The 115,422-nt window shown below is 41.4% G+C and overlaps 2 protein-coding genes across 5 annotated transcripts; both read left to right on the forward strand.

Moving 5' to 3' along the window:
• The first annotated feature begins 468 nt into the window (after positions 1 to 468).
• On the forward strand, positions 469 to 71,284 carry NIBAN1 (niban apoptosis regulator 1). The gene is made up of 14 exons (XM_076339573.1): positions 469 to 527; positions 30,847 to 30,977; positions 32,416 to 32,547; positions 33,241 to 33,355; positions 34,879 to 35,046; positions 51,018 to 51,133; positions 57,146 to 57,250; positions 57,345 to 57,507; positions 58,483 to 58,670; positions 58,905 to 59,066; positions 63,096 to 63,206; positions 63,817 to 63,924; positions 65,775 to 65,886; positions 66,829 to 71,284. Exons 1-14 carry the CDS (start codon positions 473 to 475, stop codon positions 68,547 to 68,549), a joined length of 3,387 nt encoding a protein of 1,128 aa, XP_076195688.1. The 5' UTR covers positions 469 to 472; the 3' UTR covers positions 68,550 to 71,284.
• A 594-nt stretch (positions 71,285 to 71,878) lies between these two features.
• On the forward strand, positions 71,879 to 103,875 carry EDEM3 (ER degradation enhancing alpha-mannosidase like protein 3). 4 transcript variants are annotated; one of them, XM_076339574.1, is made up of 21 exons: positions 71,879 to 72,072; positions 74,352 to 74,397; positions 78,797 to 78,897; positions 81,624 to 81,663; positions 83,113 to 83,225; positions 83,942 to 84,095; positions 85,269 to 85,403; positions 86,574 to 86,679; positions 87,297 to 87,394; positions 88,733 to 88,858; positions 89,447 to 89,530; positions 91,077 to 91,160; positions 91,725 to 91,849; positions 92,347 to 92,512; positions 95,069 to 95,223; positions 96,003 to 96,156; positions 96,648 to 96,842; positions 97,627 to 97,792; positions 98,289 to 98,474; positions 99,348 to 99,395; positions 100,038 to 103,875. In XM_076339574.1, the coding sequence occupies exons 1-21, from the start codon at positions 71,912 to 71,914 to the stop codon at positions 100,442 to 100,444; spliced, it is 2,850 nt and encodes a 949-aa protein (XP_076195689.1). In that variant the 5' UTR covers positions 71,879 to 71,911; the 3' UTR covers positions 100,445 to 103,875. The 4 variants fall into 4 exon arrangements, with proteins under 4 accessions (XP_076195689.1, XP_076195690.1, XP_076195692.1 ...); XM_076339575.1 differs by having other exon boundaries at positions 99,348 to 99,362; XM_076339577.1 differs by lacking the exon at positions 89,447 to 89,530.
• The last annotated feature ends 11,547 nt before the right edge of the window (positions 103,876 to 115,422 follow it).

Raw genomic sequence — 115,422 nt, forward strand, 5'->3', positions numbered from 1 at the left:
ACAAGTGACACGTGGGCAAGAGGAGACAGCAGTGCTGTGCATTTTGATGGGCCAAAGAAAATAGATGGGGACATGCATGCCTAGAGGCACACCCCGCTTGCCTGCAGATGGACGTGTTCTCCATCTCCTCTGCAACTCCTGCTCAACAACAGGAGCCTCCTGCCACCTTCTGCTCCCAAGTTTCAGAGACTGGCGAGGGGCAACCCCGGGCTCCCCTCCTGGGCAGGGAACGAAGGGGGCGGCTGGAGGGTGGGGGAGAGGGAGAGAGAAGGGGCGGGGAGCAGGGCCCGGCGGAGCCCTCCTGCCGCCAGAGCCCGACCTCCTTTTGGCGGCGGCGGGCGAGAGGCGGCGCCTGCGGGAGGAAGCGGGCGCGGAGCGCGGGGCCGGGCCGGGCCGGGCCGGGCTGGGCGGCGGCAGCGGCAGCAGCGCTCCCCGGCAGCGCTCCGCGGCAGCGCCCCGCGCCGCCGGCAGCATGGGCGGCTCTGCCTCCAGCCTGCTGGACGAGAGCAGGTGCACCTACATCCGAGGTAGGGCTCTGCAGGGGGGAGGCGAAGCGGCCGGCTGCCTCCCGAGACTTTTTCTGAGAGCGCCGGCCGGGGAAAAACGCGTTTGCATCTGCGGTTGCGCTTTCTGGTTGGGAAAGCTCGCCGAAAAGCACCCGGGGCGCGAGGGGAGGAAATCCCGAGCCCCCGCGGCCCGGCGGGGTCCCGAGCGGGGCCGGGGCCGGGCGCGGTGCAGCGGCCAGCCGGGAGCCCCAGGCACCGGGCAGGGCTGGGGAGCCGGTGGGATCAGCGGGGTTTGGGCACATGGCTGGGCTGGCTTGGAGAGGGACAGTGTCCGATGGAGTATCGAGCAGGCGGGTTTTTGAACGGCGATGCTTTCAACATTCCCGATGAGTGAGTTATAACATGCCTAGGAGGAGGCGGTAAAAACTTTTAAAGAGTGTGGAGAGATGCGACGTGAAACTGTCCGTGTGACAGTAGGGTCCCAATTCCCCAGCACCGGCAGCTGCAACTTTTAAGGCACTGGATTTAACCAAGGTAGATCGGATCAAGACCGTATGGCCTGATTTTTCTGCAAAGCCCGTTGAACGCAGTGGAAAAACTGCTAGGTGGGTATTTAGGTAAACTATTCAAACTTATGTAAGAACAATTTTGTATCCCATTAAAATGTTAGGAGAAAGAAAACAAAAAAAATTGCTTTAAATTTATGCATATTACTATTAAACTATGAAGGAAAAGAGCGTAATTCTGTATTTTGGGGAGTATTTTTGTTGTTTGAGTAGTTAAAAGATGAAATACATCTTGCTCTTGCCTGTCCACCTATGCTCCTTATCAGAAAGGTAGCAGGTAAAGTATTTACAAAGCAAATTTTGAGGCTCAAGATTTACAAGCGAAATAAAAGTTTGCATGTGAAAAGGAAGCCCTATTCCAGTATATTATGTATTATGCATCTGAAGCCTGCAAGAGTTCTCGCTGCTGTGGACTGGGAGATCAAACTCAGCGCTGATGATTCAGACCATAGGGTGACTCCTGGGTGGTGCCCGCAGCTCGAGCCTTTTATTCTGTTGCTTTGGGATTTTTTTGTGGTGTAGAGGGAGTGCAAATGTTGAACTGCTCCTCTGTTAGGGCTCTTTTGAAGTCACAGTGAATCTTTCAAGAGATTCCCACAGTGGGAAGGATGTCCAAATATTAAATGGCTTTCACCCAAAAAGCGATCGGCAAAACTGCAGGCCTCATGTGGAGATTTTTCTATGTCCCCTCAGTATTGTCATTTTCTCCTGCCCCACTGAGGGTGGTTTCAGGTCCCATCAGACCCACGAGGGTGCAATCCCCATGGATTTCTTTTTTTATTTACACTCATCCCCATGCTGCAGCCAAAATTGCACTTCCACAGTTCAACGTTTCAAGTTTTCTCGTCGCTGACTGAGTGGGGCAGTTGTGAGTGCCTGAAAAGGCTGATGGACAATTACTGCGGAAAAAAAAAAAAAAGTAGATTCAGGGAGCTTACTAGCTTCTTCACAGCTGTGCAAGAGGAAATTGTGCAGGTCTTTGCCCTGGACATCATCTAGAATTAGAACGGGGAACTCATGTCAGAGGGTTGGGAAATCCATCTGTTCAGACACGTGTGAAACTGGACTGGATATATGTATCTGAGACTTCCCTGCCACTCAAAGGGAGGGTGCTTTTGCCTTGGTGAGAGCTGAGCGGCTCTTCAAACGCATCTCTAGTTTGCCACATCTTTGCAGGGGCAAGTGATAAAGCAAAATAATTGTGAAAAAAGACATTAAAACGTTGTGCTTATCCCCCGGCTTAAGTCTGCTGTTCTTGCTGTAAGTGAGGATCCCCCACTCTAAACTCTTGCTTTGAAAAGTAATTAATGAGGCACTTTGTATGGAGGCTGCCCATAAATTAGTACTTCCAAGAAGGAAAAGGAATTGGGAAGAGCATCTTGAATCGAAATAGAGTGCAGTCCAGCCAGCTCACCAAACCTACTGCTTGTGTTGAGGCCAGAGTCTGCAAGATTCAGACCTTGCTTATCTGTCTTATATGTCTTGGTCTGACATATTTCCAGAGCAAGTGCTCTGGTGAGCTCTCCTCGTTTGAAGAGGAAGCGGGCTGAATCGCTGGTTCTGTAGATTGAAAAAGCAGCACATTTTTTAGCTGGCTTTGTAAAGGTTAGGTGGGTTTTACTGGGGGGCTGGGAGTTTTGGAGTTTTTTTCCTCCAGAGATGATGCAGGGGGGTCTTTAGTAAAAAGGGAAGGGAGTTACCTGCTTTTTGTCAGTAGAACTGTCAATCCATAGTGCTTGAATGGGACAGCACTGGTGAGGGAGGTCGTGAGACAGCAGGCTTGAGGATGCTGCCTCGCACATCTTATACAGAGACTGCAGCCAGCAACATTCTCCAAACTTTGCGCGTTTTGGGATGATCCATCATACTGGCCCAAATATCAATAGACTCAAGACAGGAAATCCTGAGTATTGCTTCAAGTGAGAGTTTGGTCTAGATCATCTCTAGTGCTCCCTCCCAACCAGTGTTTCGGTAAACAAATTTGTACTTGCAGTTTATGCATCCTGGTTTTGGCACTAGATTTTTGCATCTCCCTTAGCATAGTTTGGCAATGACTCATGCCCCCCCTCTCCTTGCCTTTGCAGCAGAACCTTGCTGTCATTAAACACTGGCATCCTTTGAGTTAGTTCCTGCCATGCTAACCTCAACCTGCAGCAGAGAAAATTATTTGGGTGGCATGTCAGCTCTGCAGCCTTCTGAGCTGCTCCCTGCAAGGGGGAGGTTAGCCAGAATTGCTTGGGGCAGAGTTAAACATGACTGCTTGAATGTGTAGCAGCATTGCTGCGTGATTGTTGTCATGATGGTGTAATTTAATTTCTTGTTGCCATAATGATAATTTAATTTGTCTGAAGCTGTGTCCCTGTGTTGCAAAGCCTTGTAGTTTATTTAGACAACATTTAAGCTAAAACACAATATAACGAATGGAAATGAGGGATTGAGGGCTAAAGGGGTGGATGGAGTTTTCAGCAATAAACTGGTACGTTTTCTTCATCAACATATGTACAAATCTACAGGTTTTCCAATTTCCAAAAGTCTGTTTGCTCACATTGTTTGAGGGATGAGAGGAGAACAAAACAAGGACAAAAATTATGTGATATGCAAAATTACGTAAAAAATATGTAAACACATACCTGTAGGTGTCTATATAAACCAGCGCGAACATGGCCCTCAGCACGGGCACCCCCAGGTGGAGCCTGGGAGACGCTTTGCTCTGTGCGGTTCCCCGCGGGTAAATAAGCGCGAGCCTTATCAGACCAGTCAGAGAAATGAATCCTGGAGAAAATCATGAACGCATCCTATGCGGAGTCTCAGTTACTGAGTGCAAAGGCTGTGATTTCCACCTAAACCTACTTCAACTTCTGTGCTCTTAAGGAAGAAGTGATAGTATTGAACCAGCCAAATTGCAAATCGTTGAGAGCTATGTATACTTGTACGTGGGGCAATATCTTGAGCCATACCTGAAAGTCAGCTAGTATGGTTATTGACATGGTAATGTGCATTTCCTGCAGCAAATAATGCCTAAGAAGAGAATATATGATGCCAATGTGTAATTTTTCAAGTGGTCTTTGCAGTACAATACACGTGAGGCTGTGTTTGAAATTGCAAGGGCAGGGATCATCCTTGTAAAGTTTGAATCAGGGACAGGTACTTCACAAGCTGCCTAAAGACTTATTTGGGGATGGCAGTGTTTTGCAAAACAATTTTTATACTCAGAAAACCTCTGCATTAAGAATCTGTGTATATATATAGCATGAAATTACATTTTGTAAGCCATCACAAAATCTTTCGTCTTTTTCAAGTAGAAATTAATGAAAATTGATAATCATCATGGGATGAAATTGTGAATAAAAAGTCAAGACTCGATTTTCCTTACTCCTACCTGAAGGAAATTAATGTCATAGGAAAGTAATAGAAAAATGAGAGTCAGCAGGGACTCCGAGCGCTGGGAACAGCTTTTGTCCGCTGGGAGAAGAATGGACGAGGGGTGGAGGTTATTTAGGGGAGAGTAGGAGGCCATGCAGTGCCAGCAAGGAGGAGTAGGGCAGAAAGCCAGACCACATGCACTGCAGTGTTACTAGTCTTGAAACCTTAGCAGTTTCAAAGGTGTCTTCTGTACTGTGTAGCACAAGCTTGTTTTTCTAACCATACCTATGGAAAAATATTTTTTTCCATTTATTTAAGATCCTTAAGATATTTTTAATATGCACACATTATAAGCAGTAAAATTATTTAAAGCCCCCTGAAATGAAAAGAAATTTTTATAGTAATTCCTCTAGGTTTTGGACTGAGCCCTTAAAAAAGGAAGAAAGACTTGTGGAGGAGATAATCCTTCTTCGCAGGGTTTTGGTGGGACTACATGGGGATTATTCAGGATGCGAGTGAAATAGATGGAGTTTAAAAAATGACAGTAATAATTAGGAGACTGGGAGTTGGTCGTGTGAAAAGAGTTTATTAAAAAAATTCATGCTTTCAGTTTGATGAGGCATGGGCTAAACTTGTGATGGGAGGTGTTCGTTGCGTGATTTGTCTAATGATATTTAATGAGTGTTACACCCAACAGGGAACAGTATAGGCCGGTAGTGGGGAGTTATGGACTCGGGGTGCGATCATGAAATTGGGGAAAAAGGTGAAAGTGCCTGTTAAAACAACTTAGTAGTATGCCCTGAGAGACTGTGCCAGAGGTTTCAAGATTGCTGATAGAAAGTTTTTGCTTTGGGTCCCTAGTATTAGACAAGAAACAATCAAGGAAGCAGATCTCACAGCGGGGAGAAGGGAGAAATGGCCCTGGGGGTCTTAATGATTTTCCATTTCTGTAATCTCAGCAGCAGCAGTAGTAGGGGACCAAGCTCTGTTCTGTCACGTATGGTCTGTTGGGACCAATTTTTTTTAAATTGGGAGAGGTGGAGAGATTTCAAGCACCCAACGCTGGTAATTTCACCAGCCATGAGCAGGGATGCTGGAGGATGGAAGAATAACTTGGAATTAATTGTGGAAAAGTTGGCCTTTTTTGGACAGGCACTCAGACTGGTTATTGGATTTTCTGCTTTAAACTGTCGCGTAATCCTTCTGGTTTTAATTTGGTGTACGACTGCAAGTATAACAGAGTTTTGTAAAAAATCTGGCTGCGTTTACTGCCTTTTCTCTCGGCCTGTTATAAGCTACGTCTTGCCGTGTTTTGGAAATCCTCTCTCTTTCGTTTTCCGCAGGTGAGCGTCACTGTAGCATCATACAGAGCAGGAGTGTGGTGTCTCTCTGGACTTACCAGCATCTACTTCGTAGCTCTTAGAGGGTGCTTTTCATTTTCACGTTCTGAGGTTTATGGTAAAAGCTGATATGATTTTTCTGCAATTCCCAAAATCTAGGGAAGAGGCAGAGTAATATTTTCTTTTACAAACACATATTGAATCCAGAATTCATGATTGCGGGTTAGCACTTAACAAGTAGTATCTAGTCCAATCCAAATAGGCATAAATACCCATGGAATGAAAAAATGAAGTGAAATGGGTAGGAAATTCAAATTTCAATATGGATATGAGTTTCTGTTCTTCATTATATCCACCTTGCTAAGTGTCCAAGTTCTTGAAGACCTGAAGAAATGTGATTTTGAAGAAAAATCCTTTTGGCTTTACTTGCTTTCTAGGAAGCATTAGTCCTCAGAGAGGTTGTTGCCGTTGGAGTCAGTGGCAGATTTTCATCCCGTAGTTTTAATAAATAGTGCCTGTCTGTGTTGGAACGGAGAAGCAGCTTCTCTGTGGTTCTTACATTCTTTAATTCAGGGGGCCAGGCGCTTTATTTTAGCTTTAGACTGAAGGCAAGCAAAAGGTGTCCAGGGACATGATTGATGGGAAAGGTATTTGCCGCCCAACTTGAAGAGAGTTTACTGTACTTGGTAACTTCCAGATTTCAGCTTTGGGAGAATAAGGCAGGAGATACCTTCTCTAGTCAGTTTCCATTGCTCATGTAGTCCCATTTATTAACTTCTTTCAAAAGTACTGCTAGCAATTTTGGAAGTTTACAGTCATGTCTTGCAACAGGCATGGTCAACAATTTCCCTAATCAAAGCGGGAGGTAAGATTTTATTCTTCAGTTTGTCAGTACAAGGATTGTCCCTGATCGCATCCTATTTACCTTCTGTAAATAACTTGAGGTTTTCATAAACCCAGAAGTCTCAGTTATCCCTTTTGTGGCATGGCTCCTTTTTCTGCCAAGGCAGCTGGGAAGCCAGGTTAGGCTCCTTGCCCGTTCAGCAGGATCATCTCAAGCTCCCTTACACCAAAGCAAACTGTATTGCTTGCACAGGAACTAACCTTAAAGATGATAATGCTTGCTACAGAGCCTGGTTTTCAAAACTGAAAGGTGGTTTCTTTCTGGGAAAGAAGGTCTTTTTCGGGTAGTATGAGTGAAGGGAAACCGTCGGGTGGTGGGGGAAGGCATGTGGCATTTTTCATGCTTTTCTGCTGTCTGTGTAGAAGAAACTACGTACAATGTTGAATGAAGCACGGGTGTCAACAGAAAGAGCTTCTTCTCAATAGAAAAAGTGAGAAATATGCTCACATTTGCCAAAAAACCTGTAATTGAGAGGCACGCTGTAAGTGTGGAGTCTGCTGCTCTTTTGTACTTGATATTTTCCGAAATCTTGAAGATTGGAGGTTCTTTAATTAGTGCAGCTTGGCCACAAATTATAAGACAGTCTTTGCATCTGATAGAAATTTTATTGATATTAAGGGGAGAAAAAGCAAGCTCTGAGATGATTAAAGGAGCTTTGTTGTTGATGCCTTTGGGCAGTAGCAGCTGAAAAGCCAGTGTCTAGATCAGGAAGGATGATATTCATAAGCAATGTGGTCATGGCTGCTTTTAAAGTACAGCAGCATTTCTTTCTACAGCTTTTTCCTTTGCATATAATAAACATGCTGTTCTCTTCACACTTAAAGAACAATTTAAAATGTATTCAAGTTTTTGAACATGCATGCAAGCATTTTAGTTGCTTTTGCAGTTAAAGGACAGTGATGAAATGAGGCCAACTCTTACATAAAAACAAGATTAAAGCTTGTGGAAATGGCTCAAACTTGTGTGAAGAAAGGGTTTGCCTGTTTGGGTTTTCTAAAAACTTTATCCTGCATTTTTTTATTAGTCTTACATATAAAAAAAAATTTTGGTGCTGATACTAAAGCTTAACTTGATAGGCATAACCTAAGATTTTGATGAATTAGTTTCTCCAGGTGTTTAATTAAGTGTTAATTTTTGAAATCATAAGCTTTTAATCTTCATGCTTCTATGATAAGATATTAGTTAATACCTCAGACACGAACAGTTGCTCTTACACTTTGGATAGTACTAAAGCTTTAAGCCTATATATTAGGCCATTGTAGTGCTACCAAAGCTATTATTTAGTTACTGCATATTTTTTTAAAAAACTAGGTAGTTGTCTTAGCTAGCAATATCAGGAAGTAGAAAACAAAAGTGAGGCTGACTCTTGGGTTCTTCTGGTTAGATGATTAAAAAGTTAAAAGCAGTATAGTTTTCAAAAATATGTAGATTATTTTTGTATGGTTGAAATTCTTCTAGGAAATAAGTGAAATAAAGAATAGAGTAGTTAATTTATTTTCTAAATAAATTTTCTAATCCAAAAATAGTTATTAATAGTAACTTTTTGATGTTGTTTGTGATGATCTGGATTCTAAGCCTGTTCTTCGGCCTTGCCCTGAGCAGCGTGGTTCCTAAGGAGTACGCAGATGCTACGGAGGCTTTTGTTGTGGACGACATGTTCAGTGTTTTCGTGCAATCCCTGTTCAGTGCCAGACCAGCCAAGCGTCTCTCAGGTATTTTTCTGCTGAAGGTGTAGCAGGTCCGATATGAATAGGGGGAGGCGCCACGTCAGCCATCAGAGCGTGACCGTGGTGGTTGGTAGATGTTTGCTGTTGGCTGTTGCAGGTGCGTGGTCACGCTCCAGGATCTCAGAGGGGAGGGTGCTGTGCCAACCCATTAGTTAGGAGCAGCATGCCCTCCTTCGGGACTGCCTCAAACCATGCCTGGCACCACGCTGCTCAACGGGCTGGGGTAGCTGCAGTGATGGGCTTCAGCAATGCAATAACTCCAGGATGGAAAATAGCAGCAGAGGTTTCTGGCTTGCTACCTGCTTTGCTTTACATATCTTCCCAGGAGCGAGCCATGATCCATCCTTCAGAATAAATTCTGCTTTTGAGATTCATGCAAAGTGAGCATGTCAGCTGATCTTCAGGTTGTTTTTTCTACGTGTCATTGCTTAAACAGTGAACGTGGTGCATCCTCTCCATTATGGTTTCTGGCTAGGCGGCATGCCAAGAAAAGCCAGCCACATCAGTGCCTGGCCCGTTTTTGGACTCTCCACTGACAACACCAGCAGCGGTGATGCCTTTTCAAATGATAGTGGACTTGTAAGGAGATCATTGGTAACAGTGTAAGACAATCAGTTCATAGCTCCCCAAAAATGCTGCTGTTTTTTCCAGGTTCATTCTGTATTGTGCTTCTAAGGTCAGTGCACGTTTTGACCGCGGCTGTCATACATTGCAACAGGCAACTTGCAGAAAAGGTCATCTGTGCCTAAATTGCACGTTAGTTGTTGTGTGGGGGACGTGTTGGTCCTCACAAAGAGTGTTCGTGGTACAAACAGCATAAGGCAATCCTTGTTCCTGGTTGTTTACTGTTTAAGCAGGGAAAACACACAAAGCTAAAGCAGAGGTCCAGAGAAACGAGGGCGTGGGACTGGGGATTGCCAAGACTAGGAGAAGCACCCTGTGCCAATCCTCAGTGCAGGGTCAGGCCTCTGCAACAGTTCCAGCTGCACCGTGCTGATGTGTCCCAGCCAGGCAGATTTAACGGCTATGATACGTGCTAGGGACCAGCTGGACCTTTAAGCACTCGTGATCGCTAAATACTTTCACAGCCAACCTTAGGAGAAAAATGTCTACAGCTTCTTTATATTATAAAAACATCTGGGATTTCCCACAAAGGTTTATGTTCCCCAGGTCAAGGTAGCCACAGGTTTTGCGGAGCTCGAAAGCCAGCTCTGTCCATGCATACCGTTTCTAAAGATCCCCTGCTTGCTGCCTGGGATGGCTCATTCGCTGGAGTAATGCCTTCCTTGATTTACTACTGGTTTTTAGTTCTGTGTGCTTGGGATCCCAGCTAAAAAAATTGTCCTCGTGTGCCATATCTGGAAACTTGCTGCCTGCCAAGGAGCTTTTCCTTACTCTTTTCAGAGATATACAGGCACCATTGCTTCAAATTTACAAAAGATGCCACCACTGTCCCACCACTCAGTGTCCAGCTCACTCATCCCTGTCCTATTAGCTAGCACTCTTCCACAGCCCCTCTCATCTGTTATCTTAGGAAGCAATTTTTAAAGCTTTATGTGATATTTTCCTTCCTCTGCATGAAACCACAAGTTGCTATTTGTGCTGATTCTCTGCAGAGCTTTGTCGTGATGTTGATAACTGAAGACCTGATTCTTGAAGCAGCACTGGGGATGTTAAATATCTTCAGTGAACGTTGTCTGAAGACTGACTTGCTTTTATTGAATGTGATACGGAGGATCCTTGCATATTTTCACTTGATATTCCACATACTGTAGCGGTCACACTGGAGGAAAGGCAAGCTTTCATCATCCGCAAGCAAAGATTTAATGGCAGGGTCTATGCAAAGGAGAAAAAAAAAAAAAAAAAGGCTTTTTTGCTCTTAGGGGTATTCTGTAAAATAATATAATTGCCTGTAATTTAGTCTGCCAGACCCTTTCCACTGTTTTCAGTTGCAAATGAGGCTTTGCCAGTCTTCAGCTGTTCAGATTGAAGTTTCCAGGCTGAGTGTCTGCCTCAAATTGCATTTTTGAGAAAACTGCAGCTAAAATGGATGAGCGCTTTTTTTTTCTTTTTTGAGAATTAAGCAAAAGAAAACATGTTTTTCCTCTTTTTGGATGTTCTGTTGAGCAGCTCAGGTGTACTCTGCAAGAGGAGGGAAGGGGTTGGGGGCCATAGAGCTGGAATAAGGGAAACGAGGTGAGTGGGAAGGGTTTCTAACCGCTGCCAGTGTTTACCTGCTGAACTAAACCCCGTTGTTTCCACGTTTGCCCTCTGTGCAGTCTAGCAAATAACTGTGAAACCCACAGCTACCAGCAGCTGTTCACCCCTGTAGACGAAGGCAATGCCACAAAACAAACACAACTTTCTACCATATAAGCTTACTGTGTTAGCTGAAAAGGTCCGCAGATCTGAAGCCCTGAACTCATTGCTGATGCTTGAGGGAGACCAGGGTGCAAAGGCAGCTTTTTGGTATATTTTTCTATTGGCTTCATTCATTAGGAAGCCCCAGATTTGTTGTTTGGGGTTTTTTTTCCCTTCTGAGATTTCCTGTACACCTGCCAAGATACAAAGTGCCGTGCAGACATCAATCACTGATCTTCCCACTGAGATACTGTGATGGGTGGCAGTATTTTATTTCACATATGAGGAGTTATGGCTATTCATTTGGGGTTTGACAAACCTAGTGCTTAATTTTTCAGGGAATTGGCCATTTTAATGTTCTCCCCAGATTTCCAGCCAGGCTCCAGCTGTGCTCAGTTGTGACTGCAGGCACTCAGCACTTCTGTAAATCAGAAAAAGAAGGCGATAGGAGCCATCTGGGAGCTTCTCCCATAAGAGGCATAAGTTTTGTCCAGCTTTACATTTTGTAGCAGACACAGATACAGGATCTAGTTCTTCAGGGTGGCATTTACCTGCCTTAAATATAAATCAAGTCCCTGCTGTTTCCAGCTCACCACACCACAGACTTTCAGAGCTTCACAATAAATGGGGTAGGTACCATACTGGGTTGATTAGAAGACCGTATTTTTAGATGTGATTGTAAAGAAAGGTAGCTTTAACTCCTGCTGCTTGTGCTCCATTGGTCTTTGCTCTCAGCCTGGGAAGCAGCAGCAACACTGTTAACACAAGGAGTGTTTGAGGCTGGTGACGGTTTGTGGGCATGGCTGGAGGGAGGTATCCAGATGTCAGGATTGCATTTGTGTCTGCAAGGAGCAGCCCCAAAATCATCCAGATTGTCAGCTGATCTAAGTTGATGGTGGTTTTTATGGTGCTTTTGGAGGAGAAAAGATCATAGAGTCATAGAATGGTTTGGGTTGGAAGGGACCTTCAAAGATCATCTAGTTCCAAACCCCCTGCCGTAGGCAGGGACATCTTTCACTAGATCAGGTTGCTCAAAGCCCCATCCAACCTGAGCTTGAACACTTCTGATGATGGGGCATCCACGACTTCTCTGGCCAACCTGTTCCAGTGTCCCACCATCCTTTAAAAGTGTTTCAAATGCACATAGAAAAGGGTACTGTCTGAATTAAAGATACAGAGGAGACGTGAGTTCTTGATTTTCATGTGCTTTTAAAATGTAATCATGGCTGTTTAGTTATTTGTTAGTGTTTTTATCAAGCTTGATAATTTGCAATGGGCTTTCCAGCTATGGCCAAGAAACAGGGAATCAGCTGGAGTTTCCTTTACCCCTCTTGTGGCCCACAGTGAAGACCCTCATTTGCAGAAGGCAAAATGATCATATAATGAAATTGTGCTAAGAGCGCAGCTCTGATACGCTGCCATATTTTTAACAGAGAAGGAAGGGCTTAGACTGAGACTATGCCATTTCCTACAAAGTGATGTTGAAAAAATTATTCCAAACCCAAACATTGACCAAAAACCAAAAGGAAAGTAGTAAACGTCAGCAAGCATGTTGAAGGCATGTCCACCTCCCGTGCAGGTTGGAATTAGCAGATCAGGTGTGTGTGGAGGAAGGGGTGACGCACTGAAATGAAGCTGTAAACCCTTGGAAAAACCTATATGCAAAAGTAACACAGCTGCTGGATTGTTCGTGGGGAGTTGTGTTTTACACAACCCACAAAAGAAACCAGTCTCTGGCATTTCATGGATCAGACCTTCAATGCATTGCTCGGTGTTAAAATGTACCAAAGCGAGTGGTAGGTGGGTGCACACCTACCTAGTGTAGTTTCCTATACCTTGTACAGGAGGCTTGCCAGACGGGAGCCAAAGGTTGTTCCAGCATCTTTTGGTTTAAAAAAAGATAAACAGTCAGAAATCCTGTGAAACAAACCTATATGTGCTGCACAGGAGGGTTTAATCCAGGGAAATCAACCCCATTAATCCAAGTGTGCACTCTGTGAAGGAGGGACGTATATCTATTTAAATATGAAGCATAATAAATCATCTGTTTACCTCAAAAATCTGACATTTTCTATCCAAAGCAGGATGGCAAGCTATGTTAGCCTCCTTGTCCATTTATTCCGCTTGCGGTATAAATCAAACATTACAATTTGGAGAGAGGTCTTGAGCAGACTGGTGAAAGGCCACAGGACAGGCATCGCTCCCAGTTTCATGAGCGTTATTTAAGTCTGACCTGTATGTGAAAGGTATTTGAAGCCCATGCCAAAGTCTGATTCAGCCATCACAATGCATTTAATAGAAGAAATTGATCTCTAGGGAGTTCAAAAACTTTTTGAACTATAGAAGCAAATCATGTGCTAAGTAGAAAATGATGTTAATAGCTGCTTCCATCAGCCTGTTGATCAAAACCAACAGACTGAAGGAATGGGGAAGGATGTCGGTGTCCATGTGAACTGATGCAGGATTTGAGCACCTCTCTCTTCAGATGTTAAAATCAAGGCAACTTGAAAACTTGAATCCTAATTTAACCTTACTTCTAGATGCATGATACTTCACCAGTCTGCTACATTAGCCACACTGCATTTTTTGGGCCAGTATTCGGGTTTGCCTCCTGCTTCTCTCATTCCTTTTGAGATAAGTATTTTAATTATGCGGCGGATGCTTTCCTTAGGGAATGGCTGCAGCGTGCTTGCTTGGTTTCATGGTATGTAATTGCTGTGCTACTGGAGGGACCGTGGGTATTGCATTAGCACAGCAGTTCCTTTGCCAGTTCAATTGTCCTCATTATGGGGTTTCCTCAGAAGCTGCAGAAGAAATGCCTCCATGTTGTTGTATGTAGTTCACCGTTCTCTGCCAGAGCTTCAATCCCTTCCTCCCACTCTTGAGTTCAATGGCTTTTTAGCTGAGAGCAGGTGGGCCCAGCAGCAAGCTGCTTTCAAACGACGTCCCACCAAACCCAAGGGAAGCAGTGGGGAGGAAGAGTGCCTGGAATAAAATTGAGGCTGTATTTGCTGTGAAACACACCTGAGATCTGTGACAAAAGAAGCTTCTGTAGAAGACTTCGGAGATTGAGCATTTGGGGCTTGATGTGTTCGTGATAATCCCATGGGAGCTGTGGCCAAGTAGTGGTGACAAATCATAAACTGAAGCAGCCCAGAGAGAAGCAGCACTGGGATTTATTGGAGGAAGAAATTGTGTTCAAAGTGAATGAAGAAGAAAGGCCCCCATCTGAATTTATCACCAACTTCCCTTATGCATGGAAAAAACATGAAGCTGCTCAGCACATCTCGTACCAGAACGGGGATGTCTAAAGCTGGTACCACACTGAGATACAAGGGAGTTACCAATGTAAACAAACATACAAAAACAATGTGTTGGTAAGAGTATAAAATACTGCGTGGTAATTTTGAGCAAGAGCTTGTGGTTTGTTAGTTATTAATCTTGCTACATGGTTTTTCTTTAGCGTGCCTTAAATATTTAGGCAGCAGGAAGCGTGGTCAACTGAAAAGTTGCTGTGCTCTTTCCGTTACACTTGGCATTGGCAGGTGTTATTTTGTGAGTATAAACTGAAATCAGACTTGCCTTGGAGGGTGCTGTGACAGCCAGGGCGTTGGGGCTGAACAGTGTAGGTGAACACTGGCTGGGTTTTTATTGTCTGCAAAAGAGCAATTTTTAAAAATAAAATCCAGCCCCTCTGATAGTGGCGGTGTCTGGAGTTCTGCTGTTGGAAAGGACACATGATTTTCTGAGAGACTGAACCAAAAATAAATTTAAAGCTGAATTTGAAGATGCTATACAAAACGTCAGGTTGAGTTTCTGTGACTGTTACACATACTTAGCGTAGGCTGAACCGATGCCAGAGATGTGAGTGTGCGCAGCCTTAGGAGGATGTGAAAGCCATATTTCAGATGGGGCCCATCTCTCTATTCATAGTTTTAACTTCTTTTGGATGATGGGAATGGAGACATCTGTAAAAAGTAATAAGTCTCCTTTCCTTCCAGAATAAGGCTATGAGTTTTCCAGCTGTTGGCTAAGACAGGTTTTCCTGTTGAAATAGCTTTTGTCTGATGTAAGTCTAAAACAATATGGTTATGGTAACTGAAAATATTTCTTTGTCGATTCTGTCCCCTGTTAGTTTTAGTTGTAAGTCTGAGTATTTCTATTCATTGTTGCTTCTCGTAGCAGCTGTTTGATTTTTAAAACCTTATGGAGTCTTCCAGTGAAGTGCACGCTGCTGATAAAATGCAGTATTGCTTATATTCTGTATTTTCTTTACCATATTGTGTGGCTAATTTTCTTTTATCTTCATAGTGGATTCTCATGATTACAGAACACGCTCTTGCTTTCCTTCAGAAGTCCTGTCATCTTGAATAATGCAAAAACAAGCCCATAACATTGATTCATGTGGTTCTTGGTTGCAACCACAATAACATGGACTGTGCCATATATTTGTCAGCTGACGCCATTCTATATTCATAAAACATGCCTTGGGATCTTTTTTTAGAACTGTAGAGTTTAAAGATTAGCTTATTAGGCATCTCTCTGATGTGTAATTATTCCAGACTGCATAATATGTTAACCAGAAGATAGGCAATTTATATACAGTAGACAAGCAAAGAAGAGTGTATGTTTAAAAAATGAGTTTTCCAGAGGAGTTTTGCAATAAAGGTAGTTCTAATGCATTTAAAAGACTTTTATTTTATTTTATTTTATTTTATTTTATTTTATTTTATTTTATTTTATGTAACTTAAAAAAAGTGTGCTGGCTAGTGAAGCAGTTTTATTTTTGTATTTTATGTGTTTCTTTACTATAATTCTATGTTTTCTTTCAATTTCAAGATACAGTATTTTACAAATTAGAGGAACCCTAGGAAATTAAGAGTTTAAAAAGCACGCTAGGGTATCTGCTCAATCTTGAAGCCAGGGCTGCATTATCTCTTCCGACTTTCTTTGTATTGCTCTGTACTAGTCATTCTTGAATGAGGTAAGATCTGATGCTTTCATTTTTTTCTTGCAGAAGGTTCTTCTGAAGCACACTAAGCAGATATTTTTAATACATCCAAGCAAAAATTGCAATTTTTAGAACTTCAGTTGGCATTTAGACTTTCAGCTTAGCTTCAGAGGTGCTGAGCACCCACCTCGAGCTGGTGGGTTGGTATCCAGCAGTTCTGGAAACATGAGAAGTTGTCTCATAGCAGTGGCAGCAAAAGTAATTTTCAAAAATGCCTTTGAATCTTCAACCATGTATACTGTCCTCTTAGTGACGGAGGTACTTCTAAAAGTGAAATAATTACAATGCAAGGACCTGACCTCATTACTGATTCATAAGAGGTTGTAAGAAGACTGTCATCTACTCGACTATGGTTTTTGTGGCTGTTAGCTAAGGCACATGTCCCTCAGAGGGACATGCCTGCAAGCAAAATTGGAAACCAGTATGTTAAATCTGAGGCCTGTGTTTTGTTGTCCTGACCTCTGAATTTCTGAAACATGCAAAAAAAAGTCGTGACTCAACTTAAACCCAAACTTTTGGAGTCAGAAGATTCAACCTGACTGGCTTGTTTTCGAAGGTTTGGTGCATCTTTGCTAGTCAAGCTCGGGTGTAAAGCAGAGACCATAAGATGCACTTTTTCAACACTGTCTCTCCTAGTCGCCGTGGTTTTGCATTGGAAATTATAAAGAATCCATGAATCATGTTGGCAGTTTTTGTGAATACAGTTTTCCAAAATTCCTGGCCTGTTCTTTTTCAATCATCCTTTTCACTGATCTGCTTTTTAGTTAACCAAAAGCCTGCCTGTTTGTATGAAGCTGCTGGTTTTATGCAAAACCTATGGTGAAACCGTTGGTGAAATAATTGCTCAGTGATGCTTGAAGGGGTAAATAGTGAAGAAGTAATGTCCAAGGGTACGAAGAAGTTTTGCTACTACATGAGTAGCATCTCATCAGAAGAGATGATTGCACTGTATAGTAAAGAAATTAAGAGGTCTTTAGGAGTAATGATAAGGGATAGAAAAGTCTCTGAAAGGGTATTGTGGATTCGAGAGCTCTTGGGGTTGTTTTGAAGCCACACTGGATGCTGTTAGGGAAAATACTTCGTAGAAATTCAGTGCTCATCCTGCACTTCATCAGGCTGGTGAATTCCATCAGCCTAAATGAAGATAGAAAATGGATTTATGTGGCATTCCCTGCATTTGTTTCTCACAAAGACACAGGCTAACTTTAAGCCACCATCAAAGAATGCAAACATGGCTTGAAATTTGGTTGTAGTCAGTAAAAGCAGGCAGCCTTTGGAGGAATTCAGATTTGGATGACATTCAAAATGAGCATTACTCTGTTAGAGGCAGTTTGTGGATATTGGATGCTTACATGGGCTCATGGCAAATTTTTGCAGAGCAGCCCTGCAGAGGCTGAAGCAAAAACTAGACCATCTCATAGGCTCTCCTTTATCTTCTGCAATCAGTTAACTGAGGAGTTTGGGGAAAGACACAAAGAAAAATACATTGTATAATATTGAAATTTCAAAGCAACACCACATAATCATAGTTGTTTATTATTATCCAAAATCTGCTCTTTCTTATGAAGACCTGCGCTAACACAAACATTTTGTGACCCCTTTTGCCACAGAGGGGTGCCTTTAGCATCCTTCTCCCCAGTTGTGAGTCTGTAAATGAGGCTGCTGCCTGGCTGCCTCCACGATGAAATGAACTGTGACAGTGTGCTTAAAGTGCAATTGAGTAGATAGGAGCTAAATATGTTTAAAGTAGCATTACTTTAAAATGATTACTTCTGCATTCAGAAAATTAAAATGTAATCTGATATACATAAATTTGCCAGATAAAAGGCTTATCACACAAAAGCTATTTTCTTTTATTCTTATCAGCTCTTGCATGTTGCATTCTTAGGGTTGGTTTTTTTCTTAGTCCCCTAAATAAAACATTTTACAAAATACAGAAAGATGAAGAATTTAAGTTTTGATACGGACAAACAAAACAGAGGACCATATTCTTCTCCAAAAAGAGAGGAATTATCAGCATCCACACTGATAGGAGCTCAGATTGGATTGATGGGGAGAACTTTATGGAGACCAATGATGGAAGAACTGAGACTTACAAAACTGGAGCTCCATAATTGATCATACAAAGGCAAGAACGATGAAAGCAAACTGTTAAGTGCACTAATTGAGGTATTGCCACCATAGATATAAAACCAGGCCTTGAACATGTTCCGGTTACACGTTGCCACAAGTTGTGGTGTACAAGCAAGTACTTTTGGTGCGTCTGTACATGGAGGTCCTGCTGAAGACCTCAAGGGGCGCAGGGTTACTGTGAACCGGCAGGAGAGCTCTCACCAAACTGTTTCCAAATAAATTCTTGGGAACAAATTTCCTTTTCTTAATAATAAGTTGTCCGGCTGTTTTTCCAAGCCCAGAAGCTCACATGGTCCTCCTGTACAAACACAGCGCTGGAAGAAGGTGGTTTTGATTTGTTTTTTTCCTTTCAAGTTGTGTTGTGTTGTCACAAGCCCTTCTGAATGTGAAAGATAAATGGAGAGGAAATGAGGCAACTTAATCTATTTTTTTCAAAAAGGAAGGAGCATTGAAACATTGAGGCGGAAGAGCTGAGCGGTCGAGGAGACTCAAACACACATTTAGTGAGAGACACAATAGCTGACTGGCGCTTCTTCCCGGGAAGTCTTCTTAGAAATGGAAAAAACAAACACCAGCACTAACCCTATTGTCTTCTTAGTGATGCTTTCATGAGCGCTTGAGGAACTGAAACTTGTCCAGGCGGAAGAAGAATAATGTACAACACTTGGCGGATTGTCAAGTGGCTGGACTGTAACCTCTCTGAGCTTGATTCCACCATATATAAGTGGGCTTTAGTGAAACCAGCTCCATGGAGGAAACACGACTTTGAGGCTCCACCTGTGGAGTTGTGTGCCACCACCTTCCCGTCACAGCAAGCAACACTGTAGCTGCGCCTGTCTGGGAGTCGCAGTCAAACACTCAGTGGGGCTTTGGCGTTTCTCTGAATTATGGCTAAAAATAGAAGTCTAAAAAAGAAAATAAATACTTTTCAACAGTTTGCTGGGACAAAGAGTAATTAGACTTTAAACCCCAGCGTTTGTGCAGGAGTGACTATAAGATAAAGGTCTTGCTTTGTATGTGTCCTCTGTTACATTTACATCAAATTCTTTCTGAACACAGTTCTTCTTTTTCCTTTTTTTTCCTTAAGTTCCCCTAACCTATGGCCTTGTGACCTGGGAGCATTTCTTCTACCTCTGGTGATCTAGATTGCTGGCACTGGCTGGTTGTAGGAAGAGCAGACCTGGTGAACGCGAAGGCAGTCCTTCATTTTTGATACTGCTGCAATTGCAGAAAGTTAGGGGTTGTTTTGCTTTTACTTGAACTCTTTTCAGGATAAAATTTACGGAATTAATTCTAATTTGCTAGCAGAAGGTATACTTTTATTATTCAGGTCCCAACTTTAATTCAGAAGAATCAAATTTGCATAAACTCTGCAAAGTAAGGAATGATTAATTAAGTTTAATGGGTCCTTTTAGCTTTGCAAAAAAAACCCAAAAATGTTCAGATCACTTTGTTTCCTTCTTTTACAGTGCTTTGGAAATACTGGGATCTTGAGTATGGCCTTGCTTAACTTTGGATGGGAGAAAAGAGGGAAAAGGAGGCCACTGGCAGGTCTCCCATGTTGAGAAGCCCCAGGCAGCCAGAGGGCCATCTTCCGTCTTCTGTTTGTTTGTTCCCCTTTGTTTTCTTTTCACACCCTTTTGCCTCATTTTCTCTGCTTCTGCTCATGGATTGACCCTGGACTAAATTTAGCAGGGGCTTTTGGAGCGGGCACATTGGTTTTGTGAGGGAAGGGAAGACCACCTTCGCTCCATTGCAGCCAATTCTGTTTCCTTTGCACCCATTTCACAGCTGGAGGAGAGCAAAAGGCTGCATTCTAACCCAAACTGGGACTTTTGGGTAGTAGCAGCTGCTATAGTAGAGTCTGAGTAAAGCATAAGTGAGAAAACCAGACATAGTCATTCAGACCAAGATTGTTTTGAAGGGTGAGAGGAGACTCAGTCGAGGTCTCAGTTTTCAGCTGAGCATCAGTGTGTCTTCCTCCCCTCGTGTCAAAGCAGACACTTCTGTAGCTTTGAAGAACCCCAGATCTGGGCAACTAATGCTCTGGTACCATGGTAATAAGCAGTGTGGTGTTTCTCAACTAACTTGAATTATAAAGCTTATCTGCTGCATCGCAGAGCTGTAGTTTCCCTTCCCCACCTGTAATATCCACAGAAAAAGAGACTGGTTTACACGGGGTTTGGTGCGCAGATTCATGTAATAATTATATGCTTTTTTCCTAGACTCTTAACCTTAATTGATGCTTTTTTGCAGCCATGGGAAGGAACCTCCTTCCCCACAGGATGAGGCGCCAACACTTCCTCCTGTCTCTTCTGCAGAATTAAAAATTCAGTGAACAGTGTGGTTTTGCTGGCTGGGAGATATTATCATCCACAGAGAAGTAGAAAAGGGTTTGTTTGTAAAAGGGGAGACTTTTAGTTGCATGAATATAGACTCTGTAATGCTTGGAAGTATTTCTTGCACAGTGTGAATGAAATAATTTTTTAATCCATTTATTTCTAAAGATTTAGAAAACGTGTTTAAGGATATTATCTTATTTTTCTGAATGTGAGAACAGACTATCAGCAAGGAGAATTTGTCTAGTTTGGCTTAGCTAAGGTATAGAAAGATTAACCATATATTAGGAAAAATCATTTAGAAATGCCAGAACTAAGAAACATTTGTCTACTGATTCATTTTCCTAGCTTAAAACCACTAGTCCACACTGGTTGCTGTTCTGCAGCTGCTGGGTGTACATATGGATGGATGATATGATGGAAATATATTTTCAGTATGTTTAATACATATGCAAAACAGGTTACTCAAAGCCACTGATTCTGGCTTTACCAGGGCAAGCACGCAGACTGTCTGCTGGGATCATGACATTGCACCCTACCGCATAGTGCTGTGAAACAACATTTTTGTCTTGTAGGTTGTGTCAGCCCTGAACAATTCCTACTGTAGCATCTTTATGGCCAACGCAGTCCATGTGGTGTCAGAAAGTGATCCCACTGTATCACCATGCTTTATAACAACAAAATATATGATATATTAAAGAGATTTTGAAACGATGCCTCACTCAAACTTCTAGGTTTTTTACAGTGGGTCCTCCCATCCTCTCCCCAATACTGTCTTGCTGTGACAACAGTTAAATTTCCTTGCATTCATCTTGCAGTACTATAGCATGAAATTAATAAGAACCTGAAGCAAATGACTAAAAATGCACTACAAATGAAATATTTTCCCATTTTTGTTGTCCAAGCTTAATGTAAAGTAGGAGGTGCAGTAAAAAAATTCCTTGGGATGTGAACTGCATTTTACATATTCTTCTTCCTGTAATACAAAGTTTTATTAGAAGCTTAATTATATATATTTTTTAATTTGTTTGTCCTTTTTAAAAAAGGGGGAAGAGCAGTAAAATTGGTTCTTGGTTTTCACAAGGAGTTGTCTCTTTATCCCTATGAAGACCTATGTTGTCAGCTACATCTAACAGGGATAAATACTTCTGTCTCCTTTGCTATGTGAAATACACATCTGTTATTTTTCCCTCTCTGCTTAATAAAGTTTGCAGCACAAGTGTCACTGTGGTTTTGACTTAAAAGAACTTCCTGGGATGCTGTAGCAGAGATCCAATTTTAATAATACATATTTACCAAGATAGCAACGTGTCAAAAGACCACAGGAGGAGGTTGCCTGAGGGATTGCAAGAGCAAAAGGCTTTTGCAAGCTCATAAGCTGGAAATGGGAAGGAGACCGTCTCCGAGACTGCTCCTCTAAAGCACCCTTCCCAGGGAGAAGATGCGTGCGTTCCTTGCAGTCCCCTTCCAAACGTCCTTCCACAGCTGCTGCCCTGCAGAGGACCAAGGCAAGGTGGTGTTGGCGCAAGCTGAAAAAAGAGATTAAATTGGAACATGGTCCCAACTGGCATACCGGTGACTTGTGTATGGCCTTGGGCTATAGATCAGTGCTTCAAAAATCTGACTGGTGCTAGTTGTTTGGGTTAAAATATGTGTATTTACCCAGTTGGTCTTTTGGGGTTTAAAATGGCAAGGAGGAGCTCTGAGGCTGAAATGATTTCCTGTGATAAAATTAAGAGACGTGGCGGTGGTGTTGGAAAGCCATTAAAATAAATGCCTGTACTTTGAGGCCTCTGTTTTATTTATTTCAGAGATCAATCTTGTTTTTAACCTTTTTGTGCACATAGGCTAGCTGAAATATTGTCCTTTGCAATTCATGACTTTTACTCATTTTCCATGTATATGGGAGCCAAAAAAGAACCAAATGCCTTACGATTCGGTGAGAAAAATTGCAAGGAAAGGGGACCTGACGGTACCCTTATTCTCATTTTCTTACCCACACATAGCCCTTTTCCATTTTGTGGGGTTTGTGTGTTTGTTGAAGAGAAATGGAATAAAATATTACCATGGGATAACGACCTTCTGCTACAGTGCTTAAAAAGTGAGGCCTTCAGGGGAAACCTGGTACTCTTGAGAAGTCTGTTTGGGTTGACTTACACTAAACTGGTGGTGAAACGAGTTACAATGTAAAGGGAATAAAGGGAACTTTAAGACTAACGTAAGGTAACCTCAGCATAAATAAGGCTTTGCATGGAAAGACGTGTGTGTGTACTCATACTGATGTCCAGTGTCATATACGCCTTTGAGTAATTCTGTAATAGACCTGTCTAGTATGGCATAATTTTGGCAAAATAATTCAGAAAAAAGAAATGAGTAAAAATATCTCCTGGATCTATATGAACACACTCCAGGCATTGCACAGAATTAATCTTGTGCAGGGGTGTGTGTCTGTATAAATATCCATATATTCGGAAAATCTGTCGGTGAGTATTTTGTGAAGATGGTTATTTCTGTTATCTGTATCTCTGACATGAGAATGGTTTTCGTTATTTCGACTTGCGGCTGGTCGGGCAGTGAAGTAACTGGCTGCAACGCCTGTCACCTGAAAGGGAGGGAAGAGAGAATACATCATCCTGATTTAAAGAGTGATGTGGCATTGGCTTACATTTTTGGAAAGCTGTTTAAGTGTTCCTAAGAAACATTCTTGTATGACCTACCATGATGTGTAACGTGATGCTGAGATCCAGACTGGAGAAAGCTGCTCAAGACATGCTTGGTGTCCATTCCCCCATTAGTGGTTCAGCCTGTGGCTTGTGGAGTTGAAAAAAACCCCAAAACTTGAAAACCATTGACCTTCACCAAATCAACTTAATACAGAGCATAGTTTAGCTTCTTGTGGCCCCCAGGAACTAGATTGGGTTCATTTGTTTTATTAAATCCCTAGTTCTTCTGGTGCTGTGAAATAAGCTTATAAATAAAGGATTGTCAGACCTTATTCTTGTTGAATTTGACTGTGAGTAATTGTTTCTAGACAGAGCCTTGCTGCTTCTAACCCCATTACCTATAAAGGATAAATTTCAGCAGCCTTAAGGATAAGCCTATCTGACACAATGTTAATCAAACCCTTGGCTTGCGTTGGGCTTGTTTCTGCTTGATTAACCACAAGCCTTTATGTAATTCATGAGTATTTTTTTTTTAATCTGACAGAAGTGCAAAGGCAACTCGTGAAATCTTGTTTCTCCTCTAAATAATGACTCGGCAGTGGGAGCGTTGCAGAGCTGCCGGCTGGTGAGCCCCGCTGTTCAATACCGGAGTGCCTGATCTCACCAGTTGTCATTCAGCTGTTTTAAGGTTAAAATTCAAATCCTTCCCATTGTTTTCCCCATCCCCTGCCCCAGCCCTACTGCTAATGGTTTCCTGATGTTTACTGCTTCTCCCCTCTGCAATGCTGGTGGAGCTGCTTGTGCAGGACCCGTCTCTGGTCGGAGAGGCTGTCCATCCATTTCCCCCAGCACGAGAGGTGACACATGTATGGGAGAAGGTATGAAGAAGCTGGAGGGAGTGGTGTCCCAGGGCTGGCATGTGTCTGTGAAGTGCACATGCTGAAGGAGTAGATGTATGCGATAGAGGCTACTTCTCCATTTCAAGTGGGCACGAGATGTGTGCCACTCCAGCTTGTTGCTTTGCAATCGTGGATTGATGCTAAAATACGTTTCCCTGGGCATTTTCATCGTAACAGCAGCTGGTCTCAAATAAAATATCCTGGCAACATGTCGTGCAGTCGGAGGGAATTGCATGCTTCTTGTGAAGGGCGTAGCATGGAAATAACGTGATTGCAATTGAGATACCCTCCAGAGAGTTTCAAGTTAGAGCAGATGCTTGTGCAGGCATGGAAGGTGCGCTGTTAGGATAATGATGGTTAACCGTAGATGAAAGGTGTGATAGTCCTGTCTCTGCATTTCCTGAGAAGAATTTTCTTGATCCTGGTCTGGGAGGGAAGGGGAAAGGGGAAAGGAAACCTGCATGAGTCTCTGAGTTTGACCCAAGAGACGGGCTGTGTTTAAGCAGGATTAGTGCTCTGTATTTTGCTCTGTGTTTTTTAATAATGAGGCAGTATTCAGAATTAATTTAAAATAGCAGCATCCATAGTTAAATCACAAGCTACTCTTAAGAAAACAAGCCTTCTTTTTAGAGTGTATGAGGTCTGTGTCACTCAGGTCTGTCTACTCCCTCTGAAATACGAGATGCTCATAAAGTTGGCTGAGAAGAACATTATAGATATATAAACCTATTGAAATATATGGGATAATTGTGCAGCTCAGTATAAAATTTAGCCTCATTTAGCGGAGCACTTGAGGAAGAGCTAAGTACTTGAGTAAAACTGTAGAAAGGGAGGTATGCAAGGCTGGAACAGAGCCTGTTATTTTTGGCTCCTTCTTTGCCGTGGATCAAGTTTACATGAACTTACAAACGTGTTTGTTTAGCTTGCCCTGAGAGAGAAGCTTTGCTTCTGGTGGAGCACAAATTTCACACCCACAGTCTCAGCTAGCAAACTTGCTAAGAAATCTGATTTTTTCACAAGACAGCATCGACTTTCCCACTCATCCTATAGAGAAGATGGGCTAAGCACCCAAGAAGTACTTACATGCTGAGATTTAAGAAGAGGAGGATCTGAGGTGTGGTGGATATTATTGTCTCCCATGGATGGAGTTTTGGGTGACTAACTGGAATTTTACCAGTGCGATTCCGTCTCTGCATTGCAGATGGATAATTTGGGCGTGTGTGCACCCCAGTGTAATTACAGCATTATAAGTTTTTAATGAGAGTAGTCTCCATTAATACAAAACAAGGCTGAGAGTAAATAATCGGTTTCAATATTTTATCAGGTGCAAACCATGCTTTTCAGTGTGTCTGCATGGGGAAAAGGGGCGGCTCCACTGGAGAGCTTCTTGGTTTGGCTGAGCGAGTGCAAACAAACCTGTGGAGACATGATTCAGCCAAATCAGAACATGGGATTTGTGTCTGTCATCCCTTTTTTTCATAACAGATACTAAGTCATACATAAGTCACACGAATAACTGAAATACTGTTTCTATAAATAAAGATCAAACTGAGCTATGCTTTCAACAACAAAGAGAGTATTTTATATTGCCTCCCCGTACCTGTAGGATAAAGCCTGGGAGCACTTGGATTTAAACAGTTTCTGGGCAGTACCATAAGTACCGCACAAGAAAGAAAACTGTAGGAAAGAGAGAATTACTGGTAATTTCCGCTGCACCATTACGTGTCCCATAGCACTGGGAGGTGGTGGGCACTGTTAGAGAGGATACGCCAAAGAGAATTGCTTTTACAGGTTTTCTGGTTACCAGATGCATTTAATAAAAGATAATGAAGTTTGAAATGAACGGGTGAATTCAGGAAGAACAGCTTTTATGCACTATATTGCAGCAGAAGCAGCAGAGGCCGCTTCTTTCTCTTCATGGCGAGCATCCAGCCCATTTCAGAGCTGCCAATACTGAAATCCAGCTTTGCCGATTCACAGGGCTCAAGTAGAGCATCTACAATTTTAGATGTTTATCTCAATCACAGGTTGTGTTTATCTTGGACTTGGGATGAAAGTCAACCCATGAGCTGAACACTGAAATTATTTTGTTCACTCATCTTGCTGCTACTCTGATGGGCTATGAGAATAAGATTATATATCTAGATAGACGGATGGACAGATGGATAGTAGTAATTTTAAAGCTCGGTACTGAACTTGCTGAGTAACGTTAAGGCACGCAGTAGGTATAGTTTAAAAGCATGTCCCTGGTTGTGGGTTGCACTCCTGGCTGGTGAAGCACCATGTGGGTATGATCAGCTGGTCTTTTTCTATTGACTTCTGACGGCTTTGCTTGTGGCCTTGTGGAAGAAATACAAAGTCATTCGTTCCTGTTCTGTCTCAATACTTCACACTTGTTTGAAGTGCTGGGTGTACTGGCATTCAGCATGCACAATGCTTATTGTTTCTTTTAGGTTTTATTTTGTCTAGGGTTTGCTTTGATACAGGAAATCATCTACTTTTTTTGCAGTTCATGTCCCTCAGAGCACAAAGTATATTTTCCAAAGGGCTTAAATGGTTTAAGAAGATAAATCCCCCAGACCTTCAAAGAGATTCGTATCATGATCATGGTGTTTTTTGAAAACCCCATTCAAAAGCTGCTGAGTGCAAGCTATTGTGCTATGAAGAGGAAGGGTCATGGTCATCTTGCTACCCTTGGAGGGGTCATCTTGCTACCAAACACTAATATTTAAGTGGAATAACTGCTTTTATGGCAAGTCCTTACCTCTTTCTCTTTCTAACTTCCAAATGGCTGAAGTGTGGTGAGTGTGAGTGACGCCTCTCTTGTATGCCAGCCGAGAAGTTATTGTTTTTTGACCTTTCTGACCTTTTCTTCTGAATTTTCCTGGCCTGCATCCATACTTGGTAACACATTGTTGAGAGCGGAGGAGCATGGCAGGGTGAGCTAGCCAGGCTGCGCATGGCCGTCCAACCAGGCTGAAAGCCAGCTAGACCAGCAGAAATTTGTGGGAGAACTTGCCAAAGACTGCCTTTATTTTTTAACGTTGGATGTCAGTTTATTTCAATAAAAGCAGTGAATCCCAAAATAAAAAGTCGGGTATTTGAGAACATGCTGTGGGTCTGATGACTTGGAGTTACTTACAAGTGTCCAGCATGGGTGGTGCACAGTTAAAAAGGTCAGAGGCAGTGGACAAGCAGGAAGAAACAAGTTGGGGGGGGATTCCAGATTTCCAGTGGGGCAACTGGCAGATGTTTCTTGTTTCTCAGTGCAATGACATTTGGTTTTAGTCATAAAAGACGTATCATAACTTGATGCTAAACTTTTGTGATCAAGCGCAAGGGTGGTTTTGCATAAGAGGAGATGCATCGTGAAGCATTTGGAAAGTTTATTCTTTAGCAGGATCTAAACCCTCAACAAAGGGGGAACATCTGTGTGTGCAGACCCTTGCCACCTTAATTTGACAGAAATCCTTCCACCTCCATCACTGTCATCTTTTGCTGTTGGTAATTTCGATTGCATGCAGGCTGCTACTGGAGATGATCACATTTTGTCTTCTCCTAGGGTAAACATCAATCTAGCTGCTGGGCTTCAGATCACATTTATCTGGGCTGGAGCTGTGCCTTTGCCAGACCAGACGAGTGGGAAAGTGGGCCTTGCTCCATATAAACAGCTCTGACTAAGCAAGCCACACTAAATTTGGAAAAGAATTAGGGGAACTCATTTTTCAACTGCCCTGGAGTATTTTATCTCCGGTTGCCCCATGTTATCATTTCGTGGGAAGAGTTTCTATTACTCATGACTGTTTCCATCATGTTTGTTTTCAGATAGCATATTTTTATCTTCTGTAAACCGAAAGAGTTTAAAGATCCATTGGCGAACAATGGATCAAGGGTCTGTCCACTTCTCTTCCCACCCGCAGGTAGCATTGCAATTCCTGTTGAGCTGAGCGGTGCAAGGCCAGGTTCTCATGTAGTGCCACTCACAACTTCTTAAAAAACCTTTTTCTTCTAATTTTAAGAGGGGGTAGTATTTTTAGTACAGAGATCTTTTGCAGCAAGTAGTATAAAGACTGGAATAAACAGTCTGAAACATTTGCTCCTCAATTCATGTTTTGGTTGATTGTAAATATATTCTGCATATAGAAATCACATTGATGTTATATTTCTCACTTATATATATTATGAATTGCATAGTTCCTTTCTTTTTGGTCATCATACTTTAAGCTGATCTAAGAAAAGTTGACACTGAAGAATCACACTCCCGAGCCGATTTAGCCATAATTGAAAGACTTTGCCAAAATTGCAGGTATTTCCTGCGATTGTTGGGGGTTTTTTCCCAACACCAGAATTTTGTTCTTTGTCCCACTTCCTCTACAAATTTTTACTGCAGGATGCAGGCAGTAGTCAAGTGAGGTCCAGTGTCCCGGAGCCCTCTGTAACAGATTAAGAGGCCGCTGCAAGCTGGAAAAGAAAAAAACGCAGTGGAAAATAGGGGCAAACCCTGGCAGTGGCCTGAGCAGGAAACTCCACCGGGGCTGGGGCCAACAACATCCTACTGCTGGCTGGGACCAGAAGAAAAAAAAAAATGCTATAAAGAAGGCTTTGGGAAGCTTTGTCCTTATTTGGAGAATAAGTTTATGCCTCTGCCCAAAGCAGGCTAGTTTTTAAAAGGCTGTCAGATGGACAGGGATCTTCTGCTTCGGCAGCACCGGTATCCTGCTATTATATGCAAGGACATCCTATAATCGGTAGGTCTCAGTAAAAATCTGGTCTCTTCAAACTGGAGGATTGGAGTCCAGATTGTCACTGGTGCAGTCCCACAAGTAAATTGGTGAAAAACGTTATGTACCTGAAAACTTAACCCGACCTCCTGACATCCCTCCAGCTTTGTGTAATGACTCTGCAAACGCGTCAGTCGGCCAAGCCGTCTCCTCCATGCACCCGGGCAGGGCTCGAAGGGGCGGCAGGTTTGTAACTCATCGGTGGTGTGGGATTGGAAAGGGGCAGAAGTGGGGCAGGTGGGGCTTTCAGTTTAATTGAAGGCAGCGATCCCGTTGATGCTTAAGAAGGAGAGCTGGTTACACGGGAGTAGCTGGAATGAAAGGTCATGCCAATATTGTCGCTAGACTTGAGAGATGCGTCAAATTCTGTGCATCAAACTGAAAATAAAATTGCAGAAGCAGAGGAGCTGATGTATAGCTTTTTCTTTTGTGTGCACGCCCACGTAACTACAGCGATGTAATTATCAGGAGGTTGTAGAGTAATTAAATACTGCAGCTATCTGAATTGATGAAATTACCTCTAACAGCCTGGTAATGTCCCATCTTAGGAGCAAATCAGAGCTGGACCTGAAATAAGCACCTTACAAAATCTTTTGCCATTGCCCATCTCTGCGAACTCCTTTGTAAACTAGTATTTTTCCATGGCAGCCTCAGCCACACATATTTGGGTTTTTTAAATGGAAATAAGGTAGCCAGTAGTAGTAAATCTTGGACCATAACATCTTCTACACCAGAGTATCCCATGTGTTTTCTCCTGTGAAATCCCATGTACTTACTCTCATAATGATCCACGGCTTTTCTCTTTCTTTAACCATATTTAAAAGTATTTAAGATGAAAAAAGGCACTAATATTCTGGGAACTGTGCTGACATTTAAACCCCCATTTTTTGGTGAGCAATGGCAATAAAATCAGTAGTAATCCAGGAAGTTTTTCATGGTTACTTTAGAAGGACTATGCTTATATGCTTGAAACAGCAAATCTGTTGAGACCTGTCTCTGATTTCATCATAGCTGCTGCAGACTTGCAGCCCGTTATATAAAATAAAGAAACATCATGAAAACTCGCAGTGAATCCCTTTTGGTGGTAGTGCTGGTGGGTGGCTGGGAGGAGTTTGTCAATCGGGGAGCATCATCATAGGATTCAGGTGGTTCAGCTTTTCCTGGACTTACACAGTGTTTCTTGCTGGTTCCCCTGTTTGGCCCTTCAGGACCAGGTTTAGGAGACCATGTGTATAAAGGCTTCAAGAAATCTCAGTTTGGGATCTACCATTTTTTTGTCTTCCACAGAAAATTTGATTTTTTTTTCCCCCAAGCAGAACAAAATAAAATTTTGAAAGCATCAGAATTGCTTTAGATGTGAAATTATGTTTCTCTGTTGTATGCTCAGAAAAAACCCTTTGTCTGGGGGTTTAATGGGGCTCCTTAATACAAGGAAAAAAGGGATCTCTCCAGTATCCAGGATGGTCTGGATGCTGTCTAGATCATAGTCCAGGTTTTGGTTTTTGCATTGCCGTAGACTCTTTGAGTCACATACATGCACATGGCTTTAACTTTTAGCGGCACTTCTCTGTCTGTAAAGCATTATTATTTCTTTGATAGGGTTAATGAGTTAATTACTTGTAAATTGCTTTAAGATTCCCAGAAATGAGACTGTCACTGTGTTTATTGCTGTTATTGCTACTGATGAGGTCTTGATCATAGCAAGACAATACAAGATGAGTGTTTATTGCAGCATGACTATCTGTTTACATTAAAACAAAGAGACTGCAGTGCCCAAGCTTAGAAAACATCTTTTGTACGAGCTTTGAGTCAGCTTTAAAATCTGATTATGTGATAAAATTGGCTAATATGGCTAAACACTAGCCAGTATCACTTGTGTATATGTTTCTTTGGAAACCTTATCAGCTCTCGAACACTCACGGCTCTGTGGCAGTATCACCTAGGGAGAACCACATAACGTCTTTTCTTAGAGAAATGGATTTGGGATATGTTTTGCCTGCTCTTAGAAGGAAAAACAATGTCCAAAACCCAGTGTTTTCTCTATATCGTTAATGCCCTGACAAATTCCCTCTGCGCTTGGTTATCACAGCAGCTGAATGCATCTCCAAGGGTTTCCTGATCTGCTGTACAGCAAGTGCCCTTTGGTACTCTTGGGCGGTATTTTGAGTCGCTGGTGATAACTGCTTCAGTTCTGCATTACAATTTCTGAGCTGATGTACATTAAATACAATTAAATCTCTGTTTCTGCTTCAGGAAAAACAGAGGCCGTCATCAAAAACTTCAGCCCGCACTACAGGCGCCAGTACGCGGTGGCTTTCTGCAAGCATGTGCAGGATGAGCTGGAGCAGCACCGAGATTCCCAGTCCCAGTTCCTGAAAACCAAGGTAGGAGGGCACGTAAGCCCTTCCCCATCCTGAAGCTGCCATACAGCTCTGCTCTCCTGTGTGAAATAATTAATGCATTAACTATTTAAATCACACATTTAGTAGTCATAATGTATGAAAAACATGAGCTGGAAGTGTATCAGCTGCTGACTGGGCTTGGTTTTCTTGTTTTTCCCAGTGTTGAATGCCCTCAAGTAAAGTTAATAGGCGGTACAGATACTCAAAGCTTCTAAAAATCAAGCCCAAAGTATTTTTAAAGTTATTTAAATGTTTCTATATATACAAGCACAGTACAGAAGTGTTCTTTCAGCTGCTTATAGTGGATAGATGAATACATAATAAATGTGTATCTAGGACATTTTACGTGTATACTTTCTTATATATAACCCAAGTGTACACAATAGATTTGCAAGTGCAGATGTCAGATTTGGTTCGGTTAGGTTTTAGGTGGAAAAGTTGCATTTGGGTGCAGGTTTAAAGTTTATTTTTGAAAATTCATCTTTGTTTTGGTCGTGTTTGGTTGTCTCATTGTAACATGAGAAGAACCATGACACAAGTTTCTGGTACAAAGCATGCATTTCATCAAGGTATAGTTGGATGCTTGGACAAAACTAGTTGCTTCCTGCTGATTGCAAGGTTTTGCAAGAATCTTGGGTCAGAGATCATACATTCAGGGCAGAAATTTATGTAGGAAACTTAATTAACCCTTTCAGCCATAGCTACAGGGTTCCATAAAGAAGATGGCAATAATCTCCCCTGTGAAGTGAGCTATGGAGAGCTGGTTTTTATTAGAGGAGGAGGGACATAAAGAGAGACAAAAGTCTCTTTATTAGAGGAAAATGCATTGAACCAGCCTTCAATATTAAGAAGATACAAATCTAAATCTTTTGGCCATATTGGAAATCATGGGTTTCCAATGCTCTTGAATAGGGTAAAGCAGTGAGGTGGGATGTAAAAGGTGGGATGATAGAAGAGCCGTGTCTTTCAGAAAGATGCGTATCAGTTACAAGAGCAAAAAAAAGTTACAGGTGCAAAAGCATTACAAAGAAATGGGAAATAATTTACTATTTTATAATAAAACTCTTTGCTGCATTAATGAAATGTTTTAATTGAAGTTATGTAGTGGAAAATGGGAGATAACGAACTACAAGTCATCTTGCATTCAGCATGCCAATCGAAAGGTAAATAAGAATGTCTCTGTCTCAGAAATCTGGAAGTATTTTTGGAAGGCAGAGCTCCTCGGCTGCCTCCTCACCTCAGGCTACAAGAATTTGATTGCACGTGTAGTATCTGCCCGAATCAGAGAGATGTTTATGACTCCAAATTGCGTTTGAAGACTCAAAAGCCCTCGTAGCAGTCTTACGGAAATGTAGAAATAAAAGCTTCAAAATGGTCAGTAATCCACAGTCATTTCAAATCTAGAAAATTGTCTTTGTAGCCGCCAGTGGAAGCTGGGACTGTCTTATACGAGGCAGAGCTGCTGCATTTTGCTGAGGATCTGAAGAAGTGGAAGGACAGATACGTCGTTATCAAAAACGACTACACTGTGGATTGCTTTGAGACTAAAGAGGTAAATGCTTCTTCCTTTTATGTTCTTCTACTCTCCCAAAGAAACTGGTATCAAGTGAATTGGCTGCTGCTGCCACCTTTCTTTTGGCAATACTAGATGAAACATTGTCCTCAGTGAGGTGGCTCCAGCCTTGCGGAGATGGCTGGAAGCTCCACGGGGATGGCTGAGGGTAAACCAAGCACCTTGCGTTGGCCACACACGTTTGCAAGAATTAGCAAATCATTTTAACAGCGCTTTGAACCTTCCTTTGCATATCACAGAACGCTTCTTATCCGTATGTCATTGTAATACGTCCCCGTGCTTCTGCAGTTGGGTTTTAAGTAGCAATTTTTGGGTGGCTTCAAGCTGATTACAGTGAAGCTTTTCATTTGGCAGCTGCTGTAGTCAAACTAGTCCTGGCTGACAAATCAAACAAATAGGGCTTAGAAGAAAATCCCATCCTTTTCCCCTCTCTTCTGTCCCTGGCTCTTCATCACGGCTCATAAGCACTGAGAGGATATTTTTTAATATGTTTTTTACATTTAACCATGTTTTAGATTGTCGTTTCCAGGGAATATATCCAAAATTCAGTCTGACAAAAAAAAATTCCCTTTGGGGAATATCCCCGGGCATTAGCTTTGTAAATGAGTTGTGTGCTTTATGTTTTCCCTCTCCTTAAATTGCTATTTGACTCCCTCTCTCTTGATTTTCCAGGCCTACCAGAAAGGAGCCAGCCCTAAATATCATGTTCTTCCTGCAGGAGGCAAAGTACTGACTTCAGAAGAAGATTACAATTTGCTGTCTGATAAACATTTTCCAGATCCTGTTGGTAAGCCCTGCTTGAAGCTGAACTGCCAAACCCCAGGCTCTGTTCCTTACGCAGACCTTTTCTGGGCAGGCTTTCAGGCTAGACTTTAAAACGGAGCAACAGGAGATGCATGCAGCCCTTTTTCTAAGTCAAAGCACAGCTCTAGAGTAGATGTACACAGAATATGCTATAAGCTAACGTTCAGAGAAATGCTGGCTCCCTTTTTTTTCCAGCGTGCTGGCACAAAGCCGCTGGAAGCATGCAGAAGCAGAGCAGGAACCACACCACCATTGTTCCTGGGCTTTGTTAATATTCCTGGTTTATTTGTTTCCATTTTTAGATGCCAGCTGCCTGTGTTGACTCACAGTTGATAATAAGTCCCACAGAGAGGGCAGGAAGGTTGCTGCTGCTGAATTTGTTGTTTCTGGGACAGGAACCGCTGTGGTCCTGCCTGCCCCCACCCCACTCCACAAAGATGGAGAAAATTTGGGCTTTAAGGGAGCAGATCTCACGTTGCAGAGTCAGATTTGGAAAATGGCATGCCACATAAGGAAAGGGATACGGGCAACATGTAGACAAGGATTTTTTTTTTAAGTCCTGTCTCATAATACTTAAAGTTATGACTGTTGGGACATGTCCCACTTACACCTCTTTCCCAAGGCATAGGGTGGTCAGAGGGTAGCATGGGGCAGTGGTGCCTGGAGGTGTCCTCCATGTGTCACCACAGCTCTGCAGGAGTTGGGGTTGAGCGATGTGGAGCAGCCCAAGGCCGCTTGCGGGCTTCCCATGGCTCTCCCTTCACAAAGAGTGGCTCAGTTAGTCTTTTATGGCCTTTCTCCCCTTCTGTGCGATGCTGAAGACCCTCCGAGATGAACCTCTTGTGGCTGGGCTCTCGGTGCGTGGCACTGAGACAACATTGGGTTTGGTCATCCGTAAATGGTGTTGTACAGCATCCCCTGTGCACAGTGACTTGGGGCAGGTGGAAACTGGAGATACTTAATGCTTTCTTTGCTTCACCTTCAAGGGCTTGAAGTGACAGTTCACAAAGCCATCTTGCAGTTGTGTTTGGAAACCCTGGAGACAGGGAAACCGCTGCTGTTCCTACATGGTTTAATGCAGTTCATTTCTATATGGAAGACCATATGCTCCTATATGATGTCTATGTGGAAGAGACCATAGCTGCCCATTAACTTACTTATTTGCTGTGAAAACCTTTTCCCTAGCAGTTATAATCCAATGAAATAGTTTATCTGAGATTTTACCAAAAATGTGTACTTTATGGCCATCTTGAATACAAAACAAGAGGACATCAAGTTGCTATGGTATAATGTAGAGAGGTGGTTGGTCCCTGCTGAGTTTGCCCATCCCAGCTGTGTCCCCCTGCTCTCTATGCCCAATTGCTTGAATCAAGAAGGAGACTTGATTTTTTCATGTCTCATGCTTCCCTGCTAGCAAAGGTCTGTTCTCTCTGTCACAGCACAGGAAAAGAGCCAAACTCCCCAAGAAATCTGCAGATTTCAAATGGAGATGTGTGTTTTGTGTAGGGTCAAGTGAGAAGGAGGTCGCTCAAGCCTTCGTTCAGCTGCCGAAGGAGTTCCCGGTTTACCTGTGGCAGCCCTTCGCCCGACACAGCTACTATTGCTTCCCAGAGCCAGAAGCTCAGAGGCAGTTCAGCGCCGTGCTGGGGGACTGTGTGAGACACTCAAACCACGGTGAGTGCAGAAAGGGCCTCTTCCTGTATGTCATTCACCCCGGTGAAGATTTAAATAGCTATTATAGTAAAAAAGCTGTAGAAAAATGCAAGTCACTTATGAAAGATGCTTTGCTTTCAGTGCCTTGAGGAATGCATTAACATACCCCTTCTTCTTGCTTTGCTGGGAGCAAAGTTAGGTGGGATTTGAGCTACAGTGTAGTAAGCTTGGCTAGAAAACATGGGAACGGCCTTGAAAGTGGCATTCCCCTCTCTGTCAGCTCATCTAAATCCAGTACCATGATACAAAATCATACGAGATGTTTACTAAATATGGCATGGCAAACTCTCACCTGTGTTTGCAAGCTTGACAAATGCGTCATAGATATGGTAGACCGGGTTTATACAACGTGGAGGGAACGCAGTCTCTCAGTACATTTCTGTAATGTTATACATATATCACCAATGGTCAGACATTTGGTGTTTTCTGTGGGTGTTTAGATGGCAGCTCAAGACCCCAGCCACGGTTAAGCCTCGTAGGTGGGACATGAATGCTGTGTAAGACACGGTATTAATTGTTTGCACAAGGGTAAATTTTAAGTCTCACTTTCTGAGCATGTTAGACTAGAAAACTTTTAAAAAAACAAACTTGGGACTTGCTAGGATTATAAAGCCAACCTTGCTCCATGAAATTGGAAGAGCATTTATGAGTTGTGTCCTTGAGAAAAATAAATGCTTTCCTATTTTTCAGATTACTTTTCTCTTTTTCCATCAAGCTGACCTGGTTCCCCCACTGGTGTCTAGGCTCTTCCATGCCTTTAGTGTCGCTTTCGAGTCCTATCTGTTCCTCCTGGCCTTGGTGGGAGATGGGAACACTCAGGAACTTCTCCAGCAGTCTCAGCTACTTGGGCCTGAAGCTCATGCTTGTAGATAAACGAATTGAGATTGCAGCGTGTGAACAGTCACTTTTACTTACAGAAGTGGCTCCCAATGGTTTTTTTTTAGCTGTCACTTTTGTCTCCTGGCCATCAGCTTCACCCCATTACCCTCAGACAGCTGTCTCACACTGTCCTCCCTGGATCCTTCTCAACTGCCTTCTCTTTTCCCTTGTCTCCACTGCCAAAGGCATTCCTGGTCTCCTTTAGGACTCCATTTCCATGACAAAAACACACATTACTGTATTTCTAGGCAGTTCCCTAAGATGCGCAGTTATTAGCATGGTGCTTGGTGGTGGTTAGTGTCAGGTGCTTTCTTCACAGCACACGCAGAATTCTTGGTCCCGATGCTAGCCAGGTGGTGTACACTCCTGTGACACTCGGTGGTCCCCCTTTCCAGCTTGTTTCCCAGCTCATGCTGAAGGTGGCGAGATGCAGCGTGCCCTTTTAGCTCTGACAGCCTTGTACAAACCGGAGGAAGCAGCTCTGATGCAAATCTGTGTAAGTGTGGAGAGGCTGAGAGCTAAATCACCCTGGTAAGCAAATACCCAGTCACAGGGACTACAAAGACTATTTCATGGCTAGATTAACATAGGTTGGAGGCATCAATCTAGAAGGAGCACGCCTTCACTTGGCATTTCCAAATAGCTTAAGTCTCAATAAATATTCCCTATATAGCTGCCAGAGGAACCCGAATTCCCATAGCATGCCCAAGGGCAAAGCCTGCCTCTGATTTGCAGTTCTGATTAGCATGGTTTTAGCTGCGGCAGTCATACAGTATGAAAGCGCTCCGGACTTCGGAAAGCTCCTCACCGAGGTTTGGTAAGGAGATGGGGATACAATCAAGTTTTCCTGGCACTGTCAGTCCTCCATGACTTGAAGCGTGTTCATTAGGTTCGGGGTTTTTCATTTCTCTCTTCTGGAGCAAGTGTAACAGGCTTGACAAAGCTTTTGGCAGCCTTTTTTTTCTTAAAGTTCAGCACATCACTCTAGGGGCCAATTCTGAATTGGCAGAAGCTGGGACTAGATGACCTAATAGGTCTTTTCCATCTCCAATGCCTGCGAGTCTGTGTTTTATTATATTTCATATGGCTCAGCTATTGCTCATTTATGCATCTGTTCCAGGATTTATCCCTCTCAGCTTTTTCTGTGGTCAAGTTTTTATCTGACAGAAGATGCTTAGTGACACCAGAGTGCCTTCATCAAGGCCTATCCTTTCTGTCACGTTATTTCTGCTCAACAGACTGATTGGTAGATAAAGACAGTCTGGATTAAGACCTGCTGTTACACCAGTAAAAATGAACAGGTTTTTACAGCTAGGGAAATGGGAGCCCATATTTTCTGGATTTCTTGGAGTTATACCATCTCCTAGAAACCTAGGTGCTGCAAGTGGAAAAATGATCACTGACGAGCACCCCAGTAACCTTAACTCTGCCCTTGGAGTGAACTTCTTCAGGGTTTTTTTTCAAAGACTTCACATTGATTTATATTCATTCTCACATGACTGAAAGATGTTACTTTATTAATACTTTTTAAAGCCTTATTTGCAAACAATTCTGCCTACAAAAAACAGGTATCTGAACAATCCAACAAAGTTATAGGCACGTGCAGCAATACTACAGGTAATAAGGCTCATGATATAAAAATTGGCTGTGTGTTCTTTTATGAAAAAAAATTGAAAAGGGAGAAGAAATGTGAAAAATCCTTCGTGTTTGATTGTGGAATATAATTTAGTGGGATAAGGAGCACCGGCCAAGGCAGCACTCACCCCACCCCTTCTAAAAAGTGCCAAGTTCACTTTTGCCAGGGCAGATTTGGCAAGGGCAGGAGAAACACAGATATAATGTCTGATCAGAAGTTGCCTTTCTGTCTTTTCTATAATCTACCACTTCTGGAAAGGAATATATTGCACTGGACTTTAGCCAAAAACTTGGAGGAGTTTTTGGTTAAAGTCTGTTTTCTCCCAGGAAGCAGAATTAAATACTGTCTCTTGCTGAACAGAAAACTGGAGTGAATCAGCGTGTGGTCTTGCGATAGGAGCCGCCCTGGCATTCCTCTCTTTAGAGTCCTTCTGTTATAAATAACCAGTCCAGCCTGTGTTTCTGGGTTTTCTGGTCAGAACTCATGGTCAGGAGAATAATTACAAAAGTGTTCAGATTTAGTGATCACTGCTTGCAAATATGATTCAGATGTATGGATTGTGGGTTCTCCTCCTCCCCCCCCCGATTTTCCTATTGTGTTTGTCCTTCCTTTAAACTAATTGATAAGGGTTTGCAGTTCGAGAGGACGATGATTTCCTTCATTATCAATAGAATATGTAGATGTTTTGCACCTTTCTTGAGTACAGTTCGGATAAAGCATATTTAAAACCTTTAAAATGAGCCTAAGCCAATCAGAACCTGACTGGTCATGGCTTTAAAAATATTCTAGCACAACCGGATGCATACACTGAGATTTTGTGAATTACCCTGACTCTGAAAGTTGATTGACTGATGAATCTGCGTACAGAAATCATCCCAGTTCAGTGATTGATCTGGGCAGCTCCTGCTTTGCACTTCGCAAGTTGGCTTTTGTGATGCCTCAGGGTTTGGGGAGGAGATCAAATGCTTTTTGGGTTTTAAGCTTTGAGGTCGTGTGATTAAGGGCTAATTAATGAAAACACAAGTGCCCAGGGAGCAGCAGAGGAACCCCAACAAGTGATGGGTGCAGAGGGGACCCCGACCTGGCTGCCCTGGTGCTCAGAGGAGGGGGCTCAACTCACGGTCCCACCATGAAACCCAGCCGGGTGGGTCACCGGTGGCTCTCCCCAACCGTCTCACAGTCTGCAGGGCTGTCGTTGCCTAAGCGGGTATGGGATTCATTATAGGATGGAGGGGAAGAGCATTTGGGGATTGTGTAAAGCATATTACGGGACGTTTTCCAGGAGACTCTGGGAATATGCAAGATTTATTATGGGATGTTTAGGGGAAGGACCAAAGGCAGGAAAAGGGAAGAATCAAAGTGGATTGGAGAGGAACAAGCATGGGATAACAGAGGGAAAAAGGGGATAAATGGGGTCAGCTGGGTGTAAACAGGAGGCTGGTCAGTATGCTTGTCCAGTCAAGCCCCACACTTGATCACTACGGTCTGTCCTGTCTTCTTACTAAAGTCCACTTCTAACTATTTTCCAGGGTGAGGGTGCTCTCCGGTGTGTGTGTTGGGGTCCAAAGTGCCAGCAAGTAGAGAAGGAGCCGCGGGGTCATGGGGACTCCACAGGTTTGAGGTGCCAGCACCTGGAGAGATGTGTGTGAGAGGTCCCAGTGCCAGCATTGGGAGAAGCGACCACAGAGCACAGGGGCCCATAGGCGCAGGGCCATCATCTGGTGAGACCAGAGTGCTTTCCTAACGAGCTTCTACCAGCTGTGCATGTACGTAGGCTTCACTCACTAGCAAACTTCAAGCTGGACCATCTGGCAAGTAGGAGAGGAGGTGTGGGAGCCAGTGACCAGAGATACCATAGGACTGGCACCAGTACTGGAGGGACCATAGGTCCGAACCAGCTACTGAAGAGACATGGGCGTCTGAGAGTTATTGCTGGGGGAAACATACATCTGGACCTGCTGTCAGTGGGGGCAGGTGGGGAAGGATGTAATGAGAGCTGCAGCTATTGGGCTACCAGATTTGGCCACTCTAACATAAGCCATACTTGCATTTGATTCCCTCTTCTGGCTGAGTTTGAGTCAAATATATTTCAAAATTGCTTTACACCATTCAGTGTATGACCCTTCTCCTGTGAAAATTAATGGCTGTGTAACTTTGCTCCCAGGAAAAAAAAGATGACTGTAAATTTGCATACTCAGTACAGAGGTGCTACTATCTAATCTTGGCTGTTATCCATCAAAAAGCTTCCTTCCTTCCAAACTGTTCATTCTTTACCAACAGCTTTGTAATTAAGGACTTCAGTGGGCTGCATTAAAGAACATTGTGTGCAGCTCTGAAATGCCACGATACCTTTCTCATTGAATTTATTACCTAGGCACAGGGTATAAAACATTATAACAGGCATATTTGCTGATTTCCAAGCTTTTTGGCTTTGATCAATGAATATGATAAATGAAAGGGTGAGTTAAATTAGTTAAATGACATAAGTGTGCATATAGAAAGATAACGTTTAGGGGAGGTCTCTAAATATATAACATGGGTCAGCCAAAAAATGTTCTTTGCAGAAGAACAACAAGCCAACTGATACAGAAGAGTCAATAATAAAATATGGTGGTGTAGAGTAATATGACCCAGTGATGGCTCTTGACAAAGATAATTCCACATACAGAGAAGAACGTACGGTTCTCTGGGTACAGGGCTACACAACTACATTTTCAACGTTCGCTTTGCTAGTCTGTTCCTTATGCCGTAGGACATTTGCTGTATTTTCCCAGGGTGATTGTATAGCCTTCACTGTTTTAGTAAAACTGAAAAATAAATGTTTCAAATGACAAATGTGTCAAGAGAAAAGATAAGTGTTGTAAAAGATGCAGTTTCAAGGGTTACTGGAGAACTCTTGCTTTCTGATCTGATCTTAGCTGGGATGCGTTTACAGTGTACTAAATGTGGCCTTATTGGCTTTAGTAAATAATTAGTATTGTTGACCACATTAGAATTTTTTATATCTAAAGATCCTACATTACATCATTATGTAAAATGTGTTACTATATTTGTTTCAGTTTTGATGATTCGTAATTAAGTCAGGAGAATAACAGCACATGACAAAAAATATATATCCTAATATCACTTTCGTATCAACTTCGCACCAGAAGGGGCAGAAAGAAGGAGAATTTTCTGCCCATAATATTGTTTTTTAACTTTCCCTCCCTAAGTTTTGACTTAATTGAGTTTTTCTGACCGTTTACTGTTACTTCCAGAGAGCCTGTTCTTCTTGAGCGTCTGTGGAGGTCAGACCTTCATCAGTGTAGGATTTTATGTAATACTTAGTTTTAAATACTTCTCAGATTTTTAAAGAAGCTGTGCTTGAGTTGAAGTGGAGTGTGGAAGAAAGTGGCTTCATTTGTTCCTCCAATTTCCTAAACCACTACTTCCAGTTTAGATGTGGGCTGTAGCATGCAATTCATTGGTTTGCCTTTACCTCCATGATCCCCCTCCACTTTCATCCACAGCTTGGACTTATTGTGGTTCCCTCTCCATCCCCATTTTCGTAGTGAAATGGTGAGAACTGCACACCTCAAATTTTGGGGGAAATTTACTGCTGAAATGGCCACCTAACCCCCAATGGGGAAGTGCTGTCAGTCCCAGAATGTCAATAATGAAGAAAATGCTCAAAATATTCACAGTGCTCTAATATTTCCGTTCTCCAGTTTTTAATCCTTTACGTTTGTATGCCCTGAAAATCAGACTGAAGTTTCTTCCGAACGCTTATTTAATTTTTTGTTATTTTAGGAGGTTATCTCGTTTCCTGTATGAGGTTACCAGCTATTGTGTTTCACTTGGTATTTGTTGTTAAAAGTGAAGAAGCCCGACCACTTGGTGCTGGGATAGAGGGAAGTCTGCATGATGAGAAGGAAAATACAGCTAGCCCATTCTGGGAGACGCGGAGTTTCACTTCATGATTTTATTTTCTTTCATCTGGTTTGATTTCACATCCTTATCTTGATAATCACCTCATGACACAGGAAGCTAAGAGACTTTCAAAACCATATCCTGTCATCTCCAATTTAATCATAAATAACAAAAAATAATTTAGAGAAATAAATACATTAAAGAAGTACATTAGGCAAGAGAGAAATACAAAATGTACTTCTAAGCTCATGCAGGGTGTTCTGTCACAGTTTGGCTACATCAGGACAACTAGGATGGCTTCAGATTTTTTTTCTCCATCTCTGGCTTTTAGGGTTGCCATTAGCTGTGTCCACATTTCCTTTTTCAACTCTAAGTTTAGCTGGCAGGTGTTTTTCTCATCATTATTTCTAGCTTTCCTATGTTACATGTGTATAGTACAGGTAGGGCTTGCCAACTCTTGGACTATAATTCAAAATAATTACTGAAGCGTTGATAAAGGTTGAGAAGATGACATTAAATACTTAAGCTGAAAGATATATATCCCTATATACAGAGATACAAAGATTTTTTAGCCTTCATGTTGCAGACAGGCTGGCATTTCTTCTCCGGAGAGGGCAGCTGAAGAAAAAGATATTCTTGTTGCCTTTTTCAGATTATGTGCGGAAGGACGAATTGAAGTAGAACTGAGGAGGAAATTGCTTCTTTTGATGTTAAAGAAAAATGTACTTCTGCACTGGGATGAAAGCAAGACCTTTCTGAAGGTTTGCCTGATAATTTGGGGGTGGGAAAAGGTACGAATGAAGACAGAGTATTCAGCCCATCGCCTGCCTGACTCAAACCTGGGACTTGTGTCTTGGCTTCTCTCACTGCAGCTGCTGCACTTTGATTCATTAAATCACTTTATGGTTAATAAGATCAGATCTCCTGCACGCCACATGAGTGGCTGAGACCATGGCTGGTCTTTCACCAGGCAGATGTCTGAGGTCCAAATGGACTTTTCAAAACTGGTGTGCAAACCTCCATAGAAATATTAATTCTATCATAACATTCAAAACCATTTTGCTATAAAACTCTTTGACAAGGCCTGTGGGATGCTACAAAACCCATGAAACATTTTGGGACACAATTTAGGCTTTTTTTGTATAATTTAGAATATTTTGCTTAAAATAAGACTATTTTTCCTCTTTCTGGGATGTTTTTGTTCTGCAACATCATTGCCTTCATTCAGCATGGCTTTTGCTTTTCCAGTAAGCCTGCTTGCCTATACTGTAGTTAGGATTTTCAGTTGTAGGAGATATATTCATTCTGAAACACCAAGATGATTAATGTGCTAAAATCCTAATTGCGATTACGGTCTTCCTACCTCTGTCACCTCCACGCCTTGGGCTGATTCTCCTTTTGTAATATATTACCAAGCGTGGGGTGGTGCAAAAGAGCCACTGCCTTATGCCCACCACCTGAGCCTATTTTAGGAGCAGTGAAGATACCCATTTGTGTGAGTGTCAGATTGTGTTTGGGCTCCAGCTTCAAAGTTCAGCAGCAGAAAAATTCTCACCTGCACCAGGAACACGGTAGCTGTTTTGGAAAATGCTTGGAGATTGTTGAAGATGAGCGATATTGTGATTCTTTGTGTGTGTTTATACGGTGCACTCATGTTTTAGACTATGAAACATGAAGCTGCTGGTCCCAACAGAGGGAGGTACCTTGTAATCTGTCTTGTGCTGCTTTGAACAGCTTTAATACAGGCACCGCATGCTGCAAAGCAAATAGTTAAACCCACTGAATGTCGGTTTGATGGTCTCGGAGGGAACTTGCGCTGCAAAACTTGATTTGCTATAAATACAGTGTATTATTGCAGGGTTGTATCCTGTTTGGAAATGACCTCATCTAGCTTCTGTTAGTGGTTAGCAGCTTTATACCACATGATCTGTGAATAATATGATAGTACATTGCTCTCAGGAAAACATCAGAGCTGTGAGGTTGATGCTTCTCAGACCCAGGGCATTATACTTCACTTCGTTCTCGATTTGGGTAACAATATGACAGGGCTCCATTTTGTAAAAGTAAATGGTGTGTCCTGTTATTCAGAGGATCATTTCTAGAGGTGTTAAAGCTGTGTTACTAGCCCTGGGCAAGCTCTCTTTTCCCAAGGTCCAGTTCCCAAGCTCTCCTCATCTCCCCAGGTTCAAGCAGATGGATCACTTTCATTTTTTTTCACCTGTGGTCCCCTTTCGGTTGGGACCATTTCCTTATTTTTTTGAGACAGAAATTTTCAGAACCTTATTTTTTGGAGTTGATGACCATGGCCTTTCTTACCAACTTTCTGTAGTATCTGACAAGCAACAGCTCTTAAAATGTGCTGGGAACTCCGGTGGTCACTTTTTGCCTTCTGACAGTGTCATGATCGGAAGGTCTTGCTCTCTCTGAGCCTTTCTCTGTGTCCTGTCCATCATCCTCCATGTGATGATATTACTCATACACCTCACAGTAGAAAGTTGCTCATCATTAAACAGAAACTACATGAGCAACAGAGAATAATCACTGCAGTCCCTACCCACAGCAAATAAATCACAGGCAGGTATTACCAGAAATGCTAGAAAAAATGCTATTGCAGGAAACCTGTGCTACGAAGATCACTCTTAGAAAGGGAAATCGTTCTTTGTCATGCTCATTTACTTTTATTTGATAGGCATCCCCTATTTGTGGTGTTGGGAGGTTGGCAGAATGATTCCTTAACTGCAGGAACGTCTCTTATTCCCTGATGTTCTGCAGCTGCCTTCACCACAAATCCTTCAGCGGCTGGCAGTGTGCAATAGCTTTCTTTGAAGTACCAGTACGAGAGATGGAAATGTCCTATGGTTAACCTAGATGGTTAAGACACCACAGTTTTTTAAAATGGCAGCCTTTTCTCTCAGCAGCCTCCCTCTGGTTTGGGGTTGTGTATTTTCTTTCTTACCAGCTTTTGTTTTAAAAGAATCAAATTTAAAACAAAATTCAATTAGAAATTGATTTTTTTTATTAAAGAGCATGTATAATGGAAAGCAGAAGAAAACCAACAATCTAAGTATATTTGAAAGAAACAGATGCCAAGGTAAGAGGGGGATGACTTGGAAGGATAAGAAAATTGGGAAAAATGTAATTTGCATTTCTTAGCATGAAATCTATTCCGTTGAGGGTAGCAGTGTCCAGTGGAAGTAGTAAGTGGTGGAAGCACCATCTTTTGCGACTGCTAAAACCAAAGATGAGACACTTAAATTTCCAAATATTTTTCAGCTTTATCCACCTCCTACTATCTATTTGTAGCATCACAAGAAGGAAGGCCCTTCACCGATACCTGTACAGAGATTTTTATTGTCCCAGGAAAATGCTATATAAGGTGATCAACAAGAAGGAGCTACAAAATAGATGTTTTGGCACTGCCTTCACTTGAGCCAGCTTTCCACCAAATAGATGAGGAAGCAGGGAAATAATATTGTGAGATCACATAAAATTAAATCCAGTTTCTACTAGTTTATCATATTCCAAAAATTATAGTAAGTGACAAACATTCTCCCCATCAGTGAAAGACCACCAAACTCAACTCCTCAGTCATCTTCATTTCCTTCCAGTGACTGTCCTCCTGCCTTCCCCACTCTTTAACCAAAGTCAGCCTGTGGTTTTTGAAGATTTGAGGAGGTATTCATGGGCTGTCTTGTAGGAGGGAACTAAAAAGTATATCAGGTTGCTAGCGACTTGTGTTGGGAAGAGACATTTGGCCAAAGCTGCAGCTACTGAGGATGGTAGGCAAGAGCCAGGCAAGGCTACGTTCCTACCTATGGGCCTTTACATGATCATATCTTATAAATACAGCCATCATTGGATGCCAGATTGCTTTAATATCAATTATAGTTACCTGCAGGAAGAATTCAGGGACTGTATGGAAAATAATATTCACTGAATGCAGAATCTTTCACCAAACTGTAGGCAGCTCTCCAGCTCAGGAATGTGTATGTCGATGTGAGTGCTGCAGGAAACGGATGAAGCCGGGGTGGATTACTTCCTAGTTTTGATAGTCAGATGATGGGCGTTATGTCAGAATCAGCATTTCTTTAATTAAAACCTGTGCTCTGTGAGCTCAGACTTCTGGATTCTGTTTTAACACTTGTTCATCTACGTCTTTGGGCCTCAGCCTTTTGTGAAATGTCAGCCAAAAAGCTTAGATTACTCTCAGTGGTTTAGCTCGCTTTGGTAAAGCACTTTGTCCACAGTCAATATACCCCTTCACTGTTATTAACAATAAAAGTATAAATTTATTGTAAGAAAAGCCCATATGGGAGAAGGACATTTACTGGATTGCAATAGGGGCACTCAGTTTGTTTTGAAGAATGACAGACTCAGTTTTTACACATCATAAAACATCCTGACTGCAGTTCCTTGGCTCTCCAAACAGTTTAATGCAGTAATGCTGTTGCTGCGTCCAAAAATCAGCGAGTCCCAGTTTGCAGAATTAGCCAAGACATAGAAGGGAACTGTGAACCACTGGTGTCTCAGCAGAGCAAACCACCCCATCAGTTCTTGGAGGTGGAAAATTCTCACTGTCTGGTTATCGCATCCGACTGAAGTCCCACCAGGAGCTGGAGAAACATTTCCCTGCTCTTCCCTAACACAGACTTTTCCATGCGGTTGCACGAGTAGTACAGAAACAAGCTGTGCTGCTACTTATGACTTGACTTGACTTGACTTGTCACCATTGCATTTGTTAAGGGGGTAAATGATACGCTGTCTGTCTTCAAACACATATTGGCATTCCTGTTTTTTGACGACCATTTTAGCCTCTTTCATGCTGCAATAATGAGTTTGAATAGCTTCATTAATAACAATTATTGTTTAGAGGGGCACACAGTTTAAACTGGATATCGAAATACTTTTTAACAGCTAGCATGGCAGGTTAGGATGTGTAATGTTAAAGAGGCATCTTCCTTTGATTGTAATCACCATTTAAGAAAAATCATCATCTAGGCAACTAAACATCAGCTGGTTTTGAGCTTTCTGCTACAAAGCACAGCAAGTGACCCAGTGCAGCAGTCTGCAGTATATACAGATACAAAATTTGAACTGGAATGTTCAAATACAGATTTCATATTATCTGAATTTGCTGGAAATCCACCATTTTAGCTGGAGGCAGTGAGGTCTGTGGCACTCATCCTCTCTGGTAACGAGGCCTATTTATAGAAGTTTTTGCACAGGGGTCTTCAGTGTTTTGACTGATGTAAGACCCATCAGTCTATGGCTCCGGATGAGACCAAATTCACCAGGGCAATTAATTTCCACTGCTGTGTTTAGGCATACTCAAGAAGTGTTAGCAAATCAGAAAAATTGTTCAGATAGCCTTTCCCAAGGGGCTTTTAAACAATGTGCCAGCGACACATCCATCTTCAAACAAAGGTGCAGCTGTCCTGCCGTGGGTGGGAGAGCACGCAGGAACTTGGGACTGAAGATTTCCTCGTTACTCGCCGGTATGACCAAACATTCATCTGCCAAGTGACAGAGAAGGAGCTGCAGCTCATAGCCTGGAGCACCTCGTTAGGAGACTGCAAGTCCCACAGCAGCTGGAACATCGGATACAGCTGAAATTAGGAGCAGGACCCTCTGCGTTAACACCTCTGCACCAGGTGCAAGTGCACTCAGTGGGTGTCGAGTAGCCTGGTCCTCTGTGTATCATTTTGATGAGTTAAGGTTTGAGATTTCTTTTTTTTTTAAAGAGGGATTTAAACTGTTTGTATGCTGGAAGGAAGCTCATTCCTACAGGCAGCTTTCTGCAATACTGAACAAACTCAGCTGTGCCTTTGAGAGGTGGGCAAATTTGGGGAGATTTATAAAGTCATGGTGTTTCCAGATGTCCTTCCATCTTTTAAAAAGGAGCTTTATAGCAGTTATTCTGTTATGTTTATAAAAGGAATCCATAGTTAGCAATATCTTATCTGTTATTAAAATTAGGCTCCACACTTGCATATGTAAAGACAGAGTATCTAGGTGTGTTTTCTTGTTTTAAAATTAAACAGAACAAACAGAATTTTGTTTTGCTCTCCACAGATAAGCTGATGTTATATTCATTAGCAGCCAGAAAAGCTGCTTGTGTAGTTTTCCAAGTGCAGACCAGCCTGGATTAAGCACGTAGCTTCAGTCTGGGTACCTGTAAAGCCTCACTGGCCTTTTGCTGGAGGACATTCAGTAAACTTTATGGCTTTGTATGGGAGTTGGATAAGGATGACCTACAACTACCACTGCACCAAGCTCCCCTAACATGCTCCACTTTCTACAAACTGTGGGGACAGATTCATCACTCATGATAGGTGCTAGCCAGGTTGGTTGAAGGGGAAGCCCCTTCAAGGGCATTCAGGTGGGTGAAGCACACGTCATCCTTTCTGCTGATGAACAATTGTTCCTGATACCACTGTGGTTTACCACCTGCCCTGCTTGCAGCTGCAGCATCTGCTTCCATCTCCCACGCACCATCCTCTCCCTTGCACGCAAGCGGGGCTACCCCAACAGCTTATTCATTGTTTTCCTTAATTTGCTATGGCATAACGGAGCTGGCTGCCAAGCCAGCAGCAGTCCGCTAGCCTTTTCATAAACTGCTGGATCTGATTTACAGAAGCCCTGGCTCTTCCCTGCTGAAATCTTGGAGGATGTGCACCGTAGCTCCTTTCAGCTTGGGTACAATTCCCTTTTCTTGAGCCGTATCCCATGAATGTGCCTCTGTCTTGTGTGCCTCGCCAACAGCTTCTGCACAGCACAACGCTGGATGGATCTAGTTGTTCAGTGCCTTATCACTGATGCAATCTTTTCCTCCTATGGAAAGTGAGAATGAAATTGCCTAAATTAAGCAATTGTAGTAGCCTTGAAGGATAAAGCTTCCTTTCTACTTTCTACTTTGAGCTGTAGTAAGACTGCCATAATTGTGTTTTTCTCCTGTGTTTACTGGCATAGGAAAGAATGAGTGATTGGGATTTTATGGTACTTACAGCTTGATGTTTTTCCCATGAACTATTCAAATGAGTTGCTCTTGGATTTTTAGCTCCTTCTTCCCACTTCTCTACGGTGTTGGGGACAGTCAGAACAGAGAGAAAATACTCCCTTGAGCATGGAGTTTAAGACTTGATGATCTTAGAGGGCAGACTCTTGTCAGCACTGGCGCATCATCATCTCAGCAGGTCCAAGATCCAGCCCTTTGGATGGTCTGTTGTCCCTTTTGGTTAGGAGGGAGCACAGCTGTGAAGAAGGAAAACATGTGAGTCACGGAGGGCTGCAGGAGCTGCAGTTCTTCCTTCCTCCAGCCAAGCCCGGCCCTCTTCTTGTCAAAATATTCAGAGTTTAATTTTGGGAGGACAAAAGCTTTCAGATGCAACACTCCACCAGTTTCTCCGGTGGAATACTCCATTCTTTCATTGAAGCTGCCATCAGAGGATGTTCTCTTGGCAGTGAACAGCCTGACTTACAACTCTTTTACTGATATTTTAGCAACCTGGTTTGTGACTTGCTATTAAAAATGCTATAAATCATGGAGGTAGCAGTGAAGGTATGGTTGGGATTTTACCTGGCTGTTTTTCTCTTGTTTGATCATCATGTGAGCTTGAAAAAATTGTGTGATCTCTCAGGACCTCCAAATATCTGCAAAACGGGGACGGTATCTATAGAGTGGCACTGAGAGAGTGTTTACTGCACCTCATAACATACCTTCCTGAAGTAATTATTACACCCAGGGAAACTCCAAAAGGACGAATTCTGACATTTGGGCTCTTAGCAGATCTGAAACCTCATTGCCTGCCACGTAGATAAAATCTATACAGTGCTGTTTTCAAGCAGTAGCCAGGGTGAAGCATTGATGAAACTAATTGTAGGTTTCTGTAGCTTTCTTTTTTGTGTAAAGCGCATGGAGGAGACATTTCAGGCATTACTGTAGTGTTAATCCTTCGTGTTTCCCATAATCTGTATAATCTCTGTATTGCCCTTGGCATGTATGCAAGCCTCCTATAAAGCTTCTCTCTTTAGAAGTTTCATGAACAAGTCAAAAGAAGTGTCTTGCTTGATGGGCAAGGCTTGAGAACTTACTCCCTGACTCTTCACATAACAATTGTTTATATATATCAGTATCTTTTAAAGCAGCATACTTAGCTTTGAGAGAATTAACATTCTTCTTCTTCTCTCCTTTCTTCCTAACGTGTGCACAACAGGACTTCAGCTGATCAAGGCTGCAAGTAGATAACCTTGAAGAGGGGACAATAAACCGTCATGGCTTTGTTTTTTCCTTAAGATAATAATCCTCACAATAATCCTGAAGTTCTGTTTCATAGCAAAGACACAGCACTTGAATTCCTGAAGTATTTCAGTGGTGGTTTTTCTTACTCAGGTTTGTCAAGCAGCCTGATTGCTCTGGGGAGCTTTTCCACATTTTGAGGCAGAGGGACTGTTTCTCCCCAAATCATGACAAACTAGTTCTGCTGTGTAACTGCTGTTATACTATCTTAATTAGCTGCGGTTTTGTGCGCTCTCATGTGAAGGAGAGTGTTGGCTGCAACTCTCTTGAAAGCCTTTAGCAGTTTGGAAAGAACAAATTGCCTGAGATGTAATTTCTGTTGTACGACTGGTTATCCAGAGTTTGTAAGAGCAAACTAGCTCAGCCACTTCTTGGGTTTTTCCGTGCTGTGGTCTCATTTGTACAACAGTGTCCCCAGGCTACCATGTTGTTCTTGGGAAGAGCTACCATCTAGCAGCAGTAGCCATGGACAATAACCAGATACTCAGGAGCTGTGGTTAAACATTCCTGAAATATTTAGGGAAAGCAGCATGATTTTGTCAGAAGTTTTTGTGCTTAATTGGAATAAGCATGGTGCTTAACGTTGTCCAGGTCTGTTTTATTGTATGCCCATGAAAAATCACCTTGATCATCAATTCCTTAATAAAACAAAGGAAATAAAAGATTATTGGGGACCATTAACTCAGGGTTTAGCAATTTATCAAGGGTGTACAACATGCCGCAATCAGCTGACTATCATTATCTTAAATTCTTAATTCTTATCTTAAAGAAGCAGAAGCTCCCAACTCTTGGCCCTGGTACGTGCTGTCAAGGTCTTCCCATGTACCATCTTACATTGCTCATAGGTATAACGGCAAGGGATGAGCTTTCATATGTTAATGACTGCCTTGTCAAAGTCTACCACAGACAAAGCTTGCTGCTGTAAAACTCTTACCTTATCATGTGCTCCATATTAACATTTGCTGGTGTTGGTTTAACTTATCAACTAGGTGGGATGGCTTGTGATAGTTCATATGTGTAATGTGATAGTTCAACATTATGCTTCTAAATCTTAAGGAAAGCCCAAGGGCTTCAGATGTTCTGGTTTAGTAAATGATTTAAAAGTATTACTGCTAGATGCACATGGAACAGGAAAATGGATCAAAAAAGGATGGTTATTTTTTAAAGGTTATTTATGGGTAAATACTTTTTGTTACTTTTTGTTTTCTTCAGATTTTCTCAAGCAGACCACGTATGAAGTCGAAGCGTTCTTAGAAGCCATTCAGTTCTTCCGGCAGGAGAAAGGCCACTATGGGACATGGGAAATGATAACCGGCAACGAAAAAGAGGTAAAAGAATATCTTCCTGATTTTGTTTCAGCTTTGGATATGGCAGCTCTGAGGACAGTGAAGGTTATAAGGCTTCTTGGGAAAAAATGGCATTTTTAAAAAGAAAATCTAGTAGGTAGAAATACCCAAGATTTCAAGACACTTCTTACTGATAATGTAAGTGATGATACTTTTTTAATAAACCCCATTTTGAGTTTTTTGCTAGAAAGTGAAAGAAAGCGTGCTGTGAACTAAAGTTGTTGTGTTGTGCTGGAATGTAGGGATGGCCACATTTCCACAAAAAGCTCATACATCTACTTTAATTTTATGCCATGGGGTCAATTGGTGAATAAATGCTGTGTCTAAAACAAGGCACTTGCTAACATCTCGCTACCACGTTTGCTGCTGTTTATAGTTTTGGTAAATCGGTGAGACCAAAAGCAATACAAAACTCAGAAGCCACGGTTTGTATGTAGCAGATACTCACTGTCAGCTGCATTGGGCTGTGCTCTGTTTTTCTACCTTTCATGACAGCTATTTTGCAGGTAAGAGATATTTTTTTCTTTTGTTGCTCCTACCTTTGTTACAGTTTCCTGTTGCTTGTCCTCTAATGCCTCCAGATGCCATCGTAGGAGATCAGGCTTTATGAAGAACAGAATAGCAGCTAAACATAAATTTTGAAGAATCTTTTCATTTTGCTTTTCCCCGTTCTTTGGGAATGAAGCTTTTAGTCCTGAGTGGATAAACTAGTAGACCTACTTATTGTGCCAGACTTCTGAAACAGAGTCTTGCATAGTAACAGTCACACTTAAACACCAAAAATTTGTGTACTTCAGTTCTTCAGAAATGAGATGCTAAGCTCAGGGTCTGGGTCCATATTTGGGCACCTGAGTGAGCAGCTTTGGAGCACTGATGGTAGCTGAAGTAACTCCACCGATCCCTCTGGAATCACTCCAGATGTCTTTTAGTGCAATTGAGACATTATTTGGGCCCCAATTTATAATTTTTTTCCGCAGCACTGAGCACTCAGCAGCAAATATTTACTTTAGTACCAGCTGCTGGGTGTTTTCCTTGATGAAATCTGGCTTCCCTTTGGGAAAATGGAAAAAAGCCTGATGGAGAGTTCACGATGCAGGGTTTTGTTTTAAGAAACCAGATTATTCATTTTAGGAGAAGTCTACCTCTGAAATGCTGAAAAATGTGGAAACCGGAGAAGAATCTATAAACAGTGTCTTTCCCAGTGCCATCATGTCAGGGATTGAAGTTTCCTGCTAACATCTGATAATAAAATCCTTAGTATAAGGAGTTCCATCCTTCCAGTGGAGGGAGTGAGGGTTTTTCTCTTCTCCCCTCCTCCCTCAAGTTATGGAGCTATTATATTGCTAGTTTCATTTTATGTTTTATTTTTCCTGTTGCTTGCCAACTACTTACTCATAACCCTTATACCTCGAGAGAACTGTAATCAGAAGACATCCAGACTAGTTACGCTATTATCTTCTTAGTAATAATTCATTCTGTAAGTATAGTGTGTTCTCATGCTGCTTTGACCAAATATAATAATTATTTTAGGCAGATATCCAAGCTAAGTGAATGGTTTGGAACAAGCAAGCTACAATTTGTTTCTGTAAAAATCTCTGCAGAATGCCAATAAATACATTCCCTCACATTCATTTATAATGACAGAGTCTCCGCAGCATTGGCTCACGCGGTTCTGCCTAGGTAGTGCAACATGGATGTAATATTAGCAAGTACCCAGTCACTTGCCTGAAGACCTACTGAATTTGTTTTGTGTCATAAAAGTTCCTTTTCCTGGTTTTGTTTTTCTTCTTTTTCATTTTTAAGGTTTCGTTACTAACAAAGGATAAATTCAATTGTAGATGGTATTTCTGTAGGTTAAGTGCTGAAATACAGGGTTAAAACCAGGAAATTTTTGACAACACTTGTTATAAGCAACAGTACAGCCACATAGCGAAAGCACTACAGGACACTAATGTTATACTAGCATAACTCCATTCATCAGTACAACATGAATGTAGAATAACATATTGGTAAATCAAGGATAGCTGAATAAGGGATTAAAAACCCCAAACCTCTACCGTGCACCTTTCAGTACAGAAATATAAAGCCAATCCAGCATTCCTAAAAATGTTTCCAGAGAGCTCAGATTCTTCAGAATATATTTGATCTGTTGTCACATTTATTATTCCGTCTGTGGTGCTCCAGTTTGGGTTATTCGTGAGATTTTTTTTTAAGTGACTCATTAGTTTAGGACCTGTCCATTGGTTTTGACAGGTATTTGAGTCAGCATAGCTGAATTTGAGTGGTGCTGTGGCATAATCTATAAGAATTTAAGTTATATGAAACAACAATAATAGGGTATTACATATTATAGGTATATTACAGGTATATTAATAAGTAGGGTATTGTGTGTTATGTTTCTGTAGGGGCTGTCTTATGCCCAGGAGGTACTCTGTTTTATACTAGTGGCATGCAGTCAGAGCCCTTTCTTACTTACTTTTGCTGTCTGAGTTCCTGCCGTTTCCCTATCGTGCTGTTGGTGCATCTTGGGACTCTTGATAGCAGTAAAGGAGGAGCACGTCCCCACACAAGGAGTGTTTCTCATGTTCATAGAGCCCTTTGTTAAGTGTAACAGCTGGAGGAAGCAGTGTTGCTCTGACTTTAGTATCAACTGTATGTCTAAAACCCACTCGAGCAGCTGTAATACGTGAGGTTGAATGTCATGAAATGCTGGCACTCCAAGAATGATGAAAATACAAAATTGAGCAGTGTTTTTGCACTCTCTATTGGCTCAGCCAGCAGCTGGGTGCATCAGGGCAGTGATCCTTGAATGAGGACTGTGCTGGGCTGTTGTTGAAGCAAGGGGAAAAGCTGGGTTCAAATACTCATCACTTAGCAAAAACTCTGTTCAAGCCCCACTGGAGAGGAAGGAGGACTACATACTTTGTCTGTGAGACTTTACTGAAACTGCTGAGCAAGCTAGTAATCCTTCACCCAGATTAAATGAGAAATGTACAGAACCTTAAGGTGCATTTTGTCTTGCTTTTTTATAGGGTTACTATGTCTCTCTGTGATTTGCGGGATATCCACTGCATTTCAAAGCTCTCAGGGGACTGTGGGCACCCACGTATGTGCTGTACAGTCATGACAGATAAAAAGCCGTGATGAAAGGGTTATGTGCCATTCTGTATAGCACATGCACAATAGTATTGCCTCTGTCATCATAAGTTGGCAGCTGTGCATCTCTAACTATGGGCCAGTACAAACATACCTGGGCAAGATCTATGAACAGAAAACGAACATGTCCAGAAATAAAAGGTCTCCCTCCCTCCTCTGAATCATGAGGATGACTAATGACTGAACCAAATATGGGACTGAGGTATTTAGTTCAAAATCAAGATGCTTTAAGTAGAGAAATTCAAGAATCTAGCATATATCCCCAGCACTGATATATGCCTCCATAGGAAACATGTGCAGAGACCTGAGATCACAAAGAAATAGGAATAGGGCAGGTCCTATGATGAACTGCCGCCCTCTGCTTGCATAGTTTGCCTTGTTGGCCAACAGCAGAAGGAAAGCGCAAGAGAAAGAGAGGTCTCGCAGCTTTCTCAGGCCAGAGATATAGTGTCCATAAAGAAAAAAATGGAGAGGAAAGCCTAGACTCTCAGAATCAGATGTGTGCATGTAACTCTGTGTATTTATTGCCAATTTGGTGCGTCTGAGTGGGATGGGCAAGGAAGAAGTTGTAGTTCAAATCTAGGCAGAGGAGGTGCAAAGCCTGACAGAGTGGGTGATTCTGAAGAAAACTTCTGAAATGGGTGCCAGTGAATCAAACTAGGAATCTGTTTCACACCTTTTCATTCTTTCTGTATCAAAGAAGCCAGACTTCGATGCTTCTTCTGTACAAAGTTGGGTGACACTATCAAGAGAACTACAGAACCCGAGAACAGTTTAGTTAAAAGGGGATCTCTCGAGTTTATCTGGCTCAATCCCCCACTCAAAGCAGAGCCAACTTTAGGGGCTTTGTGCAGTTGAGTTCTGAAGATATCCAAGGTTGGAGATTGCATGACTTGTTCCCATGACTGCCCTCATGGTGAAAAATATTTCTTAATCCCTGATTACTCTTTCCCTTGTTGCTACTTGTAGCCATCACCTTCTTCCTTTCCCTGTGCATTTCCAAGAAAAGTCTGGCTCCATCTGCCCAACATCTTCCATTATGTAGGCAGCAATAAGGTCTCCCCTGAGCCTTATCTTCTTAAGGCTGAGCAAATCCGGTTCCCTCCACCTCACATGTCATGTACTCCATCCCCTGACCATCTTGGTGGCCTCTGCTGGACTCACTCCAGTGTGTCAAGATCTGTCTTGTACTGGGGAGCCCAAAACGATGCTGCTCCAGATGCGGTCTGACAAGTGCTGAATAGAGGGGAATGTTCTCCTCCCTTGACCTACTGTTGCCCTTTGCTGCAAGGACACCCTGCAGACCGATGTCAAATTTCTTGTCCACCAGGATGCCCAAATTTCTTGTCCACCAGGATGCCCAAGTCCTTTTCTGCAAAACTGCTTTCCAGCCATTTGTTGCCAGCCTATACTGGTGCACAAGATTGTTCCATCCCAGATGTTGGACTATGCATTTGCTTTTGCTGAACTTCATGAGGTTTTTGTCCACCCATTTCTTCAGCCCATCTAGGTCCCTCTGAATAGCAGCCTTGCCTGCCAGTGTATTGACCACTCCCCCAAATTGGTATAATCTGTATTCCCAGTCTGATGTCTTTTCTTTCTAATTGGAACCATCTGCAAGGCCGAACTGCCAGTTAGATGCTGGGATCAGAGAGGGTGATGCATCTCTTCTACAACCACTGAACCCTGTTTCAAAGTGAAAATGTTCTTGAGGGAGAAAAGTACTCAGTGTCAATTTAGAAAAATAAAGCAATGATAGACCAACAATATACTTACAGAAATAATAAAAAAATGGGGCAATGAGACCTTTTCCTCAGTTTTCCTACATTCCATCACAAATGCTTGATGTGTAGAAGTCCCTTTGACACTTTTTTCCCGCCTGCCTTTCTGCTGTGGTGCACCTTTGTCACAGAGTATTTTCTTAGGTTGTATATTTCGTATGTTTTTTGTTCCATAATCTGGAGGTGTTGGGAGGAGACTAACGTATATGAATTCTACAATGTGAAAGTTTTACTGGTTTTAGACCAGTATAGTTGTCTTTTAGTGACAAAAGTAATTGCTTGAAAAGTTTTTCACAAACTCCAACAGCTATTTTTTTTATCCCTTTTGCCACAGGATTAGGTTTGAGCTAATGAATCTTTTGGATCATGTTACACATTTTTGAAAAAAAATCAGAGTAGAAGTATTTGATTCACAGATTATCCACATTTCTGGATTCCATTTCTGTCCTATATCCTGTTTTTCCTGGGATCTCCTTCTTTTCTTGTTTGAATTGTGAAGTTGGTGCTCATCCAAAAAAGTGCTAGAGATCCATGTTGGTACAGGCATACATTTCTTTTTTTGGCCAATTATCTTCCTATTAGAAGCATCCTTTGTCTGATGACTCTCTAGAACAATTTCTCCTTGATGATACCTCCTCTGGGAGGGTGTGAGTGTCCCAGAACAAGGTCAGTTTGGGGAAGCAGCAGTCAGCAAACCAACTTTTCAAATGTTTTTGATCCGGTTGCTCAGCTGATATCAATCGGTTTAGCTCTATTGATTTTCACATGGCAATTTCATAATAGCATGCAGTAAATGTTAACGGGCATCTCAGTTCATCTGTTGTCAATTGTTGCATGGTCTCTCAAAATCTTTCAGTGAAAAATGCTTCAGATGAAACGCATGGAGCATGGAGACATACCTAATATTGTAAATACAATCTTCCTGCCAACCTCGGATGGCTAAGCCATTGTATATTTGGGGTTGCCTGCATTTGCACATCATTCTGTGATGCGAATGCTCAGTTTTCAGATGAAGAACAGTGTGTGAACATATAATTTTAATCTTCTGACCATATAGATCTTGAGCAACCTTGTGATGGAGGAACTCCTGCCTAACCTTCAGACAATGATCCTGCCCAAAATGAAAGGAAAGAGGAATGATAGGAAGCGGGCCTGGTTTGGTGTAAGTACTGATATTTGCAGAGTAGTTGTTTCTCATAGCAGTTGTCTGTGTGTGCTGATTCTGATCTATGCTTCTTAATTTCATTTGGGTTTAGATCGTAGAAGAAACATACGGCTTAGTCCAGCAGCAGGTCTCAGAAGGATTAAGTAGCTTGAAAGAAGAATGCAGAGATTTTGCAAAAACTCTTGAAGGAACCATTCGCTCAGACATGGATCAGATTCTGAACTCCAAGAACTTCTTAGCTGGAAAAATCAAAGGTTAGTGGAGGAACAGCTGTGTTTTGGAGCAATTTTTTTAATGTTTCCCATTGTGTTGTTCAAATTACCAGATGTCATTGTTTTGAAATTTTCATGTGTTTTGAAAAATCCAACTGGAGACACTAATTTTCAGAAAACAAATGCTTTGAGCCTCTGCTGCCTTTGATAGGAACTGATACCTATGGCCGCTGTGTCTGTGAAAATACCAGGTCTTCTCAAGTTGGAGCTAGAGCTGACAGGTTTTGAGTATCCTGATTAGAGGTGCTCGTTCTGCTTTCATTTTCACTTGGACAGCCTTATGTAATGAAGATACAGGTCACATGAGCATAATTAAAAGTGTGGTTTTGACCTGATGTCTAGGAATGCGCCACAAAAACAGTTCTGGTTATGTGACAAATTCATAGGCTACCAAAGAATACGTAATCCAAACGGCTTCTTAGGTGGTTTTAAACTGATGTGAAGTAATTATAATTTTGCTATGGGTATAAAAATGAGTGTAAAAAGCAGGCAAAATATTAGTTGATGTTGCTTAAGCTAGCAAATAAATAAATAGCTGATAATTTAGGACCTGTTTTGATAAAAATAAGGATGGTCTGTTGATATTCTCACATACCAGACTAGGATGCTTTCAGTGAACTGTAGAGTACCAAGTTCGGATAACTCCTTATAGAGTCACTGTGGCCACGCTCTGTGCAAACCTCCCAGTGTGTATCAATACTGACAGCTGCTCTTTCCTCTGCTCTCACAGTGCCCCAAGCTGCTAGCGTTTGGTTAGGTGGGGCATGGGAAAAGGTGTTTCATTGTCACTCATAAAACTATAAACTCTCATCACCCTCATCATCTTTGCAGAGGTGTGACTCCAGGGAAAAAATACGGAGTCGTTTAATTCATTGTAAAGTAGATCAGTTCAGATTACTTTTTTCACTGTATCTCTTACTAGCCTAAATGTAACCATTGTATTGTCTGGCACTCCAGCCACTGTTTCTGAGCCTGCCCAGAAATGCTGCACAGAAAATATCCAGCCATTTCTCGCATCCATATTGGAGGAGCTCATGGGTCCGGTGAGTTCTGGATTCACGGAAGTCCGCTCACTTTTTGATAAAGAAGTTAATGAAATCATCCAGGACTTCCAGAAGACAAATGATATCACAAAGCTAAAGGAGGTAAGACAAAAATAGATCTGGAGCCTTTTACATTACCACAAGGACAAGCAGTATTTGCTTTCCCAGGTGGTAGTATGTTAGTGCTTAGTTTTGTCACTTAGAAAGTCTTGCGGTATTTGTGGAACTAGAGTGTAGATATAAGAATTTGTTTTAGGGCCACTGTTACATTCTCTATTAAAAATTTGCCTCTGGTTGCTTTCTCTCGAAACCTGTTCTTCTTCCACTGGAACGCAGAATGTGGATCAGCTTATGAACCTACCATTCAACTCGGTGAAAATGGAGCCCTGCTATCTGAAAGTGAACCTTCTCCAGGAGCTCCTTCAAGACCTCAAGAGTCGCTTCAAGGTCTATCACATTGATTTTGTGATTCAGAGGACACAGAACTTCATGCAAGAGGTACTGTAAGATACAGTTTTTCCTCCTGGGAGAACAGGTTAGGTTTGTCCTTCTAATCTGCTTCAAAGTAATCTTGATAAAAAGCTGCGCAAGAGTCCTAGAATATATCTCAATCAAAGTACAGGTAACAAAACCTAAGAAAATCACAGCTAGAAGCTGTTTCACATTTATATTTGTGAGGCTGGATGTGTGTGAGTCTTTCAGTAAGGCACAACAATTTTGGATGGATCATCTCTTCCCCTGAACTGTGACGTTCTCATTTCTCAGCGTCTCAGCACCTGAGAAGGTTGTGCTTGTACCAATGAGGTGGCTAAAATCTACCTGATTTCCATTCTCAAGGGTTGATTTTTCAGGAAGGATCTTAAATATATTTTACCAAAATGGTACGTCTCCTCCTTGATAGTTTATTTTCTCATGAATATAAAGTAAGGCAATTAATGTTAAAAACTGGCAATTACTTGGACACAGATGATGTCTCAGGATGTAGCTGCATGTAGGTGCTTTAACCAACTTCACTTCTCAAGGGAATGGTTGAAGTGACTACATCATTTCAGATGAAAAATGAACTCCACTTCTTTTTCCCCTCTAGTGTGTATTGGTATAGGCTATAGTTTTGCTTTGCTTTTATTTCTTCTGGATGCCTGGCCAGAAATCTGTTAGGAGCTGGCCAGTAGATTCGTCTGATTGCCAAATCACAAGGCAGATTTGGCCTTGTAGCTCTATGTTGAATCCTGTGATTTTAATCCATAGTTGAGAAACTAAATAATCTAGCTGGTAATCTTGTGAGATGGAGCTGGTCCAGTTCTGTGGAGTGGGAGTTACAAATATGGAAAGTGAGTTTCTAGCACAGTGCTGGGCTAGGGTTTTCCTAAAAGCAGCTCTTCTAAGTACAGCCATGATCAGCAGCCAAAGAATTATTCAGAAATAAAATTCTGCTTTCATAGAATCATAGAATCATAGAATAGTTTGGGTTGGAAGGGACCTCTAAAGGTCGTCTAGTCCAACCCCCCCTGCCATGGGCAGGACACCTTCAACTAGATCAGGTTGCTCAGAGCCCCCTCCAACCTGACCTTGAATGTTTCCAGGGATGGGCCATCCACCACCTCACTGGGCAACCTGTGCCAGTGTTTCACCACCCGCAGCATAAAAAATATCTTCCTTATATCTAGCCTAAATCTACCCCCTTTTAGTTTAAAACCATTCCCCCTTGTCCTGTCGCAACAGACCCTGCTAAAAAGTTTGCCGCCATCTTTTTTATAAGCCCCCTTTAAGTACTGATAGGCTGCAAGAAGGTCTCCCCAAAGCCTTCTCTTCTCTAGGCTGAACAACCCCAACTCTCTCAGCCTTTCTTCATAGCACAGGTGTTCCATCCCCCTGATCATTTTCACAGCCCTCTTCTGGACCCGCTCTAACAGGTCCGTGTCTTTCTTATGCTGAGGACTCCAGAGCTGGATGCAGTACTCCAGGTGGGGTCTCACCAGAGCAGAGGGGCAGAATCACCTCCCTCGACCTGCTGGCCGCGCTTCTTTTGATGCAGCCCAGGATACGATTGGCCTTCTGGGCTGCGAGCGCACATTGCTGGCTCATGTCCAGCTTTTCATCCACCAGTACCCCCAAGTCCTTCTCGGCAGGGCTGCTCTCAATCCCTTCATCCCCCAGCCTGTATTGATGCCGGGGGTTGCCCCGACCCAGGTGCAGGACCTTGCATTTGGCCTTGTTAAACCTCATGAGGTTCACACAGGCCCACTTCTCGAGCTTGTTCAGGTCCCTCTGGATGGCATCCCGTCCCTCTGACGTGTCGACCGCACCACTCAGCTTGGTGTCGTCTGCAAACTTGCTGAGAGTGCATTCGATCCCACTGTCTATGTCATTGATTAAGATATTAAACAGTACCGGTCCCAATACGGACCCCTGCGGGATGCCACTCATCACCAGTCTCCATCTGGACATTGAGCCGTTGACCACTACCCTCTGAATGCGACCATCTAACCAATTCCTCACCCGCCGGACAGTCCACCCATCAAATCCATACCTTTCCAGTTTAGAGAGAAGGATGTTGTGGGCGACCGTGTCTGGGTCTTTCAGGGGGGACCATTCCAAAATGGTGCCAAATAAAATGTCTTTCAGTAAGTGAAGACCATGAGTCAAGACAAAGAAGTAGACAGAAAATATATCCCATACAAACCAAGTGGGTTTTTTTTTTCTGAACAGAACATGAGTCAAAATTCACAATAAATAAATTAAAGTACAAGTTGTTCTAAAAATGCTGTTATTGCTTCTCTCTCTTTAGAAGGCTGGTATCTAAAAATGCTGTTATTGCTTCTGTCTCTTTAAAATGCTGGTATTTTTCTCATAAAAATAGTAAGTCATTTCACTTTGTGTCCATGGACATTTATTTTATTAACGAGCAAGGTCAGACATGTCTGTGCTTGTGTCGTCTTAACGTAAAAGAAGCATTTGGCTTAACTCTAACTCCGGTGGATGCTGGAGCAGGATTCCTTGGCTTGGGAGCTTGGCATCCTCTAGTGGCCAGTTTTAGGAAATTTGGGACTACAATGCTCAACTGGAATAAATAAAGCAGCTTTAGTGACTTCACCAGAACTACGCCAATTTATGATTTGCTTCAAATAGAAATTGAAATAAAAAGTGAGTAGTTCATCTTTTAATTAGCCTCAGACTTAACTCTATACTGATCCTGTCTTTTTCTTGTATCCAAGGTCTTGCAGTGCATGAGCCTTTAGTGTACAGCCTTCTGATGCATGCACAAATTGAGTAAACCTCCATCTTCTCCATTCCCATTTATAAATACAGTCTGTATAGTCCAATCCTACATGATCTGCAAAGTCAGTTATAAGAATCGGCCTTCAGCATTTGTCACTGCATATTTTCATTCATGAAAATACTACTAACCAAGGAGGAATTAAAAGCATGTCTTATCTATAAGTATGTACATACTCATTTACAAACTACAAGAAGTCCTCTATAGTATATGGCTGTCTATGTATATCGACTGGGATGGTCTCATGTGATACAAAGGAAGATCTAGCAGTATGGACAGCTTCCTTGTGGATGTCCCTGTACTTCTGCAATAAGAACATAGTAAAATTTGAGTGGAAACACTTAGCTAAAAAAGGCAAAACCTCATTAAGTAGACATAATAACTGTTTGCAGAACTGTTTTTCTGAAATATCTTTTCAGAGTAGGGTGTTTAATATTTCTAATGAATCTCTGGATAACCTGAAAATATGGCAAATGCCAGCCTAACATAATTCTGTGAGAAATTATTGCACTTTGTGCGATTTTTGCTGATAATTATTTGTATTATAAGGAAAGCTACTGATTAATTACTTTTTTAAAAAATTATCTGCAGTATTAATGATTAAGACCATTAGAATCTGGTGGGAGTCAATGGGAGTCTTCGTGTTAGGGATAATGAGTTTTGTCTATGGCCTTTATATATAGATGATCGATTCTGCTTTTTGTCTTTGTCACCATCAGTTTGGATGGTGACATGAGATTAAATCTATACAATACAGCTATGATAACATAATAATAATACCAAGGCTTAACTTTATTTATTGCAACATTTCTGTGCATGTTAGCCTTCAGAGAACTGAAATACAGCAGAAAATTTTTGGACAATATAAATGAATCTACTCTAACTAAGTTTGCTGATATAACTGTTTGTTTAGTTACATTAGCAGACTTCCTAGTATTGACCTGGCTGTAAAGTCAAGATAGAATTTGAGGTAGTTTCATTTTCTTATTCTCTTGCATTAGGTAATCTTCTTTTTGGCTTCTCATTCCAAAACTGAGTGTTGCAATCTAAACTAAACAGTGCTTTTCTTCCCCTTCCACAATCATTTAAAGTAATTGAAATATGTATTGATTTTAGGCCCATTATTCTTTCTCCGTTTCACCTTCTCAAAAATACAATTTAAGTTAATGGTTACATTTATCATGCTTCTTTACGCATGTAGGAATTTTATGTACTGGTCTTTAACAGATTTTTTTAATTACTATTTTTAGCTGATGGAAAACGCAGTTTATACTTTCGAGCAGTTGTTCTCTCCAAGTCGCCAGGCAGACTCAGCGAAAGTTGCAACTACCATTGAAAAAGTCAAGCTGAGAGTACTGAAGGTAAATGTAATGTTGCAGCATTTGCACAGGAAGACCTTGGGTTCTGCCTTTTCGGACACTGAGAATATATTTTATGTGAATTTATCTCATTATTTGAAAGAAGATATCTCTTACCATCCAGCTGGCGATACTGACTTGGTGGCACTTAACAAAGCTGCTCATTTTGGGGGTAAAACCTAGTTCTGGGCAGACACCTGTAAAAGTATTTACATGTGCAGTCCTTTTAACTGCAATTAAATCAGCTGGAGATGATGCTGTGGATCTGGGTAGATAATTTTTTATTAGCTTTTTAATTAGCCTGCCCCTAGACTTCGTTACTCTCAGAAGAGGCAGTGCTGAAATATCTGGAGAGAGCAATCAGGGGGCTGTTTCTTGCCTAGGCAGAAAAAAATGAAGGGAAAGAGATCCCAGAAAACCAGATTGTCGGGAATTTTTGTAAAAGCTGAAATAACCTGCATGGGAATTCAAACCCCTGAGTGCACCCGTGATGTGGTATCCTTTGGGATTCACCCGTCACCAGTTACAGGTTAACAAGAACCAGTTCCTCCTATGAGTGATTAATAACCCCAAACACGTTTGGGCTTGTTTCTCTTTTTGTCTGTTTTGACAGCAATATGATTATGACAGCAGCACTATCCGGAAGAAGATATTTCAAGAAGCACTGGTACAGATTACTTTGCCCACAATGCAGAAGACACTGGCTTCAACGTGCAAACCAGTAGGTTTCTGTGATTAAAAAAAAACAATAATAAAAGGCAGGGAAGGATTAATACCTTGGCAGTAAATCCTCAACTCTGTAAAGCTGTTTTCTCTTGGGGAGCCATGCAGATTGGCTGCCTGCTCGGCCAAATGACGCTTTGATTTGCCAGTTCATGGATTGGGTAGATGTGGAGCATAGGGAAAATTTCAGGAAACAGAGAAACTGTATATACAGCTTGCTTTCTCAAAGATAGTTGCAGACCTTTGCCCATCCCCATTTCATTTCTTCCCTAGAGATCTGAAGTCCTCTCAAACTGGACTCCTCTTGACAGCTACAATTGTAGGTTATGAGCTTGTCCTTGTGTTCAGCAGCCCTGCTGCAGGCTGAAATTCAGTCCGTGGGAGAGGGCACTTTCCTCTTCAGCAGCACCCTGAGCCACGTGCAAACTGCTGATGACCTCCTTCAAAGCCACATGCCGGCTTGGGCAGCAGGAGCAGCAAGCAGACAGGCCATGCGCTTGCTTTCAGTGATTTTAAATGGAAGTAATAATTGCGTCAACAATCAGGAAACAAACATACACAGATGATCTCTGTTGCCCTTAATCATACAGGTAGATTAGTACTCAGCAAATGCAGCTACCAGTTTTATGGGGGTTTTATCAGTGTGGCTACATCAGGGGCCAGTTGGAATGCTGTTCAGCTTGGCTCAAAATAAATAGTCTGTACCCTTCTTGAAGCCCATGCGTATCCTTTTGCATTTTCACTGTACCTGCTGAAAGATGACTGCCCTAAGCCAGACCGGCCTCTCTGCTCTTTTGTTTTCCTTGATGTTCATCAGTTCCTGGAGGCTGTAAGCTCTCACCCACGGTGTGCTGCTCTTGCTGATGCTCTGCAGCTTGTTTCAGTTTCAAAAACAAGCTTAAAACCAAGTGTTTTGCCAAGTTATGCTTGCGAGTCTTTGAGTATGGATTATTAAAACTTACAACTTTTAAAAATATATTTAAAATCACCCTCTTCTGTATGTCACTCTACTTTCTTTACTATCCCCAAAAATAATAGTGTCTTGTAGAGTGTCAGCAGTGCCTTCAAGACATGGTGTCTACGCACAGGGGCAAGCATTTCATCACCTTGAATATATGTAGAGAGGGTGGAGTCCCGCATCGTGTCTCTGTCATACAGGACGGAGGAAGCGGTGGTGGTGCAAACTTCCCGCAAGCCCTTTCTGTTTAATTCCCCACAAGCCTTTTGTGTTTGTGCCTCTGCAGAAATGAGCAGCCAGCACTGGAAGCAAATGTGTGGCACAATTGATATGCCCAGCCAAGTCTTGACCTTTTACTTGAAAATCTCCAGATGTTTGTATGTAGGCATTCTACAAGGCTTCTAGAAGCAGGCAGAGGTCACTTAATTTACTTTTTATAGACCACCAAGCAGCTGCTTAGTGATAATGACTCAGTTATTGTCTAGACAGCCTATTGCGTATAAATCAGTAAGCTAAAAATGTTACACTCCTATTAGAAAAACAAAATGAAACCCTGTAGCTCCCATGCTCACCATGGATTTGCCTCCTTGGACAGTGAGTGAGGCATTTCCTCACCAGCTATTTACTTCAGAATTGTTTATTATAGTGCAGATGGCAATCATCTATAGTGCTTTTAAATGTAATTGTAGTGCAAGAATACTGTTTGAGAAGTGCATAATAAATTGTGAACATACATACTTCCTTTAGTCATAGTTCAAATAGTTCACCTAAAGAGCCAGCAAGGAGCATTGCAAGACCCGCTAGATGGCATCTCCAAGGTGCTCTGTTGAAGTAGGACTCTCAGAATCTCTCGTTTTTATATATCTGTTTCTTTCTTTGTGTCTGCACAGGAGCTGCAGAAATACGAGCAGTTCATTTTTGCTGATTACACTAGCGTGATCCAAGTAGAGAATGTGTATGAAGAGATTTTATATCAGACACTGCTTGAAGAAACCCTGAAAGGTGAGAACATTCTTGAGGTGACAGTAATAACATTTCGGCTGTTGGCTGGTGAGCTCTTGCTTCAGAGCTTCCCAGAGTCCTAATCTGGCTGTTTCAGACCCAGGTCCCACTGTCCTGAAGACTGGTGGTTACAATGCTACAGTGTTTGGATTCAGCTCACTAAAGATGTGTGGCAAGCCCTAAAATCTGAATTATGAGGCAACTTTACTAAACCTGGAAAACTCCAAGTGATAGCTTGGCACAAGCCTATTTCTAACAAAATGTAATTATGCCAACTTCATTTTATCTTGATTCCGTGGGCCAAGGAGTGAAATTATGCTCTTGTTTGCATAGACTCGGTGATACCTAATGGCAGCAAAAATTAATTTCCCCAAATGAAATGTACTGCTGGATGTAGTTTCCAGTACGTCACTGATGCCAGTGCAGTACTCCCTGCAAATCCCTCTGCTTTTGTGTCAGAAAACGAAACTATTCTTGATGGCATATGTAGATATATAAAATACTTTTATTTCTCTGGATCTGTCTGTCTGTCTATATCCTAGATAAAAGACAAGCTTCTGCATTGCACAGTAAGTTTTAATAGCTCCTCTTTGGCACTCCTGTTCAAAAATATCAGTCTAATAATTAATGTAACGAGCACACATTTATTCATATATTCAGTGTAAATACTTCTGCATTGAAACATTACCTTTGTGCATTGCGGGTCCTCTGGTAGTTTTCTATTACAGCAATGCTTAGGTCAATATTGAAGTTCCATTATTCAGAACAGATAAAGTCCACCCCCCTCAGAGAAATGTAAACTAAAAAAGCAACCTGAAAATGAAAATTACTGTTGTCTGTAATATCAAAATGTATGACATTAGAAACTCAGGAAAACGGTGTACCTCTTTCAAGGTACCTCTGTCAGTCTTTCCAAAACAGTTTGATCTTTGTTTTATTTAGTGATAAAAGAAGCTGCCATTATGAAGAAGCACAACCTCTTTGAAGATAACTTGAATTTGCCCTGTGAAAGCGTGTCCAGCTTAACGGACCTGAAGACCCCTTCAGGATCAGCACAAACCACTCCTGCGAAGAAGCCTTCCACCGCCCGAGCCGAGACGTCAGACACTGAAACTCAAAGTGACGAAACGCTCATTGTGACGGAAAAAATTTCTTGGGAGAAGGATGCTGACAATAGAAAGTCATCAGACAAAGAGGCAGTCACTTCTGTTAATACGGCTGGTGATCAGGCAAGCAAAAGTGAAGAAATGGTCGTTACAGACATCGGTGAAATACAGGAATCCCTTCCAGCTACCCTTACAGAACAAGAAGTTGCAGAGGAAAAAATCGTTTTGGAGAATGAAGACACAGTGAAAGCTGAGTGTGTAGCGAACACTGAGAAAGAGCTTAAGACACAACAAGAAGCTGTGGAGGAAGAAGTAGCTCCTGGAACTGAAACTGCAGTGAAAGATTTTGGAGCCAGCGCTAAAAAAGAACTTAAGGTACATGAAGGAGCAGTGGAGGAAAAGGTAACTTCTGAGAGTCAACTGGCAACGGATGCTGCGTTTGTCAGTGGCACTGAAAAAGAAAGCAAAGCACAGGAAGAAGTTGCTGAGATAAAGCTGACTTCCCCACATGATAATGTAGCAGAAGCAGAGATTTTAGGGAATGCAGAAAAGAAAATCAAGGTAGAAAAAGAATTATCTCAGAGTGAAAATGCAGTAGGAAAAGGGTCTGAAGAGGCTAGTAAAAAAGAAAGCAATAACCAAGGAGCGAGTACTGAGACAAGGGTTATTTCCCAGGAAGAAAACACAGGGAATGGCGGGTTTGGGGGTAATCCTGAAACAGAAAGCAAGTCAGAAGAAAAGAGTTGTAAATCCCCTGACGATGTGAATGAGATAAGGAGTTTGCTGATGGTAACAGTTGAGATACCAGCAGATACTCCAGCTGAGAACATAAAGGAGATTTGTGAAGGTGAGAGATTAAAGTTGCAGGAGCACAATAAAGGGAATGATGAGTTGAGTAAAATGGCTGTGGCAGAAATTCAAGTGAGCCAGACAATGATGAATAAAGATGCAGCAGAATGCACGGAGTTCAAGGAGGACCGACCATCTTCATCTAGTCTGGGGACAGATGGTACGAATTTAGAGAATGTGTCCAAGGGGGCCTGTGGTATGGCAAAAGCAGAATGGCTGGTGGAAAGCTCAGATACACCTCAGGAGGCAAAGGCAGAGGTGGATATCAAGCAAAGCGTTTGGTATACAGGTGTGGGAAGGTGCCAAAGTGATAGACTGCAGCCAGAGGAACACACTGAAAATGTGTCTGAAGGCAAAATATTAGATGGGGAGGAAGGAGGAGCAGGGAATAGCCATGCCGTCCCAGTGCAGGTAGGGACTGAGAGCTTTTTTCATAATCCTGCTGAAAATGCAGACACAACGCAAGTGCCCATTTTGGATACAGAAAACCCAAGAACAGGACTGCTAGACATGCCAGTTTCTTCCGTGCCGGAGCAGGGCGAGATTAGCACTGTAGAGGTCACAGGAGATACAGAGGCTTGTGAGGGTGAAGGGAAGCCAGAAGGTGAATCATCTTCACACACGGAAATAAAAAGCACAGAAGTAACAGATATTTTCACAGAAGAAAACAGAGAAGATAGTTATGCACAGCAAAACTCTGAAGAGTAAGAAGTGTTTTTCGGCCCAGCCCTGCAGGATTTATTTACTCCAGAAATCCCTGTTTAATTGTGAATACTTATTTGGGTTGGGGCTAGAGGAAATGGGCTTTGTTGTCGTATTGCCAGCTCTTGCAGTTTTAGCACGGATCCCTTCTGAGTGATGGGTGATAGGTTTCTTTTCAGTTAAAGCCCTCACTGTTTAAAACCAGGTTACTGTTGGAGAACCTCATCTTTCACTTAAAATTTGCTACCTTTTATGTTTATAGAAAAAGTCTGAAAATGTGACCACTGGATGCTTCAAAAGCAACTCACCCCCAACTATAAAGTTATTTTAACAACTTTACTGTTCTTAGGTGTTTTAGCAGGGGAGTAGCTCATGATTTTTAAATGCATGGATTTGACAAGTACTGCTATGATTCTTAGGTGGTTGGTACATGCATTGCTATTCAAGGATGCTTTTAGTATTTGCATGCAGTATACGGGAAATAAATAAAACTTTTAGTAGTTAAACAGAACCAAATAGTTAATTTAGTAGGTTGCTCAAAAGCCACACTCTGTGCAAACTCTGCAAACTGATTACTTAATTATTTTAAAGTTTTGACTGATACTAAAGACAAGCAAGTGTTCTGATTTTTTTTTTCCTCTTATTCTTATATTTAAAATGGGGAAAATATGGGAGCAGGTTTCTCAGTCCCACTCTGCACTTCTGGGTTATATAGCCTTCCAGAGCACTTTATGGCTATTTTATTTTGTTTTATTTTATGGAAGGGAAAGATGAGAATGTTTACAATAACTATAACCATTAGGCAGCATCTTTCTGTTTTACTTCCCACCATAAAATATATTCACTTATGGCTATCTGATACAGAATATTAAAAGTCCTACCATTCCCATTCTTACTGACTTACTTAAGTTAGAATTACCCAGTTCTGTAGGCCTTTTTAGTTTCATAAACTATACATAAATTGCAATCGTTGTGAAATATCATAATCATTGCATATAATTTCTAATACAGATGTTAACTGAAGCAAAAAGCAGCCAAAGGTTGTGCTTAGATTTTGGATAGCAGAATCACATTTCAAAAGCAGTTATTAAAATGAGACCTGTTGCTTTCATAGCCAGCATATTATCATCCGTATCAAATCATGATCTATGCACAAAGTTGCTTATATGCATTATTTGCGTGCACAATTTAAAGACTGTGCACAGAAAAGCTTGGAAATGAAAAATAGTATTTTAATAAATTGGGCTTTAGAGATCAAGACCTCACTTTAGAGGTCAGTTTAAGGCACCTTAAAAATTTGGCCTGGTGTTTTAGACTGTTTCTGAATAAATATAATACAGTACAGGACAGCAAAGATTAATGATACAGTAAGGACTGCAGGATTTACGCCCATAAAGACATGGGAAGAAATAACAAAGTCCCAAGAGCATAATACTTGTTGGCATTTAACTTCAACAAACTGTGCAAATATTATTTAATGCTATCAAAATATGCTATAATACTAACAGAGAATTGACACTAGAGGAACAGGCAAATATTACTGCATAAGTAAGGAACGTTGTTGAGTAACTGGACCAACTACAACGTCACTATTGTAAAATAAATGCAACTCCTATTTATTCCAGAAGCCACACTGTCGTATACAAACATTAAGGTCACAGATGTTTTCCTTGCAAAAGTACTTTGAGTCGTTTCCTCCTTCTATTGCATGCGGAAATACTAATTTGTAAACACACAAACCACTGTCAGCCAATCTTTTTTAGAAATCATTAGTTATTTCACTGTCAGCTACTTTTTTTTTTACAAATCATTAGTTATTTCTAATTGGTACTGATCATTAAGTGTCTTCAAATTTATAACACGTGCTTTACAGTTAAGCAGCAGCAGTCTCTTTTAGCCATGCTAAAATTGGGGGACATGATGTTTTTTAATACGGTGTTTTGTATGAAAGAGGACTAGCAAGGCAGCAATGGTTACTGTCTGTGAAAAAGGCTGCAGTCGCCTACAAAAGCTGTTTACTACTGATACCAATTAGATACATCTGTACAGAAAGTATTTAGCATAAATATTCCCATCATAGTCATTTTTGAGTTATTTCTATGGCAGGCTTAAATCTGGGTAATATTTTCCTGTAATATTAAAGAATTGAGTTGTTGAATACAGATGCTCAGCATATTTGTTTTTTGTAAGTAGGATGGGAAAGAACAGGGAAGATTTAGCCTGTACATTGCCTTGTTCTGCAATTTAAATTGAAGTTCCTCATGGCTAGGGGACTGATTTTTTGCCCTTGTGGACGTTTTCTGTACATTCAGATGTTTGCAAATGGATAGAGAGTAGCATTTTTCTTGTCTTTAATCAGACTTGGGTAGAGGTGACAGCAATTTAGAGGTCAGCAATCTGCAACATTACGTTGGACCACTGATCAAAAATAATAATAATAATAATCCGCTGAGTCAGTATTTTTTGTCGCTTTCGTGGAATTTCCTACACTTACCTGGAATGAATTATTTATCTTGTAAACTAGGAACAATAATAAATCACCTTTCACTGCCCGGAGGGTTGAGGGTTAGGAGCGCCGCGGTGCCTTGAGGGGAGCAGGCCGGGGGATGTTAGCACTGTTTTATTTCACGGGGTTGCCAGTTTTAAAGGACAGGATATGAAACACATTGTATCTTGCTTATAACTTTGTAAAAACGCTTGTCAATGAAAATAAAAGAAGGTCTTCCCTTCCGTCGCTGGGAGGTTGGTTTTGTGTGTGTGTGTATGATAATTAAATTTGGGGGTTTTGTATTAAAAAAATGCGCTTCAAGAGGCTGCCGGGGGCAGAGTGAAGGAGACGCTTGCCTTGCGCTCTCCCCGGCCGAGGCCTGCCTTTCTGCCGGCTGGAGCCGTCGCCCCGACAGCGGCCGGCCGTTGGCCCTCTCAGGGAGCGCGAACTACAGGTCCCGGCTGCCCGCCCGCCTCCACCCTGCCGCCCGGGCCGCGCGCGCGCGTGCTGGTGCATTGCGGGAGCTGTAGTCCGGCGCCGCCGCGCCCGCGCGCTGCTCTGCCCCCGCCCTTCCCGCCCCTCCTTTTGTCCACGTCGCCCTCTCGCCCGGCGTGCTGCCGCCCTCACGTGGCCCGCGCGCTCTCCCGCCTCGCGGCGCTCCTGTCCCGTTCCTATTGGCTCGGCGGGGCGGCGCGTGCGGGGGGACGCGGAAGTGCCGGAGCGAGGCGGTTTCCTTGGCTACGCCACAGGAAAGCGGAGGGCCGGTCCCTTCCGCCTGCGCGTCGGCGCTGGGAGCCGCGGCCGCCGCGCCGCGAGGGGCGGGCAGCGGGCGGGATGGGCCGGAGCCGGGCCTAGCGGCAGCGGGCAGGCGGCCGCGGCCATGAGCGGAGCTGCGGGCTGGCAAGGGGGCGGTGGCGACCGGGGGCCCCGCTGGAGGAGGCCGTGGAAGCTCCTGGCCCTTGGCCTGCTCTCCGCCTCCTCCGTGCTGGCGGCCACCCCGGGCGCCGGGGCCATGAGCAAGGAGGAGAAGCGCCGGTTGGGGTGAGCGCCGCCGCGGCGGGCCGGGCCGGGAGTGGGGGGGAAACGACGGCGGCGTCGGGTCGCCCTCGGGGCCGCCGGAGCCCTGTGCGGCCGGGGCGGAGGCCGGCGGGGCCCGGGCCGAGCCCACCGCCCGCGGTGGCTTTGCGGTGCACCGGCGTCCCCTCGCCGCTCACCGGGCTCTAGCCGTGCTGGGGCAGGGGGATCTGCGCTCCCCCCCCGGGGGCTGGGTTGGGCTTGACGGGTGCGGGTGCGTCCCTCGCCCGGCAGAGCTCCGGGAACGTCTCTCCTGTCCCTCCCTTTCCCCCCCTGAAGACTCTACGAGATGCGTGGCATCGGCCTCCCATCAATGATTGAGGTGTGTATGCCAGAGCCGGGCTGGTATTTCAGGTCAGGTCGCCACGGCTATTTGGGGCAGGCAGCCCCTCATCGCCTCTGCTGCATGTGGGGTCAAACCCTTCTGCCATATGCTTGGGAACTCCAGTCTTGAAGATTGCAGCTAGTGATTGTGTGTAATTATAGGTAAAAGCGATCAAAGGTAAATCTAAATCCATAGTCAGTTGGGGTAATTATGGCTATGCCTCTGGAGCACGAGAGTGTTTGGGAGTCATAAAAAAGGTAAATGTTTACATTTTCTTGCCTAGTTCCTGTATATAAGGTAAACTACTTTGGTCCCCCATGCGTGCACATGTGAGAAGCTGATTCTCTTTTAGTAGAGTTTTTAGTTGAAGGATAAAGGTTACAGTATAGGTGGCAATGTATTGCACTGCATGGAGTAGGATTTTTTTAGACAAATATGTAATCAAGCATGTCATGATCTTAGTATATTACTGGGGCAGTTTCATCATCATCCTCTTCCCATCTACTGGTCAGTTGCCCAGAATAATGATGCAAAAAGTCTGCTGGAGAAACACTCTGGGTACTCTTATGGTTATTAATCATGAGATATAAGTTGATACTTAACTCTGATGATGTTTACAGTTACTGGGGTTTTCCATCTTGGGATCTCAGGGTACTTTGTGTGTATAATGTTTTGTATGTTTTCTTCATGTGGCTACCTAAGGAGTTTAATTTCATTCACCAATTGGTTTTAAAATTTTTGCATTCATAACTTGCACTCGCTATCTCATCTCATGCCCCAGGCATATGCAAGTAACGTCTTGCCATGGTTTGTATTTGGGGGCACCGAGCCGGGTCATTTCTGAATAACAGCAGGTAATCTGTGTATCTATTTAATGACAAGATCATGTCAGTCGCAGAAATTCTTTCAGAAAATGCCCTGTAAATGTAAGTTGCATGTAGAGAAATAGAAGTTTTAAGAAGCTTTCTGTATGCTACATCACTGAACAGCATTGTATGCTTAGTTCATCTGGACATGGCATTTGTGTGCCAGACCCTGGGGGTTTGTCTGCTGCAACGGATCCCAGAACTGCAGACTGGATGTAGTCTGTGAAGTACCTGAAAAAAGCATCATACTCCGCTCTTTTAATGGCTTAATGCATTTGATGAGTTAAAACTACTTCTTAAATTTCCAAGTCATTGAACTAAATCAGATATTTAGAATATAATTGTGGTGTTCTTGTCTCTTTTATGTTCAGTCTCATCAGCAGAGATTGTGAATTATGTTGATGGTAGCTTAGAAATTAGCATGCTCCTTTGCCTTGCAGGGCACCTCAGTAAACAGTTAGGAATGATTGGAAGTAGTGCTGTCTCTCAAAAAAAACCAGTGCTTTTTTATATAGTAGTGTTTTTCACCTTGACTGCTTTTCAAACATGTAAAATAAATGTATCTACAAGGGTTTTCTTTAGTATTTGCTTGCCAAGACTTTTAATGCAAGGAAGAGGTGTACCTCGTAACTACTGGTCCTTTTCTGAATCATGGACAGGAATTTATGCCGTGTCAGTTGGTTTAGTATTGGTGATTACAAGCAGAACATAATTCTATTTGCCGTTTTATGCTGAGCATGGAATGTGTCCCATCTCTAGCTTTAATGCGTTGGTGACATCTACAGCTATTTAAGGGGAAGCACAGGAGGTTGAAAGAGATCTCCAAATAGTTTGATGTTAGGTGAAGACATAGTCTTTCCTTTCTGCAGTGAACGAAAGTAGCCGAATTAGGAAAAATTATTGCGCTATATTTCATTTACTTGAGTAGAGTATGTTAGTAGAGGACCTGTTACTGATATTCAGATATTGGTGTCATACATCTTGCTGTTCTAAGATGGTGTGTTAAAGGCCATTGTGAGGCAGACCACTAATGCTTTTTCTTTTTTCTTTTTTAGAAACCAAGTGCTTGAAATGTTTGATCATGCATATAGCAATTATATGGTAAGTAAAATACTTGTTTGTTTAATTTTTTCAGAGTTGTTATTGCTGACCTGGGAGAGAAAGCAACCTACAGTACATGACATTCTAGAGAAACAGCAGGGAGGTAGGGGTAAAAACAAAGCTAAAATAAATAAGAGCACCTGCATAGCCTTTAAAAAGAAATGAACAAGTGTTACTTTCAGGAAGAGCAGTGTCAGGAGGGTTGTGATGGCTTTCAGAATGGTAGCTAGGAATTGCTAGCAGTAACTCTGTTAATCTGTGCCTGATCTTTCTCAAACCGGTTTATCTCACATCAAGCTATGAACAGTTTTCATCTTTGGTAAAGTATTTGGTTTGAAATTCCAGACTCCTAAAAATACTAGGAAAAGGAAGCTCACAAAGAGCTGTCTCTAGTCATCAGAATCTGGAGAATACAAATTGATCTTACTTATTTTGTAGGTAAAAATTATGTACAATATTTCTTCTGTGGTAAGATATGTTAGATGCAGTTTGGTAGCTCTTTTACAAACAAACAGTTTGTAAGAACAAAAAGGGGATCTGGTGTCATATCTACGCATTATAACCTCTTCTGAGTATGTGACTGTCATATGACAGTAAGCCACATTTGCTATGGTTTCTTTTAATATGACTTGTGATTTTCTGTGCAGGTGTCTTCATGTTCTGGATATGTGAGCCATTCTGCACTCTAATCAACCTTGAAATACGTTAGCTTAGTTTAGATATATTTAAGAATAAAGAATTACTTAAAGTGGACTGACTTTCCTCAAGTAATAATTACTTTCAAATATACTGTAAGTAATACACTTCTGAGGAGAAACCGTAAGTGTGAATAAGATAAATATAAAAGATGCATTCGTACTGAGTTTACGTTAACAATCTTTTTGTAAATTCTTTGTGGCTGTTGCAGAAACCCCTCTCTTTTATGTTGCACAAGTTCCTGCAGGACAAACCGCTGTCTCTTGACAGTATCTTGCCACATGTCCCAGTTTCTGTATTATGGTTTAACGCTTTAATATGTAATACAGGCTTAAAAGTTTGTGAGTTACAAGTTTATACAGTACATGAGAGTTATAGAATTAATGGATAGAAAGTCAAGCAAGAGTATTTTCAAAGCGGGTGTAGTTTTTCTTTTTAACATTAGCTCTTGCTTTTTGACACATTAGTGGTTTAAGAGACATCAGGCTTTTTGGTGATAATTTATAACTCGTTACCTGGGACCTGGTTCCATGAAAAACACTTGGCTTGGGGTTCCCATGGCATTCTGAAGTAAAAACTGTTATGTATTTGGCAAAATTGCATAAAATGTTATATGCCAGTAGAAAGGATCTGTGCTCCTACTGTTCATCGTGTGATAAATTGGAAACTGGTAGGTGTCTTGCTATATCTGAAGCAAGAAAATTCTGGATGAAAGAGAAGAATGACTTCAGCTATCTGGAAACTTTGAAGCCAAAAGGATATTTACTTGCCACATATGCTGGAGCACTAAACAAACAGAGAAACATGACTTGTTTGTTTAAAGTTGAAGAAAAGATTAGGGTATCAAGACTTGATTCTGACAGCAAGAGAATTAAGTGTTTTTGCAGCTGCTTTTGAAACAGCCAGCTGAAAAGTTTTGATTTTCTGTTTCTATTAATATGTGGTTTAGACTTGTGTATTGAGAAGACTGAAAATTCATGTTTGCATGCAAGGGGGAAACTCCCTTGTCTTTTTTTTCAGTTGTTAACAGGAGCTTTGAGTAAAAAGCTACTGTTTTTTTCAGTCCTTCAACACTATTTGTAATAATCAGGTTTTTTTTTCTTCTTGACTGTCAGAAAGAATATGTGAAACTGTCAGTCACTTGAGGCCAGTAGGTATTTCTTGGTTTACAGCACTAGTAGCAATGTGTCTTTTTTTTCATTATTCGAGTACTGTGCTGCCCTGAATTTACAGTTCTGACGTTAGGCAATATGATCATCTGTTCGGTCAGAATGTGTAGAAATTCCAGAGTATCTGTTGAGCTCCATTTGTATAAAGTTTTCCAGAAGTATGTTTATTGTAACATTTGTGCCGTGTTTTATATTTAATGGCTCTTGCTACCTTCCTTTGAGGTTACTTGAAAGGGGAGAAATTACAAGTTGGGGAGGGGAGAATTTATACTTGACACGGTAGTCTTTCCTGCTCTAGACAGAGAATAAGTGAACTTTTATTTTTCAAAATGCTTCTAGTTCCTTATGATTTTGTAAGACTGAAAGTCGATTTTCTTCAGAATTTTTATCGCCTTTTTTATCCATGACTTAAGCCAGAGATCTTAGTTTCGACATTGCTTTTGTCCTGTACTTCTTTAATCTGTTTTTCTGAATACTTTGCACAGATATTCAGAAACATCTGAGCCATATTAAAATGATCTAGATTCTGGCTTTTGTAGTTGAACTTGAGGAGAACAAAGAGTCGTGCAAAGACCAAAATACTTGGGAGGGTGGTAGACAGGGAAACAAACCATCAGTTTCAAAAGAAGTTACTGTAAGAGCTGTTTGTTTATAGAAGAATGCTCCTTCTTTTCCTCTCTATTTCACGTTTGAATATAGATTATTTTTTATACCATATATTTGGAAAGACTTTGAATGTGTTTACTTGCAGTTTCAGTGCAGTAATTCAGCCTTTTCATCCTGCCACGTTAGTTCACCACTGAAAGCAGAATTGGAGAGCACAGTACAGCAGTCAGTTTCCCAATGAAATCGAAAGAGAGAAGCTCCATCCCAAATAATTTGTGTTGGACCTCTAATGGAGAGGCAATTTTATGCATGTTTGTTGAAATTGGATATATTTAAAATTCTTAATAGCTATTCTGAAAATTTTTCAGTAAACCTCTCCTATTGCACAATCATGAATTTCAAATTTGTGTCTGTTTCATTTGATATCCCATTTTGGTGGTAGTTTAAACCTACAAAACTTGCATTGACTTGAGAGGGAATAGGAACAGGCATTTTATTCAGTGTGCTTGACTTAGGCAATGGTGCCACTCCTGTTATTTCTGACTGACTGGCAAGAAATAATCTTACAATACAGCTTGCTTCGCAGAGTGCTTTTTCTAGAAATATGGAAAGTAACCATTGCTTTTCCAAAACAATCTAGCAATGTCTTGCTCTTTAAAAAAAATTTTTATATTTGTAAAAGGCTCAGTCTTGGTAAGCTATTTTTGTGAATGTTATCTTTTGTTATGCCTTGTGTAGTGATTTACCAATTTATTATTTTTCTTCTAAGTGAGTTCTCTTATCTGGCACTGATCGTGACCCTGAGTCACTCATGTTCATTTGGAAATGTTTCCAAAGTGACTTTAAAGTCTAATTCCCACTATTTTCTCCGTGAAATATCAGCCACTTGATAATGACTGCATTAGTTTTAGGTTTTAAACACATCTTTGAGATGATAACTTCTGTCTAAGAAACATTATAGGAAGTGTCATATGCCCCTTGTTGCAGAAAGCACACAATTAACTATTCAAGTTAATTGGTGGGGTTTTTTTTGGATGTGCTGTTAGTTGTTCCAGACTTCTCTGGGAGGTTAGAGAGGTAGAGAGAAGGAAAAAGAGGTCCTGTTGCTCTGTTCACAGTTTAATCATTTCCAGCCACCCAGCTGGAAAGCAGCTTTGCAGAAAAGGACCTGGGGGTCCTGGTGGACACCAAGTTGACCACGAGCCAGCAATGTGGCCTTGTGGAAAAGGTAGCTAATAGTATCCTGGGCTGCATTAGGCAAAACATTGCCAGCAGGTCAAGGGAGGTGATCCTTCCCCTCTACTCAGCACTGGTGAGGCCACACCTGGAGTACTGTGTCCAGTTCTGGACAAGAGAGATATAGACATACTGGACAAAGTCCAACGAAGGGCCACAAAGATGATGAAGAGGCTGGAGCATCTTTCCTGTGGGGAAAGACTGAGAGAGCTGGGGCTGTTCAGCCTGGAGAAGAGAAGGCTCAGAGGGATCATATCAATGTAGAGAAATACCTGAAGGAAGGCTGTAAAGAAGACGGAGCCAGGCTCTTCTCAGTGGTGCCCAGTGACAGGACCAGAGGCAACAGGCACAAATTGAAACGTGGGAGGTGCCCTCTGAACATCAGGAAATGCTTTTTTCCTGTAAAGGTGACTGAGCACTGACACAGGTTGCCCAGAGAGGTTGTGGAGTTTCCTTCCTTGGAGGTATTCAAAAGTTGTCTGAACTGGGCAGCTGGGTCTACGTGGCCCTGCTTGAGTAGAGTGGTTGAACAAGATGACCTCTAGAAGTCCCTTCCCACCTCAAAGATTCTGTGATTGTCATGCATTTTTTCTGAAGTACAGCATAACTGGGCTTCCTTTTAACGGGCTCTGAGGATTTGCTGAAATGGCTGTAACAGTTATAACTTACTCCCTTGTTTTGTTTCCCTACAGGAGCATGCGTATCCAGCTGATGAACTCATGCCTTTAACTTGTCGTGGACGAGTACGGGGTCAGGAACCAAGTCGAGGGGACGTGGATGATGCCTTGGGAAAGTTAGTGTTTGAAATGGTTACTGTCTCATGTAAACATCTAGGAATCTAAGTACAATTTGCAGCCCATAAAACGTGTTTCTTCAGTTGATATGGCCACAAACTTAAATTTGTTGAAAAAGATTCTATGGGTGCAGACAAATCCATAATTTGTCTCGTAAGTTCTCTTATGGGGGTTAGGAGGAAGCTATTGGAAAGAAAGCTGTAATTGTGAACTTCTTGCAAGTTAGGCAGAAATACTTAACTTTTATTATTTCCTCCCATGATGTTAACTGATGTGAAATTATATCTTAATTGGAAAAAGAGAATTGACCAGTGAATGAGATCCAAAGATAGATTTTTTTTTTTTTAATCATTCTCCAAGTATTTCCCATAGGAAAGCCTTCCAAATGTCAGCTGACATTTATGGTATTAGTAAATTTGACTGCTAAATACGGGTTATAAGGGTTAATTATCAGCTGCACAGAACAGTAAACTGTTATCCATTATGCTGGCCTTAAGTGATACTTAAAATGCCTTTTTTTTTTTTTTTGGTAGAAAGCTCTCTGAAAACATAATTAGTCAAATATTATCATGTGTGTGGTAGCCCGAGACCTTTGCCAAAGTATAAAACATTATTTCAGACGTGGAAATTCTTCATATTTTTCCTTTTAAGATAGCTTATAATACAAAGTACTGATCCTTTGGCTGACAAAATGTAAATTTAAGGACTGTTTTTCTCCGTGTTAAATTGAACGATCAAAGACAAAGTTTGAATTACTCTAAATGTGTTTGTAATTGATTTTTTTTCCCAAGGAATGTTGTCTGTATGTGTGCTGTTTATGTTTATAGAGCAAATATCTAATAACAAATAGCTGATGCTTTTTTTATTGGTATCACTGCTTAGTGTCCCTAAGCAGAATAGTGTAATCACAGCTGAAGTCTTTGTCTTAAATACTTACTTCTAATTCACTCTCTGATATTGAGCATGTCATTTTGGTTATTTTAAGTTCCTTAGTCTAGAGATTCCTATATAAGCCTGCTGCCTTGGAGGTATTGAGAGATACAACTGATGAGAAAGAAGTGTCAAGAAAATGTATTTTTAATCCTGGTCATACATTCTTCTTAATGACCTTTTATTACATAGTAATATATGATCATTTGAGTAAAAATACCTTTCAGCCCCTTAGATGCATTGAATAGTGTAAGTATTTATTATTTTTCTGTATATGTGCTTTTTTCTGTTCTTAATAATCAGCTATATTATTATTTATCAGATTTCTTATATAATCCTTTTTCTTGCCAGTTGGCTCATCAGTCATGTTCTATACAAGCCTTTGCAATCACAAAATGACAGGGTGAGACAGCTAGGTCAATTCTGTTCCCCTGGAGGGCTAGGGAGTATACTTCCACACCAGCCTCCTCTGTAGCTGTGCAATGCATGTTCTCCCCGCCTTTTGTATGGAAAAAATTGTGTATTTGTTATGCAGTTGTGCATAGCCACTAGTTAATCTCTTTCTCTTGTAGAACGACACTCACAGAATGCCCTTATATCTTTACAAAGTAAAGAAAATTATAATATATGACCACTTAATTAGAATTTTAATTATGCTGCATGCATAGTCACATGTTGCCTACAGGGTCTCAAACATTGGGCACTTGCTTGTTCTTCAATAGGTAGTTGTAACTGTTTCCAAAGTTTTCAATTTTAATACCATGATATTCTGTAAATTCTATTCTATGCATGGTGTGTGTTTCTTAACATAAGAGCAATTTTATTGGGTTAGGCTAAAGGTCCACTGAGCTTGGTATGCACTAGAACAGGCCTAGAGAAGAATATACGAACAGGACAAGCCTTATTGTGATATTCCCGTTTCAAACAGTATGGATCTGACTTGATGTTCTCTTTTTACGGAATAACTAGTTCTTTATTTTAACCCGGCTGCTGGCTAGTGCTGGATGGCACCATGTGAAACTTATGGTGAGAAACAGTGAATAGCAGATTCCCATTAACTTTCTTCATGCCATGTGCAAATTTAAAATCTTCATATAAAGCCACTTAAGCTTTTGCAGGCTGGAGAGCGCTAGTCTGTTCACTTGTTCCTAGTACAGAAGCTGCTACGTACCTTCAGGCCCCCTTACTGCCCTTTATTGTACGTTTTCCTGTTCCATTATATCCTACATAGAAGTTTCATAACAAAATAACAGCATTTTCTTTAGTCTTTCACCACTAATTTTAACACTGGGTTTGATTGCAACAAATTACAGCTTTTTCTGAGGTGGGTAATTGGAACAGTTTCTGGTTGGAGAAATTTAGCTTGGAAGGATTTTTGATCTTCCTAAATCTTTTAATTATTACACTTAAGTCAACATTCTTCGTTTTTTGAAAAAGAAAGAAAAAAAGACGTTGGAAAAAGACTTTGAACCAGTCTACTGGGTTTCTTAGTAGATTTGATTGGAGACTAGAAATAAAAATTTAATTTGCTTGCAAGAAGTTTGAAAGCTTTGCAGTAAATAAAGATATCTTTATAATCATAGCTTGTTTCAGTCAGCTCCTACTCTGGTCACTAACAAAGGGGAGAAACTTAGTAGGGTGTTTTGATATTAAACATATTGTGTACAACTAATTTTTTAGCAGCTAGTGGTCTGTGAGAATTTAGTTTCTTCCTCGGTATTGGTTACTATTAAAAATGATTTAATTTCTACACGTATATGTCTATAGTAAATCTGTTTTAAATTTTGTTTCATAGATTTTCACTGACCTTGATTGATACCTTGGACACTCTTGTGGTAAGTTTAATCTACTGATAAACTTTGATAAAACAAAAAGATTGTCTTCTGATGCTCAGACTTGTTTTTAGATTTCTATTTTGTTAAATTATACATAAAAAATACTAATTTTTCTTCACCTTTGATTTCTGGCTATCTGTTGAAGTGGCTATTGCTTGTAAGACCTTCCAAGTGCTGCGATGGTGGTGTCTGGAATTTGTTGCAAAAAGAAAACTAGAACAGTTCCTTCACATTTCATTGATGCTTTCTTATCTTGCTTTTCTTGGGCTCTAACTTAACAAAAAAGTATGTGAGTTTACTTCCTATTATAGTCTAAAGCAACATTCTGACTTACAGGTGAACACCTCTTAATACCTACTGAATTATTTATGTTTTTAAATTGTGTGTACATGTTTCATGGATGCATTTGCATGCACTTAAGTATACGTTAAAGAAATGCAACCTTGGACATGTTTGCCAGGAAATGTTGCCAAACTTCTTATGTTCCATCTCTTATTAAAAGATTCCAATCATTAATAAACTACTTTTTGTTAGATTTCAATCCCTTTGACATATTTTGTCATCATAAGATAGAGATCAGAAATCAGGAATTTTTGGCCATTCACATCTACAGGTAAATCTAAAAAGTTCTGAAAATTCTTACTGTACTGATTTGGTGTGTGAATCGTATAACGCTCTTTCTCTGACAGCTGTTCCCTTTTTATGATGTGCTGTGAGATGACCCTTGGCTTTTTTGAATCGGGTCCACAAATGTTGAAAATGTGGAGTCTGGAACTCCCAGTCTCTACCAGACACTCAAATGGATTATTGTGGTTGGTTTATTGTTTTCTTGTCTTAGAGCAGGATTAACACTTGTGGAATTTAAAGGCACTTACGATAACGAATTGGATAAGTCACAAGGATTCTTAAAGATCGATTGAACTAAAAGAAAGTCAGCGTGAAAGAAAATCTGTAGGAAATGCCTGAGCTGTTCTTCAGGCACAAGGAGAAAACTGTTGGGAGGAAGAAGACTGCTTAGGACTATTCACCGAACTTAGGATGTGGCTCCTTAGTCGGTGGATAGGAGGCTTCTGTGAAATCGGAGGCATCAGAGCAGGCCCGTCTTTGCCCACTCTGCCTGCAGCCCACTGAGTCCTGTTGTACTACAGCATGGCATGGGAGTAGGGGAAGGGACAAACAAATAAATCCCTGGGTAATAGTTCAGGTACATTCTCAGTGACTTTATTCTTTGCATACAGCTTTTATTCTCTTTTATGTATCTCATGAGAAAAACAATAATACTATTGTCTGTTTGCACTGTATCAGAGTATGCCCCTGCAGGACCAGAATATCAATCTAAGGCATGTTAAATGCTTTCTTTTTTAATTCATTGCACTTGTTCTTCCACACCTGAGTGTGACTGTATTAGCTATGTTGGAACCTAAACACCTGGTTACATTTGTATTCCAGGTGTTAAATAAAACCAAAGAGTTTGAAGAGGCTGTAAAAAAAGTAATAAAGGATGTTAATTTAGATAACGACATAGTTGTATCTGTCTTTGAAACCAACATAAGAGTCCTTGGGTGAGTAACTTTTATGTTTTCAAAACTCTTAAAAATGTGGGGTTTTAGCTAAATGTCCTTAAGGCATACCTTTCTGTGCTATTTCACCTCATTTAAAACAGTTGTGCCTTTGTCAGTTAGCATAGCTTGATACCTGCCCTAAGAAAGGTTTTAAAATGCTAGGCAGGAATTGATGCAGTGGTACTGAATCAAGTTGGCCCTCATCTAACTGCTGCAGGTGTAGCTTTTTTGATTAAAAAAAAATTGTGCATGCTGACGTAGCAGTGTTTTTTCTTAATGGAAACAGTCTTACAGATTACACTGTTCAATACTTGATTTAATAGAATATTTCAATACTTAGGGTAATAGATTATTTCAGGTTGGAAGGGACCTCTGGAGGTCTCTAGTCCAACTTGCTGCTCAAAGCAGGATCAGAGCAGGTTAGTTTTAAGCTATTATATGCAGTTTTAGAGGTGTTGGTTGTTATTCTTGACTAACTATGTTGATGAATCAGTGATTCAACTATAGTTTAAGACTGAGTCCTGAACAACAAGAATTGCTTCCAAAATACTAACAGCGCACCTTGATTGTAGTTGGAGTTGCATCTGCTCAGCATTTCTGAAAACTAGGGCCATGTGAACATAGCACAGTTACTTACATAGTCATCTAAATCATAGAAATTGCTGCATTGCTGTTGAGATGAATATTGAGATGTGGATAATTTTTCTTGTGTTTAGAGGTCTCCTAGGTGGGCATTCAGTGGCCATTATGCTGAAAGAAAAAGGTGAATATATGCAGTGGTACAATGGTGAACTTCTGCACATGGCAAAGGAACTAGGCTACAAGCTTTTACCTGCTTTTAACACCACTAGTGGTCTCCCTTATCCAAGAGTAAGTTCTCTGGTTTCTGCAATTCAGAATTACTTCTGTAAGCAGAATTTTTGTTGTTTTTGTTTTTATCTTGGTTTCTAAAATCACTTGTATATTTATTAAGTGTACAGAAAATCAAAAGCTGATGAATTGCTCATTTGTAATACATGCTACCTAATATTTTAAAATACAGTTTTAGTCTCTCTGAATCCTACCAGCTCTGAAATTCTAGTATACATTGTTTTGTGTAAATACTAACTGCAGAAATCTTGTCTAATCACTGTCTACTGACTTCTTGCTCCCTGCTACTGTAGGCACCACCAAGTAGCTGAGGAGAGTAATTTTTGTTTTGGTACATATCGCTCACTGAGACAGTGAAAAAGCAACTTGCAAGCACTTGCTTGTGAATTTAGCACAAAACTGATTAATCTTCATGGTCTATATCCACATTTTTAAGAGGGCAAAGGTAGCCATAGTCTAAAAATATTCACTTAATGTAAAAACTTTCATCAAATTCAAACAAAGCGTGGTGTGTATTATTTGAATGACAGAAAACTACTTCCCATGCATATCATCCATTGAGTTTGTGAGATGTGGCTTTGATTGGAAACTTTCCCATAAATTAAAAATTTAGGCTCAGTAAATCAGCATTTTTCTAGTGAAAATGTCTAATTCAAAATGTTTAGGGTTTGACAATCTTCTGCTGAGAGGGCCCTCTCCAAAATACAGACAGTTATGTTGTGCCTGCAACAAAGGTGGGTCCATCTAGCAGGTATTCTCTGGAGCCAGGAGTGGCGAGATATTTACAAAGCTTAATTTCTCTGAGCGCTTGTGATGTTTTGAGTTTCTGGTTTGCTGGTAAATAAATTGCTAGAATTAGATTTTCAGGGTGGTATTCTTTTATTCAAATGTCCGATGAACCAGGCAATAGGTAATTGGGCCAGTCCTTGTTTTGGAGGGTTGAGTATTTTGGGTACTTCTGGATAACTTACTGTCAACTCAAACATGCACATAATGACATAAAGCAGAGCAAAACTAAAGGGGTGTGTGTGATTTATTTCCCCTCCACACCTCCCCCCCCCGCCCTGTCTTTGGAAAAAGCATAGATTATATAGTAGCTCTACAGACCTATCACGGGAGTGTAAATTCTTTCAGCTAATAAAAATAAAGATTACAATCTCTACTTTTCTCTAGGTTAACTTAAAATTTGGTGTAAGACATCCAGAAGCACGAACAGGAACAGAAACGGATACCTGTACAGCTTGTGCAGGTACCTTGATCCTTGAGTTTGCAGCTTTAAGCCGATTCACAGGAACATCTATATTTGAGGTTTGCTTTCCACGATATCTTATTTTTTGGGATTAGGTATTCATTAGTGTTCTGTTACATTTCTGTAATTTTTGAAAAATAATTTTGATTTTATCAAATGGGTGCATATCTTAGTTGTTCTGCACAAAAAGTTTGTGTTCAGATTTGTTGTGTTTGTGGGCTTTTTTTTCTAAAAGTTAATTTGACTGTTTAAAAAACACAGGAAGTAATTTTGTTTGAAAGTAGTTACAGTAATACAGAAGTAAACAAGATAAATATACTGAAGACTGGCTAAAGGATAATACTTGCATAGTTTTTGGGTAGAGGGGGTCAGGGCTAGAAAGAAGAAAAGTGAGATACTTGTTCCTTAAAATGCAGCTTAAAAAAAAAAAAAGGCAAAAGGCAAAAAAAATCACAGTCATATAGTCCCACTGAAGTTGTGCAAGACCCATCTAAGGGTATACTGTCAGCAGGGAGCTAAATGAAAATATTTGTGAGTATTTCTTTGATATGATACAAAAAAAAGTACGCTTTTTTCACATTAGAATTTTTTGAAATCTTTCAGTATGGGCCTAGTATTTCATTTAGTTTCATGGAACGCAGTGGAAGCATAGCTGGGCCTGTGTTGAATGTTTTGATAAAACTTGTCCCCCTAAAATCCTGTGCATGTGTTTGGCAATTTAGAGCCATTTTTGTTGGGTAGGTTGTTACCTTCGAGTTACTTTTTGTGTATATAAAGAAGGTATATAACTTGTATACTAATGAAAAGGGGCTGCTGCTCCACATTGAGATATCTGAAAAGACGCAGCGATTTTGATTGTCAGGCTGTTATATTTCTTGAAGTTTTTTTTTTAATTGGGTTACACTATCCTGTTTGTATGCACAATTTTAGAGTAGGAAACCCATGCAAAAGGACGTTTGACTTGCCTGAGACCTACAGCGTATTGGCAAATAGCTGTGTAGTCAAGCACCATTCTTTCTAATCAGCAACAGAATAACTATTTATATAAAATGTGGACTGAACATCCTGTTATTTAAGTGTATGTAATGTAATACTAAGTTTTATAACTGTTAGATATGAAACATGTTATTACTTCATAGCATCTTAATTTCAATAGACAAAAGAATAACAGTCTCTACTATCTGTGTTTCTCTGTGATTTCCTTTAATGAGCGTTTTTTGTTGTTGCAGGAATATGCACGGAAAGCGCTTGATTTTATTTGGGAAAAGAGACAGCGCAGCAGCAATTTAGTGGGTGTTACTATTAATATTCACACTGGAGACTGGGTCCGCAAAGGTGTGTGGTGTGTGGTATTCTGACTCAGAATGAGTGACCACAAGTGGTTCTGGGCAAGAAAAAAAACCTTGACACCCCCTCCCCCAACACATTTATCTAGCCTATTTTAAAATGTTAATGGATAGGCAAGTGAAGTTAGATAATTTCAGTGCTGGAGAAACCTGCTACAACGAAGCCTGACTTTGCTCTGAAAGGGTGTTTTGGTAGAGAAACTAGTTTTATTCATTGCAAAGAAAGTGTTCTCTGATTCACTTTAATACTGAGAGGGGAATGCCTTGGGATAAATTTTCAGAGATTCTACTATAAATACATAGGAAAAAATATAAATAGGACTGTGGTTGTATATGGCAGCCAGTAGAAATATTTTCATATGAGAAAAGTGAAACAACTGGCTTCAATGCATGTTTGTTCATATTACTGTGTGCTCTGATACTGCAAAACCTGTAGTGTAGACATACAGAATTGTGTCTCTGCATCCATCTGTGCCTTAATTCTAGTGATAGGAGGCTTTTCCTTTTACTGAAAGAGCCTTTAAAATCAAAATGAAACCATGTGAAAATATGAAACCATATAGCTACTTAAAGTAAAACCACCTTTTCATTTTCTACTGTTTCTAGATAGTGGAGTTGGAGCAGGAATAGATTCGTATTATGAATATTTATTAAAAGCCTATGTCTTGCTGGGAGATGACAGTTTCCTGGAAAGATTTAACACAGTAAGTTAACATCTTGCTCAGGTTTGTGCCTTCTGTAAGACAATTTTAAGACTAATTGTATTGTCAGTCGGCTGTTAGCCTGAGAAGCCTATGAAGAGACCTTTAGCAGAATTTCTGTGACTTCTGATGTGTCTAGTGCCAGCTCTTTTTAATATGAATTTTTGCTAAGCTTGGGTGAACTGTCACCTGAGCAGCTATTTTAACCCCATTCAATGAAAATCGGAATCTTCTGGACCTTTTTCCGTGTTTCCAGTACAGGAGAAGCTATATTTCAAGATCACCTTGGAGAGTGTAATACTGCAAATGTTTCTGTAAAACAACATAAAGGGCCTCTTGTTACAAGCCATGGTACAATTTCTTTCTGTCCTGGAGCAACAAAACAGATCTGAAAATCAAAGTCTGGATCTTGCATTGCACTGCAGATCCTAAGGCCCAGTATACATTTAAGTATACTTACAAGCTGAAAAACACACTTACGTTACTGAATTCATAAGATTACTAAGCAACTTTGTCAGCATCATTATTGTTTCATAAGAGCATTCTTTCTTTTGAAAATAGCAATAGCCAATAAAAACATTTTATATAATAAAATGATTTTATAGAATATAGCATGATTTTATATCATAAGCAGTATTAAAATTGAATAAATCAGCAGCTAAAGGCCTGTTGCCACACTTTAAATGTAATGATTATTTCATATTCCTAACCTGCAGCCACCATTACTATATTTTGCCTCAGTTATGTCTATTAACTGTTTCCTATTGATTTGGCTCATGTGCTCATGATTGTACCTTCTATGCTTCAGAAAACAAGAAAGGCAGCAATCTTGGGCAGTATAGTATTGGAAGTCAGCAAGTTGACAAGTGAGCTAGTGGGTTTTAAAGTTCTTCTGAGCCATCAAGTCCAGCTGCTTTGGTTTTTTTATACCTCCTTTTCCACTTCTCCTCCTGAGATGTATTTGCTTTAGAGTTCTCTTATTCAGAGAAAGCAATTTTAGCTTTGTTTCGCGTGTGCTTAAAGATTCAGCCAAAACAAATGTGCCCTAACTGTGATAGTTACTTGTTTATCACATGGCTGCTGAATATACTTTTTTGTATGTGTATTACTTGGAAAAGGTGATGTGTATTGCATGTGTAATCCTGTGGAGCTCTGCAGTATTTACTACATTTCTTTTTAGTTTGCAAAACTAGAAACTACTGTGCATTGCCAAATGTAATAATGATTTGGAGTGTAGTACTGGTTCTTCCATTGAAATAAAATGCCATCGCCTGGTGATCTATATCTGTTTTGTAAAATGTATTGATTATATAACCTCATGATTTTTCTGATGTTTGTCAGCACTACGATGCCATAATGAGATACATCAGCCAACCACCTCTTCTTCTTGATGTTCATATTCATAAACCAATGCTAAATGCTAGGACCTGGATGGATTCTTTGCTAGCTTTCTTCCCTGGACTGCAGGTAAGGTTTAAAACCCATCTGGAGGTGATTTTAATAACAAGTAAACGATTAAATAGACTGGATATATAATTGACAAGTCAAGATTAGTAATTTGATTTTCAAAAATACTGAATGAGGATTTCTGTACTCACTCTTTTGTCACTTCAGTGCTATGATGCAAGTTATCATGCATTTCTGGCCACATTGGGTATCAAGAAAAGTATGACTGTATGATTTGCTTACTTCACTCCAAGTCATGAAAACACTCAAATTAAGCTGCCTTTTTAGTAGTCTAGTGACAAATTTTCTAGCTTGTGTGCGCCATTTACATATTTAAGACAAACTAAATCATATTTCCACCACAGTTGTCTGTAAATGATAGAGATCCTTTTTCTACATAGGCAGTAGTCTTAATGAGCTCGCTGATTTTGCTTAAAAAGCTCTTATGGAATATCTGTGGCTTACACTGAAAGGTAATATTTACAATATGTATCTGCTGGAAATGTAGAAATTGGTCTGTAGCTTTACATGAACACAGTGAATATGCCTAACTTTGAATATTATTCCTATGCATGGTGAATTAGTGTTAATTTTATTATTGAATTTTAGGTGTTGAAGGGCGATATTAGACCTGCTATTGAAACTCATGAGATGTTGTATCAGGTTATAAAAAAGCATAACTTTCTTCCGGAGGTAAGGTAGTAATTTTTTGATCGTGTAAACTGATTCTTACTTAAATTTGAGCAGTCTCAGTTATCCATTTGAAGAAATAGTAGGTATATGTGTCATTAAAGCCAAAGGCTCATTTCCACAGCATTCTTATGTGATTTACAGTTCTGCATGTATGATGACTGTGTTTTGGATATGAAATATTTTTCCTTCAGTTATGCTGTAATTAACACAATAATAGGAAGCTGCTGCTATTAATAATTGCTTAGACTTTATATTTCAGCCTTTCAAAATTGACCTTGACTCATTTCAGTATACAAAACTTGTATAAGCACACGGAGTACTAGCTGCTTAGTAATGTAATAGCATTAATGCTAAAGATCGCAGTTGACTTTATTAACCCGAGGAAAGAAACTAAAGACTGAATTGTTCTGAGAGAATGTTCTGAAATTTTGCATAATGTCCTTGAAAGTAGGTACGCAAACTTATCTGTACATATTGCAAGTGCACTCTTTGAGCAAGTTAATTCTGCACAGAAAAGCTTGTTTACCTGCTGAAGTGTCTGTCTTTATTCTGTGATGACCCAGAATATATGAGAAAGCTTCTGACTCCATTTGTAATTTTGACTTTCCTCTGGTGTAAGCTTATTTCTGTTGGAGAACACTTTAATTAACATCATATTCACCTAATGTGGAAATTGAGACCAAAGAATGCTCTCTAAGCACTGGAATGATTTCTTTGAGTGCTTTTAAAGTGGTATGATTTGGCTCCTTAGGGTTTTTTTGGGTTGTTTTTTTGGGTTGTTTTTTCAGTGCTTTGTACTTACGAAGGAAACTTTGAAAGATCAATTAGTTGTATTTAAGCCAATATGCTATCCCCTTTAGCAAAGACTTAGCTTAAACCCTAGTATGAACTAGTAGCGAATATAAGCCAGCACAGAAGTGGCTTTTGCCAGTGCATATTAAGAGTGAATACATAGACAAGGAAATTTTTAGGTAACTGACTTCTAGTCTGTGGTATTTCTTATGTTAGAAACAGCTGCTTACCATCTGTCAGTCTGAAATGACAGTTTAATGCACTGGAAGTGTCAGGTGGTTGGTATGTTTGCAAAAATGGTATTTGTCAAAGCTCGTTCATCTCTATGTAGTGACCCTTCACCAGGCTACTTTCATTGGATTGCAGCAGCAGCTGTGTGCTTGTGCTGATGGGAGTGATTGGAGGCTGTGTGCTGCCTCCTGCGTTTGGAACACAAGTTCTCATCTGGCACCTCTCGCCAGAACTCCACTTGCTGGGCATTTGTCAAGAGGCTGGGTGGTGTCTGGACTACTGCACTAACACAAGCTTAAATCTCACTCATACTAAGTGGGCTAGAGCACTGGTTTAGATTTTGGCCTCAAATGTACAAACTGGACAGAGGTTCTTGTAGCCTCCTGAGATTGATGTTGGGCCTTCAGTCCTCCGCTGCTGTGTACTTTAGCTGTTGTAATACAGTTAATGTAGGATTCAAAACAAACCTGTGTTTTGGTTTTCATTCTTGCGTTTATTTTTGTCTGTTCTTTTTCTTCCTCAGGCATTCACAACAGACTTTAGAGTTCACTGGGCTCAGCATCCTTTAAGGCCTGAATTTGCAGAAAGCACTTACTTCTTGTATAAGGTAAGATCACTTTCATTCCTCTGACTTTTGGTCACTTTGTATAGCACCTAGAATTTAGTTGGTGTTTTATTTCAATATAGAATGAGTAGTGTATCTCCACTTGTTTTATCTACTGGAGCCAGTTCTGTATATAAACAAGATGAAAGTATTGGTTATCAAAAATTGTTCTAGGAATTTTGGTTTATATGCCTCGAATTAGAAGGAAAACTGTTAAATGACAAAGGCCCATATTTTTAAAGATATGTAGGTGTTGATGATCTCTCTTAAAGAGATCTTGGAGACTAAGAGCAAAAGTCACTTGTACCTTGCAGAGAAAAGCAGTGCCTAAATGTTGTGCATGTTTGTATTTCCATGTGCTTGTCTGCATATCCGTAAAAGGTAATGCAGTAGTATCTCAGAAGTCTCTCTTGTGACTGTTTAGCACTATTAATAAATTAGACTTTACTGGTGTCTGAGAAGGTATGGAATCAATAAATTAGCATTAGGAAAATGAAAGCTGCTAATTGTACAGTAAGTCTAAGTGCACCTATATGTTTGGTTTTGGTGTTTGTTTTTCTTTTATAGGCTACTGGGGACCCTTACTATCTAGAAGTAGGAAAAACACTCATTGAAAACTTGAACAAGTATGCAAGAGTACCTTGTGGGTTTGCTGCAATGAAGGATGTTCGTACAGGAAGTCATGAAGACAGGTAAAAGTTTTTTGCAATGATTTTTTTTTCATAAAAAGATTATAGGGAGAAAAGCTAGTTACCCTGTTTATATAGTTGAATTAATTGACTTTTGAGTAGCTGTCTGTCTTCAGTTTGATAACCAAGTCTTAAATTACCTGTTTGTCATAGTCTATAAACTACTTCAGTAGTTTTATAGTTTGTTACGTAAGAATATTTTTAGTTTAATAACGTTTCCTTTGTCTCAGAGCAATAGATGAATTACTTTCAAACAAAATATACTTCAAATCTAGAAGTTTGTAGAGAGGTTTGTTTTTTCTGTAATGCTGTTTTGTACTGCACATGCTGAATCATTTCTCTCCAAACATAGTTTCTTCCAAGTGGAAGGAGTGCTAACGGAATTAAGCTCAACAATAATAGTCATGAAGTCTTCAGAGATGGAGCAATATGAGTATTTGTTTTACTGATATTTTAGAAAAAAAGGGATCTTCCTAAAGGACATCCATTTTTTTCCATAGAATGGACTCTTTCTTTCTGGCCGAGATGTTTAAATATCTTTACCTGCTGTTTGCTGATAAGGAAGACATGATTTTCGACATTGAAGATTATATCTTCACTACAGAAGCTCATCTATTACCACTTTGGCTTTCCACTACAAACCAAACCATCCCTAAAAAAAATACAGTAAGTAACAGCTCAAATTTAAATCAGTTTTCGTGGTGCTTTGAAGCAGTTCAGGTTTTTTTTTTTTTTGGAGGGGAAATGGAAGAAAAATCATAGTTTGAAGAAGTACACCAGTTCTAACACTTAGTTTAATGTGAACTACTTCATCTTATTAACAGTGACAGTCACATGAGTATGAATAATGTTTCCATGACTGGATTCTGCACCACTGAATCCTGAGAGAAAAAAGCTGTGGAATATTAGCAATATTTAAAAAGAAAATCATTCCCCATCTCTGTATAAATTTGAAAATAACACACTATGATATTTGAATAGAAAATAAAGATGAAGATAACTTTTTCTAAAGTATTTGCAACAACATGCCTAAGTCTTTGTTGTTTATTTTAGTACACGAACCCTTGGCAAATTCTGAAAGGTTTTTTGAGACTGCTACAAAGTTAGTTTGACAAGATACAGCTATAGCTTTTGGGATATTTAATTGTTTTAGTCCATGCAATAGACATCTATTGTGTAAATGTGAGAACACTTATGGGTTTGTAAATTATTTAACCTTCCAAAATAACCCATAGTAATACAACTGTGCCATGAAGCATAATAAATACTTGTCTCTTATGTCACCTTATTGAGCACAAAACCAAAAAATTTATCTTTAAGGCAATAATACTACTGGCAAGCAAAAGAGATGCATGAGAAAGTGAATAGAGGGGTGTCTGGGGCTTCAGGGACGTAAATTCCCTTATGTTAGTGTGCCTCTATTTTTACCCTTTACTATGTATTTTACAATAATGCCTGGATCAGAGGAAAATGCTCATGTTGTGTGTCAAGCCATGTGTCCTGGAGAAATCTTAAAACTGAGTAGAAAGCACTCTGTTTTATGGACTCTAGCATTAGACAGTGAAAAACTTTTAATTACTTGCTCTTAATGTCTGACATTGGTTATACATTTCATGGGGGGGTGGTTTTTCGTGTTCCTTGATGGTGGAGATCCTGCACCCTCTCTGAATGTTCTTTCCTTGAGCATTTATCATCTTTTGTCTTTGAGTTTTGGAAACAGAGACTATGCTTTTTAAACTACACAAGAAGTTCTCTGAAGGAGCATTTTGTGTAACTTTCACTCCCAACATGAGAAGTTGATACTTTTGAGACAGACAGGATTCCCACAGCTGATGCTGTGTGAAATGCTGGCCTGACATATGTAGTTCTCTTGAGAATAGCAAATGTTAATAAAAGGCCAATAAAGAAGATAGAGTAAATTGTTCAAATGCAGTTTTCTTAAGCTCTTTAAGTCAAAGCTGCTAACATGCATAATACAAGCAAGAAAGATCCATTGAAAACGGGGTGAATAAAATGTGTTAAACGGCTAAAAGGCTGTGAAGACGAGTGTGTTACTCTTTTATGGAATTATCTGATGGGGGAAAAAAATTGATTAAAAAAAATGGAATGTGTAAATTTTTTTTAATATAAACACAGTGCTAGTAAGTTGAAATGTCTGTGAGATAGTTGGTAGTAGCAACCCAACATCCTGTTTGTATTATTCTCATAAACAGGAAAGGTCGTGTCTTACTACGTTGATGCTTACAATAGTGCTTGCAAGACCTTCTTTCTTAAGTGATGTGACTATTTGTCACACTAAGAGCATAGGTACTTTAAAGCGTTTATTCCAGTAAACTAATAGCCTTTTAGGTCTTGGGTTTTAGGGAGCGTTTTAAATACTTGATTTTTAATTAGCTAATATGTTGCAAACAGGTGGGTGTAGTTTGGGGGGGGAGGGTGTTGCAAGTAGATAAATAGTACATTAATTTTTATAGGTGAGAAAATTAACTTGCCGGTTGTCCAACCAGTTATTTGCAAAACTAAGAACAGGCTAAATATGGCTCCAAATCACCGTACATGTTCCGCATGGTTTCACACGTTACAAAACAGCAAGTTGTACAAATGTTAACTCTGTCATCTTTTCTGAAAACAGAGGTTGTTTGAATTATATATAGATTCATTCTTGCCCATTCAGACTTGCAAGTCTGTATGGCTCCTGAGGAGGAGAATCTTTTGTTTGTATAAAAAATGTGACATTCTTAATAATACGAAGCAAGAATTACCTAAGGCCTGCAGCTGGTCCACTCAGCATAAAGGCAATATCAAATGAAATAGTAACTACTTCCTTTAGTAGTCCAGCACATAAAAGTACAGGGGCACTAGCTATGTCATAAGCAGGCTTGAGAAGTACTGTTTGCCAGTAGAGGATTAGCTGTTCCTGGAAAAAAAACTTCTAGAAATTGTGGATACAAGTTTGGTAAGTTACAAACTAGAACTGGTGGTGTATTTATCCCTAGAAAGGTGTTGTAGTGCACTGGTTACCCCTTATTATTGCAGGGTGTGGCACAGAAGAATGATGTATTCTTCATTCCTGGAAACTGTGTGGTTGTACGACATTTATTGCGTTCAGCTGCTCTGTGTCCTGAGTACACAGATTACTTAAGGGTAGGTCTATCTGTTGATTTTCTTCATATAAAAACGTAACCTGCATTTTTAATAGGTGATCTGTATCTTTCATTTTAGACTACAGAATACACAGAGCTGGATGACAGCAATTTTGACTGGACCTGTCCGAACACCCAGATTCTTTTCCCAAATGACCCTATGTTTGCTCAGAGTATTCGTGAACCTCTGAAAAATGTGGTGGATAAGAGCTGTCCTAGGGGTATTTCCAGAGTGTAAGATGAATATTTTCTGTCTTTTGTTAGTGTAGGAGTGAGTGCAGTAGGGTCTGTTATGCATGGAAGGAGAAATATGAGGTGTATTGGAGCTTGCTCTGTTTGAGTTTGTAGTCCTTTTGGGATGGATAGCCTAGCTACAGGAAAAAACAGTTATGTTTTCTCTGGCATCATCAACAAGATGTAGTTCATTTCCAGGAGGAATTAGTGAGTCTTTCAAAGCAAAAGGAGCTTAATGAGCCACATACTCCAGTGGGAATTGTAGCCCAGGTATTACAGGAAATACATCTCTTCAGTTTGTAAAATTAATTTCTGTAGTCTCTTGAGCAGTTCTGCAACTCTTCTTTGTAGTAAGCAAATCATGCTACTATACATAACTTCACCTATTTTGAAGAGTTTAGGACAGTCTGTTCATGCTGAGGAAGTTTATCCTTCTGACCACCTCTTTGATATTTACATTTAATGAATAAAACTGAGTAGCAATTGTATGAGGAAAACTGTTATTAGTCAGTCTTACAATAATGCAGACTATTTAGAAATGAGAGATAGCATACGGTAGTTTTGTTATCAACATTGCCTGTGCTTTTGTGCACTACAAAATTATTGATAATATTGACAACTTTTTAAAAAGATAGTTTGACTGAGAAATTGCATTCTAGTGAAGCTTGCACTTAAAATTATTTCAAAGAATTCTAATCTTGTGGTGGTAGGAATAACGTGAGAGTTGTTTCAAGAATAATCTGTTTTTTAAAGCTTTGATCTCTAATATCTTTTGGCAGAGAAGAGAGTTTGGGAAGTGGACCAAAACCACCATTAAGAGCCAGAGATTTCATGGCCAGTAATCCTGAACACTTGGAGATACTGAAGAAGATGGGAGTCAGTTTGATCCATCTGAAAGATGGAAGAGTACAACTAGTACAGCATGCAGTGCAAGTAAGACCTAACAGTACTTTTTTTGTGAAAACTTTCAGTAAAATCCAACTAGTGATGATATTTGACACTTAGAGGTTCAGGAGGGACAGCCAGACTGTGGAAGGAGGCACGTGAGCTGGATATGCAACTTTATTTAGCAGGCTGATGCTTGTTAATATTTTATTAACATAAAAATCCATTAAATTAGATGGAGGCTGTTCATGTCAAAGTGATATAGCTAACAGCATCTTATCTGAAAATACTAGCTTTCAGTGTGAGATACTTCCATTTGTTTAGGAGGTCTATATGTTTGTATGTTTTTAGTCTTCTGTGTGGTGGAGACACTAAAAAGTTAACTTCCTTATTTGAAATGACGAATGAATGCCAGTGAGCATCCACTCTGTATTTTAAAATCTTTGTAGCAGTGGTTCAAGCAAACATAACTTCAATTTTTTTTCTCAAGTTTCTCAAACATTTAAGAAGAAACTGTTTATTGTTTCTTTACTACTCAGGCAGCGAGTTCACTTGATGCTGAAGATGGCTTACGATTCATGCAGGAAATGATTGAACTCTCCAGTCAGCAACAGAAAGAGCAACAGCTACCTCCTCGTGCTGTTCAAATTGTTTCCCATCCGTTCTTTGGCAGGGTGGTCTTGACTGCTGGACCAGCACAATTCGGGATGGACTTATCCAAACACAAAGCAGGGGTAATAAGATGTATATGTGATCTGTTCCTAGCTTTCTGTTACTTTCCTTATCGCATAAGCCTAAATTTTACAGTACTGGTACTATTTCAGGATGGCCAGCTAGAGGGTGATCAATTAATTACAGTAGTTAGAATGGCAGGGCACAGGAATGACAGAACGACAGCAGTGACAGTCTTTTAGATGAGTGGCTTATTGGTCTGTGGCCCATGCTGTGCTCCTGAGTCATCAGTCATGATTTAGATTTAAAATGCATACATAGTACAATTTTTGAAACAAATTTATATAATTTGCATATCTTTAGAGAACTTAATTTAAGGGAAGGTTTTCCTACCATGTCAGCCATGAATTTGCAGAAGCCCTTTTAGAGTTAGAGTAGGCTATTCTTTACGCAAGCTTTTATAAAAGGCTGTATCTAGATGGAAGAAGAATATATCACAGAGGTAGTGGTTCCTATTGGAAGCAGCAGGAAAACCCGATGACTTTGGTTGGGCGAGGTGCAGCCCAAAAGAGGAGTTCCAGGCTAGCAGTTCACAGAAGAAAATTTTCCAGAGACAACAGTTCACAGGTATAGACAAAATACACTGAATATTAGAATTAGGTTTTCACTCGGTCATTCTTTGCTTCTTAGAACTCCAGCTTCAGGATAAAGATTGCCTGCACTGACAGAAGACAACACTAAATGCGTTAGATTAATTGAAGAAATGAAAATGTTTAGGAATCTTTTGCAAGCTTGACCCTAGTGCTCTAATTATCTCTTTCTGTTTGTTTTTGTTTTTCCAAACAGACAAGAGGATTTGTTGCAACCATTAAGCCATATAATGGATGCTCAGAGATCACTAATCCTGAGGCAGTGAAAGAGAAAATTGCTCTGATGCAAAGAGGCCAGTGTATGTTTGCTGAAAAGGCACGAAACATTCAAAAAGCTGGAGCAATAGGAGGCATTGTTATTGGTAAATAAAATTAAGTTCTTAATTTGTGTAAATGTAATACATATTTTAGAGATTTGAAGATACTGGAGAGCTGACAAGAAGCTGTTAAACTCTGAGATGACAGTACTCTAGCACAGAAATTACGCTTTCAGAAGATGAAGATGAGTTTTGGTTTTGTCTGGTTCTGCGCAGAAAGGGTGGCTAAACAAATTGGGATGGGTGATTGTCACTGTTTTTGCAGATTAAAAGTTGTAATTTTAAGGATCACTGAATGTTGCAATAGTGCTATCTACTAGCTGCTGAGGAAGACTTAAGATACAAATGAAAAATGTTAAGGAAAACAAGTACACAAGTTGGCTTTTTGCTTTTTACAACCAACTTACTATTTTCTGCCTGGGATTCTCTTAACTGAGTGGGCAGTAGAAAGCTGCTGAAAAAGTCTGCCAAAGTTCAGAGTTGTAGTCTGTTTACCTAACAGGAGGTTTGCTTGCTTTTCCTTTTGTGTGCATCTGGCTAGATGACAATGAGGGAAGCAGTAGTGACACAGCTCCTCTTTTCCAAATGGCTGGTGATGGAAAGAATACAGATGATATCACAATTCCCATGCTCTTCCTCTTCAACAAGGAAGGAAATATCATACTGGATGCAATCCGGGAGTATGAGGCTGTGGAAGTGCTCCTTTCTGATAAAGCAAAAGACAGAGGTAAGATCAGAGGTTATTTATACAAATTTAGCTTCCATCTGTGCCGTGGCACAATGTGAAATGTACAATAGTGATTTCTATTGCTACCCAAAGGTGCAAATGCATTATTTGGTAGCTCTAGTTTTCTGTTTGACATTGGTATTAGTTTTTTTCATAAGAAAGCCATTATCTGAGAGTTGCCATTATCCGCTCCCCCCCCAGGTTAACATTAACATCCAGAAATGCTGTTCATAAGTTAAATCTCAGTTGGACTAATGAGAAAATACAACCTTTTGGATTCCTTTTGAACCCTTTTTGTCATAATCCGCTTTGAAGTAGTGTCAGGAATAGAGTAAGTGTTTTCAGTGCCCTACATTGTAAATGCCTCTCTCTTATTAAGCTCCCCAGTGACATTCTTGGTATCCAAAAGGAAAGAGACAACTGTTACAATTATTTTGCCTATCTAAGGAAAAGTGGTTATCAAGAGAAATAAGGTGGCTGACCTTAGATGTTTTGCAGCTTTTCTTGTATAATACAAGAAAATTGCAAGCTAATACATTCCCAATTAAAATGTTTGCATATGGCAGAAAATTGTAGGTTTTTCTTTCATAAGCAAGCCTTCCTTGTAGCATTGCTTTGTCCAAGCAGAATACGTAAGAACAAGTATCTCTAGTAAACCAGTGATAGCGTTTATTTTCTGCACATTTGCAAAGGTGATATGCCGAAAGCTACAGTGTTGTTTCTTCATAGCTGCTTAGAAATTCCTCCTGTTTATAACTATATGGTTAAGATGCTCTAACAAAATACTAAACACAAGAGATAGCTCTGCATTTGAGAATTTGTAATGCATATCTGCTTCTTCCCCCCTCCTCGCGCTTCCGTTTGGAATCCCAGCAACAATCTTTAAAGGTAAAATGATTCCAAACTACATTATTGATAGCAGTAAGTATCCCATGTTAAAAATGGCGTATGCAGTTAAACTGCCTAGAAGTCTTGAAATATTAGTGTCCTGTATACTAGCTGTAGACATCAAACTCTAAAGAAAATCTGCATGGTTAAATTGGACAGCTGTTGTAAAGCTGAATCGGTACTTGAGATATGTATGTTGGTTGCTTTGAGTGGGGATGTGATGAGGGAGGCTTCGGCTTTGGCTCTCTCTTTAATTCACAGTTCAGTAAACTTACAAAACTGTCTGACTCCCACTTGCTTAGATGTGGGATCCTAGTGGATCTGGGAGTGCTTTAAAATCCAGTACTAAAGTTCAGTGCACGCAGTGGGTATTTGCTTAAGACTGAAGGATGGCAACAAGCACTGACACAGAAGTCACTATTCAAGTTTGAGGAACCAAGACTAGTCTCACTATGTTGTTTGCCCTCATTTAAAATGTGTTTAAATGTCTTCCTTCACCTCCTTCTGAAAAATATGTTCCTTAATAACATTAAATTATCATATCAATGGAAAGTCTACACTTCCTTGAGGAAATAAGGCCAAGGGAAGTGACCTTGCTTTTGAAATACATAATAAAATGCTGCCTTTCTATTTTTTTTTTTTCCAAAACATCTATTTTTCTCTCCCCTCTCAAAGACTTGGAAATGGAGAATATGGATCAGAAATTATCTGAAAACGATTCACATAAACAGAATTCAGAAGAAGCTACTTCAGCATCTCAGGATGTTGGTGCGGTCAGTGAGGAGCCTGAAGAAGGAGAAAACTCTGATGTTACTGACCCTGATTCTTTAGCTCCTGCTCACGCAGACAGTGACAGCGTTTCCATTTCAAATCAGGATTCCTATGTCCCTGGAACCGATGAGGCTAGTGCTCCGGAGCCAGCGTGTACGCAAGGGGATCACCAGCCTCAGGAACAAAAGCCAGAGACAGAGTCAAATTCCAAAGTTAACTGGGATAATAAAGTCCAACCTATGGAATCCATATTAGCAGACTGGAATGAAGATATAGAAGCGTTTGAAATGATGGAAAAGGATGAGCTATGACTTGTAATAATAACTTATTTGTTAGTAAACAAATGGAGAACTCTTTGGGTAGAAGTGAGGCCCTGATATCTGAGAACTAGAAAACATATTCAGTATTGTGATGAGCAACCAGGTTCACCTGGAAATTACCATAGAAATCCAGCACGCGCTCTTTGTATTGTTTTAAGTTTTCCTGTTTAAAAATGGGAACGTGCAATTGAAGCATTTGTCTGGCTCCACTGCACGGTGCTGTAACCCAGGAGGCTCATTCAGGGAACGAGCCCGACTTCTGCATTCTAGGCTCTGAGAGGTCACGCTCCCTTGATCTCTGGAAAGCAAAAGTTGAACGCAGTGGGGTTAACATACCACGTAACGGTTATCAATGAGAGCACTTGAAGGCAGTAGGTCAGCCACTGTTCTGGTTGGAGCGAAGGTGAGGTTTCACTGATCTCTACTGAGTTGAAAGCCTTCGTTGATAGGAGCAGGTGAAATTATGTTTCCAGTTGTCGTGTCTTTAGGACACAGCTAGAAGCAGTTCAGTTTTTGTCCTGACATATCATACTGAGACATAGTAGTATTGCTTATCACTCCTTCCATCTGTTACCGTGAAGAACGACCATGATGACATGCGAGTTTTCCCTTCTGCTCCACTTTCAGCTAGAGAAAGTGTATAAACCAAAGGCAATGTGTACTTTGTAAGCAGGTTCCAGTGGGGAAACTAAGACAGCCTTGCTCATTTGGGGTCCACCAGGTAAAGGTTCACGGTGTGTTTATGAAAGTTGTGCTCAAGGTTAAGGTAAAGTGGACAAGGTAGGTGTTGAGTTACAGATATTTCCTTTGCCCTTCCAGGCTGAAAAACTCAATCTACCCTGAGATACAGAATTTAAACTGGCAATATTCTCTGAAAGGACACTAAACAGAACTAGATCAGCTATAACAAAATCTTCCTTTTTCTACAAGTTTGATTTCTAACAGCTTGACTTTGTTGCATTCTTTTTATATGCAACTTCTATACATGTGATACTTAAGGCAATGAGGCCAGTACCAGCAGTGAAGTGCAACAATTTTGGCTGTTGGGTCCATAGTTCAAAGTATAGTGGCGTGAACTGCAAGGATGACTGGTATGTTACTCTGGGCTTCGGGAGTTTGTTACAGGTAAGTGTGACTCCTACTTTGTTATCCCTATTATGAAAAACATTATTTAAATAAAAATGGGGATGTTTAAACAACCGAGAGACGTTTTGACTGTGTCCAAAGAAACTGCCAAAAACTAATTAACTTGATTTATATAAACTGCTTTTAGTGAATTGTGGTTCAAAGAATTGTTTTATATTAAAGAGTAAGTTAACACTGCCTATATGCTGCATCAGGCTAAAAATGAAGGTTAATATTAATCTTTACAATGGAAAAAAAAAAGCCCCAATCTGAATTGCACCTTTCATTTAGCTGGTGAAATTATGCGTGCTGAATATGCAACTGTTAATTAGTACAGCCATACTGTATTTATGTATACTCCTGTACAATATGAATGGAGAAATCCCAGGCAAATGTTGTATACATGTATACTTAATGACACTTGCTTTCAAGAGTATCAAAATGCACAGGCACCTTTTGAGAGCATCACAGTCAATCAGAATATTATCCATAAACTGAATGATAACTTTAAATCACTAGAGTAGGAGGTAATTTCAAGGAGGAAATGAAGCGGTAGCAGAATAGTGAATAAGTGTCCTTTTAAATAAATTAGCTTTTAAATGTAGTTATAATTCCTTTGCACAAATAACTGTATGGAGGTTTGGGCTGAATGAGTAGGGCTTGAAGCAGCTGGGTTTTGCAGTTGAGAATTTTTTTATTTATGGGGGTTTTTTTGTTACATGAGTTTCTTCACGTAAGGAATTTGATCATGGGAGCCTTTTAAGTGTCCTTCGTTACTTGGAGCCCCGGTCTGCACCTGAGGGACGCTGCGCTCCCCTGGTAGCGCCCGGGATCGAAGCGACGTGGCCAAGTGCAGTCAGCTGCAGGATCAAAACCATCAGGTGCAGATCAAAAGTTTTCACTCTGATAATTCCTTTGATCTGTCAGTGCTCAGTGCCACAAAAGGAGCATTTTTGTTCCCGTGCTCTTTGACATGGACTACATCTTCATACTTGTTAGCTCTTTTGGTGGAAACAGAATTATTTTTATAGCTATAGAGGCCCTCTGGTCATTGTGTTAAGACTGATAATATAGCAACTAAAGGTCATCTTTTTTTACTTGCAGAAAATTTAGGTGTAGATGTAAAATTATATTAAAATATTAACTTTCCTTGCCACCACAGCTCACTCTTATTTAACTGCTTTTTCCACATCTATTGTTAAAACAGTAGACATCAGCTCTCTTTTTAAGGGATTTTGAATGATCCCAGAACTCCATATGGATTTGAAGCATCATTTTGGTGGTGGCCTACCTCAGATAACTGTTGCCTCCTTCCTTTTGGGTTGGGTTTTTTTTTGTGTTTCAGTTTGTTCTACTTCACTTTTGAAACCATCATGAGAGCCATAGCTTTGTTTACAGAACTGAATCGGGTAAGGTTGACCTTTTGGGAAAGAGGACTAAATGGGGGGGGGGGGGGGGCAGTTTTATTCAGGTTATTTTCACTTTACATTTCCTCATGAGGAAATAGGCTTTAGTTTAACCTTTTCATATCATTCTGAAGATAATTCAATTTTCTGTCACTGTCATCTTAAAAAGCAAAAAGAATGTATTCATCAAAAAAACAAAACCTTTTGGAGAGGGGAGTAAGTGTTCTTCCCAAATTTTTAGAAGCCTGCTCCCTCCATGTGGAATATTGCTTGTATATCATTAATCCGTAATCGCCTCTTTCTTTGTATGGTATTGAACACTGAAGAATTCAGGAATCACATCTGGAACTAGCACTTACTCTATGCCATGTAATTCAGATCAGCCAATTAATTTCTCATTTGATCTTAGAGGAATCTTCTCAATTGTTTACATTTATTGTTTCTTAATGAAGTTTCAAAATGAGCCCAGCTTTGGTTCACCTCCTGCCAGCATACCTGAAGGCATACCAGCGGTAGGCATGAATAAGTGTATGTTGAGAGGTTAAAAACGGGACATCTTATGCAAAAGGCATCAGTCAGAACATAGAAAAAAAAAAAAAACAACCATTCTGTGAATGAAATATTGTATGTTCAGATTTTATAAGATTTTTTTTTTAGCCAGCCCAATTTACAGCCGTATATTTTCTTATGAAAGATGTCTAATAACAGGTGCTGTAACACTATTGTTGGGTTTTACTGTCTGGTGATAAGCGTATACAATATTTCTAAGGGCAACTATGTACTGTGATGTAAAAGTCTGGGCTAAAATGTATATAATCTGTGTACATAATTGTGTACTTGATTATAATTGCTGATTGTAAAGATTTAATAAAATGTAAATATTCTGGTCAAGCTGTGCTAAACTGACACTAATTTCCAATTGCCTAGCCAGCTGTTTGCCTTGATTTTTAGCAAGGCCCTTGGTAGTTGCTAAACTAGGAAGGATGATGGAGCTCATCTAATTGGACTGTTTCAACCTCTGTTATTCTATAACTTGGGCATATATATATTTTTTTAAAATCCATTCCTGCGGTGAGAATACAAATCCTTAAAAGTTCATGTTAAGTATGACTACTTCTGATCCTGTTTTCATTAGAATTGAAAAAAAAAAAAACCAGGTCTCTCTTGGGCCTGGTTAGGTAAGTCTCAGAGGAAACATACTCCATCGTCCTTCCTGTTACCGGCTGTTCTCTGACACCTCTGTTCCTATGAGCTTTTCCTCCATGGAAGTTAGGATTAAGAAAATAAAAGACGCAGGAGCCCTAAATTTAAGTCCTTGTTCAAGTGTTCAGCAGTGTTTATGATGCTCATTAACTAGAAACCATTACCAGCCTTGCCAATGAAGTGCTAAATTTCTTAGACCTACTGTTAAGGGAGAATCAGGACTTCAGGGACTGGAGTATTTCAGAGGAAAGGCACCTTCTGCCTTCCTCCTCCCTTGAAGGAAGCTTGGGCACTCAAAAAGCATTTTGGTCTGTGGGGTATATAACAACACACTTAAAAGTCCTGTATGCTTCCTTTGCATCTGTTTATTTTGGGAGTAGTAGGTGTTCCTCAAATAGGTATCTACTGTCTATTGACCCTGCAATTGCGTTGGCAGCTGCCGTCGTACTTGTGGGCTCCGTGTTTCACCGGGGATGGGCAGACAAACAGGTCAGACAGTGCAGGGCAACATCTCTCAGAGACGGACAAACTGAGAAATGTACTCAGGAGTCCAGTGCAAATGTGGGGTTTTGTCAAAAAGATTAAAATAATAAAAAAGATTACAACAAGGAAACGTGCAAAGAGACAGAGAGGGAAAGAGGAAAAGGAAGCGCTGGTATGAGCAGATAAATACATCGAGATGCGTCGTGTTCCCCTGTGGCATCTCCTTGGAGCGGATGACCACGGGCAAGGGCTAAGCTGGGGCCAGGGCAGGGGGGTTGAGACCAAACCTTTCAGCGCGATGGAGCAGCCCTTCGTGGCTGCATCCCTTCCCATTTTCCCACCTTTCTTCATAATCATTGTGGCCTCCCATCTGCTCTGCCTTTCCTGCAGGGATGCCTCATCCCTACCTCCCTGGCTTGCTCACGTTCTTCTTCCCCATCTGTCCATTAACCAAGTGTTGAACTAACACCAAAAAAACAGGCAGAGACGTTCATCCTCTGCAAGTGCCTGTACCTGACCTCTGGCCGTGGGTCATCCATGGTGCTGCCTGTGCGGGCAGAGGGATGTGGTTGCTTAAAAGAAGCACCAATTCTGCAAAACCCTCCTCCTCTCAGGCAGGCAACACGTTCACCACGGGGAAACCAGAGCCTGAGATTCGGCACAGGAGGGTTTAACCTGTTGCCCTTCCTGCTGCTGGGGCCTGGTGGACGGGGGCTCACGAGGTTGGAGCAGAACCATGAACAGCAGCAAAGTTTCTCTCCCATCTCTACTGGGGTAACTGGAGAGATCTTGGAGCAAACCCTCAGCAAACTGCATTACTTTTTATTAAAAAAAAAAAGGGGAAAAAAAAATCTATTAGAGGAACCAATGTTCTCTCTTAGCAATACCCTCCCAGAGTCATTACAGAATCTGGTTTTCTCTTTCCATGTTCATCTCCACCACCTTGCCAGTCATGATGCCCAGATGCTGTTTGAAGTAACAAGGAGTTGCCCTCCCATTGCAGATGGCCTCTGAAAAGGCAAAAATATTACGCAAAATTACAGCCAGGGTGCGCCCCCGTCCCTGCCCCTCTTTTTCTAACAAAAAATCACGAATATTTATTTGTTTTTTTCCAGGTCTGAACACGTTCCTAATACTCCCCCTCTCCAGGGACACTCGTTGCACAGATGTGCAAAGGCTAAGGGAGGCACAGCGGCAACAGTACATCGCACCTCCTATTAAAACTATCTTTAATAATTACTTTACATCAACAGTTGTATTGATGAGCCGTTACTCCATTTTCACATTTCGACTTTCCAGTTAGGTCACCCCAAGCTGGAGGACTTCAGCAGCTCTGACAAAAATTCAGCCTCAGCTGCCGCTTGTCCCAAGCCCCATCCTTCACATCAGCCTGAAGCTGCTGGTGGCAGGAGTACCATTTTCTTCCTAAGTGCTACATAAAAAGATAATGTTAATAAATGTTTCCAGCTGGAATGGTCCTATAAACCACCGTTCACCTGGGAAGGTTCACCCAAGCTGTTAAACCCCAGCGTGGGTGAATTCATCTTTATTAATCCTTTGGTGGAGGGCACAGCATGATGGCATGACACCAGGGCTGGCCTGATTGCAGAGGCATTTAAGCCAAAATTGCGCCAAAAAAGTGTGCAGAGTACTTGGTGGTACCGCACATGCTTTTGGGGAGCACCGGGACCACCCCAGGCTGGCTGGGGCACCCCACCAGCTGCGACACCAGGACAGACCTGATGGCAGCAGTGCAGGGCAGAGAATGAGAAGAAATACAGAAAACCAGTTTCACGGTTCCTTAAAACACCCTACCCAAGCATTTCTCTGCCTTCACGCCCTTCGCCGGCTGCTGCCATCGCCTGTGCGGTGCTTCGGGCTGCAAGCACGGGGATGGGAAGGAGTCGCTGGGCTTTGGGCATGAGCCCCGGCCAAGGGGGATGCTCGAAGTTTTGTGCAGGGACACGTGGAGCAGGCGGAGTGGCAACGTGGGCAAGAAGAAATGATGAGCAATTCAGAGCTGGTCGTACTGAATTCGATGCATTTTATGACTTCTCCACGGACCCCTCCTCCTCATGGGTGGCAGGGTGGTAATAGAGTAAATGTTGATCATTAGAGACGTGCGTGAGCCTTCCCTCCACAGCAAAAGCTATTTCCTCGTCTCTCCTCTGGCCCACTGCTCCTCACACTCCAGTTTAAGAAAATTAGCAAAGAAGGCTTACAAAGGCATAAGGGGAAAAAAAAAGGGCAAAAGATGTGCAGGAAAGGGCAAAAAGGCATTTCTCACATGGGCCAGCTTTCACGGATGTTTTATGTAACTGAGCACATGGCTTTCCACGTTTATTTTTGGGCTTGACATGGGTTATCTGATTGCCAGGCAGAGAGCATCTCTGTTAAATGATGTCAATCTTCGCTGCACTGGCATTACAGCATCATAAAAAATTACATAGCTGCTATTTTGGGTAGCAGCTCTCTCCGATTCAGTGAATAAATGCATCTCCATATGACTCACTCCGGGGGGATTATTAATAGACACAAAAGCAGAATGCCAAAAACCCGAGAATATCACTCAGTTCCCACACGTAGCTTTCTAGTTTTTCGCAGCAATCGCACTCAAGAACTTTTTGTCTCAAAATTTATTTTTTTTATATATATATATATATATACACACAGGGGGAACAAATTTTCTATTCAACTCACACCTTGAAGGCTTGGGGGGGGGGAAGAAAGTCTGCAGCAATGGAGGATGCTCACTGCTCCAGCTCTGGGCATGCAGGGTACCACAGTCCAGCCCTGCATTGCACACTGGGCTAACACCCATTCAGGGCAACGCCTCCTGCAAAGAGACCTGTTAAGGCGAGGCTGCCACTATTAACAAAGCTTGAAATAAAAGATCAGGTCTCCTGATTTAAACAGAAACCACCCGAGATGGCAGAGCAGCAGGGAGGAAGCGAGTTGTTCCGAGAGGGAAGAAATCCCATGCTTCTCCTTTTGCTGCGTGACAGCCGGCAGATAAATCGGCCATAGGCAGCAACCGTCAGATAAAGAGATAAAGATACAGATTCAAGCCTGGAGGTCACCCCGCCCCGGGGCTGGCTTCTTCATTCAACCAGCTTTTCAGTAATTAGGGTGAGTCATTGGTGGGGTCCTCCACACCATCCTGGCCCCTCTGCCACACGAAACTGCTGTGCTTAAATAGCGTCAGCTTTGATAATGCGGGAAAACCTTTAAAAAAGAGGACACTTTTCCCCTAAAATGTTCTGTTAGTGTTCACAACACTGCCCAGACGCTGCTGTGGGTGCAGGGAATAGGTGTTCATGAGGATGGTGTTATAGTTGGCTTTTATGAAGCAGGTTCACAGTCCCACACATGTTTATGATCATGATGAAGAAAAGGAAGAAGAAGAAGATGAAAATGATGAAGCAGAAGCAGAAGCAGAAGATCATGATGAAGATGATGATGACGACTCTGCCATCTTCAAGCTCAAAGCGAGCATTTACCTGGATGTCGTGGGTAGAGGTATACAGCCAAATTAAAAAAAAAAATAATAATTTTTTTTTTAAAGCAAAAACATGAACTTTTTTGAATTCTACCAACTTTCACATTTTGCAGTTCCCCTGAGCTGGGACTTCTTTCCCTTTGCCACCACAGCACAATAACAATAATACGAATTTTCAGTCGGTGCTTACCCAACTTTTTTGATGTTTGACCTGAAGGTTTCCTCCCCAACAGTAAAGCAAATAACATGCCTCTCCAAAACCATCCCTGCATTCCTCATTTCCTCTTCCCCAAACATCTACAGAATTAAACTAAATAGAGAAACATTTCAGCCTGAAAAAGGAAAGTTTCCCAGCAGTATCAGGACCCAGAGCAGGGGTTTCTAATGTTAAACACTCCCAAAAGCATCCTTCACAAAGCCACATTGGTAGGAAGTTCAACAAATCTGTGCTTTCTGAGTGAACACCATAAAAATTGTCTCTACTGCACACTGACCCTGGCTGCAGCCAAAGCGTTTGGGTTTTCCTGGAGTACAAGTGCTAGTTATTTTCCCCTGGGCTGTGGCTATCCCAGACAGATAAAAGCTGCTTTGGCACATGGGACTATTGCTCAGACTCCCCAACATCCCACACAGCATTTGAGTCAGGGCACTGGTTTCAGAGTCATAGAATTGTAGGATGGTTTGGGTTGGAAGGGACCTTTAAAGATCATCTAGTCCAACCCTTCTGCCATGGGCAGGGACATCTTTCACTAGATCAGGTTGCTCAGAGCCCCATCCAGCCTGGCCTTGAACACTTTCAATAATGGAGCATCCATAACTTCTCTGCGTGACCTGTTCCAGTGTCTCACCACCCTCATGGTAAAAAAAAAAAAATAGTCGTCTTTATGGCCAATCTAAATCTTCCCTCTTTTAGTTTAAAACTATTACCCCTTGTCCTATCACTAAAGGCCGTGGTAAAAAGTCTCTCCATCTTTCTTATAAGCCCCTTTTAAGTACTGAAAGGCCGCAATAAGGTCTCCCAAGAGCCTTCTCTTCTCCAGGCTGAACAACCCCAACTCTCTCAGCCTTTCTCCATAGCAGAGGTGCTCCAGCCCTCTGACCGTTTCCGTGGCCTCCTCTGGACCTGCTCCAACAGGTCCGTGTCTGTCTTGTACTAGGGGCCCCACAGCTGGATGCAGTGCTCTGGGGAGGGTCTCAAAAGAGCAGAGGGGGAACATCACCTCCCTCGAACTGCTGGCCACACTGCTTGTGATGCAGCCCAGGATGTGGTTGGCTTTCTGGGCTGCAAGCGCACAGTGCCAGCTCATGTCCGATTCTTCATCCACCAGTATCCCCAAGTCCTTCTCGGCAGGGCTGCTCTCAATGCAGTCATCCCCAGGCTGTACTGATACTGGGGATTGCCCCAGTCCAGGTGCAGGACCTTGCATTTGGCCTTGTGGAATTTCATGAGCTTCACATGGGCCCACTCCTCCACCTTGTCAAGGTTCCTCTGGATGGCACCCCTTCCCTTGAGCCGCTGCTCCCTGCAGGCTGACATGATGTGGAGGTGCGGTAGGTTTCTCCCATGCTGGGAGGTGAAGGCACCCAATCGGCCATCAGAGCTCAAGTTTGCCAGCTCTCAGTTTAGAAAACAAAGAGGAAATGGCCAACGTGGCAAGACGTGTTGTAAAATGTGAGTCTAAAACATGCATGTTGGACACGAAGCCTATGTGGCACCATGGACTGTCACCTGCAAAGCAGCAACGCTAACCAAAGCTGTTGGTGGGACAGAAGTGCCAACAGCAACTGGAAATAACCCCCTTTTGTTTAAAGCTTGTATCAAATTTGTTCCTCAGTGGATGCATACGTTACCCAGCTGGAAGCCTCTCCTATCCTGAAGGTCTGATGTGTCAGCCAAGCCGATCTGGAGTTGAGTCATTGCTAACTCCAAAATCGAAGTAACAGGTAATTATTGTTTTATAGACTTGATAAAACTGAAATAGCTGAGAACCGAATATTTATCTTCAATCTAATTTTCATATGATGATGGCAATATCTTCGGAGTTTAAACATGTCTCTCTGGTGCTTCATCTACCCATTCACTCTTGTCTCATCGTTCAGATTTTAAAATACTTGTTGTGCTTCGTGGGCAGTCATCAGCCTAGGCTCTCTTACAGCAATGAAAAGGCACGCTGAAAAAAAATCATGCAATATTGCCGATCACTGCCTCCTTTCTCTTACAGCAGTGGCTGCCGCGTCTTGTGGCAGCACCATGCACAACTCTACCAGCTGCAGAGAAGGTCAAAGCCCGCCCAAGTGCATGTGGGGACGATGGGATGGGGGGCGTTCGTGGGCTGAAGATTTCACCTGTTCAGCCAGGATTTGGAAAGCACTGCTATTCCTGCTGTGCACAAAGGGATGGAGAGTCTCAGTAAGTCAACCCGGGTTCTGCGTGGCCCGTCCATGGCCATGAAGGACTTGTGGCAGAGGAGGAGACAGAGCTGGGTCTTCTGGGTCTCAGCAGAGAGACTTAATTCAAAAAAACCCCCAAACCTGTGACTGAAAGCAAAGGAAGAAATTAATGTTAAGTTTTGGATGGTATAGTTTTGGGGCTGAAGTCCAGTATCAGAGGAAGGTTTGTGGGAATCAGGAAACAGCAGTGTTAGTAGTCAGGTAATTAACTGGCTGCTTTGATGAACCTTTTCAAGGGTATTTGGCCAAGGTCTGCAGACTGGTTTCTCAGTTATATCTGTTTATCCATATATCCTCTCCATCCGGCTATAGAGTTTCCAGGCTGCTCTTCACCCTCGATACTGTAACATCTATTTGCACCAGGCAAACAGAACACCTGCAGGCACAAGTCCTTCATGGGGAGTTAAAGTGGATCCTGCTCCACTCAGTCCAGGCATATTTTTAAAAGGTAAGTCCAAACAGAGATTAATAGGAATAATCAGAGGAAAGGGCATTTGCTGAACACTGCGAGTCCAAGACAATGTCCTAAAAACCACCGGCCACACCAGCAAAAGCCCAGAGAGCTTCTAATAGCCTGCCCAGTTCTTCATGATAAAGTGGGAATCTCCACAAAATTTTAGAGAAGCCCGGAGTTTGCCAAGCTATGCTCTCTAGCGGTTCCTACAGAGCTTAATTTATGTGGACATCATGGAAAATCCTGCAGTAGCTCAGCAAGTCCATCCAACCACGCAGAGCTCCTGCGAAGCCTTGCTCCCAACCGGGACGGGCTGGGGCTTTGCTCAAGTCCTTCAGTGGTTTCTCAAAGTCCCCGCGCTGGAGAGAAACCACTCCTGGTCCCTTGTATCACACGCAGAGACCTGGCCCAGAACATCTCCTGCGAGGGGTCCCAAGGGAAAAAAGTACAAATGTCAGCATTTGAATGATGTGAAATGATCCGCAGCCTTCTGAGAAGAAAAAAAGCACCGATATGATTTTGGGTTTCTTTAATCTAATTCAGGTGCAGACTCCTGTGACTCAAGACATGCTTTGGGTCAAATGCTGCTCTTGGTCACAGGGTGATGATGTCGAGGCAAAGCAACGCCTTGGCATCAAGGGTTGGTGCTGGCGTCCAAGAGCAGGATTTCCCCTTGTCCCTGAAAAAGCCAGATACCAAATGTCAGCCCTCAAAACAGAGTAAAACCAGAGTGGCACGCAGAATAGCTGGCTCCTCCTTGGACCAGAGTGGTCGCAACCCAAGTGCATTATAAAATCATCCTAACACACACAACCACACTTCAGTTAGGAGGGTGAAGCCTCCTCCTGCCCGCCATGACTGGACCTGTCCCCTTGGTGAGCTGAATGCTGTACGGAGGGTGGCAGAGTTTGGGAGGGGGCACAGGTGAAGAGAAACTCGCAATAATTAAAAAAATAAAGGCATCTTTAGGTCAAAGCGTATGTATTGCAATAGATACAATATGGAGACAGACAGTTACTGAAGGAGACATTGCCAAAACCTCACGAAACTAGACTGAAGGTAAAATGTGTCCCTATCTCTAGTTACTAGTGATGGAGACAAAAATTAGTGTCAGATAGCCAATAAACAGAGGGTTGGGTTTTTTTTCCAGGAGTCCCTCTCCAGGTCAAGCACATCCTATGAGCACTGCATCAACCTGCACCCAAATTGCCCCAAAAGCACCAACATTCAATCTCAGCACCCCCCAGCGAGGTGAATGACGATGGTGATGCAGCAATATGGCACAGCTCTGGTGCGTTGGCTCCATGCCCGCCTGGGACGGAGCATCCATCCAGGCAGCCCTTGGAGGGATACGGGTCCCTTGGGATATGGGTCCCTTGGGTTGGTATTTGGGAGGCTTCTGCACGTACCAGCCATGGCGCAAGGCTGGATCTGGAGATGGCCACCTGCCTCTTGGGCAACCCTTCCAGCTCCCCGGTTCCTCTCCTCACTCTTGCCTGGGCCTAACGCTTGGGGCAGGCTCTGAGGAGGAAAACAGGAAAACTGGCACAGCTCAAAGGGCTTTAGAGAAAGGAAAAGGCATGTCAAGGGAAGAAAGTTGATTGCAAAACCCCTTCACCACAATTTTCTCCAAGATCCCAGATTATGACTTGGAGTTTATTAAATAGTGCATCAGCCTCCTAAAGAGAAGTTTGGCCCCAAATCGTTTTCTTGGTATTTCTTTTAAAAGAAACCTTGAAAAACCCGTAACTAAGCACAGCATATCAGATATAAGCAATTTTCCTTCTCTTCCCACCCTCCTCTTTTCCACCACGCTGAATATATTTGAGCAGAGTAAAGTAACGTGGAGGTATGGCTTCAAGGAGAGATGCACTTTAAGCTACAGTTATCTGCTTATATTATTATAGATCCCCAGCTGCCACGTATATTTAGACTTTTAACAAAATTTGCTAGGACTTTGCAAAGGTGGATGAAATAAAGCAGGTTAAAAAGCAACGTTCATCCGAGCGACTTTGCGGGTCTGCTTGCAGCATGTGCAACTTCTTACAAGGAGGTTCAGTTTTTCCTGTCCCTTTCCCCTACACGGCTGCAGTCAGGTCCCTGCACTTGCTCTGGACATGGTTTTGCAGCAAGTTGCTGCTCAAAGCTTGAAGAGATGGTTATCCTGCTTCAACAAGCAAAGCAGACAGCTCTCAGTGGCTGAGGTGTGGAGAGAAGGATGTCAACCCAAAGCCTGAAGTGCTTAGAAACCATCTCATATTTCATAGACTTCAGACATTCAAGCCTAGAAAAAGGTTTCTGCTCTGTTTAAGTTTTGCTTCCGTAAGCATGGCTCCTTTTAATAGGTAACCAGCGCTGATCTTTGCATTTCCATATCCCAAAGAGTTTAAAGCAAGTCTCCAGCCTGACCAAGAAGCTCAGTCAGCTGAAAACCATCAAGAAGCTCCTGGGTTCTGCCTGGTACATGGTGATGGTAGCAAGACGTGTCGTGACCAAGGATTTGCTGACTTGATATGAATAGGCAATCACCCCCCCAAAATCCTCAATTCTGTTCATGTTTCTTGTAGAAGGGTAGAGCAAATCAGTGTCTGCCACCATTACCCCAATCCCACCAGCAGCCTAGGGAAGTCCTGGAGCACGTCAACTCCAAAGACAATTATTAACGCCCTCCAAACCTCCTGCTCATCCTCATGCCTCCACATCTGGCAGCAGGACAGTCTACCCAGGCATTCACAAATATTGACATCTAAAGGTCCACCAGTGAGGTTATAATTTATACAGAAGACTAAAGCACTTGCTGCTGGTCACATTAAGTGCACAGGTAAGATGGGAATTGCTTTTCCTCTCTCACAAAGCTTCCACCAAAGACCATGCCTTTGGTGCTATCATCATCGGCAAGGAAAAAAGAAAAAAAAATATTCAATAGGTGGCTGAAAGAAACTCGATGTAAAAGGAGGCCGGTGTATTGAAAGACCACAACATGTCTGTAACACAGGATTTGTATGGGGAAATTTATACACGAGACGTTCAGCATCTAGAAAATGAACCATGTTTCAAAAGGACAGACCCAATTCCATCACTCTTGTACTACTTGCAAAAGCTTTATAAAGCACTTTTGAGAGAAGGCTTTGTGGGATCAAGGCCCAGGACTCTTTATTAATTAAAGTGTTTAAATAATTGAAATGCGCAGTCTCTTGACTCTCCTTAGTGTGGCTACCTGTTTGAGAGCTGACATAAATTATGGAAAAAATCATACGCAAGAGGACAGAGTTATCACCTTGAAGAGTTCCTAACAGATCAAATGGCTCCGTAGCACTGACAGATGCCAACAACCCTAAGAAGGACGATGTGATGGGAGGAGGGTGGTGAAACCTCATCTCCAGGGAGGTCGGGATGCTCGGGAAGAGCTGCGTGGCCAAAGCAGCTGCCAAAATGCAGCGAGGATTTAGGAAAATCAGAATTGGCTGGCAATTTTTGACCATCAACAGGATAAAGATGCACGTAGTGAAACATGCCAGAGAGGACCCTGCCACTGAGCTTTTATATGGAAAACTACTGAAGCTAGGTAGCACTTGAGTTGTCCCAATCCTGCGACACAGCAACCACTCGACTCAAACCGAGGTTCACAGGAGACCGGGGGACTGAGCAGTTTGCAGTGTTCAGAAATAGCTTCTACCTTAAGAAGACAGCTTGATACTGCAGCCTCACAAACACTGCTTGGAAAGCTGCTCTTGCTGGAGGTGCTCACATCCAGTCCTGCATGAATAAGAGTAACTCCCGGGTCTCTCTCCCTGGTGGATCCTCCCTATCCCACTGCCCCATCCACTGCCCGAAAGCCAAAGGAAAATCCAGTGCAGGGAAGGAAGCATGAGGAAGCTGGTTGGTTTTTTTTTTTTTACATATTCTAGGTATGGCACAGCACTGATAGGGGAACAAAATCTTCTGACGTGGACTGTCCAACCCCACTCGGAGTGAACACAGGAGGAAATCTCTTTAGTCAAGAAATTCCCTAATATTTTAGAGATTTTCAGAAGTCACAGGTGATTTTTGAGGGACTTGAAACCCTTTAAAGGGATCTGATTTTCAGAAGGTCCAGTGAAAAATGGCCAACGTTAAAGGGCTTTGGGCTGAGTGCCTCACTTAAGTGTTGGCCACATCAGCAAAAGATGCTATTAATGCAATCTCATGGTCTATTCCACATACATCGCACACATCAGAGCAATGAAATCAATACAATACAGAAATCTATGTCCTGACAAAGTTTCTCCATGGGATGCAGTGCAAACCCTGCCCTCATATGGTGTCAAAGCAGGAAGAAATATCAGCACAGGTAACAATTTCCTTTAAA

Source organism: Aptenodytes patagonicus, chromosome 5 (genome assembly GCF_965638725.1).
Source record: "Aptenodytes patagonicus chromosome 5, bAptPat1.pri.cur, whole genome shotgun sequence".
Lineage (NCBI taxonomy): Eukaryota > Metazoa > Chordata > Aves > Sphenisciformes > Spheniscidae > Aptenodytes > Aptenodytes patagonicus.

What these genes read in the sequence shown, in the direction of transcription:
- EDEM3 (XM_076339574.1), top strand. Translation starts at nt 71,912, where the DNA reads ATGAGCGGAGCTGCGGGCTGGCAAGGGGGCGGTGGCGACCGGGGGCCC. An exon ending in GAGGAGAAGCGCCGGTTGGG is followed by an intron (nt 72,073 to 74,351) that starts GTGAGCGCCGCC and finishes TTTCTTTTTTAG; the next exon opens with AAACCAAGTGCTTGAAATGT. An exon ending in GTGGTCTCCCTTATCCAAGA is followed by an intron (nt 84,096 to 85,268) that starts GTAAGTTCTCTG and finishes ACTTTTCTCTAG; the next exon opens with GTTAACTTAAAATTTGGTGT.
- NIBAN1 (XM_076339573.1), top strand. Translation starts at nt 473, where the DNA reads ATGGGCGGCTCTGCCTCCAGCCTGCTGGACGAGAGCAGGTGCACCTAC. An exon ending in TCAAGCTGAGAGTACTGAAG is followed by an intron (nt 63,207 to 63,816) that starts GTAAATGTAATG and finishes CTGTTTTGACAG; the next exon opens with CAATATGATTATGACAGCAG. An exon ending in TGGCTTCAACGTGCAAACCA is followed by an intron (nt 63,925 to 65,774) that starts GTAGGTTTCTGT and finishes GTGTCTGCACAG; the next exon opens with GAGCTGCAGAAATACGAGCA.